The sequence below is a fragment of the Cricetulus griseus genome, chromosome 9 (assembly GCF_003668045.3).
Source record: "Cricetulus griseus strain 17A/GY chromosome 9, alternate assembly CriGri-PICRH-1.0, whole genome shotgun sequence".
NCBI classification, from domain to species: Eukaryota; Metazoa; Chordata; class Mammalia; order Rodentia; family Cricetidae; genus Cricetulus; species Cricetulus griseus.
In genome coordinates, this window is record NC_048602.1 from 21,289,592 (window position 1) to 21,401,618 (window position 112,027).

The window sequence follows — 112,027 nt, forward strand, 5'->3', positions numbered from 1 at the left end:
GAGCTGCCATGTGGGTGCTGGGAACCGAACTAGGGTCCTCTGAAAGAGCAGCCAGTGCTCTTGCTCCAATCCAGTGAGCAATCTCTCCAGCCCCTGGGTGAGAGAGATCCCTACTTGCGACTGTGGTTACCACTGGCGTTGTCAAGTGTGTGTTATCTTGTAACTGCCATTCCATGTGCACATGGGTATGCTACTGAAACAAGCCTTTTCCACTCTTCACTGATTAACTTTATTTCTTCACGGTCGTCGTCATCATTATTGTATTGTGCCTGCACCAACACAGGTATGATCGCACCGCTTGTTTGAGTGTGGAGGTCAGAGGATGACTTCCGGAAGTTGGGTCCCTCTCTCTTTGCATCACGAGTTCTGGGGATTGGGCTTAGGCCATCTGGTTTGTATGGCACTTTGACCCAAGGAGCCATTTAATTTGCCCAATTAAACAAACAAACAAACAAACAAAGCCACCCCTCCCCCCAAAAACCCATGGCTGACAATGTGGCTTAGTTTGTAGAGTGCTTGTCTAACATGGATGAGCCCTGGTTTCCCTCCCCAGCAATGCATAAGCCAGGCGTGGTGGTGCAGAATTCTCACCCCAGGACTCAGGAAGTGGAAGCAGGGAGGGTCAGAGAGTTTAAGGTGGTATTTGGCTACATTGCAAGTTCCACCCAGTTAGGGCAAGATGAGACCCTGTTTCAAATAAGAAAAAAATCTGTATAGAATCTGGCTTACCTAAGGAGATCCTATGTCAAACAAGCAATTGGTGTATATTACAGGTGCACGCGAGCGCGCACGTGTGCGCGCAAGCGCGCGCGCGCGCGCGCACACACACACACACACACACACACACACACACATCAATGGATTGTAAGGCTTCAGATTAATGACTCATTTTGTTGTTCAAATTATTCTCAGCTTGACTCAGGAAACTCTTATAAGTTAGTTGCTGTGTCCCCTTTGGCCTGTTCCCACCATTTTTGAGCTTGTGCTGTTTCTTTGTAAAGATATCATTATTTTTAATTTTGGGTGTATGAGTGTTTGTCAGCATGCATGTGTATATATACAGTTTGCAGGGAGGCCAGAAGAGGGTGTTGGGTACCCCGGAACTGGAGTTACCGATGGTTGTGAGCCTCCCGATGTGGTTGCTGGGAATTGAACTCAGTGCTCTTAAGTGCCGAGCCATCTCAGCAGCCCCTTGAGTACTTTCTCATTCTGGGACAAAAGTTCACTTTTACTGTGCCTGTCCTTGGCTTTGAAGATGTTTCTTCAGGGAGTCCTGTTTCCTTTCAGTGGGGGATGGGTTCAGAAACTGAGAGGCAGAGGCAGGCATTGTGGTGAGCCTATAGGATCTGCACTCAGGGGTTGGAGGCAGGAGGATCAATAGTTGGAAGTCAGTCTAGGCAGTCTGGGCTGCAAGAGAGATCCTACCTCACCCCACCCCCCAAAAAAGAGGGGCCAGCACTCCAGAGGCAGGGGCAGGCGGATCTCTGTGAGTTCGAGGCCAGCCTGGTCTCCAGAGCGACTGCCAGAATAGGCTTCATAGCTACACAGAGAAACCCTGTCTTGGAAAACAGAAAAAAGAAAAGAAAAGAAAAGAAAAACAAAAAACAAAATAAAAACAAAAAACAAAATAAAAAAAAGAGGAGGGAGGGAAGCTAGAGAATGAAAAGTTACTGGGATTATTCCCCACTCTTTTTATTTATATTAATTAATTTATTCCCTAAATTTATTTATTTATTATTATTGGGGGGTATTTTGACACAGGGTTTCTCTGTGTCACAGTCCTGGTTAACCTGGAACCCGCTTTGTAACCAGGTGGCCTTGAACTCACAGAGTCCCGCCTGCATCCGTGTTTTTATTTATTTCTTACTGTTTGCTTTTGAGACAGAGTTTTGCTTTGTAGCTCAGGCTGGTTTCCAACTCTGTCCCTCTTCCCTTCAGCAAGCTTTCTGCCATCACACCTGGCTCTGATTTTATCCCTTGAATGCAGAAAATATTAGCATAATTCCGAAGATCAAAATCATGCAAAATTGTGGGCTCTTCTTCATCTCCTTGTCCTACCTACTCCCTGATGCAATCAGCTCACTTGTTAGTCAGCTTTCCTTCTTACGCTTATTTTTGCAAAAACAAGCAGAGGCGCATGTATTCTCTCTCCTCTCTTTCCCATTTCAACACTGAGGATTGATTTTAGAGCCTCATACGTGCTAGACAAGTGCTCCTCTGATTCCACATCCCCAGCCTGGGGGATTCTAGGCAGGGGCTCTACCACTGAGCCACGCCCCCAGCCCCTCACTGGGGGATTCTAGGCAGGGGCTCTACCACTGAGCCACACCCCCAGCCCCTCACTGGGGGATTCTAGGCAGGGGCTCTACCACTGAGCCACACCCCAGCCCCTCACTGGGGGATTCTAGGCAGGGGCTCTACCACTGAGCCACACCCCCAGCCCCTCACTGGGGGATTCTAGGCAGGGGCTCTACCACTGAGCCACACCCCCAGCCCCTCACTGGGGGATTCTAGGCAGGGGCTCTACCGCTGAGCCACACTCTCACCCTTTGTTTTTTTGTCTTCATTATTTTGATATGATCTCACTACATTGCTCAGCTTGGCTTTGAAGTTACAACAATCTAGGCTGGCTATGAACTTTCATATGCTGCGATGTTGGTCCTCTGAAAGAGAACCAAGTACTCTTAAACTCTGAGCTATCTCTTGAGTCCTCTTACTGTTTATATATATATATGTATATATGTATGGATATTTTGACTGTATGTATGTCTGTGTGCCATATACGTCTGGTGCCTATAGAAACCAGAAGCAGATGTCGGATTCCTAGAATTACAATTGTAGACAGCTATGAGCTGCCATTGTGCAGAGAATTGAACCTAGGTCCTCTGAAAGAGCAACCAATACTCTTAACCATTAGCCATTTCTCTAGCCCTCCTATTCTGTTCTTAAGGCAATCTGAATTCGACCCCCAGAAACCACATAAAAGTAGAAGGAAAGAATAGACTGTGGGCTGGAGAGGTGGCTCAGTGGTTAAGACTACTGGCTGCTCTTACAAAGAACCCAGTTCAATTCCCAGCACCCACATGGCAGCTCACAACTGTCTGTGACTCCGGTTTTAGAGGATATGACACCCTCACACAGACATACACATAGGCAAAAAGCCACCAATGCATATAAAATAAAAATAAACAATAATAAAAGAATAGACTGTATATAGCTGTCCTTTAAATTCCATATGTTTGCTGTGTTAGGTACAACATGCCCCTCCTCCAAACACACCATCCATTCACATACAATAACAAATACCTTTTAGAACAATCCCTTCTTTCACGCTTAAGAGTACATTCTAAGCCAGTTATGGTGGTGCAGTCTTTAATCCCTGCACTTGAGAGGCAGATGCAGGCGGATCTCTGTGAGTTTGAGGCCAACCTGGTCTACATAGCGAGTTCCAGGAGAGCCAGGGCTACAGAGAGAGAGAGAGAGAGAGAGAGAGAGAGAGAGAGAGAGAGAGAGAGAGAGAGAGACTGAGACTCTTTCAAAACAACAAATAAGTGCATTCTCTATACTCCTATGCATATTTTGTTTTCTTTCATTTTCAATTTTGTTTATTTCTGGAATGATTGGTGGATTTTGGAGACAAAGTCTCATAGAGTCCAGGCTGACCTTGAACTTCTGATCCTTCTGTGTCCACCTTCCCAGTACTGACGGATTATAGGCTTGCACAGCTACACCTGGTTATATGCAGTGTTGGGGATGGAACTCAGGGTTTCCTGGGTACGAGGCAGTCACTCGACCACTGAACTACACGCAACACTTCCCCATATATTTGTTTGTTTGCTTTCGTCTTTTCAAGACAGGGTTTCTCTGTGTAGCCCTGGCTGTCCTGCAACTTTCTCTGTGGTCCAGGCTGGCCTCGAACTCAAGAGATTCACCTGTCTCTGTTTCCTGAGTGTAGTGATTAAAGGTGTGAACACTTGCCCATGTTTTTCAAAGATTATGTATATATGTAATATATAATTATTACATACATATATATCCAAGAAAGGAATAAAGGCAGGAAAGGATTTATTTGCTTGTGCATATGTAGCATTCATATCCTTGGAGAGATATTGTCAGGACCAGGGTAAAAGATGAATTTGTTTTAATCTTTAAGAGTATGAGTGTTGGTCTGCATATATGTCTGTGCACCATGTGTGTGCTGTGCCCATTGGGGTCAGAGGAGGACGTCAGATACCTTGGAACTGGAGTTACAGACAGTTGTGAGCTGCTGTGTGTATGCTGGCAACTGAACTTGGGTCCTCTGCAAGAGTAACAAGTATTCTTAACGGCTAAGTCATCTCTCCAGCCCCTAACAAGTATATTATCTTTTTTTTCATTTATTAATTACCAGTGGGTACGTGCAAGTTCCATAGAGCTCATTTAGAGGTCAGAAGACGAACTTGTGGGAGTCAATTCTCTTTCTATCACGTGTACCTTGGGGATTGAACTCAGGTCTTCTGGGTTGTCAGCAAGTGCCTTTACCCACTGAGCCATTTCAGCCTATGAGATTCATAGGCTTTAAACATTTGCTGTATAACTCACACAAGACACACCTCATATGTTACAATGACTTTTGGTGGAGCCAAGGGTGCTCAGTTAATCCCTTAGCTGATTTTTAACAGATCCCTAGTACTGGGTTATAGACAGTTGCGAGCTGCCGTGGTGGCTCAGAGAATGGATCACAGGTCTTCCTGAAGAGCAGCCAGTGTTCTTAACCACTGAACTCTCCAACTCTCCAAGCCTCCTAAGAATACCTACACTTAGTTTGAATGTAATTGGCCCCCAGGATCTCATTGGGAGTGATATGAGTGGGAGGTGTGGCTTTGTTGGAGTGGGTACGACCTTGTTGGAGGAAGTGTATCACTGTGGAGGTGGGCTTTGAGGGTTCCTATGTTCAGGATACTGCCCAGTGTCTCAGTTGACTTCCTGTTGCCTTCTTTCTGATCAAGATGTAGTTAGCATAATATCTGCCTGAATGAATGGACTGAGCCTCTGAAACTGTAACCAAGCTACCTCCAGTAAGTGTTTTTGTGGTAAGAAAAACAAAAAACAAAAAGAATACTTATGGCCAGGCATTGGTGGCGCACGCTTTTAATCCCAGCACCCGGGAGGCAGAGGCAGGTGCATCTCTGTGAGTTCGAGGCCAGCCTGGTCTCCAGAGCGAGTGCCAGGACAGGCTCCAAAGCTACACAGAGAAACCCTGTCTCGAAAAACCAAAAGAAAAAACAGAGAATGCTTACACTGTGTGTGTGTGTGTGTGTGTGTGTGTGTGTGTGTGTGTGTGTACACACATTCAGGTGTGTGCGCAAATACGCACAAAGGCCAGAGGTTGGCACGTGGTATTGCTTTCCACCTTATTTTTGCTTCTAACCTCCCCTGGATCTCGTCCTCTAGGACTTGGATTAAGACATGATTTCTTTGATCTGCTTGTTGCTCTTATCCCAGACAGCTTTGTGCCTCTTGTGGACCCCATGGTGCTCAGTGAGACACGCTTGGTAGCACATGTCTCCGTGCGTGGGATGGGTGGTCACTGTCCTGTCTTGTACCTCTTTCAGCTACCCTGAGGTCTCAGATGGCAGATGGAGGGGTGTCGTGAGAGCAGCTGGTATATTCATATCCGGGTCCTCTGCACCCAAACGAGGCCTGGAACAGGAGGTCCCTTAGAACACAGATGTGAAGTCTGACCAGGAGACATGGGCTTGTCATGAGAGCTACTTGGGAGGCTGAGACAGGAGGACCAAGAGTTCAAAGCCTGTCTGGGCAGGTTTCTGAGACCCTGTGCCAAAAAGTAAAAAAAAAAAAAAAAAAAAAAAAAAAAAAAAAAAAAAAAAAGAGGGCTGGGGACAGAACTCAGTGGTAGAGCTGCAGCCTGGAATCCACTAGGGGCTGAGAAGCAACTGTGGAGTACCTGCCTAGAATTCACCAGTGAGGCACCGAGGGCGTGGCCCAGTGATAGAAGTCTTACCTAGAATCTGTCGGTGTGGAGGCATGGCTCGGCAGTGGAAGTCCCTCAGAGAATCCACCAGTGAGAGGCTGGGGCCATGACTCAGCTGTGGAGTTCCTGCCTCGAATTCACCGCTGAAAGGCAGAGGTCACGGCCCAGCAATAGATCCACGGCCTGGATTCCACCTAGGAAGGGGCGGGCCTTGTGACTCAGCGGTAGAGTGCGAGCCTAGAAACCGCTACTGTGAGGCTGGGACTGTGGCTCAGTAATAGAACACCTGCCTAGAGTCCTCTAGTTGTGTGCCGGGGACATTGCTCAGAGGTAGAGCCCATGCCTAGAATCCCCCGTGATGGGGGCCGGGGGCGGGTGGATAGCTCAGAGTCTAGCATCCTCCAGTGGAGGTGGAGGGGCTCGCTCACAGGCTTAGCGTGCTGGCAAGAGTGCTTAAGGTTATTCCTTCATACAGGACAGAGCTGGAAGCGAAGGGGGCGTTCCCTTCTCATGTCCCTGGCATCCTTCTCCCCTCAGGTCTCTCCTTGGTGGTGGGCTTGGTTCTGTACATCTCTAGCATCAACGATGAGGTCATGAACAGGCCCAGCAGCTCCGAGCAGTACTTTCACTATCGATACGGGTGGTCCTTTGCCTTCGCCGCTTCCTCTTTCCTTCTCAAAGAGGTGATGTGTTGGGGCCCAGAGGACCCATTTGAAGGAGGAGGTGGGGGTATCTGGGTGTTCCAATTCCTGGGAGGGGGGGGTCTTAAGCAGATGAGGTCTTCTGGGTTTGTGGAGGGGAAAATAAACCCTGAGGTTTGGACTCTTGAGGTCTTAGAGGTGGGAGTCCTGGGTTCTCGGAGAGGAGGAGCCCCGGGATGACGAACTGACTGATCCCTGTGTCCAGGAGGAAAGGAATTCTGTGGGTTATGAGGAATTGTGTGTGTGTGTGTGTGGGGGGGTGTGGGTATAATCTCTGGGTCCCAGAGAGGAAAGAGTTCCAGGTGTTCCAGCTCCTAAGGGTCTTGGAAAGGAAGAAACTGAGGCTGTTTTGGAGGATGGGGTGGGGGGAGCCCTTGGTCCAGAACAGAGCTGGGGGGGGGGAGTGTCTCTCTACTTTGAGGCGGGAGGGTCTGGCAGTCTGATTCCTGGGTCCAGGAGGAAGAGGGGGGCTAGGGGTGTTCCTGTATCACGAGGGAGGTGGGTTAGACTTCGGGTCTAACCTCTGGGTCCTGGAGGAGATGAGGGTTGGGGCCTCTTTCTTGGGTTTTGCAGAAGTCTTGGGTGTGATATGCAGCCGCCCCTCCCGGGTTTTGGTAGGGGAAGCGGCGGGCGGCTGCCTCTGGGATTCTGACGGTGCCTCGCCACAGGGGGCCGGAGTCATGTCGGTGTACTTGTTCACCAAGCGCTACGCGGAGGAGGAGATGTACCGCCCGCACCCGGCCTTCTACCGCCCGCGTCTCAGCGACTGCTCCGACTACTCGGGTCAGTTTCTGCAGCCCGAGGCCTGGCGTCGAGGTCGCAGCCCTTCCGACATCTCCAGCGACGTCTCCATCCAGATGACGCAAAATTACCCTCCAGCCATCAAGTACCCCGACCACCTCCACATCTCCACCTCACCGTGCTGAGGCTGGGCTTCCTCCCTCCCCGCTTCCTCCTCCTTTCCCGTCACCCGTGCCTCCCCCTGCAGCCCCAACCCCTTAAGGGACTCTTGGCTGAGGGGATGCTGTGCCGTCTCCAGCCCCCCCCCCCATCCATCACCCTCATTTCAATGGCTCCACCCTGTTTGGACCATTATACTTCCTAGTGATGCCCCGCCCTCCCCTCCCCTTCCCCTCCCTCCCCCGCGCCCAACCCCCAGTGAGCCTGTTCCTGTCCCTTTCCGGTCCCTCTCCTGGTCCATCCCCACCCGTTATTTCCAACCCTGTTTACTACCCTCTGGTGGTATTTTGCACCTAGCTCCCCCAAACCCTTCAGACTCCATGCAGGGGTGCTGGGCTGGAGAGTGGGTGTGACAGCCACTGGAAATGCCCCTGAACTCCCCCTCGGCTCTCTCCTAGCACAACACCTCGTGCCCCGCAGGTCCCTGGTGGCCGTGGGTGGGGAGAGGCTTGCTCCGCCCACACCCGCTGGTCCCGTCAGGGGCTGCAGGGATGTGACTGTGGCTTACCTTGACTTTTCGCCTCCGGGAGACTCACTTTCCCTTTCTTTTGTTCTCTGCAACTCTGGAAGGTGACTTTCTTCTTCTTCTTCTTCTTCTTCTTCTTCTTCTTCTTCTTCTTCTTCTTCTTCTTCTTCTTCTTCTTCTTCTTCTTCTTCTCCTCCTCCTCCTCTCCCACCCCATCCCATTGCCACTTCTATCTTTTCTTTCCTCCACCTGCTCATCCAAAGCCCCTAGGTGCATCCAGCCTCTCACACCAAACAAGGACGGGACTCCCCAGGGTGGAGGGAGATTCCCTCATGCTATCATCTCCACACCTGTGCCCGCCTCTCCCGCCTCGAGGTCCCGTCGGGGGGAAGGGAGGGGCAGTAGCGGGGGTTAACACCCCCCCAAAAAAACCTCTGTCTTCCATTTTCTGGTACTCCCTCTCATCCATGTCCCTCTTCCCATCTCAGATCCCCAACTCTGGCCTCTTTCAAGGGTCCGTCCGCCCCCTTGGACATATTCGGAGGTGGGGGGGGGTCGCCAGAAAACCGCCCATCCCACTCCCTTTATTAGGGGAGGAGGGGCGAGGTAGCACAGTGTTGACACACGGAACCAGAACGGCCCCGGGGTGGGGGGGAGGGGGCAGGGGAGGGACGGGGGCTTTTAGTTTGCATCTTAGGGGAGGGGGAGGGGGGAACCGCAGCAGTTATAACCTGTCTTTACGCAGCGATTTTTAACGAGGCTGGGGGAGGGGGGGGAGGGAAGCAATAAGGGTGGGGAAACGGTGGGGTGGGGGGCCTGGCTCTGTTATTTACCGTGTATCATATGTAAATACCGACAGAAACTTCAATAAACTTTATTTCAAACACGTTTCTGCCTCACCAAAGGGAGGAGGGGATTGGGCGAAATGGGCCAGCCTGTGAAATCGGTTTCTCCTGGGGGTAAAGGGCTATTTACCCCCTTAAAGGGGGTGCGCATACCTTCGGTCCTAGCACTCAGCAGGCAGAGGCAGACACATGTCTCTGAGTTCCAGGACAGCCAGGACGACATAGAGGTAACTTGTCTTCAAATATAGAACGCCACATGACCAGGTTTGCAATTCCAAGCATGGGAGGCGGAGGTAGGAAGGCCTGCTGCAAGTTCTAGGCAAACTTTGAAGGCTTTCTCAAAAAAAAACAAAACAAGGGCTCCCAAGATGGCTTAGCCGACCTCTACCTGAGCTTGCTGCCTAGAGCCTACTTTTGCAAATTGGGTGTCACACACACACACACACACACACACACACACACACACACACACACACCACACCCCCCAACCCCCCCACCACACACACACACCACACCACACACCCCCCAACCCCCATCCCCCACACACTGTGGCATGGAATGTCTGAGAACCCTTCTCCCTTCCCTTCCTCCCCATAATAATAATAAAATTAAAAATAAGTCAGGTGGTGGGGGGGGGTGGCACACCTTTAATCCCAGCACTTGGAAGGCAGAGGCAGGCAGATCTCTGAATTTGAGGACAACCTCAAATTTGAGGTCTACAGAGTGAGTTTCAGGACAGCCAGGGCTACGCAGAGAAACCCTGTCTCAAAAATAAAACAAAAACAAAACAAATACAAAAAAAAACTAAGTAAGGACTTCGGATTTGGCTAACTGGGAGAGGGACCTAGCACACCTGAGGCCCTGTGTGCTCATTGTCAGCCAGACATGGAGGCACTCAGGAGATGGGAGCAGGAGGAACAGGAGTTCAAGGTCATCATTGGCTGTGAAGAGTGCTTAAGGGCAGAGAGAGAGAGAGAGAGAGAGAGAGAGAGAGAGAGAGAGAGAGAGAGAGAGATGAAAAATAGATTATTTAAGCATCACCTTATATTTCAGTCCCTGTTTGAGGACAATAAATGATGACAGGGTTAAGGTCAATACAAACAAAAACAAACAAAAAGCCATCTCTTGCTACACCTCTGACTGCCTATTACACTGCCAAGAGCATCCACACTGCTCTATCTGACTTTATTCCCAAGACCGCCCCCCCCCCCTTGCTGGATTTACCGGCCTGTTTGTGCCCCTTCAGCCAACGAGGTGAATGACTGACCTGAGAGCTTTGCACACAGTGATAGCCTTTGACTGGCACCAAGTCAGTCTGGCTCCCGAACCTGAACATCCTTCCCAGGTACAAGGCGACAGTGGGCTTCCCGTATGCTGGGCCCTTTCGCTACCGTTTGAGAAACAACCGCAACTATTTAGTGTACAGCTACTGTGAGGCAGATGCTTCCCATCTGAACGTAATCCACCAGCCATTCACAGTAGTGGGTATGTAGGAATTGCCACTGTTTGTATAGCTGAGGGAGGAGGAGGCTCAAAACCTGATTCTAAGAGCTGTGATTCCGCTACACTGAGGGACCGAGAAGAGCCAAAATACAAAATATCTGATAAATTTATAGCTGATCTCTCTCTCCTCTCTTTCCCCCTCTCTCTCTCTCTCTCTCTCTCTCTCTCTCTGTCTGTCTGTCTCTCTCTCTCTCTGTCTGTCTCTCTCCCAGGAAATCAAGGACCCCCAGAATGCAAGGCTAGAACTCTATACCTGAACCACACCCCCAGTCCCTCACTGGGGGATTCTAGGCAGGGGCTCTACACTGAGCCACGCCCCCAGCCCCTCCTCACTGGGGGATTCTAGGCAGGGGCTCTACCACTGAGCCACAGCCCAGCCCCTCACTGGGGGGATTCTAGGCAGAGGCTCTACCACTGGCAACAGCCCACCACCACCACCCCTGTGGCCCTAATAAGCTTAATCTTGAAAAATATTGGAAGAACGTATATCTGCCTCGTGTGGTCATCATCTGTGCAATGATAATGACCTGGAGCTATGACACCTGGGTCACAAGCACAGCCATACTGAGGGAACATTTTTTTTTTTTTTTCACTGATTTAGTCACTGGCTTCTCCCACCATGCTGTGAACTCAGCATTCCTGCTAGCCCCATGTTACAGGTGAAGACGCTGAGGCATAGGGAGATGAGGTTACCCGGATATTAACGTCCTGCGCCCAGGTTTTCCTTGATTCACAGTCAATTAGCTGTTACATTAAAAAAAAAAAAAATACGGGGCGGGGTGGGGAGGATGCATGCCCCGGGGTGCACAGGGCAAGGTCAGAGGACGGCTTTCAGCGAGCAGTTCTCCGCTTCTGCCGCGTGGCTTCCAGTGAATGAACTCGGGTTGTCAGCCTGATGGCTAGCTCCTTTCCCCCACCGAGCCGAGCCACCGAGCCACCCCCGGCGGCTACATTTCACCACCGCAGATTTTATGCAAACTCATGCTGTGACCTTGAGCGAGTCTTTTTTAATTTCCCAGGCTTTGGTTTCCTTTTCTATCGAAAGAAGAAATAAGAAAAATGGGGGTGGTTTAGAAAGATTCCAAATCCTCCCCCCACCCCCCACCCCCCACCCCCGGGAACGGGGAGGATGGTTTGGGGAGGTTCTCAGGAAAGAACTCCAGATTCAGCAGGGTCAGACTCCCCGAGGGAAATTCGTTCTGAGTCATTTTCCGTGATTCCAGGAATTTCTGAAGGTCGGGCTGGAGATTCGCAATGGCAAATACCGTTCAGCTCCTTGGTCGAGACTAATTGATTCCGAGTGTGGCTTGGGACGCGGTGTTTGGAAGGATTCTCAACACATATTTGCTCCGGAGGAGAGAATGCCCCCAGCTATCGGTGCTGTCTGTCTGTCTGCCATGCTGATCAACTGATGCTGTCTGCCGAGCCTGTAGCATGGGTGGTGATGGTGCAGGACACAGCAACCTGACGTCCGGAAGCTGGTGTTGTCTTGAAGAAACGTGAAGCTCTGGGGCTGTAGCGATGGCTCAGTGGGTGGGAGCGCTTAGCTGCCTAGGTTATGAGGACTTGAGTTCAAATCCCAGGCGCTCATAGAAAAGGGTGGGCGTGGCCACGTGGGCCTGCAACTCCAGCACTGTGAGGGGCAGGGAGGAGGAGGGTTTTCTGGCTTCTGGCTTAGTGAGCCAGTGGCAGAGCCTGTTTCAAAAGGAATATGGGCAGAGACACCCATGTCCTCCTCTGGCCTCTCCTTGTGCACACAGGTCTACACACACACAGGGCCATATACACCACACACACACACACACACACACACACACACACACACACGGAATAAAGAAAAAAAAAACGTGCTGGAGAGCTGGCTCACACGTTAAGAGCACTGGATGCTCTTCCAGAGGACCTGAGTTCAATTCCCAGCAACCACATGGTGGCTCACAACTGTCTGTAATGCGATCTGATGCCCTCTTCCGGTGTGCGGGTATGCATGGGGACAGAACCCTGTGTACCTAACCAATAAATCTGAGAGAGAGAGAGAGAGAGAGAGAGAGAGAGAGAGAGAGAGAGAGATAAAAATCTTGAAAACAAAGAGTTATGTTCACCTTTGTTACCTTGGCAGGACCTAGAATATTCTAGAACACAGGCCTCCTGCAAGCATGCTCATGAGAGATTATCTAGAGTGGGTTCATTCAGGTAGGAAGACAGTGTGGCTCACTGGGTCCTTTCCACTTGACAGAAGCTAGAAAAGAGGGCTGGCTGATTGAGGGAATGCTCCCAATAGATTGGCGGGTCTATGGGACATTTCCTTCATCAATGACTGATGTAGGAGGGCTCAGACCACTGTGGGCGGTGCCCCTAATGGCCAGGTAGTCCTGTAAGAAAGCAAACTGAGGGGCTGGAGAGATGGCCCAGAGGCTGAGAGCACTGGCTGCTCTTCCAGAGGACCTGGGTTCAATTCCCAGCAACCACATGGTGGCTCACAGCTGTCTGCAACTCCAGTTCCAGGGAATCTGATGCCTTCACACCAGTGCACATAAAATAAATTTAAACAAATTACTTAAAAAAAAAAAAGAAGAAGCAAGCCAGGCGGTGGTGGCATACACCTTTAGTCCCAGCACTCGGGAGGCAGAGGCAGATGGATCTCTGTGAGTTCGAGACCAGCCTGGTCTACAAGAGCGAGTGCCAGGATAGGCTCCAAAGCTACACAGAGAAACCCTGTCTTGAAACACCCCCCCCCCCCGGTCAATGTTGCAAGCAGAGCCTGTCATCTGCATTGTTCCTTTAGCTCCTGCCCTTATTTTCCCTCAGTGACTGACTGTGAACAGGATGGACAATCCAAATAAGCCCTCTCCCTCCCAGGCTGCTTTTGGTCATGGTATTCGTCACAGCAATAGAAGGCAAACTAGGAGAGAAGTCCCATCTTGCACCGGGTGCACCATTCCGTGTGCTGGAGTCCTGGGTAGAACAGGCAAGAGAAAACTAGCTAAGTACCAGCATCTGTCCGTCTCTGCTCTGCTTCCAGACTGTGCATGCAGTGTGACCAGCTGTCCCCAAGCTCTGTCCCTGCCTTGGTAGACTGTGCCAACTCCTCCTCCTCCTCGTCCTCTTTCCTGAGACAGGGTTTCTGTGTGTAGCTTTGGAGCCTTTTCCTGAGCTCACTCTGTAGTCAGGCTGGCCTCAAACTCACATAGATGCGACCATCTCTGCTTCCCGAGTGCTGGGTTATGGGTGTGTGCCACCACTGCATAGTGAAAACTTTGTTTGTTTTTTTTAAAAAAATTAAGGGCTGGAGAGATGGCTCACAGGTTTAGAGCACCGACTGCTCTTCTGGAGTTCCTGAGTTCAATTCCCAGCAACCACATGGTGGCTCACAACCATCCATAATGAGATCTGGCGCCCTCTTCTGGTGTGCAGGCATATAGGAGGCAGAATGTTGTATACATAATAAATAATTTTAAAAAATTTATTTAGTATATGTGTGTGGGCCTGGAGGTCAGAGCGCAATGCTGTCCTGGCCTTGGGGGAGGATCAAACTCAGATTCTCAGCTGCACAGCAAACCAACAAGCTATCTCCCCCCCAATCACCACTGTCTTAGTCAGGGTCACTATTGCTGGGATGAAACACCATGACCGAAGCAATTTGGGGATGAAAGGGTTTATGTCACTCACAGTTCCCTCTAATAGTTCTTCATTAATAGCAGTGAGGGTGGGAACTCAACCAGGACAGGAACCTGGAGGCAAGAGCTGATGTGGAGGCGATGGAAGGTCCTGCATACTGGCTTGCCCAGCCTGCTTTCTTATAGAACCTCAGGACCATCAGCCTGGGGATGGCACCGCCCATAATGGTCTGGGTCCTCCCCCATCAATCCTTAATTAAGAAAATGCCCTATAGGTCTGCTGCCAATCGGATCTTATGGAGGCATTTTCTTAATTGGGAGTCCCTCCTCTCAGATGACTTTAGCTGGTGTCGAGTTGACGCAAAGCTATCCATCGCAGCCACCATCAGCAAGAACCTTGTCAAGGTGGTATCAGAATTCTGTTTGTTGCTGCTGGATTTTTTTTTTTTTTTGACAGTCTCAGATATCCCAGGCTGGCCTCTAACTAACTCATCACGTAGCCAAGGCTGTCCCATTTGCCATCCTAGCTGCCTTACGTGATGCTGGGTGATTGAGCCCAGGTCTTTGTGTGTGGGCTCTGCAAGCATTCTACCAACTGAGCTACGTTTCTTTGAGCAAATCACATGAGAAACACTCTGTGTTTTTGTCCGTACCAGTGTGTGTTTAAACACACACACACACACACACACACACACACACACACACACACACACACGCAGGTGGGCAGGAAGCACGCACGTGTGTATTTTATATAATACTCATCACAGGACGCACAGAGTTCTCCACCTTCCAACTACACAAGTGGAAGGGAGCCAGTTTCATATCAGTTATATAACCCTTCTTGACTATTTTCCAAGGCCACTTAATAACAATAGTTTGCATAAATCAGTTGCATAATTTAGCAAGTGCTTCCTGTCACTGGCCACTTTGCTTTAAGTCGTTTCCGCCCGGTAACCCGGGGAGGTTTGGCAGTTATTATCATCTCGTTTTCTAAATGAGATCCTAGGGCACGGAGAGGTTAATTAACTTTCTCCTTGTCACACAGCTAGAAAATCGCCAAGCTAAAATTGAATCCTGGGAGTCCCTGAGCCTGTACTACTCACCCATGAAAGGGGTATGCCTTTCTGTACGGGGAAGCCACACTTCTCTCTGTGCCTGGTTCTCACAGTGTCCTGCATCTTAGGTTACTTACAGAAGCGTGTTACACATTCGTGGTGCTCGAATTTCGAGCCAGGAGCCCTGGGGATCGCTAGGACTGATTTAAAAAAAAAAACTAGAAGATTCAGAATCTGGAGGTAGAAGGATTATGAGTTCAAAGCTTTGCCATGGAGCTGGGTTTAATAGCACAATCCCATAACCCCAGCAGCACTCAGGAGGTAGACTCTGGAGGACCAGCAGTCCAAGGCAGAGCTATATGTGGGGTTTGAAGACAGTTTGAGATGGAGACTCTATCCAAACAAAAACAAACCACACACACACACATGCATGCACGCACGCACGCACGCACGCACGCACGCAGCAAGTAATTTAGTGGTCAATAAAGGACCAGACTAAAGGCCAGAGATCAGTTGCCAGAACACTTGTTGTGGGACATAACTAAGTCCTGGAAGTTGTCTTCCGACCTCCACATGCCCACCTCCAGTAATAACAACTACAGTACTAGTAGTAGTATTGATAATAGATTTAAGGCCTGGAGAAATGGCTCAGTGACTAAGAGCACATACTGCTCTTCCAGGGGTTCAGAGTTCAGTTCCCAGAAACTAGATGAGTCAAGCTGGTAATTTGGCTGAGCTCCAGCTCCAGGGGAATCTGATGCCCCCTTCTGGGATCCTCAGGTACTACACACACACACACACACACACACACACACACACACACACACACATCTTTTTTTAAAGATTTAAGGAAGTGAGAAATAAGTAAAACAGGGTCTTAATAAATTTATTTCACCCTTGTGTTATTATTTCCTTATGACATATAGAGTACAGCAATGTTAGGAATAGTATGTTTGTTTGTTTGTTTGTTTTTCAAGACAGGGTTTCTCTGTATAACAGCTCTGGCTGTCCTGGAACTCATTACATAGACCAGGCTGGCCTCGAACTCACAGAGATCCACCTGCCCCTGCTTCCTCAGTGCTGAGATTACAGGCGTGTGCCACCACAGCCTGGCTGTTAGGACCAGTGCAAAGATAATGGAATGAACCAAGAAACGAGACTTCACTAGAACCCACACCCTCACACATACCAGGCAAGGGCTCTGAATCCGAAACTACATCTTTAGTACCTTTTGAATTTTTATTTTTGAGACACAGTCTCACTAATTTGCCCTGGCTTGTGTTGATTTCACTCAGTGGCCCAGGCTGGCCTCTCATTTCCTGTCCTCCTGCCTAATCTTACAGGTAGCTGGGCTGAGGTCCCAGCATTGCCACCCTGACCACCCCTTCTTCTATCAGGGCAAAGGTCAAATAGATTTTATAACACATCTGCATCTGCTTCTTTTGTCTCGGAGCCCCCTACAGAGATTTCACCAAAGCAAGCTGCTTATGTAAGCGTGTTGTGGTCTAGTTATTTTTTGAGATCGGCTCTCACTGTGGAGTCTAGCCTGCATGGAAACTCGCTGAATAGACTGGGCTAGCTTCAGACTTGAAATCCTGAGGCCAGAGAGGGATAGTTCAGTCATCAGGATCACCCATGGCTCTTGCAAAAGACCAGGGTTTGTTTCCTAGTGCTTACACAGTGGCTCGTAAACATCGGTATCCCCAGTTCCAGGAGATCTGGCAACTTCTTCTATCTTCCAATGGCACGAGGCATGGGCGTGGTGTACACTCATGCACACAGGCAAAACACTCATGTGTATAAAATAGCTATATCTAAAAAGTAATAATAGGTGGATGGTCCCTGAGGAAGGACACCAGAGATTGTCCTCTTGAAGGGACCAGCTCCCCTTTTCGGCAGCCATGACAGTAACACGTACTTGCCATGACCTTGCCTTGGTCACTAGGAGGTCAGATGCCTGTCTCGTGGCAAGGAACCAATCAGAAGTTAGCTGGTGGCGCTATGCTTTACGGCTCTGGGTGTGCTTTACGGACAAGCACACAGCAATGACACGAAGAGCATAGCAACCACCCTGGGAGGGCCTATGGGCCATAACAACCAGTTGACCAATCAACACAGGGCAAGCCCTCCAAGCCTGGAGGCACACCATTCCTGAGCCTGTGTGCACCCCTAGACACTCCCCTTATGCTGCCCTATAAGATCTCTATGCAGACACTTCGAGCTGTCTTTTCTAGCCATCCACCATGGCGGGTGGATGAAAGACCCGAGCTAACATGGGGTTAGCTCGTTAAACAACTTCAATAAAGCCTCATGCAGTTTGCATCAAGCTTTCGAATCTGCCTGGTGATTGGGGTGACCGAGGTCCTAGGCTGAGATCCTGGAGGCCTGAGTTTACACACACACACACACACACGCACACACACTTTTTTGGGGCTAGAGAAGCTGCTCTGTGGTTAACAATGCACACTTCAGGCTGGAGAGATGGCTCAGAGGTTAAGAACACTGGCTGCTCTCTCAGAGGTCCTGAGTTCAATGCCCAGGAACCACACGGTGGCTCACATCCATCTGTAGTGAGATCTGGCGCCCTCCTCTGGCCTGCAGGCAGACATACAGGCAGAACACTATATACATAATGCCAGGACCCATGAAAAGTAGTCCATTTCATCTTGCCTCAAGTTCAGAGAGCTCAGATCTGTCTTAGTATCCATAAGACATTAGTCTGGCAGGCTCCAGGATGTTTTGGCCTTGGTGGTGGATGCCTCTTATCTAAATAACAATAGACTTGGGCCCTGAAGACCCGATGGCAGGTGTGGCTACCAAATAGGTGGAGGATAAAGGGAATAAGTCTCTTTGCCCCTTAGACATGATAATAGAAGTCTTCTGCCATTTTGTCCCCACTGTTGGTTGAATACATAAGAGCCTGAAAGAATAAACTAGGCACGCATTCAGTTTGGGTGGAATGGCCCTCCTGATAGCTATTCTGTGTCTCTGTCTAGATTCTTAACCCCTTTAGCTACCCTTTCTTTTATCCACACTTCCCCCTCTCAGGTATGAACTGTGGGCTGGTCAGCTGGCTCTGACTGCAGCCTTGCAAAGACAACTTTCCACAAGACATATATATATATATATATATATATATATATATATATAATGCACACTGCTCAGTCATAAGGACCAGAGTTATACACTCATACATGTACATTAAATAAAAACATTTTAAAATAACTTTAAAAAAAAAGAAGTTTTCAGGGACGAGGAGAGCTCAGTGGTTAAGAGTGCATACTGCCTTCTTTTGAAGACTGAGTTGGCTTCCCAGCACCCAACTTGGGTGGCTCACAACTTCAACTCCAGGGCATCTGGCTCCCTCTTGTGGCCTCTGCAGGCAATGCACTTAATTTATGCAGACACAGGCATACACCTAAATTATTCTTATTGGGAGACAGGGTTTCAGGAGCAGAGAAGGTTATAAAGAGAATAGTTGGGTTAGATTCTTGGCTCAGGTGGAGTGCCTAGAATTTGCTAGTGAGGGACTTCCTGAGGACACGGATTAAGAAAGTAGAGCGCCTGCCTGTTCTACACCAGTGAGGGGCTTTGGATACGGCTCAGTGTTAGAACAACAGCCTAGCAAGCACAAGGTTCTGAGTCTGACCTCTGGTATTAAAAAATAAAGAAGATTGCATAAGAATAGGAAAGAAAGGTAAACAAAATGACCTTCCTATTTTTGTTCTTCTTAGTCTCAGCCTCATACCTAGATGGTGTGACCATTAGCAGTTTCTTCTTTTGGGTCAGTAGCTCTTATCTGGGATGGTTTTGCCTCCAGGGTTAAAAAAAAAAGTGATTTTTTTGTACAAGTTAAGATGGCAGACTGGCATCTGCTGAGAGTCTGCAAATGTGTTGTTGGTAAGCACTGCTCACCATCTACAGCAAAGACTCTTCTGGTCTAAAATGTGATTATAAACTGGGAATGGCAGTGCTCGCCTTTAATCCCAGACCTCGGGAGGCAGAGGCAGGTGGATCTCTGTGAGTTTGAGAACAGCCTGGTCTACAGAGTGAGTGCCAGAACGGGTTCCAAAGTTACAGAGAAACCTTGTCTCCAAAAAGAAAAACAAACAAACAAGCAAAATCTACTCTTCTATCTATCTATCTGTCTGTCTATCTATCTATCTATCTATCATCTGCCTGTCTCTCTTTTATCTATCTATCTATCATCTGCCTGTCTCTCTTTGTTGTTGTAGAATTATTATTTTAAGATGTGTTACTGTTGCTTAGCTGTGGAACATTTAATGATGTTTAATGATGCAAAGACATGTTGCATTCTTTTTTGTTGCATTTGTTTGACTCTGTGAAGCTGTGTTACTTTGCCTGTCTAAAACACCTGATTGGACTAATAAAGAGCTGAATGGCCAATAGTGAGGCAGGAGAAAGGATAGGCGGGGCTGGCAGGCAGGAGAATAAATAGAAGGGGGAATCTGGGAAGAAGAGATCAAGGAACAAGAAAAGGAGGAGAGGAGGATGCTGGGGTCCAGCCACTCAGCCACACAGCCACTCAGCCACACGGCCACTTAGCCACACGGCCACTCAGCCACACGGCCACTCAGCCACAAGGCCACTCAGTCACACGACCACTCAGCCACACGGCCACTCAGCCACACAGCCACTCAGCCACACGGCCACTCAGTCACACGGCCACTCAGCCACACAGCCACTCAGTCACACGGCCACTCAGCCACATAGCCACCCACCTAGCCATGGAGTAAGAGTTTTGAAAGTAAGATACACAGAAGAAAGAAGAAAAGCCCAGAGGCAAAAGATAGATGGGATAAGCCGGGCATTGGTGGTCCACGGCTTTAATCCAAGCACTCGGGAGGCAGTGGCAGGTAGATCTCTGTGAGTTTGAAGCCAGCCTGGTCTCCAGAGCGAGTGCCAGGATAGGCTCCAAAGCTACACAGAGAAACCCTACCTCGAACCCCCCCCCAAAAAAAGGGTAGATGGGATAATTTAGGTTAAGAAAGGCTGGCTAGAAACAAGTCAAGCTAAGGCCCGACTTTCCTAAGGATGAGGTGTGTGTGTGTGTGCACTCCCGAGCATATTTATTTGGGAGCTGAAGTGGTGGGCCCCTCAAGAGGCAAAGAGCCAAAAGAGTAAAAAATAAACAACTGTCTCCATTGATCTATGTATCTTCTTCTTTTTAAACAGGACTCACATAGTATAATCTGGCCCCAAACTCTCTTCTATGAGAAAGGTGACCTTGAACTTCCAACACTCCGGCTTTTACCCCTCACAATGGAAGGGGCACCTCTATGCCTGGTTTATGCTATGCTTGGGATTGAACCTAGGAGTTCATCCACGCTAGGCAGTAGTCAGTCACTCTCTACCAACTGAGCCACACCAAACCGCTGCCTTCATTTATTTATTTTTATTAATGTAGAACATAGAGATACCTCCAGTGCGCTGGGGGAGGAGTACACATCCTCACAAAATTCTCTACATAATTTCAGGACCTTCGCGGACATTGTCACACGTGTTGATATGTTGTTTGTGATTTAACAAATCTTGCCTGGAGATCAGAATGCAAAGCTAGTTACATCCATAGAGACCAGGCAGCGGTGGCACACACCTTTAATCCCAGGACTCAGGAGACAGAGGCAGGCGGATCTCTGTGAGTTCGAGACCACCCAGGGCTCTCCTTGATAGTGAATCAGTCTAAAAGAGAAACAGAGCTCAGGCCTTTACTCCCAGCCCTAGAGGGGTGTATAAAACAGGAGCAGGGAGGGGCTCAGAGCTGGCAGTTAGAATCCAGCCACGTTGAGGACAGGTTGGCCTTCCTTCTCCAGCCCACCCTGGGGATTCCTGGAGACAGGATCGCGCTTGCAGTCTAAGGCAGAGAGGTAAAGAGCTAGTTACTGGCTGCTTTGCTTCTCTCATCTTCGGCTTGAACCCCAGTATCTGTCTCTGGGTTTTTGCTACTCGTGTTACAATCACAGCTCCTCCAGGACTCTCTGTGTGTGAGCCGCTTTGAACCCCTGCTGTAGAACGTCCCTTTGGGGGCGGGGGAGGCTCACACGGGCAACCTTTGCCTGGTACAGACTAGGAGAGCCAGTGAGTGGATAGAGGGTGAGGCGCTGGCTCTGCGAGCCTTGAGCCGGGGAAGAGCAGGAAAAACAGCTTTCGGAACACAGACCACCTGACTCCCCAGAGCTGGGCCGTTTCCACTTCACCCTGATTGAGGACATTCCAGAAGCGCTGGTTATCATCCCCCCCACCCCCCACCCATGCGGTGAGCGGTAGGAAGGAGGGCGAGCCTAGCAGCCACTCTCTGTTCCTCTCCAGAAACACAAAGGCCCCAGCTGTGGCTTGATGACAAACACCTGGGGAGAGGATGCAAGGGGCTGAGGCTTCGGGTGATGGCAGGATAGAGCTGACGCTTCAGGGTAGGGACTGCAGAGAGCAGACCCGCTCACTCTGAGACTGCATTCATTCATTCCTTCAGTCACCCACCCATTCAGTGTCCCCGGACACAGGTCTCCCATCTACTGACTGAGCGGGCGGGGCCAGAGCGAGCCAGACCCATGCCTGTCTTTGGTCCCCTCCGGCACAGCACCGACAGACTCCACACACCAACCACTGGGTGGGGTACTTGGGTGATGGGCAAGTTGGAAACAGCCGGGATGCAGGCTGCAGTAGTCAGGGAAGGCTTCCTGGAAGGAAGAGCATCGGAGGTGAATCTCCTTTTTTTTGGAGGGGGGGCGGTTCGAGACAGGTTTTTCTCTGTGGCTTTGGAGCCTGTCCTGGAACTAGCTCTTGTAGACCAGGCTGGTCTCGAACTCACAGAGATCCCCCTGCCTCTGCCTCCCAAGTGCTGGGATTAAAGGTGTGCACCACAGCCGGCCCCAGTCTTGTTTTTTGTTTTTTTTTAAAGTTATTATTATTATTATTGTGTGTGTGTGTGTGCGTGTGAGAGAGAGAGAGAGACAGAGACAGAGACAGAGACAGAGAGAGAGAGAGAGAGAGAGAGAGAGAGAGAGAGAGAGAGAGGGTGTGTGAGTATATATCTGAAGGTCAAAGGACAACTTTATGGACTCCATTTTCTCCTTCCATCTTTCTGTGGGTTCTGTGGAAATCCAGCTCAGGTTTCCAGTATTATATGGTCAGGTGACAACTACTTCTACCCACTAAGCCCTCTCACCAGCTCCTGTTAGTTTAAAATTTTAAAGTTAGACCTAGTCATTTTATTTCTTTCTTTGTTTGTTTGTGTGTTTGCTTGTTTGAGACAGGGTTTCTCTTTGTAGCTTTGGAGCCTGTCCTGGCACTCGCTCTGGAGACCAGGCTGGCTTCAAACTCACAGAGATCTACCTGCCTCTACCTCCTGAGTGCTGGGATTAAAGGTGTATGCCACCAACGCCCGGCTAGTTATTTTATGTAGGGGTATGTTTGCCTGCCTGTATGTCTATCCGGGTGCCATGTCTGTGCTTTGTGGCCATGGATGGCAGGAAAGAGCAGACTGACCAGGGTTACTACTTAATCTCCCTCAAGGCAAAATTCACCCCAAAATGAAGAAGTGCCTAGTTCATACCAAGGCTGCTTTGATGTCAGTTGAAACCATGCCCAAGCTATGGGATGCACTTCTCTTTCTCCTCTTCAGTTTTTTTTACACCAGGCTGGCCTCAAACTCACAGAGATTCACCTGCCTCTGCCTCCCAAGTGCTTTGATTTAAAGGCGTGCGCCACCATGCCTGGTGAATTAAGTGCTCTTAACCACTGAGGAATTTCTCTTAACTCCTGTCTGCTTTTGAGACACCAGGGTCTTTTTGGGTCCAGGCTGACTTTGAATTTTCTATGCAACTAATGCTAACTTTAAATTCTTCATCCACAGGCCTCACACCCTAAAGTTCTGGGATTAAAGATGTGCACCATCCCAGCAAGGAGATAAGGGTGAATGTTTGTTTGTTTGTTTTGATTTGGTGTTTTTGAGACAGAGTTTCTCTGTGCAGCCCTGGCTGTCCTGGAACTAGTTCTGTAGACCAGGTTGGCCTTGAACTCAGAGATCCGCCTGCCTCTGTCTTCTGAGTGTTGGGATTAAAGGTGTGCGCCACCACGTCTGGTTGAGGTCGGAACTTTTAAGAGTGGATGGAAGGGAGGCTAGAGAGCTAATTCAGAAAGCAGCGCTTTCTGCTCTTCCTGGGTTTGGTTCAAGATTGCCTTTAACTCCAGCTCCAAGAGATCCAAGGCCACCTTCTGGCCTCTGCAGGAAACAGCGCTCAGAGGCAAGTGCACATACCCTACCTCCATATAATTTTTAAAAAATAAGAATTTTAAAAAGAGTGATGGAAGGTCAATGGGATGGCTCAATACGTTGAGACACTTAATACCAAAACTGTCGGTCTGAGTTTGTTCCTTGGAACCCACACAGGGGAGAACGCCAACTCCTGAAAAGTTGACCTCTGACCCCCACACTTCCAACATGACATGTGCTCGCGCACACACACACACACACACACACACACACACACACCACCATCAACTAATTAGTCACTGTCTGAAAATCAAACAACATCAAAAAGAATGGGCAGAAGGGTAGGTTGAGTGGCCTGACTATTGGGACAGGAGGCTTCAAGGAAGCCCCAAAGCAACAGTGGCCGAGCAGCTTGTGTGACCTTCACAGCGTGATGCTTTACAGGGCGTATTAGTCATATTTCAAAATAGCAGAAGGCCTGTGGCTTCAAACAACACATACCAATCATCCCATAGCTTCTGCGGATCAGGGTCCAGCAAGATGTGTGGTGATCTGGCCAGAGTGTCTCGGACCTGAGGCCATAGATTGACTTGTTCTTTTGTTGTTGTTTTGTTTCACTGAGACAGGGTTTCTCTGTGTAACCCTGGCTGTTCTGGAACTCGCTCTCGTAGACCAGGCTGGCCTTGAAGTCACAGAAATCCTCCTGAGTCTGCCTCCCAAGTGCTGGGATCAAGGGCGTGCGCTGCCACCACCCATCATGGGATTGGCTTGTTCTTATGTGGAGCTTGGGCTGGGAAACATCACCAAACTCCTGAGCTGTGCAGAATTCACTGCCCTGTTGTTAGAAGAAATTCCTTGTTTTCTTGCTGCCAATCAAAATTCTCTGTACCATGGCTCGCTCTCTATAGTATGGTGTGTGTGTGTGTGTGTGTGTGTGTGTGTGTGTGTGTGTGTCTGAATGTGGAAGTCAAAAGGTGGCTCTGAGGGGCTGGAGAGATGGCTCAGAGGTTAAGAGCACTGGCTGCTCTTCCAGAGGTCCTGAGTTCAATTCCCAGCAACCACATGGTGGCTCATGACCATCTGTTATGAGATCCGGTGCCCTCTTCTGGTGTGCAGATATACACGGAAGCAGAATGTTGTATACATAATAAATAAATAAATAAATTCTTAAAAAAAAAAAAAAGAGGCTCTGAGTTGCCTGTTTCTCTCTATTGTTGGTCCTGGGACTTGAACTCAGGTTTTCAAGCTGAGACATTTTGATGGCTCATCCAACTTGTGGTTGAGACCGGGGCTCTCTTGTTGTATATTCCAGCTGGTCTACAAAGCACTTTTCCTGTTTCACCACAGGAGTGCTGGGATTATAGATGTGAGCCGTATACAGCATCTCAGTTTTTTTTTTTTTAATTTACTTATTATGTATACAACATTCTGCTTCCATGTATATCTGCACACCAGAAGAGAGCACCAGATCTCATAACAGATGGTTGTAAGCCACCATGTGGTTGCTGGGAATTGAACTCAGGACCTCTGGAAGAGCAGTTGGTGCTCTTAACCTGTGAGCCGTCTCTCCAGCCCTCAGTTTTTTGTTTTGTTTTTTGCAGATTTTTTTTATTTGAATTAGAAACAAGATTGTTTTACAGGTCAATCCCAGTTCCCTTCTCCCTCCGTTTCTCCTCTACCACCCCCACCAACTAAAACCCTAGCTATCACATATCCTTTCTGCTCCCCCGGATGGTGAGGCCTTCCATGGGGGAGGTCATCAGAGTCTATCCTATCCTTTGGGACAGGGCCTAGGCCCACCCTCCTGAGTCTTGGCTCAGGGAGTATTCCTCTATATAGCATCTCAGTTTTTACATGGGTTCTGAGGGTTGAACTCCGATCATCTGGCTTTCATGGCAAACGTGTGTCTATCCACCTTTCTGGCCCTGGCAGTCTGTTCTTTGAAGAGCATTGGAGGGGCTGGAGATGAGGCTCACTAACTAGGTAATTTGCACAATGCATGCACAACATTGAGAGTTCAATCCACACTGTCGTGTACACCAGGTTTGGCAGTGCACACTGCCAGCATTTGAGAGGTGTAGGCAGGAGAATCACAAGTTCAAGACTAGCCTTGCCTACAGAGGATGATGAAGCCTAGGCTATGATGAGAGACCATCTTTAAAAAGCAAACCCAAACAAAAACAGCTTCTGTAAACACATAAACAAATAAATAAAATAAAATAGAAAACGTCCTCTCAGGGCTGGAGAGATGGCTCAGAGGTTAAGAGCACCGACTGCTCTTCCAGAAGTCCTGAGTTCAATTCCCAGCAACCACATGGTGGCTCACAGCCATCTGTAATGAGATCTGGTGCCCTCTTCTGGTGTGCAGATATACATGGAAGCAGAATGTTGTATACATAATAAATAAATAAAATCTTAAAAAAAAGAAAACGTCCTCTCTTCAGTTACCAGAACAATAAATGTCCTAATTATGTATCATTAATATATAAAAAATAAATATGTGTGTGTGTGTGTGTGTGTGTGTGTATGTACTCACTCGACACACACACACACACACACACACACACACACACACACACACACAGGGACAGGAGAGATGGCTCAGTGATTTTGAGTGGTTGTTGCTCCCACAGAGAATCCAGGCTCGATTCTCGGCACCCACATGGTGACTCATAACTTATCTGTACCTCCAATTTCAGGGGGTCAGACTCCCTCTTCTGACCTCTTCCTGCACCAGGAACACATGTGGTAAGCATGCATAGATGCAAGCCGAACACTCATATGTATAAAATAAAGTGTATAACTCTAAAGCAACAACAACAAATCCCCACTAACAGCCTTTTTCCATAAGGAACAGGATTTGGGATACAATTGGCTGAATTGTTTTTCTTAAAAATCCCTCATGTACTATTCGGTTCTCTTCTTTAAAACGAAGTTACTAGCAACATTGACTTGTTTAAGAAATTGATTTTAATTTAGAATAAAAATAAAGTTGGTACCCCAAGTGGCTAATTATCTTATTTTAGTGTGTCTCAACTGTGGGTGATTTTTGTCTCTTAAGGGACTTGGGACAGTGTCTGAAGACTTTGGTTGTCACAACTAGAAAGAGGATGATCCTGGCTGTTAGTGGGTACCAGCCAGGGTTACTACTCAATCTCCCTCAAGGTAAAATTCACCCCAAAATGAAGAAGTGCCTAGTTCATACCAAGGCTGCTTTGATGTCAGTTGAGACCATGCCCAAGCTATGCGATGCACTTCTCTTTCTCCTCTTCAGTTTTTTACACCAGGCTGGCCTCGAACTCACAGAGATCCACCTACCTCTGCCTCCCAAGTGCTGGGATTAAAGGTGTGTGCCACCACTGCCCAGTTTCACCTTCAGTTTGTTTGTTTGTTTGTTTGTTTGTTTTTTACATCTGAAAAAAAAAACGAGAGCTAAGCTAGATATGGTGATGCATGCCTGTAATCCCAGCACTTGTGACTGAGACCCAGGAAGGAAGGCTGATGCAAGTTTAAAGCTCATCTGGTCTGCATAATAAGATCTTTTCTCAAAAGACTAAGGACTGGCTCTAGGGCCCATCAGGCAACAGGGGCTTGCCGTCAGTCCTGGGATGTACTGGTGGAGAGAACCAATGCCCCAATGCCCACTGGCTGTCCTCTGGTGTTCATCTAAACACTATGTCATCCATATTCCCCACCCCCAAAACTGCACAGAAAATAAATAAATAAAAAACTAGGTATGGTGTTGAACACCCAATAATCCCAAAGTTCAGGAGACAGAGACAAGAAGTTCAAGGCCATCTTTGGTTGCAGAGTGACTTTTTGGCCAGCCTGGGACACATGAGAGCCTATGTTAGCACCCAAGTGTGGCAGAGTATGCATATAATCTCAGTTCTAGGGAGGAGGAGACAGGAAGATGCTTATAGGGTCTGCTGGCCAGCCAGACTAACAGGATATTAGAGCTCCAGGCCAGTAAGAGACCCTGTCTCAAAAAATACGATTGAGAGCCATTAGGAAGATATCCAACATGGACCTCTATTCTACACACACACACACACACACACACACACACACACACACACACACACCAACCACACACACGCACTCACGCACACACACACACAAAATGTGTGCATCCAAATACACAACAAACAAACAAATAGTAAAACAGAATGGTGCTAACCTCTGAATTGCTTCTCGAAAAGACCGAGCCAATGCCTGCAAGGTACTGAGTCTGCAAATTAAGCGTTCAATTTATATTGGTTGTCATTGTTGTGTCTGCTATATCCCTCTCCCTGGAAAAAGATGATGAAAAAATATACAGAGAACTGACAAGTGGATTTCAGGTCTCTTCTTTCCCTCAGGGGTTATTTTTATTTGCTTCTAAACCAGGGGTGCTGGGATGTTTTTCCAAACTGCGATCCCTCAGGGGGCACGGTGGGAATGAAATAAATTGAGATAAAGCAGTACCAAGGAAAGCAATGTCCTGATGTGTGCCTGTCAAAACTGAGACAGGACTGCCTTGAGTTTGAGCCCACCCTGAGCTATATAGAGTGAGTCCCAGGCCAGCCTACCCTACAAACTGAGACACTTTCTCAAAAACAAAACAAAAACAAACAAACAAACAAAAACCCCAAAACCAAAGAGCAAACAACAAAACAAAACAAAAAACAGGAGAAAGGAAAGAAAGACTAGTGGAATTTTGGAGAAACTGGATAATCAGAGATGCAAAATGCATGACATAGACTGTCCTCTGTTGGCCCCCTGGATGGAGAAATGCCCTGGCAAAGGTATGTTTAAATGACTCCGAGAGTCAGCAAGATGGCTTCGTACACCAAGCACTTGCGATGCAAACCTGACCACTTTAGTCCCATCTCCAGGACCCATGCAGGGGATGAAGTCAACTCTCGCAAGTTGTCCTCTGAGCTTCACACGCATGCCACGGCGCACACACATACACATCACACACACATCTAGAAGAAGAAGAAAAAAGGTCTCTGCAACTCACCCATTGACGGCCTGTCTCCACAACAAGGCTGCTTCAACCCAGCTCTGCCTGTATCCCCTGGGTTATCTTCAATGGATGGCCTCACATCTCAGAGTCTCGGCTTGCCTGCTTCCCAAAGACTTTGTAAGAATTCCATGAGATAAAATGCTTTGCAAGCTGCCTGGCTCAAGACAGAGACAAACCTTGGCTGGCTCTTAAGATTTTTGTGGTTCGCCCCCCACCATGTAGCTCAGGCTGACCTTCCAACTCTCTATGTAGCCAAGGACAGTCTTGAACTCCTGATACTCCTGTCTCTACCTCGCTGGGATCCCAGATGTGCAGCTCAATTTGCACCGTTCTTTTAAAAAATGTGTAAAGCTACTTCTCAAGTTGTTTTCATTTTATCTGAAGGTTGTAACTTTGGTCCCCAGGATGGCTGAGCTTAGGACAGGAAACGTTTGGTCCAAGGTCACCCCGAAGCAAAGGGCCATCTCCGAAATTCAGACCAAGACCAAAGTTACGCTCATCCATTTTCTACCTCAAATTGGCCCATCCTGTACTCACTGGTTAGTTCCAGAAGTAACAGCTATGTTCACAACTGTTGCCTAGCTCTCCAGCCCAGTCCTGGATACCTTTATCTCTCTTCTTTGCTCCCCAAACTGATTCTTGTCTTTTCCATCTTCTACGGTGGAAGCAGAGGGTACCAAGAAGACGATAATTGTTGGTAAAACTCAAAATGCTTGCTAAGCTTGTAAATGAATTGTGGTTCATTTAGAAGAAATCTTTGGCCCCGCTACTTGGAGAAAGAGAGAGAGAGAAAAAAAAAGACCCTGAGAAGTTGAGCTTTCCCTTGATTTTTTTTTTGGGGGGGGAGAAGGAGGGAGAGAGCATTCCTGGGGTCTTTTTAAAAAGGCCCTCCCCTCATTTCCGGCCGCCGCTGCCAACCTTGGCTGGGCGCCTGGATCCTGTTGCTATGACAACAGGAAGAGGCGGTGGCGGCGGCAAGCCATGCTGAAGAGATGGAGGCTAGTGGGGGTGGGGTGGTGGCTTTGAAATGGGGGTGGGGGTAGGATCGGGGGTGGGGTGGGGTGCGGGTGCGGGTGCGGGTGGGAGGGGCAGAGATGCCCTCTGACTCGGCCTTCCTCAATGCACCTGAGCTGGTCCCCTTTGCCATCACCAATCTATCTCGGTCTCTCTCTGTGTCTCTGTCTTCCTCTCCCACCTCACGCTCTCCCTTGCCCCATCCCCAATTTCTTCCTCACCCCTTCCTCTATTTCTTTCCTTTCCCGTCCTCTCAGTCTCTCTCTTCCCATCTGTCTCTCCTCCCCCTTCTCTGGATGACTGTCTCTTACTCCTATTCCTCTCTGTTGCCCAGACCCCGGCCCCCTCTTCCTCTCGCCTCCCTACACCCTCCCCCGGCCTCCCCCTACCCCTCTATTTCTCCCTCATCTCCTGCTGTCCTCTCTTTGCATCTCCTCCTGCTCTGTCTCCTTCTCTCTCTGGATATTTCTCTCTGTGTGTGTCTCCTCAACTTCCTTCTGCTACCAGTCACTGCCTCCCCCAAATTCTTCCCTCCCCCACCTCTGTTCTTAGTCTCTGGGTCTCTCTCTCTCTTTCCGATTCTCCTTGTCTCTCTCCCCGTCTCCCTCCCTCTCTGGATCTCTCTCTCTCTCTCTCTCTCTCTCTCTCTCTCTCTCTCTCTTCTTCCTCAGCTTCCTTCTGCCACTCAGACCGGGTTCCCCAACCACTTCCCTCACCCCCACCCCTCTCCTCTCGGAGGCTCCCCTCCCTCAGCAGCTCCCCTCCCCTCCCTCCCTCCTCCCCCCTTCTCTCTTCCAGCTCCGCACTTTACCCAGCGACACGAGAACCAAATTGTCTCCTCACCTTTTTTTTTTTTTTTTTTTAAAGCCCGACCCTCTCATCCCGACCGCCCAAGCTCCGAGCTACCCCCAGCTCCCCTCCCCGTCACTCCTCACCCCCATTCTTCAAACGCCTCCTCATCTCCATCCCCTCTCCACCAGGTCGGACGCCTGGGTCCCTTGCTCCTGGGGGAGGGGAAAGCAGCGAGAACTGGGAGCCCAGAGGTGTTTCTGGGGGGGGTGTTGGCAGCAGGGGCTGGACGTCCCTCCCCAGTGCATCGGAGAGTTGACCTGTCGTTAACTGAGGTGAGAGATCTTTTTATTAATCGGAGGTGGGTGGGTGTAGATTTAAGGCTCCGTGAATCCCCCTGATTCTGGGGAGGGGGGAACCCTAGTCTCTCTAACGAAGCACTGTGGCCCCGTCTTCTATCCCAGAGCTTTAGAATTGGGGGTCCCCTATTCCTTTCTGCTTTGCAGATGGACTCAGTGAAGAGTCCCCAAAGCCAAACAGATTGCCTCTCAAATTGATCAAAAAATGAAAAGCTCTTAAAATCTTGATGGCTGGAGAAAGTCCCTCCTGGTCCCTTTCTTCCTATCCCAGGTTGTAGGGCCCACGAGGCTTGGGAAGAAGGTGCATGTTGGGGTCAGGGCTCGTGTCCGTGGAAGCAGCAATGTGTTAAGACAGTGGAGGTTGCCGCTGTGGTAGTGGCGAGGGGGACAGGCTTGTGCAGAGAGGCAGGAAGAGGGAAACTCAGTCTGGGTCAGGGACCGGCCTGGAAAATGGAAAAGCTGGGAATGGGCCCAGGAAGGGGCTGTGTGTGTGTGTGTGTGTGTGTGTGTGTGTGTGTGTGTGTGTGTGTGTGTAGGCAGGAGCACACGTGTGGGGCACTAGGCCCCGTTGCCATGGAGACACCCCCCATAGACAACCTTTCTCAACAGCCCCTCCTGGGAGCAGACCCAGTCCAGGGCCAGCTGGTGGGGGCGGTGGAGCCAGAGAGGAGGAAACTGGGAGGCCAAGGTCACCCTGTACCGGGGACCCGGGGTTTCCAGTTGATGCCTGTCGTCCTCAGAGCCTCCAGCCTCCTTCTTAGAGGGGGGATTTGGGAAAGAAGTCAGGGGAAGAGGTTGAAACAGGTGAGGGAAACACTGGCAGGGAGAGACATGATGGTGGGGAATCGTACAGAAGGTAGAAATGAATGGATAAGGAAGGAATTAATCCGTAACAGGGAGTTGTAGTTTAGTAGCTCTCTCTCTCTCTCTCTCTCTCTCTCTCTCTCTCTCTCTCTCTCTCTCTCTCTCTCTCTCTGTGTGTGTGTGTGTGTGTGTGTGTGTGTGTGTTTGAAGATGATGGGATGGGGGCTAAGTTTCTGCACAGGTGTAACTGTGCAGAAGGACCGGAGATGCTCCAGAGAAGTCTGCCCGGCCTGCGGAGGGGACTTTCCTCCGTGAAATAGATGCTGGAAGCTGTGGTGTGTGGAAACAGCGGGTACAGGGAAAGAGGATTCTCTGTGTTGTTTAAAAAAGTTGGGGATGGCAAGTTCTAATATGTTGAAGAGAGTGTGGGGTTCACAGCCCCCCCGGGGAGAGCTAGAATTGGGGGATCCCTTGCAGTGTAGACTAAGGCTGTGTGATGAGGCGTCTCTGCCGAGGGCAAGAGCCAAGGCATGCTGGGCAGAACGGGAGGGCCATTATATTTTTGGACAGGTTAGATGGAACATTTCTGAATGGAAGGAAACTGGGGTCCCGAGGAAGCAATGGCAGGAAACCTTGTGAAGCTCGCAGAGCAATTTTTTTCTTAATGTAGGAAAAAGCAACGGGCCTGGTGAGTTTGTGTGACTTGGAGGGAGAACAGAGGCCAGGTTCCAAATACTTTTTTAAGCAAGACAGTTGGGAGTTTTCTGAGTCAAAGACATAGCAGGCTACTGGGGTTGGAAGGCAGATGGATGGATGAGCCTCCAGGGTACTGGAGGGATTATGAGAGTCCTAATGGTAGAGACAGGACACCACCTTCCAAATCTAAGGGATTTGGAAACTCCCCAGGGAGCTGTCTTTCTTTCTTTCTTTCTTTTTTCTTTTTTTTTTCTTTTCAAATCCCAGGTGCTTGACTGCTTCTCAGATTAACTTTCAATTTCTCGGGTGGGAGTCCAGCATCGGAATTTTTATTTAATCCTCTGCCACTTTGAAGATGTGTCCAAGGTGGTAAGGGCAATGGTGAGACTTGGGGTCTACATAGAGAAAATGGAAGTGTTAGGGCCACTGAGCAGATACGGTACTTCTCTGAATAGTGGGGGTCACTTGGGAAGATTTTTGGGGGGATTTTTTTTTTTTTTTTTTTTTTTTTTTTTTTTTTTTGCTAAGGTGAGATTGAGGGATTTATTTTTCCTAAGTAGAGGACATGATAGGAGAAATGCCAGGTGCTGCTGAGCGATAAGAACAGGAACTTTTGGGGAGGAAGGTATTCTGTCAAGGAGAATAAACACACACACACACACACCCCAGAAACCCAAAAATGTGGAATTAATGGCAATTTTTGTTTGTTTTTCTTTAGATGGAGTCTTGAGTAGCCCAGGCTGGCCTCCAACTTGCTATGTAGCCAAGGATGTCCTGGAACTAATCCTCCTGCCTCTACCTCCTGAGTGCTGGGATTATAGCCACAGGCCACCATGTTCCTGTTATATTGTGACTGGGATCACAATATAACCCAGGGTTTTTATGCATGCTAGGCCAACACCTACCAACACATTCCCACCTGACAGGCTGGTTCTTAAATTGGAGAGATACTAGAGGCAAAATTGGAGACCTATGGACAGACTATGTCTGAGTAGTGGTCCTACAGTGTGTGTGCGCACATGTGTGTATGTGGTGTGTGTGTGTGTGTGTGTGTGTGTGTGTGTGTGTGTGTGTGTGTGTGTTACTATATGTGAGAAGACTGGGAATGGGGGCCAGAGAAACTAAGGAGTGAATAGAGACAGAGCCTTCTTAGGAAGATATAGCAGTGGACTTTGAATGGAGGGTTGGCTTCACAACAGGACATGAGAGAGGAACCGAGGGGGCCTGGGTCATGCCCTCTGAGTATATGGGCTGATGAGGGGCAATCTTTGGGTAGAATTTAGCCGGAAAGCAGCTTTAGGCGACAAGAGGCCAGCTCAACGGAACTAACACCCCCTCTCTCTTGCCTACACCAGATGGAGACCATGGCTTCACTCTGACCTCCGCCTCTGCAGCCACCTGCTCGCTGCCCCCGTCCCCTCTGGCCCCTCGAGGCCCCCTGCTTCTGCGTGTGTTGTGACCCCCCCAGCCGCCGGCACGGCCCCACCTCCGCTGCCCCGGTGGTGGCCCACGGCCCCCCGGTTGCCCGTGGTCAAACTGGAGTCATTGAAACGTTGGAATGAAGAGAGGGGTTTGTGGTGTGAAAAGGGCGTCCAGGTACTGCTGACCACCGTAGGCGCCTTCGCGGCCTTTGGACTCATGACCATCGCCATCAGCACTGACTACTGGCTCTACACACGAGCTCTCATCTGCAACACCACCAACGTCACCGCAGGTGACGATGGACCTCCCCACCGTGGGGGCAGCGGCTCCTCGGAGAAGAAGGACCCTGGGGGCCTCACACACTCAGGCCTCTGGCGGATATGCTGCCTGGAAGGTAGGGTGCAGGAAGGCCCTCGCTGGCCACCTCGCTGAAGCCTGGGCCTCCAGCAAATTGACGGCTAGTGTGTTCTGAGTCTCCATGTCAAGGTCTCCGGGGCTGTGCGTCCGTGCTGGAGGCGCTGATTGCACGCGTTCTTCTCCCCTACCTCCCAACCCTCTTCTGGGCTTCTCTTTTTTTTTTTTTTTTTTTTTTTTCATTTGATATTTTATTTTGATGCTGTGTTTGGAGGTTTTGCCTGCAGGTTCGGCTATGTACCACGTGCATGCTTGGTGACCTTTGACGTCAGAAGAGGGTGTTGGATCCTCTGGAACTGGAGTTACAGACGATTGTGAGCCGTGTGGGATTACCATATACGCATTTGTGTGCGTCAGGGTTTTGCATGTGTTCAAGTACCCACGGAAGCCTGAATAAGGGCCTCTGACGCCCTGGAGTTAGAGTTATTAGAAAAGCTGTAAGCTGTGTGTTATGGTTGCTGGGAACTGGGCTCTGGTCTTCTGGAAGATCAGAGAGTGCTCTTCACTGCTGAGCCAATTCTTCAGCCACCTTAAGATGTTTCTTATATCCATCTATCCATCCATCCATCCATCCATCCATCCAGTGGAGTGCGTGCAAGCTCCAGTGTGAACTTGAAGGAGCTATAATCTCTTTCCGCTGTGTGGGTCCCAGGGATGGGTCTCAGGTTGTCCTCCTTGGCGGCAAGCCCCTTCACCCATGAGCCAGCCCTTAGCATTCTTGCCCCATTCCCATCTCTTTCCTCTCCTATTGGCTCCATTGTCTCCCAGAATTGAAACAAAGCTATGCCCTTCTGACCTCCTCGGTCTCTCTTGCTCACTCTCCCTCTGGCAGGTCTTCCTCTCCTCGTCGGTAGCCCTTAGCTCCTCTCCTGAGAGGTTCTCCCAAGCTCACACCCTGGTCTTTCCAGTTCTCATTCGGGCAGGTCTACTTCATCTCCACGGCCTCATGCCTTCCTCAGCGGACTCCCGGTCAAGAGAGCTGACCCCCCTTGCTTCTCCACTCTCCCTCCAAGTGTTTTCTTTTCTTTGTGCCGCTTTCAGGCTCAAACCTATCGCCTTGCCAGGCCCCTCCTGTCCAGGACATCTGCTGTCTCTCTCCTCAGCGCCTTCTCTAGCCCACCCTCTATGTCACTAATTCTTTCATGAAAATTTCAGGTCTATCTTCCATGCATACAGAGGTGCTGGGCTGGGAAGCAAGACTCTGGGTGCCTTAACATATGATCCCTGTCCTTCCCCCTTTCTGGGCCTCTGTGCCCTCATCTGTGGCATGGAAGGGTGGACCTGCAACCTTGAAGCTCCTCCTGTAATGCCAATAGCTAAAGTTTTCACACTTTTTTTTTTCCGTCTGTCTTTATTTTTATTTTTTTTAATTATTCCTATTGCCCCAGCTTCTCTGTTCGGTCAAATCACTCACCTCGAGTGAAGAATGGGTGGGCTTTGAAGACAAGTCCGTGGAGTGTTTCGTACTGGAAACCAAAGTCGGTTGCCATTGTTTCAAAGCAGGGACACTGACTGCTCCCTGAAGACCTGATGTCTGGCTTCTGGTGAGCTATCACAGAAGATCTGACCTCAAGTTCACAACTCACTGCTACTGACCCGATTTGAGTAGCAGACACTTTTTCAGATGTCACAGTCACCTCTGCTCCCACGCCCCCCTCCTCTTCTCTGTTACTGCATCCCCCAGCCCCTCCCCCCCCAGGGAGGGACACGTCACTCATGTCTACTCTTTAGCTGGACCAGGCCTGAAGTACAAAGCCAAATATGGGGGTCTGCACAGGAACCCCCCCATGACAGTGTATGCCATTCATTCATTCATTCATTCATTCATTCCCTCATTCATTTATCCATGTTTATCCATCCATCCCTTTTTTTTTTTAAATTGGCTTTAAATGTGAAGCAGGCCCTCTACCTTTTAATTTTTATGTGTGTGTCAGTACGGGTTGAAGGCATGTCTCAGTGTGCAGGTAGAGACCAGAGAAGAGCTTGTGGGAGTCGTTTCTCTCCTTCCACCACATAAGTTTGTGGAAGTGAATTTAGGTTTTCAGGCTTGGAAGCCTGCGTCCCTACCCACTGAGCCATCTCCATGGCCGCCGGGTTCTCTTTGCTGAGTCAAGGACAATAAGAGACAAAAATACACACACATCTCTGACTTTAAATATCTTTTGCTCTGAGCCCAGCAGTAGAGCTTTAATCCCAGCACTCGGGGAGGCAGAGGCAGGCAGATCTCTGTGAGTTCAAGGCCAGCCTGGTCTACTGAGCGAGTTCCAGGACAGACCCCAAAAGCTACACAGAGAGAAACCCTGCCTCAAAAAACGTTTCATGCAGCTGTTGACATTGGTTGGTGCTCTGAAAGAAGAGAGGTTGGAGACGCCTGGCTGTGTGGGCTGTGGAAGTAGTGGCTGCAAAGCCCCTGAGGTGATCATGAGCCTGTGTTGGGCAGCCAGGGGGAGGCCAGCGTGGCTGGGACACAGGGAGGAAGGGGGCAGTGCATGGTCAGAGAGGTAATAGGCTCTTGATGTCACAGGTTCACGGGTATCCCTCAGAAGGCTCTGCTTTCACTTGGAGATGGGAGCCATCGAATGTTCTCGAGTAGAGAAGCCACGGGAGTTGGCTTAAGTTCTAACAGGATGGCTCTTGCCGCTGCTGCGTTGAGCAGTGGCTAAGGGCAGGCTGGAAAGGGAGAATGTGGGAGCCGTGGTTTGGATTCATAGTGTATTCCAAAGCTCCCCGTGGGAAGACCTTGCTGATGGAGCAACCGTGGGATCATCCATCCCAGAGGCAGAGACTGGTGAGGGGTGTCTTGGAGGCGGGGCTTCTGAACCTCAGCCCTGGTGACATTTGGGGACTGAGAATTCTACGCAGCGGGGGCTGAGCTGTGCATCCTAGGATGTAGGTCTGCTTCTCTATTCCCCGTCTAGTCCCGCCCACCCCCCCAACAGTTGTGACAACCAAAATTGTAAATTGTCTCCATACATTATCTATGTTCCCCTGGGGGATTAAAAAAAAAAAAATCACCTCAGGTGAGGACTCCCAAGGGGTGAAGGAAGAAGCTTTGGCCAGAACGCTTGGCAATGGGGATTTGCTCATGAGATGGAAGAGCGGGCGTTTTGTTTAAATTCCTGTATTTTCTCCTGTTTCTCTCATTATTAAGGAGGGATATCACCAGCCCAGTTGTGAGTGCGTCAGCTCTAGAATGCTTGTTGGGAAACAATACCTGTGGTGGGAGAGGCACCATCACTGAAGGCAGAGCAGAGCGGTAATTATTGGCTGCGTACAGGGCCAGTGTTGCCACTGTGAGCAAAAACAGGCATTCTGCACCCGAGTGTGGCTGCCGTCGGCCGAGCGTCATTTATGGACATGGATTTCATGCCCTCTGCTTTGCTCTTCTTTTTACCCCCTTCTTCCCTGTCTCTCCTCCTCCTCCTCCTCCTCCTCCTCCTTCTTCTTGGTTTCGAGACAGGGTTTCTCTGTGGCTTTGGAGCCTATCCTGGCACTTGCTCTGGAGACCAGGTTGGTCTTGAACTCACAGAGCTCCGCCTGCCTCTGCCTCCCGAGTGCTGGGATTAAAGGCGTGCGCCACCACCACCCAGCTTCATTTCTGCCTCTTCTTTCTGTATGCTTTTGTTTCGATTTTTGAGATAGAGTCTCATGTAGCCTAGGCTGGCTTCCAACTTGCTATGTAGCCAAGGCTGGACTTTTTTTTTTTTAAATAGGAAGTCTATGCAGTCTCTTTTAAATTTATTTTTATTATGTTCCATTATATTTATTCTGTGTGTGTGTGTGTGTGTGTGTGTGTGTGTGTGTGTGTGACACGAATGCATGCCATGGCCACATAGGTTGAAGTCAGCAGACAACTCGTGGCAGCTAATTTTCTCTTCTCTTCCTACCACCTGAGTTCCAGGGTGGATCTCAGGTCATCTGATTCGACAGCAAGCACCTATACCCAGTGAGCCATTTCGTCGGCTCAGACAAGATCCCCTTGTCTCTGTCTCCGAAGTGCTGGGATTACAGCACGAGTCCCCCAGACCTAGCTTCTCGACTTGCTTTTGAGACAGGACTGTTCGATGCAGCTCAGGTTAGCCTTCAACTTATAGAAGTCCCCCTGCCTCAGCAGCCTAAGTACTGAGACCACAGGTATGAACCACCACACCTAGCTTCCCCTCTCTCCCCCAGGGCCTCAAGCCTGTTAGGAAGGCGCTCTACCCCTTAGCTGTAGCCCCAGCTTTTTTTTGTTGTTGTTGTTGAGACAAAGTCTCACCAAGTTTCTCAGGCTAGCCTTGAACTCGCAATCTTTCTGCCTCAGCCTCACAAGCAGATGTAATAAAAGGTCTGTGTCAAAAGGTCTGGCTGAATTCCATGGCATTTTCAGAAGCCAGGACGCTACTCTTCCTCCACCCTTTCTTCATCCCTTACAAATCGAAGAAGCCATTCTCAGTTAGGTTTGGTCTGTTTGTGGTCCTTTCCTCCTCTTGCCTGTTAGAAATACGGTCTTGGGAGACTGGAGTCAGGCTGGAGGTGTCCGTATGACAAGCGTCAGTGCATGAGTGGACCAGAGTCACCTGAGAGGAAAAAGAAGCACAACAAACAACCTCTTTTCATAAAGTGCTTGCTTTGCAAACACAAGGACCTGAGTTCAAGTCCCAGAACCCACATAAAAAGCCGGACAGGGAGGCAAATGCCTGCAAATCCCAGAGCTGGGAAGGTAGAGAAAAGAGCGTCGCTGGGGCTTGCTGTCCAGCCTCGCCTCTGGCGAGACGCGCTGACTCAATAGAAGTAGTACTCCTTAGAACGGCATCAAAACAAGCATAAGAAAAATGAAAAAAAAAAGGCATTTGAAGCCAGACAGGCACGGTGGCCCACTCCTATGATCCCAGCACTCTGGAGGCAGGGTTTCCAGGGCAAGATCCAAGGCTCCAATGGGCCTGGGTTACACAGCAGGACCCTGTCTTAGGGAAAGAAAAAAAGAAAGAAAAGACACTCAAAAGGCGGTCTAATTTCATTTCTGTTGTTACGACAAAATACTCTGTCAACAAATAACTTAAAGGAGAAAGGGACTTTTTTCAACATTTTTTTAAAAACTTCCTTTTATTTATTCTTTGCGTCTTTCACATCGTGGATTCTGATCCCACTCATGTCCTTGTCCATAGCCTCTGCCCCTTGCGACTTCTCCTCCCTCCCAGTAAAATAAAATTTAAGAGAGGAAAAAAAAAAAAGAGAAAAGAAAAAATAGGAGGGGGAAATCTCATTATGGAAGCTTCAGTGTGTCACAGGGAGTCACAAAGCAAACCCTTTAGCCCATATATCTTTTCTTGCAAGTATGTGATCATTGCAGAGAGTCATCGGTCTGGTCCGATGGTTTCTGCTACCCAATGAGATGCTGGGCTCTCATTGGAACTCCTCTTGGCTATCCTGCTGGTGCCCTGTGTCATGGAGGTCCCGCAGCTTTGGGTCTGCAGGACCGGCCCCTTCACATACTGATGGATGGATGGGGTGGATGTTGGGTTGGACCAACTCATAGCCCTGATTCTGGGCCTGGGTTGTTGCAGGGTTGGTCAGCCCCGTCCTCACTACCAGGGTGAGTTCTCTCCAGCGGGTGCCCTAGCTAGTTCACCCCTTGCAGTGATGGGCAAGGGGTAGGGTCAGTTCTCTCGCTTTCATGCCCTCAGGGGTTGCTCTTCCGCACGTGGACCAGGTTACGGTGGATTGATGTGGGGAGAGCAGGTGCTTCAAATAGCCTGTCACGGTACATCCTCCACAGTCAAGAGCTGAGAGAAACGGACGGATGCGTGCTGCGTGTTGCCCACCAGTGCTGGGTTTTTCTCTCATGCAACCCAGGAGCCCAAGCCCAGGGAATGGGACCACCCACAGGGGGCACATCTAGCCATCTCAAAGCAATCGAGAGGATCCTCCAAAGACACGCCCAAGGGCCCACCTGATCTAAACCATCCCTCCCTGTGAGTCTCTTAGGTGACTTTAGGCTGTAGCCAGCTGACAAACAAAACCGACTCTCAGGAAGGGTTAAAGCGTGAGGGAGCTAGAGAAAGGCAGCACAGGAGAGATGAGAAAGGATCAGACAGACGTTGATTTAAAACTGGGGAAGCGGGTATGCTGCAAGCCAAAGGAGGTTACTGTGTCATGGAGCTCGCTTGTGAAGGCTGACTTGACTGTTACTGTAACTCATTCATGTGGCACTCAAATAACCCCGCTGAAGAGCTACTGTTATTGCCACCCCCCCCCAAGAGAAAGCATGGGCTCAGAGAGGCACAGTGTCTTGCCCAGAGTCACACAGTTAACACACCGCAGCAACTGGGTTGCAATTTAGGTCCGGAACAAAGCCACAAAAATTCCCAGCTTCCAGCCCACTGGGTATTCAGGTTTTAGAAGGGTAGACCTTCAGCGGGTCTGGGAATTCTGGGACTCAGTCCTCATCTTCCTTTGTGGTGTCTGACATGGTATAGAATTTTGCGTTGAGACATAAACCCTAAAACAAGACCCGGGAATGGGGGGGGCGGGGTGTGTGTGGGGGGGGGCTTGCTTTGTGTCTACCACTGAGGGTGGTGTGACCTTGGGCCGTATGTATATTTCAACTTTCCCATTTTCGTTTCCATCATTGTGAAAGGAGGATCATAAACGTCTTTTAATTTTTAAAAAAACTTTATGTATGTTTTATGTATGCGTGCTCTGCATGTACACCCGCAGGCCAGAAGAAGGGGCCAGATCCTATTATAGATGGTTATGAGCCACCAAGTGTCTGCTGGGAATTGAACCCAGGTTCTGTGGAAGAGCAGCCAGTGCTCTTAACTCCTGAACCATTTCGACAAACCCACACCCCAAAATAATGTCTTATTCACAAGATTGGGGGGGGGGAGTCTGCACTGATAGGAGTAAAACACTTAGTAGGCTAGCAGGTGCGGCATATCCTGGTACTATTGTTTACTTATTACTGTTTGCTTCTTATCAGCATTTCAAGGGGTTGAATCCAGAATCCTTCCTAAGCACTCAAATAGATACATTAAAACAAACAAAAAGGAACAGAGAAGGGCTGGGGGTGTGGCTCAGTGGTAGAGCCCCTGCCTAGAATCCCCCAGTGAGGGGCTGGGGGTGTGGCTCAGTGGTAGAGCCCCTGCCTAGAATCCCCCAGTGAGGGGCTGGGGGTGTGGCTCAGTGGTAGAGTCCCTGCCTAGAATCCCCCAGTGAGGGGCTGGGGGTGTGGCTCAGTGGTAGAGCCCCTGTCTAGAATCCCCCAGTGAGGATCTAGGGGTGTGGCTCAGTGTAGAACACCAGCCTAAATGCTGTCTCCCCCTGAGGGCTTTGAGGACAAGGTTCAGGAGTAAAACACCTGCATAGAATCCACCAGCCGGCTGGCTATTAGGTAGGGTGGGGTGGCTCGGTGGTGTGCTCTGGCCTAGAATTCACTATTGAGGGCCTGGTGGAATGCTTCAATGGTAAAGTGCCCACGTAGAATCTTCCAGTGAAAGGCTCGGAGTGGGGCTTGGCGGTAGGGTGCTTGCCTAGAATCTACCAGGGGGGCGCCCTGGTATTTCACCTGGGCTCTATTCCCGGCAGTAAAAAAAAAAAAAAACCCAAACAGGTGAACTTAATATTCAAGCGAGTGTGACGAAAAATAATCTCATATAATCAATGTGAGACATGGCTCCTCCCCCTCCTTGCTCCTCTGGCTCCCAGTGGGTTTCCCCCTCATGACCGGTGCCTATTGCGGCACTGGGGTGGTGGTTCCCACCCTGGACCGCTGTGTTCCAGCCCGTTTCGGAGAACTCTCAGCCAGGCTCGCAGCTCCTCTCTGGGGATTCAGCAGACCTGGACCCACGGCCCCATTTACTGCTGCTGACTCTGCAAATCCCCGCGTTCAGCACTTTGCCTGCCTTATTATCTCATTGAGTCTTTGCAATTGTGCCACAGGGAAGGTATTATTATGGCTCCTGTTTGTCACAGAGGCAAGCTGGAGGCCTGAGAAGGGAAAGTGACTCAGGCTGGGGCACCCACAGTGCCAGGCGTGGGAAGGACGCAGCGCACTGGACCTGGTTTTCACGTGTCCTGTCCACGGATAGACGCTTAACCATCTTCCTCTTAATCAGCCCCGGGGGTCTGGGGGTGCGCGTCTGCGCAGGAGAGGGTCTTCTCAGAACACTGGGGTTTGCCTGTCCCTAACTCTGAGGACCCCACCGTCCCCACCTCCCTCTCTCCAGGTCCTGGGCATGGGGAAGGGGTTGTAAGAGACTCAGGGCCCGTCCCTGTACATAAAAGAAAAAACCTCCTATCCAGCCCAAGGTTGTAAAGATGGCTCAGCGGTTAAGAGCACTTGCTCCTCTTGCCAGAGACCAGAGTTCAGTTCCCAGGATCCGTGTCAGGTGGCTCCTGACTGACTGTTAACCGCAGCGCAAGAGGGATCTGACACCCTCTGCGGGGCCTGCAAGGGCACAATCCTGCCAATCCCGAATTAAAAATAAAAATCAAACCGGGCCGGGTGTGGTGGCGCACGCCTTTAATCTCAGAATTTGAGGGGCAGAGGCAGGTGGATCTTTGTGAGTTTGAAGTCAGCCTGGTCTACGCAAAGAGTTTGAGGACAGCCAGAGGGTGGGCAATGAATGAATGAATGAATGAATGAATGAATAAATAAATAAATAAACAGTCTTTAAAAAGTACAAATTCCTAGCCTACTAGGCTCAGATCCTAGAAACTGGTTCGTGCTGTAACCACCACAGGGTCTGTGTTTCACTTCTCTGAACCCTCACCAGAACCCTATAAAGCCACAGTGTCGTCTTCACGCCTTCATTTCTCAGCCAGGAGAGACTGAGGCTCGGGGGTGGGGTGGGGGGTATTCCGTTTCCTAAGAGCCGAACTGCTGGAACTGAGCAGGTCCGGAATAGGAATAGTTCAGAGAAGCTGGCTCAGGGCCCCAAGCTCTGTGACCTGCAAAACCTGGCTGTGATTTAGCCTTGTCCCCAGGATGCTGCATCTGTGTGTGCGGTGGGGACCATGAGGGGGGCAGGTTCTTCACTCTCTGCCATGTGAGACTAGGGTATCAAAATGGGACAACAGGCTTGGCGCTAAGCACCTTTACACCAAGCCGTCTGGTTCCCTCCACCCCACCCCACCCCGACCCCCTGTTTTGAGGCAGAGTCTCAAGTGTGCATCCGTTCTGCTTCCCATTTGCTGTGACAAGATACGCAACAAAAACCAACTTAAGGGGTGCAGAGTTTCTTCATCTGCCTCAGTTCGGGGCTATGGTCCTCAGGCTTGATGGAAGGTACCTTTACCTGCCAAGCCGTCTCGCTGTCCTGCCTTCTCCACTTTATATAGTTCAGGGTCTCTTGCTCAGGGAGTGGTCCCACACGCATGTAGATAGAGGCCTTCCTACGTCGATTTTATTCAGAATTTTTTTCTTTTCTTTCTTTCTTTTTTTTTTTTTTACATATATTCTTGCACGCTAGCCTTGATGTGGACAACCCCTCACAGCTAGGCCCAGAGGCTTGCCTCCTAGCTGCCCAGTTGATACAGTTGATAATTAGCACTATGGCAGTATCCCAGGCTGGCCTCGAACTTGGTGTGGAGCTGATAATGGGGTGCACGTCTGATTGTTCGTCTGTACCTCCTGAGTGCTGAATGTGTGTTAACATGCTTGCTTGGTTTATACAGTGTTGGGGATGGAACCTGGGACTTTGTCCAAGTTAGCTGAGGACTCTGCCAACTGAACGACGTGCCCAGCCACGAGCGAGTTTTAGTGACCAGTCTTCTTTGACTCTGACCATTCTGATTTGGAAACCTGAGATGATCTTCTTAACTCGTCACACCACCAAGCGTGTTCCGATGGAGAGACTTTACCATTTAGACACAGGGGAGATGGCTCAAATGTTTAAATGCTTGCCACACAAGCACTAGGGCCTGGGTTCAGATCCCCGGCACCCGTGGACCATTGTAAGGATTCAGGCACTATGCTGGCCTATGCCTGTCACCTGGCAGAATGCACTCAGGCAGTACCCTGGTCAGCCCAGGGCTCCAAGGTTGCACAGTCTGCACGCAGATGCAAGGGACTCCTTTAAAAGACAGACCCTCGTCCTTGTAGGGTCTCTCTTTCTGACTCCTCTCTTTCCTGCTGTTCCCCTGGGGCAGTCAGGACTTTCCCTGTCTCCGTCTTCTCTTCTGTCCTCTCTCTGTTTCTGTGTCTCTTTAGCTGAATTGGTGAGTTCCCGGTGCAGGGAGAGGCCCCATCTCAAAGAATAAGGTGGCAAGTGATTGAGGAAGACGCCCAAATTTGACCTGTGACACACACACACACACACACACACACACACACACACACACACACACACACGGGGTCTGGGCGGGGGAAGAATTCACATTCAGAAGATCTGTATTCCTTCTTTCTAAATAGTGGCAAAAGATACATGTTAAAAATTTGTTTATCATCTTACTAATTTAAAAATATTTACTTAAGGATATAGCGGTACGTGTCTTTAATACCAGCACCCAGGAGGTAGAAGCCATCAGAACTCTGTAAGTTCAGGACCAGCCTGGTCTACACAGTGGGTTCCAGGAAAGCTACAGAGTTGAGACCTTGTCTCATTTTTGAGACTTACAAATAAGGTCTACTTATTTATCTGTGGTGCGTGTGTGTGTGCATGCATGCGTGCATGTGTGTGTGTGTGTGTGTGTGTTCTTGATTATATACTAGAGGCATGTCATAATGCATGTGTGGAAGGCAGAGAATAGCTTTCAGGAACTGGTCCTTGCCCACCTTGCTGATACAGGGTCTTCCTTGTTTCTGCCATGATGGCGCATAGTCTAGGCTAGCTGGCCAGTGAACTTGGAGGCACTTTTCTTCTCTTATCATACTGTGTGTGGGGGGGGAGGGGTTACAATTCATGCCACTACATCTGGCTTTTCACATGGGACCCAGGGACCAAATCAGGCTGTCAGGTTTGCACAGCGTGGGCTCTTCACCCACTGAGTGTATTCTCCATACAGAGAGAGAGCAGCGATCTCTTTTTCTGGCTATGTTATGGTGGTGTTTTTGTTTTGTCTCATGTTGTTTCGAGACAGGGTTTCACACACTGCCCAGTGGGCCAGGAGCAGGTTGTGGCAGTTGAATGCCTCAGCTTCCTGATTCCTGGGGAATCGAACCCAGGTCCTTTGGTATGCTAGCTGGCACTCTACCCTCTGAGTTACATCCCTAGTACTGCCTCACAGCTCAGTAATGCTGCATGTATTCGTGTGGTTCTATCACTAATCTCCCGAACACCTCAGAACCTTGCAAAAACTGAAACACTATCCACCAAACCTTTCTCCCGTTCCCCCCCCCCTTGGCCACCACTATTCTTCTTCCTGTGTTTGTCACTTTGATTTCCCCTCGTGCCACATGCAAATTTTTACCACATTTGAAATTTAAGAAGATCTTTTCCCATTATGTGGGCTGCGGTTTTGTCTTGTTGACTGTGTCCTTTGCCTTACAGAAGCTTCTCAGTTTCAGGAGGTCCCACTTATTAATTGTTGATCTCAGTGTCTGTGCTACTGGTGTAATGTACAGGAAGTGGCCTCCTGTACCAATCCCTTCAAGGGTTTCTCCCACTTTCTCTTCTAAGAGGATCAGAGTGGCTGGATTTATGTTGAGGTCTTTGATCCATTTGGACTTGTTGTTTTTGTTGTTTGTTGTTATTGTTTTGTTTTGTTTTTCAAGACAGGGTTTCTCTGTGGCTTTGGAGACTGTCCTGGAACTAGCTCTTGTAGACCAGGCTGGTCTTGACTTAAGTTTTGTGCATGGTGATAGATATGAATCTGTCTGCAATCTTCTACATGTCAGCATCCAGTTATGACAGTACCATTTGTTGAAGATACTTTCTTTTTTTCCTTTGTATAATTTTAGCTTCTTTGTCAAAAAACAGGTATTCGTAGGTGTGTGGATCAATATCAGGGTCTTTAATTCAATTCCATTGGTCTACCTGTCTGTTTTTGTGCCAATACCAAGCTGTTTTCATTACTATAGCTCTATAGTATAGCTTGAAGTCAGGGAAGGTGATGCTTCTGGAAGTTCCTTTTTTTTCCTTCCTTTCTTTCTTCCTTTCTTTCTTTTGTTTGTTTTTTTGAGACAAGGTTTCTCTGTGTAGTCCGGGCTGTCCTGGAACTCACTCTGCAGTCCAGGCTGGCCTCAAACTCAGAGATCCGTCTGTCTCTGCTTCCCGAGTGCTGGAATTAAAGGCGTGTGCCACCACTGCCTGGCTTTAAACTTATTCTTAGTGTTCACGTATATGTATATATATGTGTGTGTGTGAGGGAGAGACCATGCTTGTACCAATGCAGGGGCATGAAGCAGGGGGCCAACTTTCTGGAGTCATTTTTCTGCTTCATCATGTGGGTCCCAGGGATTGAACTCAGATCCTAAGGCTTGGTGGCTGGCACTCTTAGGGGCTGAGCCATCTCAACAGCCAAATCACACAGTTTTGTCTGTGCCGCTGGCTTATTTCCCATCTCATCATGACCTCTAAGTTCGGCTATGTTATACAGAGTTTAGATGTTTTTCTTTTTTTATTACATATACTAATGATACACCATGATGGGTTAATTTTGACAGTTTCATACATGTCACAATTCCATTTCTAGATCGAAATTTGCTGTCATGATTTTTTTTTTTTTGCTTGTTTGAGTTTTGTGTTTTGACACAGGGTTTCTTTATGTAGCCCTGGCTGTCCCTATGTATGTCAGGATGGCCTAACATTTATAGAGATCTTTCTGCCTCTGCCCTGAGTATCAGGAAGGCATGCACTACCATGCCTGGCGTGGTACTGTTTTTTTGTTTTGTTTTGTTTGTTTTGTTTTGTTTTTTGAGACAGGGTTTCTCTTTATTGCTTTGGAGGTTGTCCTGGAACTCGATCTGTAGTCCAGGCTGGCCTCGAACTCACAGAGATCTTCCTGCCTCTGCCTCCCGAATGCTGGGATTAAAGGTGTGTGCCACCAACACTTGGCTGTGGAGTGGTTTTGAAAACTGTCTTGGAGAGCCCAAGTTGAGTCAGGAGCTGGCTGAGATGAGCTTGATCCCATGATGCTCCTGCTGGGATGACAGACTTATATGCCATCATCCTGCTTTAGAAGGCTCCGGGGAATCAAACCCAGGTCCTCTGGTGTGCGAGGCCAACACTCGAGGCACCAAGCGACATCATCAGTATAATTCCTTTTTAAGGGATGAATAATGTTCCACTGTATACATCACATCTGCTTTGTCTTGTGCATTCATCTTAGAAGAGAGTTTGGATTGTTCTCACTTTTTAGCAAGTTGCTATGTAGCTGAGGCTGGCCTTGAACTCCTGATCTTCCTGGATCCACCTCCTAGGTGCTGGGATTACGAGCCACCATGTTTTTTGTTCCCACTCTTTGGCTACCATGAACATGCTAAGAACATGAGTGCATTGGTTCCCCTTCATGTTGATCTTTTCCTTTCTTTCCTTTTCTTTTCCTTTATTTTTTTTCTTTTTGAGACAGGGTTTCTCTGTAGCTTTGGAGTCTGTCCTGGAACTTGTTCTGTAGACCAGGCTCGAACGCACAGAGATCCGCCTGCGTCTGCCTCCCCGAGTGCCGGGATTAAAGGCGTGCACCGCGACCGCCGGGCCCACATTGCTGTTTTCAATTCTTTCAGGTTGAAGTCCCTAAGTGGAGCTGCTGGGTCATGTAGCATTATGATTTTTAACTTAAAAAATAGGTTTATTTATTTCATTTTATGCGGATGGGTGTTTCGCCTGCGCGAATGACTGGGTACTACATGCCTGCCTTGTGCCGGAAGTGGTCGGAAGAGAGCATGGGGTCCACTGGAACTTGAGATGGGGACAGTCGTGAACTGCCATGTGGGTGCTGGGAACTGAACTCAGGTCACTTGCAAGAGCAGCAAGTGCTCTTAACCACGGAGCCCTCTCTCCTGGCCCCCTCCCTATTTTCAACCTTTTCAGGACCCTCCACACTGTGCTGTGTCCCCCAGGGGCCACACTACACTTTATTTCTGCCAGCAGTGCTCAGGAATTCCCAGTTTCTCCACATTTTGTCGGCTCTGATTTTAATTGATTATCTAATTTTCTGCCCTCTGTCATCCCAGTGGATGCAGAGGTGGTATTTTGGATCCAGAGTGGTACCGCACAGTTACCATCCCAGAACTCAGGAGGCTGAGGAGAGAAGGTGATAAGTTTGAGGCCAGCCCTGCCACACAGGGAGACCCTTCTCCATCAAACCCAAACAAGAAGACAGTGTCTCCTTATAGCTGTCATTGCCTTTCCCTAATGAATAGTAACAACGAATATATGTGTTTTTTTTTAATGGTTTGTTTGTTTTTATTATTTGTTTTGTTTTGTTTTGTTTTTGGAGACAGAGTTGCTCTGTGTTACTATACTGGCTGTCCTGGAACTCTCTCTGTAGATCAGGCTGGCTCTGAACTCACTGATATCTGCCTCCCAGGTGCTGGGATTAAAGGCACACCACCACTAGTGCCGGGCTTTGAATATATGTATTTTTTAAAATTTAGGTGTGTCTGTGTCTGTGCACGTGAGTGCAATGCTCACTGAGGTCAGAAGAGGGCGTCAGATTCCCCTGGAGCTGGAGTTACAGGTGCTTGTGAGTTCCTAGATGTGGGTGCTGGGTGACAGAACCAAGGTCCTCTGTAAAAATACGGCATGCTGTAACTGCTGATCCATCTTTTTGGCCTCTGACATCTTTTAAAGAATTTTTGCATTATATTTATTTGTGTGTGTGTGTGTGTGTGTGTGTGTGTGTGTGAACACTTTGGTGTGAGTTCTTCTTCCTTCATCCATCAGTGCTGGATTGCAGAGCCTTTCGGTGCCTTATTCTCCACATCTGGACAATGGATACTGCCTAGGGTTTCTATCTCTGTGATAAAACACCATGACCAGAAGCAATTTGGAGAGGAAAGGGTTTATTTCATCTTACAGTTTACAGTCCGTCATGAAGGGAAGTCAGGGCAGAGACTCATGGCAGGAACCTGGAGGCAGGAACTGAAACAGAGACCATGGTACTTACGGGCTTGCTCTTCATAACTTTCTCAGTCTGTTTTTTCTCTCTCTCTCTCTTTCTGTTTTTGAGGCATGGCCTCTCTGTGTAGCCCTGGCTGTCCTGGAACTCCCTTTGTAGACCAGGCTGGCCTTGAACTCACAGAGATCTACCTGCCTCTGCCTAGTGCTTGGATTAAAGGCGTGCGCCACCCCAGCTTCAACCTGTCTTTTTTTCTATTTTTTAAAATTTAAATTAGAAACAAGCTTGTTTTACATGTCAATTCCAATTCCCTCTCCATCCCCTCCTCCTCTGCCCCCCACTAGCCCTCTATCTCATCCCCTTTTTCTCCCCAGGGAGGGTGAGACCTTCTATGGGGAATCTTCAGAGTCTTTCATATCATTTGGAGCAGTACCTAGGCCCTCCCCCATGTGCCTAGGCTGAGAGAGTATCCCTTGTAGGGGAAGCTGTAGCCAGCCCCTAAGAAGGCTCTCTTTGCTTCTTGCTGTACAGACTACCACCGGCTGGCTGGTTCGCTCTGTAAGTAAGGCTTTTCCCTATTAAATACCCTTATATTTCTACCTGACTCCGTATTGGTAATTACCTACTATAATCCCTCTTTGTGGAGAGGGCTCCCAAAGTCCATATGTATACTAGTAGTACTGATCTACTAGCAGAGGCCCCACAGATTGCCAAGGCCTCCTCACTGACACCCACGTTCAGGGGGTCTGGATCAGTCCTCAACCTGTCTTCTTATAGCACCCAGAACAACCAGCCTGGGGGAGGGGAGCACCACCAACAGTGATCTGGGATCTCCCACACCAATCGTTAGTCAAGAAAATGCACCACAGGCTTTCTCACCAGCAAACCTGGTGGGAGCATTTTGTCAATTAAGGTTCCCTCCCTCCCAACGGCTTCAGCTTGTGCGAAACTGACACAAAACCGACCAGCACAATTTACAATAGATCACCAGAACACCCAGTCATGCTCCAGACAAAGTGTGTTACATCTCTTCATCTGGATCCTCTCTTCACATCAACACAATGAATCAGGTCCCAGCCTTGGGATCTTTACATGTGGAGGCCCAGAAACCGTTAGTACGGATGTTGACAAGGTGACAGAATAAGGATGGTATAGTAGGATTTGAAAAAAAAATGCTTATTTTTATTTTCTGTCTATGCATGTTCCACACTGTGTGTGTGCCTGGTGCTCACAGAAATCAGAAAAACGGGCATTGGATCCCCTGGGACTAAAGTTAGATTTGGGGGAACTCAGCCTAAGTCCTCTGCAAGAGAAGCAAGTGCTCCCAAAGTGGGATCCTTAGCATCACACATTTGGTCTGAACATGACACCAGTCTTACCTCTCCCTGTTTTTATTTTAATTAACTTATTTTATGTGCATTGATTGGTGTTTTGCCATAGGTGTCAGGTCCTCTGGAGCTGAGTTACAGACCGTTGTTAGCTGCCATGTGGGTGCTGGGAATTGAACTCAGGACCTCTGGAAGAGCAGTCAGTGCTCTTAACCTCTGAACCATGTCTCCAGCCCTACCTCTCTATTTTTTTGGGGGGGGGTTCGAGACAGGGTTTCTCTGTGTAGCTTTGGAGCCTCTGTAGACCAGGCTGGCCTCGAACATACAGAGATCCCCCTGCCTCTGCCTCCCGAGTGCTGGGATTAAAGGCGTGCACCACCAACGCCTGGCCCTACCTCTCTATTTTTAATTGCAATTAATTAAATTAATTAGTGGGGGGCACAGACTTATTTATGACCTGGTTCTCAAGGATCAAACTCAGGTTGCCCACTGAGCCACCTTGCAAGCTCTGTTATTCCTAGTGTGCGCATGTACGTGTGTGTGTGTGTGTGTGTGTGTGTGTGTGTGTGTGTGTGTGCTGATGCACATGCACACAGAAGCCAGAAGAGGGCATCAGATGTCCAGCTGTATCCGCTCTCTGCCTTCCTTCCTTCATACAGGATCTCCCACTGAACCTGCTCCTTCATCCAGTATTACTGGAGTTTTTTCTTGTCCCACCTGGTCCCGACACTGTTTCAGCCCCAAATTAGCACACACAGAGGCTGTATTAATTATAAAATTGTAGGCCGATGGCTAGGGCTTCTTACTGGTTAGCTGTGTCTTAATTATCAACCCATTTCTATCACTCTAAGAATTTCCACGTGGTCTTGGCTTACCAGAGAATGACCGGACCTCTTACTCCCTTGGCGGCCACATGACATCTCTTAGAGGTGCCTCTCTGCCTACCTTTCCCAGAATTCTCCTCGTCTCCTAGTCCCGCCTATCTTCCTGCCTTTACTGGTCAAACAGTGTTTTATTCATCAACCAATAAGAGAGACACATATTCAGAAGGACAACTCCCATCAAAACAGGGTCTCTCGCTTGCACAGAGTCTTATATTAGTTACATTGCTTCTGGCAATGACTAGGATTTATTTGCTAGCTCTGTCGTAATTATGAATCATAACTACTAATCTATCTATCTATCTATATACATATACATACATACATACATACATACATACATACATTGGTTTTTTGAGACAGGGTTTCTCTGTGTAGCTTTGGAGCCTATCCTGGCACTCGCTCTGGAGACCAGGCTGGCCTGGAACTCACAGAGATCCGCCTGCCTCTGCCTCCCGAGTGCTGGGATTAAAGGTGTGCGCCACCAACGCCTGGCTTCTTCACTGTTTCTTCCCCTGCGTTCCTTTGCCTGACTTGTTTCAACCTCTTTCTGCTGTCTTTACAGTCATTCATTATTCCTTCCATCCATCCATCCATCTATCCATCCATCCGTCCATTCCTTCCTTCCTTGAGGCATCCTGGGAGCCAGGCTCTGTGCCACGCAAAGGTAGATACAAGAAGTCAGATCTTAGTATGTAGTCGTTGCTCTTGTCGCCCCCCACCTCCGCTGCCACCTCTAGGAACGCCCAGCTTGCACAGGATAAAGAATATCAGAAAGTCTACCTGATGCACGCGCTACAAGGGGCAGCCCAGGGAACTGTTGGTCCTTGAAGGTCCAGCTTGCTTGTGTGTGTTGTGTGTGTGTGTGTGTGTGTGTGTGTGTGTGTGTGTGTGTGGTGTGCGCGCGCGCCCCTGAACCGTCTCTGCAGAGTGACTATGGCAAGCAGGTTGGAGGGAGCTCGGAGTTGAGAATGAACGTATTTATGCAGTTTATTTTCTGGGGCTATATACCACAGGCTGTAAAACAGGAACCTGTTCCCAGGGATGAAATAGATGGGCTCTAGCTAGGTGGGAGGGTGAGGAACAGAGAGAAGAAGGGGTGAAGCTGCAGGATGGTCTCTAGGTTCTCAGGAACTGTAGTGTTTTCCTAGTTCCTGGTTTTCCCAAGCACTGTCAGCCTTTTCAACAAGCTTGGGGCACAAGGGTTCCTCGACATGGCGGCGGCCAACACTGACTTCCTTGGAGGGGACCTGGGAAGCCACCTAGATTGAGAGTTAAGGTCTCCAGTAGTGGGTACTTGGAAGGACGTCAGCCTCTGATCTATCACCGGTCTCCCTCCCCCTTCCTCCTCCTCTCCTCATCTTTTTCCTTCCCTCCGCTCTCTGGCAGGATCTCAAGTATCCCAGGCTGGCATCCGAACTCTCCATGTGACCATGGCCAAGAGTGACCATGAATCCTCCTGCTTCTACTTCTGGCGCTGTGCTGGGATTAAAGGCTTGTTGACACCATATCTGTCCCTTTCTGTCCCTACCCTGCTTCCTCTCTCTTCCTTAAAAGAAAAATTCTTAGTACAAGTGGGAAGCAGATCTGAGGGGTGCAAAGTTTGCCGGGACACCAGCACCTACCTCTTAATCGGCCCAGAGAGAGCGGGGACAGGAAGGGGTCTCAGGGTGTCTAAGTGGGGGAGGGTCTTCTCAGAACACTGGGGATGCCCGGTCCCTAACTCTGACAACCCCACGGTCCCCATCCCCTCCCCAGGATTGAAAAGAGGTGTCTGCGTGAAGATCAACCACTTCCCGGAGGACACGGACTACGACCATGACAGCGCGGAGTACCTGCTCCGTACGTGGGTCGGGGAGTGGTGTGGTGTGTGTGAGTGTGTCAAGGAGCCGGGTGGGATGAGGAAAGAGGGGGGCGGAGGAAGGGGCTGGGCGGAGCTTGAACCTCACTCCTAGGTTAGTTTCCCAGCCAATCCAGGTCCAGATGCTCAGCAACCGGGGCCAGAGGGGCAGGCCCAGCGGGGGATCCTGGGTGATGATTGGTCGGTTGGATGTCTATGGCCAGGCGATTTTATACAGCAAAGGGTTGTAGATTGGCTGCCGCCCCGCGCTGGTCCAGCAATCTGCCGCCTGGACTAACGACTCCCCTAGGGAAGCCAGTGCTGCGATTGGGCAGTTATCAGAACGTGGCGAAGTCTTAATTATGATTGGTGGCTTTAGCCAGGCTCAGAAATAACAGAATCTGATTGTCCAGGGTTTTGGGAAAGAAGGAGTGGAAAGGGAGGAAGAAATAAAAACGGGGGGGGGCGCGGGGGATAAGAGAAGGATGTACACTCAGAGAGGCCGAGAGGGATGAAATATGGAGAGGGAAGAAGACGGGGCGGGGGGGGGGGAGTGGGAGAGAAACGTGATAAAGGTGCAGATGGGGAGGGAAACCAAAGAAAGGAACTTTTAAAACAGGAGGGAAAACGAGACAAGAAAAAAAGAAGAAGAAGAAAAGAACCAGAGAGGCAGAATTAGCGAACTAAATTTAGCTCCGCAAAGAGGGAAGCAGGCAGGAGGCGCAGTGGGCCCCGGGGCGCAGTGGCCCGCCCGCCTGACCGCCCTCGCTCTCTCCTCTCGTTCCTTCTTCTCTTTTCTTTTCCTTCCCTCAGGGGTGGTCCGGGCCTCCAGCATCTTCCCGATCCTGAGCGCCATCCTGCTGCTGCTCGGGGGCGTGTGCGTGGCTGCCTCCCGCGTCTACAAATCCAAAAGGAACATCATCCTGGGCGCGGGGATTCTGTTCGTGGCAGCAGGTGAGAGGCAGAGGGAAGGGGCGGCGGGCCACCCACGGACGCGCGCGTGGGTGTCTGCGTGTGTGTGCCCGGGCGCATGCGACTACAATGCCAGCCTTCCCCAAGCGCCCCCTGGGGACCGGAGTTTTCCTAGCTTCCGCCCATACCGCACCACCTCCCGCTGGGTAAGGTAGGGCTAGGTTGAGTTTGGTGTCTTGTGGGTAAAGTAGGAGGCAAGAGTTTCCCTAGCTGTCCTAGAGAATTATGGGAGGCGTCTGGGATGGAGGAGGGGGACCTGAAACACTTGGGAGTCTAAGGATAGGGAGGTGGGACTGGCTTAGGAAGGCAGGGGCTAAAGAGAAAGAAATTGACCTGGGTGGATCCTAAAAAGGGGCTGGTCCTAAGGGGCGGGGCTAAAAATACCCTCCAGGCCAGTGGCGCTCAACCTGTGGGTCGTGACCCGGTTCAGAGGTTGAAGGATGCTTTCCCAGGGGTCGCATATCAGAGATCCTGCATTCCATTTCTTAACAGTAGCAAAATTACAGTTATGAGGTAGCAACAAAAATAATCTTAGGGCTGGGGGTCACCACAAGGTGAGGAACTGTATTAAAGGGTCTCAGCATTCGGAAGGTTGAGAAACCACTGTTCTAGGCCCAGGGAAATGAAACCAAAGGTGCGATGAACCTTTGGCCTGTTTGAGTAGGAAAGCCATTTTCTGGAAAAATTCAAAAGGAGAGAGGTGCCGCAAGAAGCTAGACCAAGGCCAGAATGTGGAGTTGGTTACCGGAAGAACTAGGGCTTCCGGTTGTGCATATGACCGGGCCAATAGAGTGCACATCGTCCTGAGTCCCATCCCTAGCCTCGTATAACATCGATGTGTGAAATCCTGGAGAATCACAAGTTCAGGGTCATCCCTGGCTACACGAAGAGTTTGAGGCCCGCCTAGGCTCTGCGAGAAATCTCAAAATAAAGACTTCCCCAGCCCTAAATAAAACTGGCCTAGGGTAGCAGACACCAGGATACTGGGTCTTAAGGAGCAGAGCTCAGACCCGCTCATTAGATTAAGGCTGGAAAGAGGGGTAGAATGCAGAAAAGACTCCCTTCTTCCACACAGCGATGTAGTTCAGGCCAATGAAAGTGAGGCTTGCCCAGGTTAGTTTAGACCAATGCGTTACAGGGTTTAGACTATCCCCACCCCCACCCCAACACACACTCCTGTGGAGATTAGATTAATGAAGGCGGAGCTTGCAATCTTACAAAGGAGTTTAACACATTTAAATAGCAGAGGGTGTGTTGTGGAGAGGGGTGGTCTAGACCGGCTCAGGGAGGGACTAGTTAGGTCCAGGGGAGGTATGTGGCAGGGTGACTATGCCGGCCTACGCCTACATGGCCAGCCAGGGGTTTAGACAACTGGAGGCTGGGTTTGGAGTAGAAGGAAGATTTATTCTAATAGGGTCAAATTTAAGGCTGGCAAGGGCGGACTAGACTAGAGACGTAGGCCAGGACTCTGTCGTGCAGAGTTAGGTCAGCAATGGGCAGAACCTGGAGGTTTCAATTGGAATGGCATTATTATCGCCAAAGGGAGCAGAGGGGAGGGGACCTGGGGAAAAGACGGGTTTATACTTTGGACAGGACCCGGAAACCGAGCCTAGATGTGCTGGGGCAGAATTTAGACCCATGGAGACTAGATAGGAAGGGGCAGGACCTGGACTACCCTGAGGTGATACCTAGACTGTGGGAAGAACCAAGACCATTGGGACAGGGGCGGGTCATTCTCAGCCATTGTCAGGACTCTCTGAGGTAAGGTCTGAGTCTTCTTGGGGGCAAGGCCTTGACCACATAGGGGTGCAATTTAGACCCATATGAGTAAGGTCTATGGAACTCATGAGCGGAGAAGGGGCCAGGGCCAGGTAAGGGTGGGGCCAAGATTAAGCGGGGGAGGGCGCTCACACTGAGGGCAGAGGCTAGACCTCCAGGGGAAGTATTTTAGGCCAGTGAGGGAGGGGCTTAATTAAGAGTTTTGACGTGGGGGTTTAGACCAACGAGGATGGGACTTCCTGAAGATGGTTTAGGCCAACGGGAGCAGAGTTTGAACTCCTCTGGCGGGCTTAGGGTCTTGAGGCCGAGTCAGCCCACTGGAGTGGTACTTTACAACTACTTGGGGTTGAAGTTCCCGGATCAGGGGCAGAGGGGCTTAGACCCTTAGGATGGAATTTAGTCCATCAAGGGTGGGGCTTAAGTTCTTAGGTGGAGTTTAGGCAACAGGACCCAGACTCCTGGAGTAGAATTTAGCCCGGTGGGAACAAGGGGTGGAGTTTAGCTTAATGGGCTCAGGATTTAAGACAGCTGGGTGGAATTCAGCCCAACAGAGGTGAACCGTAGACACTTGGGATTACCGCTTAGACCAGTGGGGTGGGTTTAGGATCCCGAGGAAGGGTTTAGGACAAGGGGGTGGGGCTTTGACCAGGTGGGCAGGACTTAAGACTCCGGAGGTGGGGTTTAACCAAGTGGGAGCCAGGTTTAGACTCCCGGAGTAGTTTTCAGCTCTGTGGGTCTCAGGGCTTAGTAGACCCCTGGGGGTGAAGCCTAGCTCAGTGGAGGCCCCTGTTTAGACCTCAGGGAGAGGGGGGGCTAAGACGGCCAGGGAAGCGCGGGGCCCCCCCGGGGGTGGGGGTGGGGGGACAGCGGCCTCGAGGCTCCCACCTGACCGTCTCCATCCAGGCCTGAGCAATATCATCGGGGTGATCGTGTACATCTCAGCCAACGCGGGCGAGCCGGGCCCCAAGAGGGACGAGGAGAAGAAAAACCACTACTCGTACGGCTGGTCCTTTTACTTCGGCGGGCTGTCCTTCATCCTGGCCGAGGTGATCGGCGTGCTGGCCGTCAACATCTACATCGAGCGCAGCCGCGAGGCGCACTGCCAGTCTCGCTCGGACCTGCTCAAGGCCGGCGGCGGCGCGGGCGGCAGTGGCGGCAGCGGCCCCTCGGCCATCCTCCGTCTGCCCAGTTACCGCTTCCGCTACCGCCGCCGCTCCCGCTCCAGCTCCCGAGGCTCCAGCGAGGCGTCGCCGTCGCGGGACGCGTCTCCCGGCGGCCCCGGGGGCCCGGGCTTCGCCTCCACGGACATCTCCATGTACACGCTCAGCCGCGACCCGTCCAAGGGCAGGCGCTGGCCGCGGGGCTGGCGGGCGCCGGGGCGGTGGCGGCGGCGGCGGCGGTGGCGGTGGCGCGGTGGCGGCGGCGTGGGCGCCTACGGCGGGGCGGCCGGAGGCACGGGGGGCGGCGGGGCTGGCGCCGAGCGGGACCGCGGGGGCGCAGCGGGCTTCCTCACCCTGCACAACGCCTTCCCCAAGGAGGCGGCGTCCGGCGTCACGGTCACGGTCACCGGACCGCCCGCTGCGCCCGCCGCGCCCGCGCCGCCCGCCCCTGCAGCGCCCGCGCCCGGGACCCTGTCCAAAGAGGCCGCCGCGTCCAACACCAACACGCTCAACAGGAAAACCACGCCCGTGTAAGGGGCGCGCTCGCCCTCGCGGGGAGACCCGGGGTGGGTGGAGGGGAGCGCGTCCGGGGCGCGTGCGCGGGCGCGCGTGCAACGAGGCCGCCGGATCGGGGTGTCCCCCCCACCCCCAGCTCGAGCCCCGCCAGCGCGCTGGACACCGCTGGGCCTTCTAGCCCCTCCCCGCGCCCCTCCGCACCCTCTACACCCCCCCACACCCCACACCCCACACCACCGGGTGTGGGGACCACCGTCACGCTCCGAAGCAGGGACCCTTGGGGAGGGGGACGGGACGGGACGGGGAAAGGGGCTCTGGCGTGGGAGCGCTGTGTTTTATTTTTGTGTGTGTGTGTGTTGGGGGGACATTTCAAGGGAGGGAGGGGAGGGGAGGGCCGTGGTGTTTTTTGCAGTTTTGAGATGTTTTCTTTTTAAATGTTTTGCTGTGTGCATGTGGGGGCGGGGCGGGGCGGGGCGGTGGGGGGAGGGAGGGGAGGGACTCCCAGCCCAGCCCAGCCCAACTCCTGGAGAGGGGCTCCTAACACATGAATATAGAGTTACATCCTACAACTATATATACACATGTTCTGTCTAAAGAGACAGGCCAGCAAGAAGGCCAGGGGAGGGACGCGCTGACACTTAGTTCATTTTTTCATTCATCTCTCGACAAGGGCTTATTACGCACCTGCTATGTACCTGGTGATGGGTACAGAAGGCAGTGCTAGGGAGGAGGGGACATAAACGCAGGCGCATCCCTTCAGCCTTTCCTGGAAATTGTATGTGTGTGCGTGTGCGTTACCGCTAGGCATTGTACTCGAGGGGGGGAGAAAACAGGGTCCCTGGCGTCCTCATAGAGTTTGCATCTTGTACACGAGACGGCCATTAACCACAGAGTCATGTACCTACCCAGTAAACCACACTTAGAATTGTGCAGGCCCGCTGGGGCTGTAGCTCTTGGTTCATAGAGTGTGCTTTCGTAACACAAGCCCTGGGTTACATCCCCAAACTGGGTGTAGTGGTGCACACCTGTAATTCCAGCCCTTGGGGGGTTGGAAGGCAAAAGCTGGAGAATCCGGCTTTGTTTCAAGGTCAGTTGGGCTGTGTGCTGAAATTGAGGCCAGCCTGGACCATGACACTCTGGTATTTTTAAAAAGGCACACCCAGAGATGGGGTGGGGTGGGCGTGAGTATGAGATGCTCCAGAGTGCTCCAAGGTAGGGTAATTCAATTTGGGGAGGGGACAGCCAATGAATGGTTCTAGCTAGTGGGGCCTAGGATGAAGTGACCCAGGAAGAACATTCAACATACCAAGGTCCTAGGACAGGTAGCAGCTTCCAGGGTGTCCCTGAAGTGTAGTGAGCCAGCTATGGTTGAGCGAAGAGCCCGGAGACAAACTGGTTCAGGACTCCCAAGTGACTCGTTATAAGGCCAACAAAACGGCCATGAAGTGGCTTTAAACAGGAATTAAGCAGGGGAGGCAGAATATTCTGCAGCAAATGCTGGATCTCAGGCGTGGTGTCTGGTGTTCCAGAGCCTTGGGAGGTTGGGGTCATTCTCCATCCACTCATTCAAGGGGCTAGAGAGAGGGCTCAACAGTTAACAGCACTGGTTGTTCTTCCAGAGGACCGGGGTTCGACCCCCAGCACCCGATGGCAGTCCACAGAAGCTTCTATAACTCCAGTTCTAAGGAATCTACATATCCTCTTCTGGGCCTCCACAGGCGCATATCCATGTGGTTCATAGACAGACACGCAGACACAACATCCATACACATACACACACACACACAAAAAAAAACAAACCTAAAAAAGCGGGTGCGAGAGGTGGTGGTAGGGGTGATCAGAAATACTGAATTTATTGATTCAGCCAGCCACCTACTAACGCTAAAGCAACTCCTAGCATTCTGTGCTGTGCGAGTTGGGATCTGGGTGACAGATGACCGCTCTGCTGTCAGTGTCAAAAACATGCCACCCAGGCAGGGCGGTGAGTGCTGTATCAGGGTCACAGTGGTCACCTGAGAACACAGGGCAAAGCCACCCACTGCCGAACACGCGCAGGGGAGGGGGGGGGAACGAACATCCTAGAGCATGGGATGCCTGGCCTTACAGGACCAGCAGGTGTCTGGTATGTGCTGTTGGCGGTGAAGGCAACTCGGGTGAAAACCTGGGGAAGCAAAACAGCCGGGTGTGCAGGAGGCGGTTGGGGGTGGCACAAGGGCCACGGTCTCTAGGCTGCTGGGGTCCAACTGCAAAGCTGGAGGTGGGGTCGTGGAGGATTGACACACCAGAGTCTTAGCAGTGACCTGAATTCCAGACCCAGGGGCCCGGGCTTTTTCTTCTTAAGGGGGGAATGAGAGAGACTGACAGTAGACCCGAACTGGGTAGGGGTTTTCGGGTAGACAGAAGAGGAGGGACCTGGCAGTCACTCAGCAGGCAGAGAGCGGTTCGTACTGGTTTCATTTTGCTCAGCAAACAATCCCCGGGTGTGGGCACTCAGCGACGCTGGAGCTGAAACATGCCTTTCTTTCTGCCCTTCCTCTAAGGGCTACCAAGCTGAAGGGAAAACCAGCTCAGAGGACATGATGGAAGAAGCTAGGAGCCGAGAAAAGAAAGCACTCAGCCTGGGTCTGGGCGGGGAGCCCTCATGAACGGCACACACCTGTCATCTCAGAGCCGAGGCTGAGGCTGGAGGCCTGTAAATTCGAGGCTGCCCCAGGCTAAAAAGCAGACTCCAGAAGACGCAAAGGAAAAGCTCAGTTGGGGGAACGCTTGTCAAGCCCTGGGTGCCATCCCCAGCCTCATATAAGGCAGGCGAGATAAGGCGCTGCTGGCAATCTCTGCCTTGGGAGGTGTGAGCCAGAGGATCAGAAGTTAAAGACATCCCCAGCTTATATAGCGAGACTGAGGCCAGCCTGTGTTCAACAACGTCCAATGAAAAGGGGTGGGTGGGTGGTGGTGGTGGAGACATTTACCTTGGGGGCTCAGATGGAACTAGAAGGTGGGGAGGCCGAGTCAGGGGCCTGGGAGGAAATCTGCGCGAGCAGTTTAGGAAGAGGCGCTGGAAAATGAGGAAAGGTGTGTAAACTAGGCGCCCTGGTGATGATGGGCTTGGGGCTTGTGTAGGGAGGGCGACTTGCAGAGACACCAGGCATAGTGAGGGGCAAGGTGAAAGAGACCAACGTAGAGGGCACAACTGTTCTGAGGCACGATGGGGACTGCCGTTCAAAAGTCAAATCCAGAGCAAAGGGCAGGTAGGTAGGGAGAGGGGAGGGGGAAGCTTAAGGGAGCGGCTGGGAAAGCTGGGCAGCCAGAGGTACCAAGTTGTCAAGACACTAAAACAGGAACAGGAAACCCGACCCTCACAGAGGCAGAGGCAGGTAAGATGTCCACGAGGCGTAGAAGAATGGACGACTTCTTGTCTTTTAAGAAATCGATTTTATTTGAACCTGGTATCACTGTGTAGGTCAGGCTGGCCTGGAACCCACAGAGGCCTGCCTCTACCTCCTGAGTGCCGGGATTAAAGGCGTGCCACCATGCCCTGCCTATCTTTTATTTATTTTTATTTTTTGGTTTTTCGAGACAGGGTTTCTCCTTGGCTTTGGAGGCTGTCCTGGAACTAGCTCTTGTAGTTCAAGACCAGGCTGGTCTCGAAGTCACGGAGATCCGCCTGCCTCTGCCTCCCAAGTGCTGGGACTAGGCGTGCGCCACCAACGCCCGGGTTCTTTTATTTTAATGTTAGAGAAATCTTGGGCTGGGGAGGAGGTTCATTGGCTAAGAATGCTGACAGCTCTGTGAGAGAACCAGAGTTCAGATCCCAGCACCCACATCAAGTGGCTGGTAACCCCAGATCCAGGGGACCCAGCACCCTCTTGTGATCTCCATGGGTATACCCCTCATACAAGTGCATGCGTGTTCTCTCTTTCCACCCTCTCCCCTCTCTCTCATGTACTCGGGACATACACACAGACACGCAAAACTAGAAAAAGAGAAATACTTTGTATGCTAGCCCTGGTGGTGCAGACCTCAGGAAGCTGAGGAAGGGGGATTGCCTGCTTGACTCACTGAGCTCAAGACCAGCTTGGTGAGACTGTTTCCAACCAAAAAGCAAAGAGAGAGCAGATGATATAATCCAGTGGTAGAGCCTCTGCCTAGAATCCCCCAGTGAGGGGCTGGGGGCGTGGCTCAGTGGTAGAGCCCCTGCCTAGAATCCCCCAGTGAGGGGCTGGGGGCGTGGCTTAGAGGTAGAGCCCTTGCCTAGAATCCCCCAGTGAGGGGCTGGGGTGTGGCTTAGAGGTAGAGCCCCTGCCTGGAATCACCCAATGAGGGGCTGGGGGCGTGGTTCAGTGGTAGAGCCTACCATGTATGAGGGACTAGAGTCAACCAGGGGTAGGAGGGAGACAAAGAGGCAGCAATCTGTCTAGATCATCTGAAGAGACTCCTTACATCATGGTAGACAGGCAGCAGAGAGAAGAATGGTTTGGGACTAGAAAGCCTCCCAAGGCACACCAGGTAACTTCCTTCCGCTCATTCCACCCTCTACTTTTCATCACTTCCTCCCGATAAAGCCACCATAGGAATCCATGAAGGGATTAACCCATTGACCGAGCCTTCAGGATCCAATCACTTCCCCAAAGCCCAGCAATCTAAAGCCGCACTCTTTAATATCTGCCATGGGACATTTCACATTCAAACCATAGCAAGTGATGAGTAGACAGACAAGGGTCTGCTGTTTTGGGACCTCTCCAAGTAGCAGCGGCAGGGGCCGGGGGGGGGGCGGCGGCATACTTAGGTTCATAAAAGAAGGCTAAGCAGGATGCTTCAGGGTGTGGCTCAGATGGTGGTAAGCTTGTTTAGAATCCACAAGGTCCTGAGTTCTAATCCCCAGCACTGCATAAACTTGGAGGTGGTGTCTGCACGTGGGGACACCCAGCCGTTGGGAGATGGAGGCAGGAAGATCAGGAGTTCAAGGTCATTTTCGGCCACATAAGGAATTCGAAGCTAGCCAGGGATACATGAGACCTTTTATGAAAAAGGAAAAAAGAAAGGAAAGCTGGAGCTAGGAGTGCTGGCACACACCTACACAGCCTCCAGAAGCTGAGGTAGCAATAGCGAACTGCACACGGAGACTCTCCCAACCGATTACAAAAACTGCAGAGGATATGGTAACCGTTATGGCAGCGCAGAGCCATTCAAGACAAACCGTTTGCGGTGATGGATGTCAACATGGAGGAGCAGTTGCACACAGATTCCAAAGTGTAGGGAACAAAACACTGATGAGTCCTTAGAGCCCTGGCGGGGTGAGGGGAGAGAGAGACAGAGAGAGACAGAGAGAGGGAGGAGAGAGAGAAAACCCATATTCTGTTCCAGTTCTGATGGGAAGCATCTGGAGAGCACAGGCATGTGGGGGTCCCAGTTTTGTTTAAACAAAACAATAGCAGAATCCTGTTACTGCGCCGGGAATGACTTCACAGCCAGAAAGAGGGCTGCGTGGGGGTGGGGCATGCCTGTACTCCAGCACTCAGGAACTGGAAGCGAGAGGATCAGGAGTTCAAGGCAGTCCTTGGCTACACGAGACTCTGTCTTCCATACAAAACTGGGAATGTGGCTCCCTTGGTAGGATAATTTCCCTGTACGTAGGAGACCCTTCGTCGCATCCCCAATACTGTATAAATGGCATGGCGGCTCAGGCCTGTAAACCTACTATTTGGGAGTTAGAGGCAGGAAGATCAGGAGCTCAAGGCCAGCTTGAACTACGCGGGACCCTGTATCAAAAACAACAACAACAAAAATCGAAAGGGGAGGTAAACACTAGGGGCATGGAATTTTACAGATCGTGTCTACCGTGATGGCGTGCCGGGCCTGGGGGGGCAGAGGGACACCGAGAAACCAAGGTTAAAAGAGGAAAGGAATCTGAGCTGAAGTTGCATCGTTGTATTCCGGACAGATTTTAGGTGGGAGGAATCAAAGGTTCTCTTTTGGACACGCCCAACTGGTGATGCCTCTGGAAATCCAAGCCAGGGTATCAGGTAGCCGGCTGGTGATGATGAGAGTGCTGAAGAGGTCAGGGCTGGAAATACAAGTTTCAGTAATGTCAGCACACAGAAGACACTTAATGCCACAGAATGGGGTGACTTTGAAGGGTACCGTGGCTAGAGTTATGACCCTGGTTTAGAAATTTGGGGATATCCAAGGCATCTCTATGAGAGGGAGTGACCCTATGAGGGTAGGCAGAAAGGCATACTCTCTCAGAGGCAAATTAAGTGTTGGTGGGGTATGGTGCAGTGGTAGAGCCCCTGCCTAGAATCCCCCAGTGAGGGACTGGGGGTGTGGCTCAGTGGTAGAGCCCCTGCCTAGAATCCCCCAGTGAGGGACTGGGGGCGTGGCTCAGTGGTAGAGCCCCTGCCTAGAGTCCCCCAGTGAGGGGCTGGGGGCGTGTCCCAGTGGTAGAGCCCCTGCCTAGAATCCCCCAGTGAGGGGCTGGGGGCGTGTCCCAGTGGTAGAGCCCCTGCCTAGAATCCCCCAGTGAGGGACTGGGGGCGTGTCCCAGTGGTAGAGCCCCTGCCTAGAATGCCCCAGTGAGAGGCTGGGGGTGTGGCTCAGGGCTAGAGCGCTTGCCTTAAGGGTTCACTCCCTAGCATAAAAGGAAGAGTGGAAAGTACATAATGTTTTATGAAGCAGGAAGTCAGTCATCTGTGCCCAGTGCTGCTGAAAGCTGGAAAAAGATATGGAAGACTAGAGGGTTTGTTACATGGGCAGTGGTGACAAACTCAGCAAGAGGTGACGTCCGTCCGATTTCAGAGATAAAAAGCCTTGATCCACCATTGGGGCGGGGGTTGCAGCGGTGGGGGGTGGGGAAGAAGAGGGAAACGGAATTCAAGAAATTATTATTTTGGTATGAAAATGACACAGAGCCACGGTTCACGCCGATGATCCCAGCACTAAAGAGGTTGATCTCAGGGGACTGACACAGTACAAGGCCTGCCTGAGCTTCAGAGGGAGACATTTTGTTAGAACGATAAAAAAAAATATGCATTATTTTAAGAAGGGCCAGTGAGACAGATTAGCAGGTACCACACTTGCTGGCAAATCTGAGTTTAAACCTTGCCCTGAATCTCCATGGTAGAAAGAAAAAACTGACTTCTACAAGTTGCTCTCTGACCTCCATATACAAACCGTGACATGCATGCCCCTACACCACCCAAAAATAAATGTAATTTTTTTTTAATTTAGAAATAAAGGAGCCAGGTGGTGGTGGCACACGCCTTTAATCGAAGCACTCGGGAGGTAGAGGCAGGTGCATCTCTGTGAGTTCGAGACCAGCCTGGTCTACAAGAGCTAGTTCCAGGACAGGCTCCAAAGCTACAGAGAAACGCTGTCTCGAAAAACCAAAAATAAATAAATAAATAAGGAAAATGTACTTGCAAGAAGACAGAAAGCACACCCCGAATTTCGAGAGCTACTGCAGCAGATGGGACTGAGAAATATGAGGAGATCCAGGGCCTAGGAGAAGGGGGTTGGGGGCGGGGAGCAGTTCGGTAGCAGTCAGGGAAGAAAGGCTCGGAAGGACTTCCAAAATGAGGCTGTCCTGTCCACTCTCCAGCTCCTGCTGTTGACATTGTGGGACTTGGAGGCCATCCAGCCGGGAGAGATCCAGGGAAGTTTCCTTCCTTCATTCAGAAATGAAAACGCACTCAGCGCTTAGGAATGTCTTCTGGGGGACTTGGGGATTGCCAGGCCCTGCCATTTGAGAGCCTGTGTCCACCTTGTCACGGAAGGCGGAGACAGGTAGCTAAGCCAGGCAGAAGAGAGACAGTTGTCCCCGCGGACATCGAGGAGGGTTAGGTCACATCTTTCCTAGTCTGGAGAAGGAGCTGTGTGTGGCCATCTCATTGAACCAGGCCATTCATTCATCCCCACCTCTTTCATTCATATCGCCCAACCCAAGTGTCTACGGCTTCTCGGATACCCGGCATTGAAATGGATACTGGAGACGACCATGGCCATTGATTGGGCCAGTCCGAGGGGAGAGCCAGACACACAATCGCCTCCAATGAGAAACGTCCAGCGCAGGGCTTCAGCAGAGGCAGCACGGGTGTTCCAGGGGCCTGGTCACAGCATCAGGCCCACCTGGAAGAGCCACGTGGGGAAGGAAGGAGTTGGTAAAAGGTGGGGTCCCACCTGGGTGGTCCACAGAAGGACTGAGGTAGGGAGTGAGGGGTTAAGACTCAGGCCCTGCCACCACGCCACGTGGGTTGTCCCTGTCCGGGTCTCTGCCCCTGGGGGAGCTGAAACTGCGTGGAAGGTGCCCTGGGGACACACAGTCTAATAAATCCAATGAGGGTAGTCGCTCTGCTTCATGCCCCCCACCGCCCCCATTCCCCGAGGTCTGCATTTTCTACCTTGGGGTGGGGGTGGGGCTGAAGACTCAACACTGCAATTGCTCAGTCTACCAATACCCAGGATTCTGGCCACGATGGCCTCTTCCGGGCCTTGAAGTCTAGGTTCAGACAATTCCTCTTGGAATACAGGTCTTAGCCCTCCTTCCTCAGACCCTGGAGCCTACCCCTACCCCCCACTTCCCGTCATCCCCCAGTCCAGACTCAAGGGTCAGGCTTGGTCCTCCTCGCTCAGACACAGATGTCCCGGCCCCAGCCTCCTCCCTCAGACTCAGGAGTCCAGGCCCCAGCCTCCTCCCTCAGACTCTCAGGAATCCAGGCCTCAGCCTCCTCCCTCAGACTCAGGAATCCAGGCCCCAGCCTCCTCCCTCAGACTCTCAGGAATCCAGGCCCCAGACTCCTCCCTCAGACTCAGGAATCCAGGCCCCAGCCTCCTCCCTCAGACTCAGGAATCCAGGCCCCAGCCTCCTCCCTCAGACTCTCAGGAATCCAGGCCCCAGCCTCCTCCCTCAGACTCAGGAATCCAGGCCCCAGCCTCCTCCCTCAGACTCAGGAATCCAGGCCCCAGCCTCCTCCCTCAGACTCTCAGGAATCCAGGCCCCAGCCTCCTCCCTCAGACTCAGGAATCCAGGCCCCAGCCTCCTCCCTCAGACTCAGGAATCCAGGCCCCAGCCTCCTCCCTCAGACTCAGGAATCCAGGCCCCAGCCTCCTCCCTCAGACTCAGGAATCCAGGCCCCAGCCTCCTCCCTCAGACTCAGGAATCCAGGCCCCAGCCTCCTCCCTCAGACTCTCAGGAATCCAGGCCCCAGCCTCCTCCCTCAGACTCTCAGGAATCCAGGCCCCAGCCTCCTCCCTCAGACTCAGGAATCCAGGCCTCAGCCTCCTCCCTCAGACTCAGGAATTCAGGCCTCAGCCTGCTCCCTCAGACTCAGGAATTCAGGCCCCAGACTCCTCCCTCAGACTCAGGAATCCAGGCCCCAGCCTCCTCCCTCAGACTCAGGAATCCAGGCCCCAGCCTCCTCCCTCAGACTCAGGAATCCAGGCCCCAGACTCCTCCCTCAGACTCAGGAATCCAGGCCTCAGCCTGCTCCCTCAGACTCAGGAATTCAGGCCCCAGCCTCCTCCCTCAGACTCTCAGGAATCCAGGCCCCAGCCTGCTCCCTCAGACTCAGGAATCCAGGCCCCAGCCTCCTCCCTCAGACTCTCAGGAGTCCAGGCCTCAGCCTGCTCCCTCAGACTCAGGAATCCAGGCCTCAGCCTGCTCCCTCAGACCCAGGAATCCAGGCCCCAGCCTCCTCCCTCAGACTCAGGAGTCCAGGCCTCAGCCTCCTCCCTCAGACTCAGGAATCCAGGCCCCAGCCTCCTCCCTCAGACTCAGGAGTCCAGGCCCCAGCCTCCTCCCTCAGACTCAGGAATCCAGGCCCCAGCCTGCTCCCTCAGACTCAGGAGTCCAGGCCCCAGCCTCCTGCCTCAGACTCAGGAATCCAGGCCCCAGCCTCCTCCCTCAGACTCTCAGGAATCCAGGCCTCAGCCTCCTCCCTCAGACTCTCAGGAGTCCAGGCCCCAGCCTGCTCCCTCAGACTCAGGAGTCCAGGCCCCAGCCTCCTCCCTCAGACTCAGGAATCCAGGCCCCAGCCGCCTCCCTCAGACTCAGGAGTCCAGACTAAGCCCCTTCTCTTTCAAACCCAGAAGCCCACACTCAAGAAGTCCTCCTCCATCAAACTCAGGGGTTTCCCAGCCCCCCTCCCCGCCCCCCTCCCCGCCCACCTCCCGTCCTTCTCCCTAGCCTCTGGCCCTTAGAACCCAGGAGTTTCCAGCCCAGCCAGCCTGCTCAGGACAGAAACCTAAGTTCTCAACCCTTAACTGGCTCCAGGGCCAGCAGCAGATTTTGGAGTTTGGACTTGGCAGCCCCGCCTCCGAACCTTGGGGAGGCGGGGGTGGGGTGGGGTGGGGTGGGGTGGGGTGGGGTGGGGGGGTAACAGATCTCCCTAGGTTCTGCCTCTTGAAGACCCGGCCCAGAGCCCCTCCTTCCTAGAGGCCTCCCTCCCCCGCCCCTTGTCCCCTTAAAATACCCGGGATCCCTATGGCAACAGGCGCCCGCGACAGGTGCGGGTGTTATTTACGGGTCGAGCCCGAAATAGCCGGTGGGGTGAGGGGGTGGGCGGATGGGGCGAGGCCGGGAGCGAGCGCAGCGGGTCCGGAGGGCCGAGCGGGCGGAGGCGAGCAAAGCCGGACGCTTCGGAGGCATCGCGGAGCTGGGGCCGGCGCGGCGCGGAGGCAGGAGAGCGCGAGGGGCCCGTGCCCGGGCGACCCGGGTGGGAAGACCCAGGCGAGCGCGGGACCCCGAGCTGAGTCTGGAGCGATCCCGGCCCGGCCGGCCCTGGGAGCCCGGGGGAGGGGGAGCCGAGCCACTGGAGACAGACTCACTGAGTGTCCCTTCCCAGGTCCCGTGTCCCCCAGGGCGCTTTGCTCTGGCGTTTCCAGACACAGGGTGGACCACAGTGCCTTGGACTGAGCCCTGTCGGGACCCCAGGCCCTTCTCCTGGGCTCTCAGAGAGTCCCCCAGCATTTTCTGTTTCTGGACCCCCCCACTGTGATTCTCAGTCACTGTGATTCTCTTTGAGACCTGGGCTCTTTTCTGAGTTCATCCCCCTCTTACCCTGGAACTCCAGTGGAGCACTTGGAGCTGCTGTGAATATTGGAGGATCCTCCTTGCCTCTCTGAGACTTGGAGGGGTTTCTAATCTCCCCCGGGAAACCCCAGTTCTAACTCTTGTATAAGCTAAAGGTGTGTGATTCCTCCCTTTTCAAACTCTGAGCCGGAAGAAACCTAGACCACTTCTCTCAAACACATGAAATACCTCAGCCCCCCTCTTTGGGAAAAATTCTGAGGCTTACTGGAGACCCCATCAGCATCCGGTACAGACTGGGCTCCCCAGGGTAGGTGAATCTCAGAGGAGCCCGGCTTTTTCTCTAGGCCTCACCTGTGCCAAATTCACGCGCACAAGCCCAGGTAGTGTCTGTTTAAACCTACCAGGCATCCTTAGGCCGAGAAAACAGCTTGTTTGTGTTTTTTTTGTTTGTTTTTCTTTTCCTGAGAGGCAGAGGCCTCTAGGATTTGGGGTTCAGCTTTTGCTCATTCCCAATCTAGTTGACACTGACCCCCCCCCACTTCCTTCGAAAGTCCAGGACCTGCTCCCTGCCCCTCAGCCCCCCCCCCCCTGCACAGGTCTGTCTGACTCCTCGAAGCTCGCCTGAGCTCCGCCCGCTCCCAGCATCATGATGATGTGGTCTAATTTCTTCATGCAAGAGGAGGACCGCCGTCGAGCAGCTGCGGGTCGGCGTCGTGCCCAGGGACAGCAGAACCTCGGCTTGACTCCGGAGCGCGAGGGCAAGATCAAGCTGGTGCTGCTGTTGGCAACCGTGGGTGCCACGCTGGCTGTGCTGTCGGTGGGCACCGAGTTCTGGGTGGAACTTAACACATACAAGACCAACGGCAGCGCCGTCTGTGAGGCTGCCCATATGGGGCTTTGGAAGGTGTGCATCAAGCGACTGTGGCAGGCGGACGTGCCCGCGGGCAGGGACACCTGTGGCCCGGCTGAGCTGCCAGGAGGTGAGAGGTTGTGTCCTGAGCCCGTGTCCCACACTCAGGGCGAAAGACGCTTATGTCTGGGAAACCCTTGTTGGAGGGGGGGGGGGGAGTCTTAACCCTGAGAAAGAGTTTGTGCCCGGATCACAAAAACTGGAGAGAAAGGGAATTGGGGGTGGAGGGGGGGGGAGCTCAGACATAGCCCATGTCCTTAAGTAGCATATCCCTTAAAGAAACTTGTTCCTTAAAGTTTGTCTTCTAGCTATGGCCTGTGCCCCAGACCAGCCTGTACCCCTTAGAGACAGCAGCCTGTGCCTCCAGACCCAGCTGGTACCCTCAGAACAGTCTGTAACCGCCCCCGCCAAGCCATATCCCCTAGAACCGCCTGCATTCCCCCATCAGACAGCCATGCACCCACAGACAGCCTGTGCCCTTAACGAGAAGCCTGGAGACATCCCACATTCCCGCTCTGTGAGCCTCTGTGCACACAGACCACCCTACGCCCACCCGGAAGTGGAAAAATCTGTGCTGACTCCCCGTTTGTGGGTACCATCCAATGAAGTGTGCACATTGTCCTGGGAAAAGTGGATTTCCCTTCTCTCTCACCTCTACACAGTCAGAGTGGACATTCCAACCCTTCTCCCTTGCTCGGCAGACACCCCACACCCTTCCTTTCCTTTGCGCTCAGCCATGCCAGCAGGCTACCCTGTACCTCTCATTCTCTGACAGAACATGCTATACCCTTTCCTTACACTAGTGGGACGTTCTATACCTCCTGGGAACTGGATAGGTGTTTATTTTCCCTCTTTTGACTCAAGGACAGTATTTGACACCCATCAAAAAACACTCTGGAAATCATTTGTCTGATGAGCTCTGGGGTGCTGCTCCCCAGTAGTGTACCCCATAGTCTTAGGACCCCTCAAGAGGACCTAACCCTTCACCCCCTTCTGGGCTCTGGATGGATCTCCTTTCATTCCCCAGCCCCTACTTTTCCAGATGTGATAAGGAACCCCACATGGGGTGCTCTAAGCCTTTGAAGTTTGAGGCTTGGCTTGATGTCCTGATCAGCTATCTTAAACAGTTCTTTTCTGGTGTTTCTCACTGCTCGGGAGTCCCGATCAAAGATGATCCCAAACCTTTGCAAAATGGGACAGGATGCTAGCTTGGCCTGGAGGTGCAATTCTGTAATCATAGGTGATCAGTGACTGTGAGCTCAAGGGCAACCTGGGATACAGAGGGAGTTCAAAGTCAGCCTGGGTAACTTTGTGAGATCCTGTCTCTCTGTGTGTGTCTCTGTTCTCTGTCTCTCTGACAGTGTTTTCCTATGTAACAGCCCTGGCTGTCCTGGAACTCACAGAGATCCACCTACCTTTGCATCCCAAGTGCTGGGATTAAAGGCATGTGCCACTACTGCCCAGCTCAGAGATCCTCTCTTAAAAAGCAAAAACAATGGCTGGGGACATAGCTCAGTGGTAGAGCCCCTGCCTAGAATCCCCCAGTGAGGGGCTGGAGTGTGGCTCAGTGATGGATTGCCACCATACCCGCTCTACAGGGGAGAAAATTAAGGAGCAAGAACTCTTGGTACCCAGTCTGTGCCTTGGGCTAGTTCTATGGGGTTTGACTCTCAGGTGTGTGTCACGAGAGCTTAGGAAGGTCTCGGAGACCCTCACTCTCTGAGAGAGAAGACTGTCCCCTGCCACTTCACCGTGTATGATGAGGTCCTTCACATCACCTGCTGTTCCCTCTACTTGTCGGAAAGGACTTCATCACTGAGCATGGCAGCACACACCAGTACTCAGGAGGCAGAAGCAGGGAGGCCAGGAGTTCAAAGCCAGCTTGGCTACATAGTGAGTTGTAGGCCAGCCTAGACCACATAATACCTTGTGTCAAGAAAAACAAAAGAAGAGGACTTTATCTTTCTTACAAGGCCATTCCCAACATACCATCATTCTGCCCCATCAGAGGACCTCTCGTGGACTCCACGGTCTCAAAGAAATAACTTCATTTGAAAATGAAAAGAAAGCCATTAAGTCCCTTGGCTATCAGAGGGTGACTCTGAAGATTAAGGGTTGGAGCGTGTGCTCAAAGATAAACTGTGGTCCGGGATGGTGAAGTCTCTTTAATCAAGAAAACACCAGGGCAAGACTCGGGCCAGAGAGAGGTTACAGGAACCCAGCAAGCGCGGCCAGAAAGAGGGCGAGGGTCTTCCAGTGCAGCCCTTATAAAGCTCCCTTACATCACACCGGATTTCCTTCACGCCCTTATGGGCGAGTCCCGGGTCCACCTGGCACCGGTCCCATGTCTATTGGGTGGGGCTAGGGTGTCTTCCTACAATTCCCCTGGGCTAGGGTGTCTCCCTACAGTGACTCACTCTGTTTCTTCCCAAGTAAGTTTGTCCTACCCTCTGGGGGACGTGGACACCCAGTCCTGTCATCAGTAGCCAAATGGGATGCCAGACACCAACCACACCCAGCCCCAGAAGAGATTCTGTAGTCTCTCATGGGGATACAATGTATCCTCCAGAGTCTGTATTCTCTCATGGGGATACAATGTCTCCTCCAGACTCTGTATTCTCTCATGGGGGATACAATGTATCCTCCAGACTCTGTATTCTCTCATGGGGGATACAATGTATCCTCCAGACTCTGTATTCTCTCATGGGGGATACAATGTATCCTCCAGACTCTGCATTCTCTCATGGGGGATCCAATGTATCCTCCAGACTCTGTATTCTCTCATGGGGGATCCAATGTATCCTCCAGACTCTGTATTCTCTCATGAGGATACAATGGATCCTCCAGACTCTGTATTCTCTCATGGGGGATCCAATGTATCCTCCAGACTCTGTATTCTCTCATGGGGGATCCAATGTATCCTCCAGACTCTGTATTCTCTCATGGAGATACAATGTATCCTCCAGTCTCTGTATTCTCTCATGGGGATACAATGTATCCTCCAGACTCTGTATTCTCTCATGGGGATACAATGTATCCTCCAGACTCTGTATTCTCTCATGGGGGATACAATGTATCCTCCAGACTCTGTATTCTCTCATGGGGAAACAATGTCTCCTCCAGCAGTGGCTACAGAGAGCATCTTCCTTTCACAGGAAGTGCCCTTTGCCTCTTGGTGCTGTAGGATGACGGGCTGATACTTGGGTGGTGCTCCAGTCTGGAAACTACAAACCTTTCTTCACCAAGCCGATACCTGGCACGCCCTGTACCCTGCTTGATGTGGACTTATTCCCTCGTCCCTTCTTGTCTCCCCTTCTGTTGATAGTGGTGCATTTCCACTTCTCCAAACTGTCTGGCTCCATTTTCTGTGTTCCCAACTTACTTGTAGGTCAGAGTATGGAATGCACTTTAGGAGCCAGGATGTAGTTCAGTTAGCATGTTGCTTGCCTAGCAATGCACAGAGCCCTGAGTTTGATCCCCAGCATCGCATAAACCAGGCATGGTGCCACACGCCTGTAGTTCTAGAACTTGGGAGGTGGAGGCAGGAGGATCAGAAGTTCAAGGCTGTCCTTTGCTTCACAGCAGGCTCAAGGTCAGTTTAGGATACAGGAAACGCTGTCTTAGCAAGTTAGACATACTTCAATTAACAATGGTATTGAGTGACTCTTACACGTGTTTACATAAAATGTATACATAAAAATTGTAGTCTGCTGTCACAAGGTCCTTCTCATGCTATGTCTTGAAATTTATTTCTTTTTAAAGACGAGGCCGCACGTAGCCCAGTCTGGTACCACATTTTCCTATTTTTAAATTTATTTCCCAAGCTGTGCATGGTAGTACATACCTTTAATCCCAACAGGAGGGAAGCAGAGGCAGGAAGATCTCTGTGAATTTAAGGCCAGCCTGGTCTACGTAGCAAATTCCAGGACAGCCAGGGCTACACAGGGAGACCCTGTCTCAGAGAGAATTCTTTCTTAATTCAGTGTTGTTATGTGGTTGGTATTTGTATCCATGCACACGTGGTTTGACTTGGAAATGTATGTAGAGTTTATATACATGTGTATTTTGATCTGAAGAAGCAGTAGCATGTGGTTTCATATTGTTTTCAATGTAATTTTTCTTGCTCAACACTGATTTCTAAATCTCACCCACTTGCTTTATATTTTTTGCAGTTCATGGCGACTCTATGTTATAAAGATGTCCATGAGAGCATCTATCTCAATTGTCTATTGCCCAAAAGATGGACACTCAAATTATTTCCATCTTAGTAAACGATGCCACAGAGAACAACTACATCTATATTCCTATATATGGCATCTTTTAATTCTTGGATATCCAGAAGTGACATTATTGTGTCATAGGGCAAAGACATACAGACATATGTCACTTACAGGTAGAGATGTGTTCTGAGAAAGGCACGTTTCAGCCAATTCATCTTAAGAACGCCAAAGTGTGTATTTATGTAGATTAGGATGCCTTCTCTGTGCATAATCATGACTTATTTTACTTTTAAATTTTATGTGTATGTGGGGACCGTGTGCACCTGTATGTGAAGGCCCAGAAAGGCCCACAGAGTCCACAAAAGGGCATTGTAGGCGTTCTGATAAAGCGTGAGGGGAACCTTGGTAGATTCCCTGTCAGCTGAGGGTGACCGAGGCAGAGGGACAAACACTCCAGGCAGACAGAACTTAAGTGAGAAGTTTTATTAGAAAGGGGGGGGGGGAGTTAAAAGAAAAGAGGTAAAGAAACAGAGAGAGACGGAGAGAAGACAGAAGAGATGAGAGAGACAGGAAAAGCCCTCTGTGCCCAGGGGAACAGAAGGAGAGAGAGTGGGAAAGAGAACGTTAAGTGGGCAGGGGGTCTTTCTTTTAAAGGGGTCCTTTGCACCTGCGTGCAGACTATGCAGTCATGGAACCCTGGGCTGGCCAGGGTACTCCCCGAGTGCATTGTGCCAGGTGACAGGGGCGGGCCAGCATAAAGCCTGAATCCTTACAGTAGGTACCAGGACCCTACCTCGGGTCCTCAGCAGGGGTGGTATATGCTCTTAACCTCAGAGCCACCTCCCCAGCTGCAAGGTGACATACTTGTATTGTTCCTGGGTCATACACAAGGCCCATGACTGACTGGACGGTTATCGCCTGCTGTACACCTGTACTTTACTTTCTAAGTGTGTCAGAGTCCTTTGCATACAGACCAGTGCCAGGTCTGAGCACTTCCAGCTGCTCCTATCCCCACCCCCCACCCCCCAGTGCTTCCGACTGCCCTTTCAATATTTGCCCAACTAATTGATCTGAAGTGGTACTTCCCTGCTGGTTCAAGTCTCGGTTCTCCGATTCCTGCTGCTGCAGAGGCTCTCTTCATGTACTTGTGAACTATCCAGACTTGCCCTCCTGTGAATAACTATTCATACCCTTTGTCCACGTTTCAATGGGGTCACTTCTCGCCCGCCTTGCTAATCCGCAGGAGCCCTTTGTGTATGCAGCATCGGAGAGAGGCATCTTCCCCCAGTCTCTTAGCTTCCTGGTACCTGCATCTCGATGTCCTTTGTTGAATGAAATGATAACTCATTTCCAACCCACTTGCTCCTCGGACTCACACGAAGCAGCCGGGAGGGAGATTGTCACCTCGTTTTAAGAAGAGGAATCTGAGGGTCCAGAGAGGTTAATACTGGCTCACACTTGTTCAGGGCTTGGGGTTAAAACCTCAGTCCCGGACATCAGTGATGTGGCAAGTGGTATTTACATCTCGGTGTCATTTTCCATCTTGGTGTGTGTGTGTGTGTGTGTGTGTGTGTGAGAGAGAGAGAGAGAGAGAGAGAGAGAGAGAGAGAGAGAGAGAGACAGAGAGACAGAGAGACAGAGAGAGAGAGAGAGAGAGAGAGAGAGAGAGAGAGAGAGAGAGAGAGAGAGAAAGCGCACACAGGAGACAGCTCTCTCCTTCTCCCATGTGGATTCTAAGGATTGAACTCAGGTGGTGAGGCTTAGCAACAAACACTTTTATATTCGGAACCATCTTGCCAGCCCGATTTTTCTCTGCTGTGTGTCAGCCATACTAATATTCTATTTTTAGCTACTTGTAAGTGTCTGGGGGTGTGGCCAGCTTTGCGCTTACACAAAAGTTCATGCCATCACCTCACCCACTTTCTTTCCTGCATCCCACAGAAGCAAACTGCACCTACTTCAAATTCTTCACCACAGGGGAGAATGCGCGCATCTTCCAGAGAACCACCAAGAAAGGTGAGGGCATCTCGCATTGTGACAATGGCGGCCTGGGGGTAGGATGACAGCTCGGAACGAGTGAGTGACAGCATTGTGCTCAGAATGGGCTCGGCTTCAGTGACTGTCCTATATTTAGAGGGTGATTGATGGGGGGTTAAGAGTGGGGACAATGGCCAGGCGGTGGTGGTGGCGCACGCCTTTAATCCCAGCACTCAGGAGGCAGAGGCAGGCGGATCTCTGTGAGTTCGAGGCCAGCCTGGTCTACAGGGCAAGTTCCAGGACAGCCAGGACTGTTAACACAGAGAAACCCTGTCCTTGCCCCCCCCCCCAAATGGAGACAATGATCATTAGACCTTGTGTCTAGCACTCTGTCCACCAACTCTGCCTGTACTGTGTGGCTTGGGCAGATCATACTTCCTGACTGTATGGAGCATCAGAAGCATTTTAAGGACACTTGGCATGCTAAGCTCAGCACCTGAAGCTTGTTAGCACAAACCCTAGTGCTTGGTATCACCCCACAAGGTTGGCACTTTAGCTTCACCATCCAGGTGAGAAAACAAATCAGAAATGGTTGAGAGTGTGACTTCCTGTTCCATCCCCCACGAAAGGGCAGGGGCACAATCCCAATCCCAAGACACATGGGACTGCCGATTACTTGGAAGGTGGCTGGTGTGATGGAGAAAATGTGCTTTTAATTGAATGTGTGTCTGGTAGCTACTACTGTACTGAGCAACACAACTCTGAGGACTTTGAGCTTTTTACCCCAAGCCCAGCCTCTTGAACATCACTCCAGTGCCCTGGTGTCTCTGCAGAGGAAGTGGGATCATTTCATGTCTCTCACTGCTTTTTTGGTTTTTTTGTTTGTTTTGTTTTTGTTTATTCCAAAATAAGGATTTAATGCAGTTAACTTGTGGGTCCTGGCACATACTATGACCCCACACGGTCTCCACTCTTTTCTCACGTGAGCTGGGTCTAGTCACTGTGCACTTCTGAGGTGGTAGAATAACTTGGTGCACCACACTGGGCACTTAATGTGACTTCTAATCCTGATTTTTCCAGAGCCAAAGACTGAGAGGGGTGTAGGACTTTACACAGAATTTTCCGGCAGGGGAGCAGTTGGGGAAAATTACAACCTGGATGGTTGCAAGCTAGTGAATCAGCTTTGTCACTGTCCCCTATCTCCTGCTCCCCCCACTGCATGATCTGTTATCCCAGTGATGACCAAAGGATAAGTTGCAGATGGTCATTCTAGTATCCATGACACGGCCTTGTCCCCCTTTTTTTTGCTCTATAACCTAAATCATCCAAGTCTCCATTCTTTTGGTTTCTCGAGACAAGGTTGCTCTGTGTAGCTTTTGGAGCCTCTCCGGGAACTCGCTGGCCTTGAACTCCCAGAGATCCATGTGCCTTGGCTTCTTAAGTGCTGGGATTAAGGGCATTCGCCACCACTACCCGGCCCTGAGTCTCCATTCTTTCAACAGTATCAGTAATGCGCTCTCAGGATGGCTTTGAAATCTTCCATCCTTCTGGCTCTGCTTCTTGTGAAGGAGTGCTGTCTACTCCCTGGTTCCCATGCTCTCTGCCTCTTCCTTGGCCCCTCCTTGCAGAGGTAAACCTGGCAGCTGCTGTGGTAGCGGTGCTGAGCCTGACAGCCATGGCCTTGGGCTGCCTCTGTGTCATCATGGTACTCAGTAAAGGTGCAGAATTCCTGCTCCGCTTGGGAGCTGTCTGCTTTGGCCTCTCAGGTGAGGGCTGAGTGTGTGGAAGCCAAGGACATTGCATGCCGGGAAGTGAGGTCTCAACACACTGTTGCATGCTGGGTGGTTGGCTTTCTACCAGCTGTTGCATGCTGGGAGGTGGATCTCTATACACTGTTGCATGCTGGGAGGTGGATCTCTACACATTGTTGCATGCTGGGAGGTGGATCTCTACACACTGTTGCATGCTGGGTGGTTGGCTTTCTACCAGCTGTTGCATGCTGGGAGGTGGATCTCTATACACTGTTGCATGCTGGGAGGTGGATCTCTACACATTGTTGCATGCTGGGAGGTGGATCTCTACACACTGTTGCATGCTGGGTGGTTGGCTTTCTACCAGCTGTTGCATTCTGGAAGTTAGCATTTCCACTCACACATTTGAGTACTGAGCAGTGGGAACTCCACACAATGTTGCTTGCTGGGAAGCAGACTCTCCAACACAGCTGCATTCTGGGAGTGAGAAGAAACCCAAGAGCTCTAGTGGGCTCAAAGATGGAAGTATTCCAAGGACTCTTGCTGGGAAGGTTTATTTAGAATTAAATGCTCTTGTACATTTGGAGCTACAAGCGCTAAGAATCTCTGTACAATGAAAATGGAATCTCCACTTACTCCTCCATGCTGGGAGTAGAGGAGGGGTCTGTCCAAGGGCTGTAGTAGGCTCAAAGATGGGAGAATTTCAAATGTTGTTGTCAGCAAAGGAGTGGAATGTCTCCAAATACCATTTTAGGTTTGGACATGGGGTCTCCAATGCTTGTTTGATGTGAAGGGGGAGGGGCTGATCTCCAGGCACTGTTGCACACCAGGAGTTGGAGTGAATTCATGTAGAATCCAACAGCTAAGAGCATTCTAAACCCTGTTGTTGCATGGCAAATTGAATTCTCTCCGAGCACTCTTTTGGATTTGGCCTGGAATCTTCAGCACTGTGTTGTGTACTTAAGTAGAGGTGGATCTCTGAGGAATATTGCATTCTCAAAGGTCAAAGAAGCTCGAGGCTTGAATAGGTCTGAAGATGAGAGCGTTTCAAGCCACGAGGAAGGTTTCCAAACAGTCTTTGAGTTTGGGGCTTGCAGTCTGCATGGACTGTGATGTACTGTTTTTTTTTTTTTTTTTTTCTCTTAAGATCTATCTATCTATCATCTATCTATCATCTATCTATCTATCTTGTATTTATGTGTATGAATGCTCTGTCTTCATGCGTATCAGAAGAGGCAATCAGATCCCATTACAGATGGTTATGAACCACCATGTGGGTGCCGGGAATTGATCTCAGGACCCTTGGAACAGCAGCCAGCTCTGTTAACCACCAAACCATCTCTCCAGCCTCATGTGTTGTATTCTTGTAGGTAGATATTCAGAAAAAAAGATGCTACATCTTGTGAAATGCATACCCCAGTAATAACAAAAGACTTCAGTTTAATCCACCTAAGCCTCAAAGCTTTACAGCAAGTGGACTAGTTAAAGGTTGCTAATATTTACTCATTTTTATTTGATCTGTCTGAATGCTTGTCTTCATGCCTGTCTGTTCACCAAATGTGTGCCTGGCCCCTGAGGAGTCCAGAGAAGAGTATTGGATTCCCTGGAACTGGAGTTACAGATGGCTGTGGGTTGCCTGTGGGTGCTGGGAACCCAACCTGGGTCCTCTGTATGAGCAGCAGGTGCTCTTAGTCACCAAGACACCTCTTCAGCCCCAAAGGTTACTAGCCTTCACTTTGCCGATAAGAACACCGAACTTTCACCACTAGTGGCAGAGGCGGGACTTTAAAAAGAATCTGTTCACAGTTTTCACGCATACATACACAAACACGTATGTATGGTGTGTGATACCTTGTTCACTTCCCAACCCCATGCATCCTTCCTTGTCCTTCTCCTGCCAACTCTCTTGTTTCCAAGTCCCCTTCAACTTTTATGGCTTTTTTTGGTTCCCCATTAGATTTAATTAGGATTGCCTGCATGGGTAGAAGGTTATTTACTTGACCAAAGTCAGCTTATTAGTGGCTATAACACCACTAAGAAATATATCTCCCCTTTAATTACCTGTATTTCCACTTCCATAATGGATTGGTGATGGTCCGGTCTTGTGCAGGTCTTGTTCAGGTAGCCACCCATCAAGCAAGGCTTGATGTTAAGCTTTCTTGGCCTCTTCTTCACTGAACTGCATCATTGAATTTTGGGGCTTGAGAGTCTCTGTAGGCTTAGAGCTGATACGTAGAATGGATACCTAACTGGAGACCATGTTTTTGTTTGTTTGTTTGTTTTTTTGTTTTTTTGTTTTGTTTTTGTTTTTTTGCCTTACCAAGGGTGCTAGCTGTGCTCTGAATCATGGTGTGCCATTGCCAAATTCCTTCTGTCATCCAGAGTTTCCGTGTTGAGCCAGATGCAATGATTAGAAAAATTATTAATCATACAAATTCGTTTCTTTGTTCTTTGTCTGCTTGTGAGCACTTGCTATTTTCTAGGAGATTCGGCAGATACAAGTCTGAATCAAATAAGACACCATGTCTGCTATCGAGTGCTCTTCGTTCTGTCTGATAATGACTAATAATTATGCATATAACAATTCAGCCACTATTGTGATGGGAATGGATATGAATGCTACACTGCCATGGGATGGCAGTCAAAGAAACTCCCCAAGAGAGTGACATTCAAACTGATGGCCAAAGGATAATAGGAGTTCTCCAAAGGATGGTATTGACAGTTGAAGTGACAATAGGTGACGTCAGAGATGCTGACGGTGTCAATGCTGACAATGATGGTGGGGATGATGGTGATTATGAGTGGTTTGATGGTGATGATGGTGACAGGTAGTTGCCGCAGACCACTCAGGGAGAGAACCACACTGCGGGAGAATCAGGGTCTTGGTACTCAGGTTGGGATGGATTTGGCGTGACGGACAGACACAAACACGAGAGGTTTGATGCTGCTGCAAAGACCTTTACTTCTATACAAGAAATACAGGAACTTCAGCTTTGGCCTGAGTACAAAAAATGTGTATCATAGATATTATTAGCTCTAAGTAAGCGTTAAACCGAAAGCACAAAACAGGAAGCAGTTTTAGTCAAAATTATCTCGGTCCCAGACAGTGGTCAAGTTGCTGAGCTGACTATGACTCTGAAAATGTGATCTTGCTGAACTTTAAGATTCTTTAGGCCAATCTACAAATCTCATAAAGCAACCAATAAAATCCTTTTTTTTTTATCCCCTGTATGTCTCCATACAAAACTCCTGATTGATAATGCAAATATGCAAATATCTATACATTTGCCACAAAATCTCTCCTTTGTCAGCTACAGACATGACACATCAATGTGGTCTTGCTCTATTTAGTCTCTCCCATCAGCTCAATAATATAGACAATCTCTTTTTACCCCCAATGACAACTCAGTGATTAAAGTCTTTATCGTAAGCTCTTGTGTATGGCAAAGATGTAGCTACTGTCTTAATAAAAATATGGACCTTTGTTCCTTTAGGGGCTGCCACCACTTCCCATAAATCTTATAGTAAGTTCTGCCTAACTCTACCCTTTATAGGAATTCTAAGTTCCCCTAAGCTTTCTGAATCATCTCCTTCTTGAGCTATTCTTCTATTCTTCCTAGATATCTGGTAAGACAATTCTGCTTGCTGGACCGAATTCATAACTGATCTAAAGCCTTTATCTTCTGTCTAAAACATCTCTAATAAAGTTCTAACTAACGGGGGGCGCTACTAGTAAAACTACTCATATCCTGAGCCATCCTAGCAAGAAACTGCTCCGTTCGGACCACGGGTACAAAGGAAACTTCAATGATAGCATTTTATCCAAAAATTGCTAGTGAGTTGCTTTCAGTTCCTAGAACCAAAATATCCAGAGGTACTCAATCTTTCTTCAACCAACACCTGATCATCTGCGGATGCTGACAAAGCCAGACCAGTCATAAGACTATTGACCAAGGCAGAAAACAACCCACCCCAGATGGCGAGACACAAGAGAACATCTTGTCCTTTATGGGATCCTGCCAGTGACCTCCAGGAGACCAAGCTACGAAAGCACACACCTCAGGTCTGGACATGTTTTTAGCAATACTTGCCTCGTGTCACACAGACTCCACTGGGAGTGGGTGTGGCAGGTGGTGATGATGGTGATTGTGATGAGATTGATGGTGATGATGGTGGTAGGTGGTCATGATGGTGACAGAGATGGTAGTGATGACAGTAAAAGTGACGAGAGAGGTGTTGGTAATCACGGTGGGGTGATCATGGCGGCAATAGGTTGTGATGATGGGGGTGGTGACTCTGGAGATGATGATGGTCGATGTTAAAGTTTATGTGGTGGCTGTGATGGTGTCATTGCATCATTAGCGATGATGGTATCAGTGACATATGTTATCCTAGTTAGGATTTATTTATTTACTGGTTTTTCAAGACAGGGGTTCTCTGTGTAGCCTTGGCTGTCCTGGAACTCACTCTGTAGACCAGGTTGGCCTCAAACCCATAGAGGCCAGAAGAGGGCAAATGATCCTCTCAAATTGCAGTTAGGAACCCCTATGATCAGTGTAACATAAGTGCTGGAAACCACACTTGGGTGCCATGGAAGAACACCAGTTGCTCTTAACCACTGAGCCATCTCTTCAGCACCTCCATTCTTTTAAAGTAGAGGGAGTCAGGAATGATTTTGCATGCCTATTCCCAGTACTCAGGATTGCCACAAATTTAAGGTCAGCCTGGGCTACATAATAAACTCCAGGCTCGTCATGGATAGTTTAAAAAAATGCTGGCAATGATGTGGGGAAATGATGTTCACTGTTGAAGAGAGTTTAAAATGCAGCTGCTATGGAAATCAGTATTCCTGGGTGATATAAAAAAGCAGGCTGAGCAAACCAAACGTAGCAAGCCAGTAAGCAGCACTTTCCATGGCCTCTGCTTCGGTTCCTGTCTCCAAGTTCCTGCTCTGACTTCCCTTAGAGATGGACTCACATAGTATACACACACACACACACACACACACACACACACACACACACACACACATACACACACACACCACAGAGGCATGCACACTTGCACAAACGCACCCTTAGTTTTTTTTCTCCTTCCTCCTCCTATATTTGTTTCAGAAGGTACAATATGGCAACCATTAGTAAGTGGTGTCTAATTTGTGTTCTTCTTTTGGCAGGAGTGTCTAAGGATTTCTCTGATTTCAAAAGATTGGAGAAAAACCCACAAACAACTAGCTAGGTATTGTGGTATATACCTATAATCCTAACACTCAGGAGGCTAAGGCAAGAGAATTGTGAGTTAGACAGCAGTCTGAGTTACATAGCAAGACTCCATCGTAAGCCAAGAAACAAACAATTCATTTAAAAACAACAATGATTGCAGCTGGGTTGATATCTCTGTGGTTAAGATCACTGGCAGCTTTTCCAGAGGACTCAGGTTCAATTCAATAACTCCAGTCCCAGGGGATCCGATGTCTCAGCTGGCATTGTGTGCACATAGTACATAGACAAAAATGCAGGCAAATTACCCATGCCCACACAGATGCTTGCCAAGTGTGGTGGCACATGCCTGTAATCCCAGCACTTAGGAGGCAGAGGCAGGAGGATTTCTGTGAGTTTCAAGCCAACCTGATCTACATAGCGAGCTCCAGGACAGCCAGAACTACATAGACAGATCCCGTCTCAACCTCTACCCCCAACCCAAATAAAAGTGGTTAAGCCAGGCATAGTGGAAAATGCCTGTAATCCTACTATTTAGACAGATGGAAGATGATTTCTGCAATTTCAGAGCCAGTCTGGTATGCATAGTGAGTTCAGGGACAGCTAGGGCTAGAGGAGACCTTGTCTCAAAATCAAGAAGTAGGAAGCTAGTGAAATGTCTCAGTCAATACAGTGCTTGCTGTTGCAAGCACAGCAACCCAACCTTAATCTCCAGAACCCATTAAAAGCAAGGCAGCTTTTATACTCTATACTTTGCAAGTCTACAATCCCAGCAGGGTGGCAGAGACAGGAGGGCTTGCTGGCCAGTAAGTCTAGCCAAATTAGCGAGCACTGGGCCAATGAGAGGCCCCATCTTAAAAAAAAAATGTGTGGGGCCTGCAAGGTACTCAGCAGGCATAGGAACCTGACAGTAAGCCTGATAGCCTGAGTTCACTCCCCAAGTCCTACACGGTGGAGGGAGAAAATTGATCCCCACGAGTTGTTCTCCGACCCCCACATATGTGCCCTGGTGCACACATACACTCACTGAAATGTAATTTAAAGACATTTTAAAAATAAAGTGGGAGCTAGGGGTGTAGCTTTGTAGCGGGGCACTTACCTAGCAAGTACAAGGCCCAGGGTTCAATCCCCAATGCCTCGAAAATAAAGTGGAAAGTAATTGAGAAAGGCAAGCACCTTGCATTGACCTCTGGCCTTCCCACGTGCGCGCGCGTACACACACACAAACACACACACACACACACACACACACACACACACACACGTATGGAGGCGTGGGCTAGAACACGTTTGCAGGTTAAACACAGATGTGATGGGAGATGTATTTCTCTTATTGGTTGATGAATAAAACACTGTGTGGTTAGTGGCCAGGCAGGAAGGACAGGCGGGGAAACCAGATAAAGAGAATTCTGGGAGGTGCAGGCAGAAAGGGGTCATCATGTGAGCCCCGGGAAGAGAGGACGAGAGTCAGGCGTTCTCCGGCAAGCCAGGACCGTGTAGAAATACATAGATTAGTACTTATTGGCTAATAGTTAAGACAGAGCTAGCCAATAAGAAGCCCAAGCCATTGGCCTACAGTATTATAATTAATATAAGTCTCTGATTATTCATTTGGCGCTCAAGGGCCACGGGACCTGCCGGGCCAGAATCTCACGTTACACAGATGTAGTATTTCCTGTCCCCCATTGGTGGAATGAAGATGGCAGTTGAATGACTGGGGGGAAAGCGTAAGAAGATCGTTGGATGGTAAAAGGGGTTGATAAAGGAATGAAAGTGTAGCAATCTCAAACCCAAACTGGAGTCTCAGGATCAAGAGTCTCACTCTCTATTTTTATCTATCTGTTTATTTTATCTGTCTGTCTGTCTGTCTGTCTGTCCATCCATCTATCTATTATCTATCTATCTGTGTGCATTTTGCCTGCATGTATGTCTGTTTAAGGGTGATCTTGGAGTTAAAGGTGGTTGTGAACTACTACATGGGTGCTGGGAATTGAACCCAGATCCTCTGGGAAACCAGTTGGTGCTCCTAACCACTGATCCATCTCTCCAAGCCCGAGTCTCACTCTGTTGTCCCCCCCCCCCCCCCACAGGCGTGCTGCTCTTCGTCAGCCTGGAGGTATTCCGGCATTCCGTTAGAGCCCTGCTTCAGGGAGCCAGCCCTGAGACGCCCCCAGCTCCACGCCTGACCTATGAGTATTCCTGGTCCCTGGGCTGTGGCGTGGGTGCCGGCCTGATCCTGCTGCTGGGGGGAATCTGTTTCCTGCTGCTCACCCTGCCTTCCTGGCCCTGGGGGTCACTGTGTCCCAAGCGGGGTGACCCGACCACCTAGAGCCCTGGTCTGCTTTCTGTAGACATCTGCCAAGCCTGACTCAGTCTCCAGCTTTCTCCTCAAGGCTTTCCATGTCTCTTCTAGAGAAACTGTCCTTCCCACTTTGACGGCCCGTTTCACAGAACGTCTTGGTTCCCTCACCTTCTCTCTGTAAATAACAATTTTGGGGGTGTGTGGGAGATGGTTCAGTAGGTAAAAGTGCTTGCTGAGCAAGCATGAGGACTTGAGTTTGGGCCCCCAGAACACACTTTAAAGGCCAGATCAGTGGTATATGTCTGTAATCTCAGCATTGGGAAGGCAGAAACTGGGGGAAGCCTGGCGCTCACTGGCCAGCTAGCCTACCCAATTAATGAGGTTCAGCGAGAGAGCCTGTCTCAAAAATAAGGTGGAAACTATGGAGGAAGATGCCTGATGCTGAACTCTGATTCCCCATGCACGTGCGCACGTATACATACACACACACACACATCGTTCTTGGTAGCTGAATTTGGGTTGCATAGGGAAGGATGGTTAAGAGGCTATGTGCAAATTTGGGCTCCCAGGGAAGCCTTCCAGAGACCTGATGGGGAGATAGGTTTGAGCTGGTAGGACGACAAGAGTACCAGAAGGATTTGGGGACCTTCCTTGTCCAGGTCTGTGCTGATTCACTTGAAGGAAAGACGTCCTACGGGGGCCTGGTGGGGCAGGGAAGAGCCGGGTCTGACTTCACTGTGATCTGATTTGGGATTAAAGGTTTGAAGATGTGACAGCTTTGGTTTGGAGTCTGTTTGTGTGGAGCTCAAGCATTCTAGGGTGGAGCAAGAAACCCCTGTCCTCTCCATACACTGGAGACATGGTGCTGTCTGTCCTGGAGTTACTTGATCACATGCCCACACATGCAGACGAGGGCTTGGAGAAGGTAGCAGTTCAGAATGCAGACATGGGCACAGTTTGAACCTTGGCCCTCCAAAAAGTACAGGTGCTGGGGACTCTCACTACAACTTTACTTGGTTATAGTTTTGTGTGTGTGTGTGTGTGTGTGTGTGTGTGTGTGTGTGTGTGTGTGTGTGTGTGCATGCTCAGGCACGCACAAATTCACTGTACAAAATGTTGGGTTTCATATGACTTTTTTTTTTTTTTCGAGACAGGGTTTCTCTGTGTAGCTTTGGAACCTGTCCTGGAACTCGCTCTGTAGACCAGGCTGGCCTCGAACTCACAGAGATCCGCTGCCTCTGCCTCCCGAGTGTTGGGATTAAAGGCGTGCGCCACCAATGCCCGGTTCTTGTATGACTTTTTAGAGATTTGTTAATCTCTAAATTATTATTTTTTCTCCATTTTTTATTTGAATTAGAAACAAGATTGTTTTACATGTCAATCCCATTTCCCTCTCCCTCCAGTCCTCCCCTGCCCCCCACCAATCCCGGACTCTTTCTGCTCCTCAGGGAGTGTGAGGCCTTCCATAGGGGGTCTTCAGAGTCTGTCAAATCCTTTGGGATAGGGCCTAGGCCCACCCCCCCCCCTGTGTCTTGGCTCAGGGGTTATCCCTCTATGTGGGATGGGCTCCCAAAGTCCACACCTATGCTAAGCATAAGTACTGAACTACTACAGGAGGTCCCATAGATTTCTGAGGTCTCCTCACTGACAACCACGTTCAGGAGGCCTGGATCATTCCCATCCTGGTTTCCCAGCTATCAGTCTGGGGACCAAGAGTTTTCCCTTGTTCAGGTCAGCTGTTTCTGTGGGTTTCACCAGCCTGGTCTGGACCCCTTTGCTCATCACTCCTCCTTCTCTGCAACTGGATTTCAGTTCAATTCAAGGTTTATCTGTGGGTGTAATTTTTATGTGTGAGGCTTTTGCCTGTGTGTCTGTGCACCTTGTGTGTGCTTGGCACCATCAGAGGTCAGAAGGAGGGTATCAGAACTCCTGGAAGGGGAGTTACAGATGGCTGTGAACCGCTGCCGGGGGAGTGGGAATCAAACCTGGCTCCTCTGCAAGAGCAACAAGTTCCCTTAACTGCCCAGACGTCTCTCCAACGCCTCATATGACATTTTATACAAATATATCTGACCCCTTCATCATCCTCCCCCATCCCACTCTCCTACCTATTCCCAAGTAGTCCCCCTGCTATTTTATGTTTAAAATTTGGCACACAGGGGGCTGGAGAGATGGCTCAGAGGTTAAGAGCACCGGCTGCTCTTCCTGAGGTCCTGAGTTCAATTCCCAGCAACCACATGGTGGCTCACAGCCATCCGTTTTGAGATCTGGCGCCCTCTTCTAGTGTGCAGATAGACATGGAAGCAGAATGTTGTATACATAATAAATAAATAAAATCTACTTGACACACAGTCTCACAATGTAGGCCAGGCTGGCCTCAAACTCTCAGTATTCCTGCCTTAGTCTCCTGAGTCCTAGGATTTCAGGCATGCACTACCGTGTCCAGCCCTGAAGATGTGTTTGTTGTTTGTTTGTTCTGAGACTGGATCTTGCTTTGAGCTCCTGGCTTGTCTAAAACTCAAGGCTGGCTGCAAACTTGCAGTGATCCTCCTGCCTCAGTGCTGGGGTCCTAGGTGTGTTTCAGGAGAGCAGGTCTAAAGGAAAAAGCTTGTAGATTCAAGATACCTTTATTCAGATAAATACCAGCCAAACGCAAGCCAGAACAGCGAGGCCAGAGAGAAGGGGCAGCAGCAGAAGAAGAGAGCATTCCATGTGCTCATGGTCGCTTAAGAGCCCATGCTGTGTCATTCTGACCTCACCTTGACCACACCTTGACAAGCGTGGTCAGGCACACCTGCAGCCAGCCCTTAGGAGGCGTGGTTACGGTGTCTCCCTACACAGGTCTTTACAGCACAGGTAATCACAGCAAAGGCAAGGTCACCAGCGTTGGCTCTGTTTCAACCCAACTTGTGGAAAGGAGAGTTGGGGATACTCACAGAGGGAAGACAGTGTGGAGGGAAACAGAAAGCAGGCAGCCATCTGCACACTGAAGAGGAAGCCCCTTGGTGGATCCCTGCCTGCCTCAAGCCTCAGAAGGAAGGAAGCAGGATGCTCAACTGTATTTTATACTTAAAGCATCCAGAACCATAAGGCGACAGGTTTGTTGTCCAAGCACCTGGCAATGATTTGTGACAACATTCCCAGCAGGTGAATTCAGGCTTTGGCACCCAAGAATGTGGGTGCTTCTAGGATAGAAACTGAAAAATGGAGAGCCTAGCCGTGGTGGCGCACGCCTTTAATCCCAGCACTTGGGAGGCAGAGGCAGGGGGATCTCTGTGAGTTCCAGGCCAGCCCGATCTACAGAGTGAGTGCCAGGATAGGCTCCAAAGTTACACAGAGAAACCCTGTCTCACAAAAAGAAAAGAAAAGAAAAGAAAAGAAAAGGAAAGAAAAGAAAATCCCCAAACAAAAAACCAATGTGTATAAGCATTGTATCTCAGTGTTATCTACCTCCAATTCTCCCCTGGCTCTCCTCCCACAAGGCATTCCAATGCATATGTATACGCTCTTACATTCTCCCTCTCTCTTCCATTCTCTCTGGTAACCTACTGGGTCCAGTTAGCGCTTCCTGCCGGTATGCTGAGTGATCTTTCTGCCTTGATCTTGTGCAGGTGACTTCAGCTGCTGTGAGGCTATCAGTGCCGTGTCAGGCCCGGAACACAGCATTTCACCACGCTCCTCTCCACCCTCCAGCTCTTAAAAGTCTTCCTGCTTGCTCCCTCTTTCAAAATGTTCTCAAAGCCACCAGGAAACGAGGACCTTCGTCAGTTCTGGAGTCTCTCAGCAAGAAGACTGCCTTCATCTCTTATGACGAGCAATCTTTCCCTGCTCACACACCACTGTGTGCCGGGCACTGGTCCAAGTGTTTCATAATGTGGTGCAACCCTGCTAAACTTAATGCTGGTGATGGCTCCAGAGAATGGCTCAACTCATCGATGGGCGGTGGTAGCTCACACCTTTAATCCCAGCACTCAGGAGGCAGAGAGGATTTCTGTGAGTTCGAGGCCAGCCTGGTTTACTGAGCGAGTGCCAGGACAGCCTCCAAAGCTACAGAGAAACCCAAACCAAACCAAACAAACAAAAACAAAACAAAACAAAACAACCCATCAGGGAACTTAAGTGTGGCCTTTCTCAAAGTTATACAGCTGCTATGTGGAGAGGGTAGAATTCCAACTCAGGCATAATTGCTATGAAGCATAGAATTGTAAGAGAAGCCAGAATAATAAGCTCAAAACTCAGACGTGCTAATTGCGGTGGCGCACATCTTTAATCCCAGCGCCCAGGAGGCAGAGGCAGGTGGATCTCTGTGAGCTCCAGGACAGCCAGGGCTATATATGATACCCTGTCTCAAAAACAATAACAGGAAACCCCCTTAGGCATTTGATTCCCTGACAGTAAAGCCCCCATGCTGTAATCCATACATTTATAATTAGTTGTGAAGATTTTTTTAAAAAATATTTTAATTTTTTTTTAATTTTAGAAGCACTCTTATTTACATATCCATCCCCCCATTCCTTCACCCTGCCATCCTCCCATGCTCCCCACCAATACCCCAAACCACTCCCCTCCCCAGGGATAGTGAGGCCCTCCACGGGGGACCATCGAAGTCTGTCACATCATTTGGGGGAGGGCCTAGGCCTGCCTTGCTGTATCTGGGCTGCAATAGTATCCATCCATAGGGAATGGGCTCCCAAAGTCCATTTGTGCTCTAGAGATAAAGACTGGCTCCACTGTTAGAGGTCCATAGACTGTCTTGACCTCCTAGCTGGTACCCCATTCAGAGGGCTTGGTTTGGTCCAATGCTGGTTCCCCAGCTTTATGACTAGGGTCCCTGTGCTCTCACTAGGTCAGGTCAACTGTTTCTGCGGGTTTCTGCAGCACCGTCTTGGCTCCTTTACTCATCCCTCCTCCCGCTCCGAAACTGGATTCCAGGAGGTTGGCTCAGTGTTTAGCTGTGGGTCCTTTGGTTCCATGCCCAGGGAAGTATAGCTGGGTAAGGTTACAGAACATGGTAGTTCTGTTTTCAGTTTTTGGAGACACCTCCACCCTGACTTCCATGGCGTCTACACAGTGAACACCCTGACTTCAGCCACTGGATGAATTGTGAAGATTCTTATAAGCCAAATCTAATTATGAAGAACTACCAAGCAAAATCCAATGGAGGCATTTAGTCAAAAAACGTGCCTGAGGATGCTGCCATCCATGGGCAGAGGACAGACACTGAGAGAGGCCAGCTGGAGATGCATAGTTAGCAGAGGAGTGCGTGGTGGCAAAGGGTGGTGACTGTGATTGACAACAGACACAGCGAACCTTTATTTACTGTGTAGACGCCGTGGAAGTCAGGGTAGAGGTGTCTCCAAAAACTGAAAACAGAACTACCATGTTCTGTAACGTTACCCAGCTATACCTCCCTGGGCATGGAACCAAAGGACCCCACATCATTGTTCGTTCCTGCGTCGTTCCCATGACTAGCAAATGGGATTCATCAGATGGCCATCACAGACCGATAATGAAAATGTGGTCCAGGGGCTGGAGAAATGGTACAAACTTGCTGCACAAGCTTGGGGTGGGGGATCAGATTCCACAGAAGCCACAGAAAAGCCAGGTGGGTTTGGTCAGCCAGAACAATGTGTGATAATGTGTGTTCTGAGGAACCGTGTTATGTTGTGTGCTTATTTTTTTAATGCTGGGGGTTGGGGGAGGGGAGGATTCTGGGCTAAAGAGATGGCTCAGCTGGAGAGATGGCTTACTGGTTAAGAGCCTCCTGGTCAGTCTTGCAGAGGACCTGGGTTCCAATCCCAGCCGTCCCGGACTCTCTGGGTGACTCATAACCCCACCTTTAACTTCAGTTCTAGAGGATTCAATCTCTTTGATTACAGGTACCAGGCACCCATATATTGAAAAAAAAAATATATATACACACACACACACACACACACACACAGGCAAAACACTCATATGCATAAAATAATAAAAGATTTTTTTTAAACATGTATGTGGAGAACAACAAAGTTTAGTTTCCAGAACCCACTTGGAACAGCTCATACTCACCTATAACTCCAGCTCTAGGGGCTCTGGTGTTTCAACACACACGTACACGCACCATACACACCTATGCGCATACAAATAAAAAGGAGAAATGAAACGTTTTTTTGGTTGTTGTTTTAAGACAACAAAGGTTGTTTCTCTGTGTAGCTTTGGAGCCTATCCTGGAACTTGCTCTGTGGTCCAGGCTGGCCTTGAACTCACAGAGATCCTTCTGCCTCTGCCTTCTAAGTGCTGGTATTAAAGGCAAGTGCCACCACGGCCCATCCTGAAATAAAACTCTTAGTAAAACCAGCCCAGGTGTAGCAATGCGTATTTTAATCCCAGCACTTGGAAGGCAGAGGCAGGAGGATCTCTGCATTTGAGGCCAGCCAGGTCTACGCAGTTCTAGACCAGCCAAGGCTACATAGTGAGACCCTATCTCAAAACAAATCAAAAAAAAAAAAAAAAAAAAAACAATCAGCCAAACAAACAAAGGCCTTTAAAAAAGAAAGGAAATTCAGAGTGTGTTTTAAAGAGTGGGGCCTCCGGCCGGGCGTTGGTGGCGCACGCCTTTAATCCCAGCACTCGGGAGGCAGAGGCAGGGGGATCTCTGTGAGTTCGAGATCAGCCTGGTCTCCAGAGCTAGTTCCAGAACAGTTCCAAAGCAAAGCAACACAGAGAAACCCTGTCTCGAAAAAACAAAAAACAAAACAAGCAAAAGAGAGCGAGCCTTCCACACAGCTGGGGGAACTTGCCTTCCGTGTGGCTTCATTTCATCATCTTGAGGATAGTCTTGAGGCTTAGCACAGCACTGGCTTCCCGGGCCATTTCAAGGAGTAAACGCGGCAATAATCCCTGCAAAGCTGCTTGGAGCCTCCTGGCACCAGATCACAGCCGGCGTCTGTCTTTACAGTTCTTATTGTTTGTCAAGCGGCACTTGGGGCCTGGCATGCGGTAGGGAGAGAAGACCGACCCCTGAGGAGCTGACAGTCTGCCCACGGAAACAGATATTAATCCCATCATCGTGCTAATGGCCGTGTAATTATAAGCTGGGATAAGTGCTAAGAAAGAGCACCAACCACTTCTCTTGAGCTTTGGTTTCGTGCGGCGCCAGCTTGGGCGATCCCAGGGAGAGCCTCGTTAACAGTGGGGCTTAGCAGGCCGGAAAGGCCTCTGATTTGGAGACACGGTTGCAGCTGGTGGGATCTCCACCTACAGCGAATACCTGAGCTGGAGGATGGCAGGTTTCTTATCATTCCCTACCATATTCCCTGTAAGACGAGGTCTCCCACTAAACTGAAAGCTTACCGTTTTGTTTGGCTAGACTGGCTGGCCAGCAAGCACCCAAAATTTGCCTGCTCCCCAACACTGGGCTTATAGGTATCCTGAAGAGACTCTAGCCTGCTCGAGGAGAACGTGGCTCTGGCAGGCCTCGCCCGTTTCCCCCATTCTCTCCTTGTTAAAAACTGTTAGATTACATTCCTTAAACCAGCCACCGAGATCCAGTCCCTTCTTTTTGTTTTGTTTTGTTTTGTTTTGGTTTGGTTTGGTTTTTCGAGACAGGGTTTCTCTGTGTAGCTTTGGAGCCTATGCTGGCACTCACTCTGGAAACCAAGCTAGCCTCGAACTCACAGAGATCCTCCTGCCTCTGCCTCCCAAGTGCTGGGATTAAAGGCGTGCGCCACCAACGCCCGGCTCCAGTCCCTTCTTTAGCCACTTCCTCCTCCTGAGGCTGACTACCAAGGCCCAGCTATCAAAATATTGAAATCTAGCAACTAAAGGCCCCTTTGGCTCACCTAATTCACACACCCAATTAAAATCAAACATCCCTCATCCTAACACAGGGGTTCCTCTTATACCTTTATAAACAGCCATTTTCCTATGCTCCAGTCTGTCTCCTCTCTCCAGAAACAGACCTTTGTCCCCCTCTGGGGCAAATATCCTGCCCCCTTTTTCTGGTTCACTTCCCCTTCTTCATCCTCTACCTCCTGTCTTTGTCCCTTATCCCTGCCTTCTGTCCCTCTGGGGCAAATACATCTCCTTTGTGCTGAGAACTTGGCCTTGGTGGACCCGGGCTGATATTTTTGCATTTACACTCAGAGGCATCTCCAGCTTATACATGGATGCCGAGAGTCTAATTCATATCCTCACGATTCACAGCCGTGTTCTTACCCACTGAGCCCTCTCCCCAGTCCCCCAAATCTCCTTCCTACCTGGGGTCAAGGCAAGGAAGGGACTGCACTGAGACAGAACAAGCAGAGGAGCCAGCAACCTTCCTCCAACCTTCTCCAACCATGGCTCCCCTGACGTAGCCAGTTTTTGTCGCTGTGGGAAGACCGTTGGTCACAGATGGTCAATGGTGGACGCCCGTCATCTCAGAACGTGGGAGGCTGAGGCAAGAGGGCCTTCCAGGGCTGCACAGCAAGACCTTGTCTCAGGAAACACGCAGCCTAGCCTGCTCATTCGAATACACGAGGAGGAGGGTTGTGTGTGTGTGTGTGTGTCTGTGTGTGTGTCTGTGTGTGTGTCTGTGTGTGTGTCTGTGTGTGTGTCTGTGTGTGTGTCTGTGTGTGTCTGTGTCTGTGTGTGTGTCTGTGTGTGTGTGTCTGTGTGTGTGTGTGTGTGTGTGTCTCTGTGTGTGTGTGTGTCTGTGTGTGTGTGTCTGTGTGTGTGTGTGTCTGTGTGTGTGTGTCTGTGTGTGTGTCTGTGTGTGTGTCTGTGTGTGTGTGTGTGTCTGTGTGTGTGTGTCTGTGTGTGTGTGTGTGTGTGTGTCTGTGTGTGTGTGTCTGTGTGTGTGTGTCTGTGTGTGTGTGTGTGTCTGTGTGTGTGTGTCTGTGTGTGTGTGTGTCTGTGTGTGTGTCTGTGTGTGTGTGTGTCTGTGTGTGTGTGTGTGTGTGTGTGTCTGTGTGTGTGTGTCTGTGTGTGTGTCTGTGTGTGTGTGTGTCTGTGTGTGTGTGTCTGTGTGTGTGTGTGTGTGTCTGTGTGTGTCTGTGTCTGTGTCTGTGTGTGTGTGTGTGTCTGTGTGTGTGTGTGTGTGTGTGTCTCTGTGTGTGTGTGTGTGTGTCTGTGTGTGTGTGTGTGTGTGTGGCTCAGCAGCAGAGGGCTTGCCGTGGATTCACCAGTTAGGAGCAAGGAGCATGGCTCAGTGGTACAGTGCTTACCTAGCTCGAGTAAGACCTGGGGTTCCAAGCCTGGGGTAGGTGGCGCACGCCTTTAACCCCAGCACTCGGGAGGCAGAGGCAGGCGGATCTCTGTGAGTTCGAGACCAACCTGGTCTCCAGAGCGAGTGCCAGGATAGGCTCCAAAGCTACACAGAGAAACCCTGTCTCGGAAAACCAAAACAAAAAACCTGGGGTTCCAGCCTCAGCACCACAAAAATAGATGATAGGAAGATGGTAGATATATAAATAGATGATAGATTTGTGATAGATAGAGATAAATACATAGATGATGATTATGATAGACAGACAGACAGACATCTAGACAGATAGATAAATGATAGGAGGAGGAAGAAGAAATGAAACCCTTACAAAGCTTAAAAGGAAAGATTTAGTTTGGTTCATCATTTCAAGTGTCAGTCCGTAGCTAGCTGGCCCCGTGACTTTGGGTTTGTTGCAGTGGTAGAGGGTTTGTTCCCGGCACCCACATGCTGGCTCACAACCATCTGTAACTCCAGGTTGAGGGGATACAAGGCCTTCTTCCAACCTCCACGGGTACCGCATGCACAGGGTACATAGACATACACACCAGCAAATAGCCATAAACATACAGTACACCTAGTGTTAACTTGTATTATCTTCAGGCGACTGTGATAGACAACAGTGTATTGCTACACTAACTTGCATGACTGTGATTGGTTAAAAACTCAGTGTTTCAAATGGCTTATGAAGATGCTTTTGAAATGATAAAGCAGGGACTGGAGCCTTGGTTCTGTGGTTTAGGGCACCTGTTCCTCTTGCCAAGGACTCCGGTTCGATTCCCAGCATCCACACAGTACCTCACAACCATGAGTAACTCCAGTTCCTACCTATCTGTCACGGTAACAGAGCTGGGAGCCCAGGGATTGAACTCGGGTTATCAACTTGCGTGGGTAGCAGTTTAATCACCGAGCCACCTTGGTTTTGTTTGCTTGCTTGTTTTCAAGGCAGAGCTTCTCTGTGTAACAGCCCTGGCTGTCAGGAAACTTGCTTTGTAGACCAGGCTGGTCTTGAACTCACAGAGATCTGCCTGCCTCTGTCTCAAGCATTGGATCTCTTGCCTTTACCTGAAATTTGCCAATTTGGCAAGGTGGGCTGACCCGAGAGCCCCAGGGACCCATCTGTCTATGGGTCTCCAGCACTCTGGAATAAAAGCACATATGGCCGTGCTCTAACACTGAGCTAACATTGCCTAGCATTCTTCTTACATGGGTTCTGGGGGATTGAACTCAGGTCCTCATGTTGTGGAGCCTGCACTTTACCCACTGAGAGGAAGTGCTCTTGACCTGGCGTCTGTATTCTCTGCTCCTTCGAGTTTGCTCGCAGGTACCTTTGGGAGCATCTTGCCATTTGTGTCTGGGTCACCTGGGTCCTTGTTAGTGCTTGTGGGTTTGAATCTAAGGGCTTGGGAGGTGTCTCTGCGGTGTGGAAGCTCGTGCCTGGGTTGGTGCTTCTTCATGGGGGTATCTGAAAAGGGAAATCTAGCATCTGAGAAGCAGAGGACCCAGTTAAGCAAAAAGGAGAAGCTGTAGCATTTATGCTGAGGAAAAAATGAGGAACTGCCCTGACCCCATGCCAGAGCCCCTCCCCCACTTACAGCTGCGTGGTCTTGGGCGAGTTGTTGAATCTCTCTGCTTTAGTTTCCTTCTTGATGTCCAGTTACTCTTAAAGCTGGATAATAATAGCTGCTTTTTAAGGTTGTTGGCTGGGTTAGTAAGTAAAGTTTTTAATAGAAGCTGCTCATATGATATACCCTTAATTAGTAACACCTTGCCAGACAGTGGTGGCTCACGCCTTTAATCCCAGCACTTGGAAGGCAGAGGCAGGCCTCTGTGAGTTCAAGGCCAGCCTGGTCTACAAAACTAGTTCTAGGATAGCCAAGGGCTACACAGAGAAACCCTGTTTTTTTGTTTGTTTGTTTTTGTTTGTGGGGGACACAAATAAATAATTGAGTAAATACTTTTTTTTTCTTTTTCTTTTACTTTTTGGGTTTTTGAGACAGGGTTTCTCCATGTAACAGCCCTAGCTGTCCTGGAACTTGCTTTATAGACCAGGCTGGCTTCAAACTCACAGTGATCCACCTGCCTCTGCCTCCTGAGTGCTGGGATGAAAGGCGTGCGCCAGCACCGCCTGGCTAATAAATATTACCTTTTGATGATGGTTGTAGTACACAGAGCTGCACACCGTCAATAAAGTGGTGGTTATTTTCAAGTCATGGTTTCTCATAGAGCTTTCCTCTCTTTGTTTTGTGCTTTGAGGATTCTGACTTTGGCCAAGATTAGACAGAGGTCCCGGGCTTCCAGGGAGAGTAACAGGCTGGAGCAGTAACAGTGGATTGACTGGCAACAGAGGGGCTAGGGACCACAGTACCTATTTCCTGTGCGGGGCTGGACCCCAAGACAAGACAGGAGGGACTGAGGGACTGAGGGCTGTCCAGACTGTTAGCTCCTGCAAATGCCTCATTATTGCTCCCCAAGGCCTCCAAACACAGCTCCCCTCTCTCTCTTTCCCTCCCCTTCCTTCTTCATTCTAAAAATACACACACCAACACACACATGTATTTGCTGTTCTTCTGGAATATATTTTTTAATTTATATATATTTATTTATTTCATTGGTTATGTTTATTTTGTGTTTGGGGCACACAGGCACCATGACAAGCATATGAGGTCAGAGGACAACTTCTGGGGGCGGCGGTGAGCTCTTTCCCACCACCTGGTGTGGTTTGAGGATTGTACCCAGGTCACTGGGGTTGGTGACAAGCGTCTCTGCCCACTGAGCAACCCCACTGGCCCAGTTAGTGCGTTTTTTTTTTTGTTTTTTTTTTTTTTTTTTGAGATAGAGTCTCATGGGGTCTCGGTTGGCCTTTCATTCATCACATGGCTGAGGATGACCTTGAACTCCTGATCTTCCCATTCCTGCCTCCAGAATGCCGGGATTAGAGGTTTCCACAGCATATGAAAATGTGTATGGTGCTGAGGATTGAACCCGGAACTTTGTGCAAGCTAGATGAGTGTTCTACTACCCCAGCTACCTCCCAGACGTTTTCTGAAGATGCAAATTCGCGCGGGCATCTTGTGGCTTTCATGTGAAGTCTGCTTATTCAGTTTTAAAAGGCTCCCCGTGTCTGCTGCGCTGACACCAGACTGCCACAGCAGAGAAGACTGTGGTTGCATAGAAAAGATCCAGGGTTGGGAGGCAGAGGCCAGCCTGGTCTCCAGAGCGAGTTCCAGGATAGCCACGGCTACGTGGAGAAATCCTGTCTCAAAAAAACCAAGAACAAAAATAAAGCTTCAGTGCCAAGTCCAGGGGACCCAGAGAAGGCAGAGGACCCACCTGGCCTCTCCTGCCTTCACGACGTTGCACGGTTTCCTTTATGCGTGCAGGTGTAGGAGAAAGGGACCTACAGAGTCTGACGGTAGCAGCTCCAGAAATGATTCATCGTTACTCATTTCGTGTGCGGGAGAAAACAAAAGGCGCTCAGATGCGAGGTGCGAGAAACCACAGGGGGTGGGGACAGAGGAAGGCGTTGGTCTCTCTCATCGTTTTCAAAATTGCAATTATTAAAATTTAGGGGGCTGGAAGGCCCGCAGTGGTGGCGCACACCTTTAATCCCAGCGCTCGGGAGGCAGAGGCAGGCGGATCTCTGTGAGTTCAAAGCCAGCCTGGTCTGCAGAGCGAGTTCCAGGATAGGCTCCAAGACTACAGAGAAACCCTGTCTGGGAAAACAAAAAAACAGAACAAACAAACAAAACTGGGGCCTGAAGAGTGAGCTCAGTGGTTAAGATCTCTGGCTGCTCATCCAGAGGGCCCCCAGGCTGTTCCCAGGACTTACAGAGTGGCTCACAACCAGTTGTAATTCCAGTTTCCTGGACTCCATGGGCACTGCATACAGATGTACATGGTGCATAGAACACAGGCAGGCACAACAGCCCGACATATAAAAATACATACACATAAAATTACTATTACACTTATTTTAGTGTTTTGTGTGTGTATTCGCATACGTGGGCACACACACGTGTGTGCTATGAGAGTTGGCTCTCTCCTTCCACCACGTGGGTCCTGGGTGAACTCGGCGGTCCTCAGGCTTGCCAGCAAGTGCCGTTAATCACTAAGCCACCCCACTGGCCCCCTTTTCAGTGTTTTGAAGGCACACAGAATTTCCATTTTCACTTAAAGACGCAAGCGCAGGCCTGAGGCTCAGGAGACAAAATGCCTGCCACACGAGCACGGGGAACCTGAGTTCAATGTCCAGCACCTACATTTTAAAGCAATGTATTCAGGATCTGAGGAGGTGGCTCAGTAGGCAAAGCGCTCACTGTGCGAGCATGGACACTCGCGTTTAAATCCCCCGCAGCAAGGAAATGTCGGATGGTCGGTCGTGGTGTAGCCCGTAATCCCAGTGCTGGCAAGGCAGAGACAGGTGGCTTCCGGAGCAAGCTGTCTGTCGGACTAGCTTTGACCAGTGAGCTCTGGATTCACTTGAGAGACCCTAGCTCAATAAATGAAGTGGAGAGAATAGAGGGAACTCCCATTGTCCACCTTAGGTCTACACACACACACACACACACACACACACACACACACACGAGGAGAGAAAGAGAGAGAGAGAGAGGGAGAGAGAGAGAGAGTTTTTCCATTTTTCTATACCAGGTTTCTCTGTGTAGCTTTGTAGACAGGGATGGCCTTGAACTCACAGAGATCCCCGAGTGCTGGGATTAAAGGTGCACACCACCGCTGCCCCATATGCTGTATAATTTTCAATATTTATAAACACTCACAGCTTCTCCACACTATTTGTTTTTGTTGTTGTTGTTTTGTTTTGTTTTAGACACAACCTCTCATTTTCCAGGCTGGCTTCAAACACCCAACACAGCTATACCCCTGATCCTCCTGCCATCATCTCCCAAGTGACAGGATCACACACAAGTCTGTCCATGTCTGGTGTATGCAGTGCTGGGGATTGGACGAAGAGCACTGTGCGTGCTGGGCAAGCACTCTACTTATTGAACCACTTAGGCCACATTTTGTCTAACTACTCATCTATACACAGACATCTGGGTTGTGATGGGGGAATGTCCATATATATATATATATATATATATATATATATATATATATATGTTTCTCTTATTGGTTGATGTTTGGCTAAAAGAAGCAGGAAGACAGGCAGGACTAGGAGATGAGGAGAATTCTGGGAAAGGTAGGCAGAGAGAGACCTCGAAACAGGTTGGGACCCTTCTCTGGTAAGATAAGACCATGTGGAAAGACTTAGATTAAGGGAAATGGGTTAATAGTTAAGATAGAGCTAGCCAGTAAGAAGCCCTAGCCACTGACCAACAGTTTTATAACTAATATAGCATGCATGTGTTTATTTGAGGCAAAACGACTTCGGGACCTGGCAGGACAAGAAAACTCCACAACAAAACGGTGACCAATGTGAGGCTGGAACCCATGACCCTGGGATTAAGGGTTTCATGCTCTACCTACTGAGCTAGCCAGGCTTGGCCAAAGAACATGGCTACCTAAATATCTGGCAAGTTGGCTCAGTGGATTAAGGCACTTGCTGTCAAGCCTGATGACCCGAGTTCAATTCCAGGAATCCACATAGTGTTAGGAGAGATTGGATTCTTACAAGTTGTCCTCTGACTTCCATCTGCAGAGATGCCAAGGCAAGAGTGCGCCCACATAAATGCACACACCAGTGCAGAAACGCAATTAAACATTAAAATATCTGTTTGAGTCCTGATGCCGATTATTTTGGGTCTTCACTCAGACTTTGAATTGCTGAATCATGTGGTGGGTCTATTTTGGCTTCCACTGAGTCAGTCAATGACTCACATGGAGGAAAGCCCAGTGGGGAAGAGCTTTTAAGAGCCTGACGTTGGCTACCATGGAGAGCGCTCAAAATGTGCGCTCAAAAATGGAGAAGAGTAGACTCGGAGAGTTCTCCCCACAAGAAAATGACGAAGAGGTGAGGCTTTCTGCATTCATCAGCTTGATTTAGTCATTCCCCAAATGTCAAGTGTCTCAGAATGTCACGTTATGCATCATAAATACATACAGTTTTTATTTGTCAATTAAAAAAATCAATTGATGAAATCAGGGTAGAGAGTGCACACCTGTGATGCCACCACTCGGGGCAGAGGAACGAGGATTGCATGGGGCCAGCCTGGTCTGCATAGTGAATTCCAGGCCAGAGCTACATAGCAAGACCTGACTCACTGTGTGAAAATGATAGATAGATAGATAGATAGATAGATAGATAGATAGATAGATGATGGGGTACGTCCTTCTGTATATGTGTTTCTCTTATTGGTTGATGAATAAAACACTGTTTGACCAATAGTAGAGGCAGGAAGATGGGTGGGGCTGGGAGATGAGGAGAAGGCTGGGAGAGAGGCACCGTGAGGAGATGCCATGTAGAGACCGGGAAGATAAGATGCGTCAGGCTTTCTCCGGTAAGCCAAGACCACGTGGAAATATATAGACTTATAGAAATGGGTTAGTAATTAAGATAGAGGTAGCCAATGAGAGGTAGCCAATGAGAGGTAGCCAATGAGAAGTCCTAGCCATCGGCCAGCAGATTTATAATTCATATAAGTCTTTGTGTGTTTATTTGGGCCTTAAGGACCAGCGGGCCCTGGTGAGAGAGAAACTCCAGCAATAGATCCGTGGATGGATGATAGATAGAGACATAGATAGATGATAGAGATAGAAACATAGATGATAGGTAGATAGGTGCTAGATATAAACCGATAGGTACATAGATAGATGATAGAGATAGATACATAGATGATAGATAGATAGGAGATAGATAGATAGATAGATGATAGACAGACAAAGTGTGGTGGTTCATATCTGTCATCCCAGTGCTTGAGCAGTTGAGGTGGGCAAACAAGAAGTTCCAAGTTGGGCGAGCAAGATGACTCAGCCCGTTAGACCTCCAGGACCCACATGGTGGCAAGAGAGACCCAACTCCTGCAAGCTGCCCCCTGACTTCCACACAACTACCATGGCACCTGCCCTCTGCCCCCCTCAATTGTAGGGAGACACTGTAACCACGCCTCCTGAGGGCTGGCTAAAGGTGTGCCTGACCACGCCTGTCAGGGCGTGGTCAAGGTGAGGTCAGGATGACACGTAATGGGTTTTTATGGGGCTGCAAGGCACATGGGAGCCCTTCTCTCTGCCCTGTCTGCCATGCTGCCCCTGGCACGCTCTGGCTTGCGTTTGGCTGGTGTTTATCTGAATAAAGATATCTTAACCTTACGGACTACGGATCATCTCTCGTTATACTCAATAAATAAAATCTAATAAAAATTAAAAATAAAAGTTCGAGGTAATCCTTGGCTATATTAATGAGTTCAAGGCCAGCCTGGGCCACCAGAAATTCTGTGCAAAGAAAGAAAGGGAAGGACGGAGGAAGAAATAAGGAAAGAAAGATGAAAAAAAAAGATTTAAGATTTCTTTTTTAAATCAGAAATGCTTAAAAAAATTCATTTTACTATTGTGGTCCCAAAACAAAAAGACGATGATGGCGGGTGTCTTTGCCAGCTGAGCCATCTTGCTGTCTGACCTTGAACTTCTGATCCTCTTGCCTCTACCTCCCATGTTCAAGGTTCACAGGTGTGCACCACCACACCCAGTTTTCAGTTTTCATGTTTATTTATTTATTTGCTTTTTTGAGACAGGGTTTCTCTGTGTAGCCCCAACTGACCTGGAACTCTCTCTGTAGACCAGACTGGCCTCGAACCTGGAGATCCACCTGCCTCTGCCTCCTGAATGCTGGGATTAAAGGAGTGAGTCACCACATCTGGTTTATTTTTAATTTAATTTTTTTTTATTGTGAGACAGTGAGTTGAGGGTCTCCCTGTGTAGCTGTATACCATTCCCCAAAGGATAAGACAAGACGGTCTGTTCCACAGAACATAGGAGCAGTGTAAGGGCCAAGAGACCTGCTACAGCCCCTACCCAGGGTCCCAAAGGTGAAACGCTTCCAAGGAGCTAAGGAGGGGGGAAGAGATTTCTATAGTAACTTCACACACAATCTGAGGGTCATGCTCGTTATTTCCTGTGTTCTTTATTGCTCTGTCTCTAATAATCTTGTCTTACTTCTAACTTCTTCATGCTTCTTCTTCTATTCTAAAAACTCTTCTCCTTCAGGAGCCTGGAAGTGATACAGAAATTTCTCTCGTTGGTCAAAAGCACATCCCTAGAGCAAGCGATAAGGAGCTGGGCTGTTTACCATGACAACACAAGGGTCCGAGGCCATAGGAGCAAAACCATGACCAGGCAGGGAGAGTCCAGTCCCCGTGACAATTTTAAGACACAGATCTACTGTTAGTGAAGAACTAGCATGCTTTTCTTAGCAACCTTGGTAGACATCTGTGCCTCTGACCTTGTGCAAGCTGTGAAGTTTTCTTTCTTTTTTACAAAAAGCCTTTAGTCTAGTTTCAATTTGCTCTGAGGCGAAAATGAGCTGATTGTGTGCAGTCGTCTGAGTAGGAGAGAAAGGCAGGCTGTTAAGGGTTTAGCAGCTGTTAACACCTGCTGCATCTCTCACGGCCCCCAGAGTAGAGCAAGAGACTCACAATTTCCCTCTCCAGGCTGCAGACCCAGAGTTGTGCCAGGACAGGGGGCCTGCGGCATGTTTCCCGGCCCTTCCGTGCTTGGGAACAAGGCTTGGGGTTCAGAGAGTGAGTATTGGTGTGGAGAGATTTCTCTAAGGAAGTAACGACCATGCCTTTTTTATAATAGCGTTCAGGCCCTTGCTGCTGGCCTGGCTCAGAGAGCAATGGCTGCCTGCTCCACCCCGGCTCGTGCTGGAAACGATCACGGGCGCCATCTAGCGGCAGGATAAGCAGCGACGACCCAGGCCTGGGAGCTTCCAGTGTGGAGTCCTGGCTACCACCGCTACCCTTCTGCTGTTGCTTCTTTTTGATACAGAACCTCTCTTCCGGTCCTTCATGCACTCCCCAACAACAATTACCCTTTATAATAATAATACAGATCCCGTGGGCCAGGGATTTGCACAGATCACAACGGTGGAAGGCATCTGCCTGCCTGTGTCTGGAGGGAGCCTCAGGTGCTGGAATTAAAAGAATCACCTAGATGATAGGACAGACTTTGGGGAGCCCCCAGGGAGGGGTAAGGCCCTCCCTGGGGAGCAGAGGGGAGATGAGGTGGGGGCTGGTGGAGGGTTGGGGAGGAGGGGATGGAGAAGCAAGCTTGTTTCTAATTTGAACTAATAAAAAATAATCTCTTGGGGGGGAGGAAGTAACTGCTCCCCTGTGTGGAAGTGCTGAAAATGTTCTATACGGATACTATCTCAGAAGTAATCATATGACTATTTTGTTTTTTATTTTTTGGTTTTTCGAGACAGGGTTCCTCTGTGGCTTTGGAGGCTGCCCTGGAACTTGCTCTTGTAGATCAGGCTGGTCTCGAATTCACAGAGATCCACCTGCCTCTGCTTCCCGGGTGCTGGGATTAAAGCAGTGAGCCACCACTGCCCGGCATCATAAGGCTATTTAAATTGAAATAAACCTGAAATAATAATAATAATAATAATAAAAAGAATCATCTAGAAGCTTCTTCACTCATTGGTGGGGCGCTGAACTGGGGTGATTCCAAGGCTGAGCTAACGGGGCGTGCTAACCAGGTGCTCTACCACACTGGAGAGAAGGCTGAGTGGTTAAGGCTGTTCTTGCAGAGCACCCAGGAACAGCTCCCCGCACACACAAGACAGCCCGCACCCACCTGTAACTCCAGTTCCAAGGGCTCCGACCCCCCCCCCCCTTGGCTTCTATGGGCCCTGGACGCATTGTTGCGCTTACATACACTCAGACAAAATACGCAGATACATAGCATAACAAGAAATCTTCTCTTAGAATTTGGATTTTCAGGGCCGGGAGTAACGCTGCACACCGTTAATCCCAACACTCGGGAGGCAGGGACCGGAGAATCTCTGTGACTTAAGGCCAGTAGGCCAGCCTGGTGTACAAAGCAAGTTGCAGGACTTGCTGGTGCAGAGAAGCCCTGTCTCAGAAAAAAAAAATTAAATACCTATATTATGTATTTGTATATTACACACACACACACACACACACACACACACACACACACACACACATATGGATTGGGTCTCATTAAGTTCCCTGGGTGCTTTTTCTTTCTTTCTTTTTTTAATTATGTATCTGTATATATGTCTGTTCATAGGTTTGAGCGTGTGGGTAAAGTATCCTCAGGTACCAGAGGACCATGTGGATTCCCTGGAGCTAGAGTTACAGGTGTTGCCAACTCCCTGATACAGGTGCTGGGAACCGAACCCCGGGCCTCTGCAAGAGAAGCATGCATGTTTAAACACTGAGACATCTCTCCAGCACACCCCCCGCCCCCAGGATGATCTTTATGATGACCCGGCCTCCTCCTCTTCCCAAGCGCTGGGATTACAGATGTGCACTGTGATGCCCCAGTGCGGCTGGTGATTTCAAGGGTGCAATATGTTGTTGTTGTTATCATAACTCTCGTCACTATGTTGTACAGTGAAATATAATTCAGCTTTTAAAAAGAAGGAAACCCTGTCACTTTGACAACACAGATGCTCCCCGGAGGGTGTTATGTTCTGGGAAACGAAGCAGACACAGAAAAAGAAACACCACATGATGTCACCCAAATGGAGAATGAAAAAAAAAAAAAAGTCAAACCCATGGGAGCCGGGAGTAGAATGGATATTCTAAGAAGTTGGGGGTGAGTTTGGGGTGTAGGGGACACTGAGATGGATTGTCTTTTTGATTAACAAGTGTATTAACTTATTAGCCCCACGGGCAGACAGACAGCAGAATGGGGGTGATGCTTTGAGTTTAGGCAGCAAGAGGCAGAGTTAGTAGTGTTGCTTCTTATAGGTTTCAGAGAAACCTGGGGACTTTCTCCAGTCCCTGGCAGGCAGCAGGGGAGGAGGTGGAAGGGGTCACTGGCAGACTCTTGGATGCTTGGAGAAGTGAGAAATCCAGGAACCTAGGGAGCCTATTGCAGACTCACAGGCACAGGCAAACTCTCAGGGGCTTGGGAGCAAGAGCTGGGGGACAGAGCAGGAGGCTGCGGCTGGTATGGCGGCCTGGCTAACAGGCAGATGCTGTCAAAATGACAAGGTCACGGTGACGGGCACTTCATGGTCTGTAGAACACATTTGTACTTTATTCTGTGGGCAGAAAGCTACACACACACACACACACACACACACACACACACACACACACACACACATCTCTTCTCTCTCGGGGAGAGATAGAGACAGAGACAGCTCTATTGGTTTTGGTAGGGTAGGAAAAACTCCTGGTCAAGTGGACTTTTTTTTTTCTGAGTTACTCTCTAGATCATAAGTTCTTTCTTTCTTTCTTTCTTTCTTTCTTTCTTTCTTTCTATTTTCTAAGTGTGCTTTCCTTAACACTTTGGGTTTCCCCAGCATTTTGGGTTTCATTGCTCTTTCTCTAAAGCCTTCCTCCCCACCAGGTGGCTGCTTGCCTGACTTCCACAGCTGGGTTAAATAGCTGGCCCCTTCTCTACTTGCCCGCCAACAAGCTGCTCGCCAGCAGCTGCTGAAGTTTACAGCTGGCCTGCCTGGGGGTTTTCTCTTAATCTCTAATAAAATTGTCCCTAAACTTCCATTTGAGTCATTTCTTAAATCTCACTCCCCAGACAGGGTTTCTCTGTGTAACTCTGGCCATCCTGGAACTTTCTCTGTAGATCAGGCTGGCCTCAAACTCAGAGATCATACTGCTTCCACTCCTGAGCTCCCGAGTGCTGAGATCAAAGGTGTGCACCATGACTGCCCTGTTTCTTAAATTCTTTTATTAATGAGACAAAGAACCCCAGGAGGGAATCCTGGTTTCCCCTGTATCTGTTTCCTCTCTGTTAACCTTTAACCTAGATGCCATCCAAATGCAAGACTCAGGACGGTGATGTTTGTGACCCCTCCCTCCCCTCTACAGAGAGGCAAGGATAAGGAGAAAAGCACCAACTCCATCAGAGACAAAGCAAGATGAAATTCTGGAATGCCTTTGTTTCCCCTCCCCGTAAAAGCTGCTCGTTAAAGAAGGCGTGGAAGACAGATTTTGAGGGTGCTGAGTCTCTATCTGAATAAGAAGCGGCTTAGAGATTCAGTTTTCTGGTTTTGTGCATAATCAGGGCTGATTACGGAGATGTGGATAATTCCAGGGCGAGGGGGGGAATAAATGCAAGCGTTCTACTGAAACCCACTGTCTGTAGAACATCACACAGCTCCTCAGTCAATCCACACCGAGCGGTGACCCACATTCTGGCCTTCAGTCAGGTGAGGAGATAAACATCTCTCTTACTTTACTGACTTTAAATATATATATATATATATATATATATATATATATATGCTGGGGTGTATGTTTACACGTGCACAGCGGGGGCCCAGAGGTTATCTTTAGGAACCACCCACCTCATTTATTTATTTGTTTATTGTGTATGTGAGTCCCCTTTCTCTTGTGCATTCTACAGTGCCCTTATGGCAGACAGAGGACAACTTGTGGGTGACCATTCTCTCCTCCCGTCACGACGGTCCTGGGGATCGAACTCATGCTGTAGGGCTTAGCAGCAGGTGTCTTTATCCTCGGAACCATCTCACGCTTTATACCTTGCTCTTCAGAATAAGATCTTTCACTGGGACCTGGGGCTGATAGGTTTGGCTAGACCGGCCTTGAACTTCAGTCTCAGCCTCTAGAAGGCTGGAAATACAGCGTACAGCACCATGCTTGGTTTAAACCACTCATTTATTTAAAAAGCAACATTGAAGTTTATTAAAAGGGGGATTTTACTCACAGATTTAAGCCCCGAAGTGAATTGAAAGAGGGACTCAGGGAGAGAGTAAGACACACAGTGTGGGTGTGGTTTAAACCATCCAGTACTTGGGATGCAGAAATAGTCCGTTGTGAGGGGGTACACACCCCTTCCAACTGTGTTCATTCTGCCTCTTTCCAGTGTCTGTGAGCTAACAGCACAGTTCTCAGTTTCTGATTAGTTAGTTCACAAATTTAGGTCCCCGGCCAGGTGCTTACACTTCCTCGGTTTGGGCTTGGTTTTTCTTCGTGGTGTTCAAAGGCCAGCTTGCAGCAAACAACAAACGGCCTGTTTGCCCATGTTCCTTTTGGTGGAAGAAGAAGAAGAAGAAGAAGAAGAAGAAGAAGAAGAAGAAGAAGAAGAAGAAGAAGAAGAAGAAGAAGAAGAAGAAGAAGAAGAAGAAGAAGAAGAAGAAGAGGCAACATTGCAAACGATTTATCAGAAAGATCCATCTGGCTGACTCATATCAGTGGTCTGCTGTGAGGTGGCACCCCCTAAAAACCTCACCCTAAAACCTGAAAGGCACTTGAGTGAGCCGCAAGGGGAGGTCACAGAGAGGTCACCTTCTCAGGCGGCAGGGGTGTGAGGAGAGAGAGCACAGAGGGCGAACAGTTCACTGTCCTCATCACCCGGTGAGGTCACAGGGGATTTCCTCACCCTGCCGAGCCAGGGGGACTGGAAATTTTGTGGCTTTGGAAGGCAGCCTACAGTAAGGTTCACTTAGATGACTTGGCCATTAGACCAGGGGACCCCGCAGTGGTTTGGTCTGGTCTCCTGGGGCCCGGTTCAGGAAGCCAGTGCCCGCCCACAAACGCCTCTGGTAAAGCGGTTTTAATTAATAGTGGAAACCCTCCAGCACTGGGGGTGCAAGCCTTTAACCCCAGCTATCTCAGAGGCTGAGGCAGGAATAGAAGGGGGGGGGGGATACGATCAGGAAGAAGAGGCAGAGGAGGAGGAGGAGGAAGAGGGGTAGGAAGAGGAAGAAGGGGAGAAAAGAAATAAAAGGAGCAAAGAGGAGGGCTGGGAGGTGACTCAGTGTTTGCAGCATCCCCCAAAGACATCACCACATCAAATGAGCGCGGTGGCACAGGCCTGTAATCCCGTTGCTCAGGAAATGGAGGAGGCAGGAGCATCAGAAGTTCAAGACCGTCCTCAACTCCATAGAGAGACTGAGGCCTATGGGGCTCGGGGAGGAGGGGAACGAACCGACAGAGAAGCGCAGAGAACGGGAAAGAAATGACTTTTGCGCGAGCGCCACCTGGAGGCGAGTGGCGGAGCTGCAGAGAGAACCTGGAAATGTACAGAAGGAGCCCTTGAGCTTTCCGGTGGTGTCCTTAGGCGACTGACGGGAGGAGGGGCATCCCCAGGACAGGAGAGAGAGGCTCGCATCCTTGTGAGAGAGCAGGAGAGGAATAGAAGGTCCAGGTGGGGAATGAAGAAATAGCTGAGTGTTCTAACCCGGCAGCTGCAGGCGGCCTGCCAAAGCGTTTCAATTACAGAGCTGACACCATTATTTTTTTTTTTTTATTCTCTTCTTGCACCTGACTAATATATAAAAAAAAAAAGTGACTGGAAGTCTTTATGACCTAAGACGACTGTGAAGGTCGTTAGACTCGCGTTCTATGGCACTTAAAGTCACAGACAAAAATGTACATGCTGGGCATTGGTGGCACAGGCCTTTAACACCAGCACTTAGGAGGCAGAAGCAGGGCAGATCTCTGTGAGTTTGAGGCCAGCCTGCTCCACATAGAGAGTTCCAGGACATCCAGGACCACACGGAAAAAGGCTGTCTCCAAACAAAACAAAAACGAAAAACCCCAAAACAAAAAATACTTAGCCCCAAGGGAAGAATATGACTTTATTAACTTAAAAAGGTGTGTGTGTGTGTGTGTGTGTGTGTGTGTGTGTGTGTGTGTGTGTGTGTGTGTATTTCCCCCTGCAAAGCAGGCCTCCAGTTCAATCAGAAAGCAATCAGTTAACCCCTGTAGCAGACTTGCTCCACCGGGCACGTGGTGCTTAGCTGTTTGGTAGTGTTCACACGGTGTCCACAGCTGAGTAACACTGTTGATAGCAATTCTGCTGCAATCTGCACAGTGCTTTCTGGCACTTTTTAAAAAATATTTTATTTATTTATTATACATACAACATTCTGCTTCCGTGTCTATCTGCACACCAGAAGAGGGCACCAGATCTCATAACGGATGGTTGTGAGCCACCATGTGGTTACTGGGAGTTGAACTCAGGACCTCTGGAAGAGCAGTCAGTGCTCTTAACCTCTGAGCCATCTCTCCAGCCCCACTTTTGGGCACTTTGAGGCCTAACCAGCAGGGAAGAGGCTGTCTCATATCTAAGATATATAGTATCATTATGACACTTTTTTTTTCTTTTTTGAGACAGGGCTTGAGCTGCCCTTCAGTTAGCTACGTACCCAAAGATGACCTCTGACTTCTGACACTCTGGCTTCCACCTCCTCTGTGCTGGGATTACAGGAGTGTTGCTGGAGTTTCTTTCCTGCCAGGTCCCTCAGTTGCTTTGCCCCAATAAACACACAGGGGCTCTATATTAGTTACAAAAGTGTTGGCCGATGGCTAGGGCTTCTTACTGGCTAGCTCTGTCTTAATTATTAACCCATTTCTATTAATCTAAGTATTTCCACCTGGTCTTGGTTTACCAGAGAAGGGTCGGAACCTGTTACTCCTTCCTCTGATACATGGCATCTCTCATGGTCTCCTCTGACTACCTTTCCCAGAATTCTCCTCTTCTGGTGTGCAGGCAGAATGCAGTGTACATCATAGATGAGTAGAAATGGTATCTGAATTAAGTCTTTGAGACTTTATGGAATGTATTTGGATCACATTCACCACTTTCCCTAATCCTCTGAGATCTACCCACTCAATCTCATTTCCTCTTTATGTTTCCCCCATTTTAAGTTCATTGCTGCTCAAACACTCAGGAGTGAGATCATCCCATGGGTCTTGATCAACCCACCAGGATTCTTTAAGAATCCCTTAAAGAGCCGGGCGTTGGTGGCGCATGCCTTTAATCCCAGCACTCTGGAGGCAGAGGCAGGCGGATCTCTGTGAGTTCGAGGTCAGCCTGGTCTCCAGAGTGAGTGCCAGGATAGGCTCCAAAGCTACACAGAGAAACCCTATCTCGAGAAAAAAAAAAAAAAAAAAAAAAAAAAAAAAAAAAAAAACACCACCACCAAAACCCCCAAAGAATCCCTTAAAGAAAATGGATTCTCAATCTCCTAGCATCTATCAATAGCTCCTCAGATAGGGTGTGGGACTTTGAGCCCCCCTCCCCCTCGACAATGGGATGATTTGAACTGGTACAGGTCTTGTCCTAACTCCTGTGAGTTCATGGGTGCAGCTGGCTGCCCCAACATGTCGGCAAGACTGTTTCCTTGTCATCTATCACCCCACACTCTTATACTCTGTCTACATTCTTGGTTTGTTTTGTTTTGTTTTTTGAGACAGAGTCTCTCTAAATAGCCCTCGACGTCCATCCTGGAATTTACAATGTAAACCACACTGGCTTCAAGCTCACAGAGATCCACCTGCCTCTGCCTCCCAAATGCTGGGATGGAAGGTTTTCCCCTCCTGCACCCGGCCCCTCCCTCTCTCTCTCTCTCTTTTTTTTTGAATTAGAAACAAGATTGTTTTACTTGTCAATCCTAGTTCCCTCTCCCTCCCCTCCTCCCCTACCACCCCCAACTAAAACCCTACCTATCACATACCCTTTCTGCTCCCCCTGGACGGTGAGGCCTTCCGTAGGTGTCATCAGAGTCTATCTATCCTTTGGGATAGGGACTAGGCCCATCCCTGATACTCCACTTGACTCAGGGAGTATTCCTCTATTCCACCCTCTCTTTCTCTGTGATCTCTGAGCTCTGCAAGGAGGGGGAGTGGTGTAGAATTATCACTCATGGCCAAGCTCTCTCAAGTCTCCTTTCTCTTCTCTTGTGCACTGATACCACGTTTTCTTTATCCATTCCTTGGGCGATTTGCATCCTTCATTTCAAAGTTTGTTGTGAACAGTGCTGCCATAAGCATGGGCATGCAAGTGTCTCTGTGCTAGGCTGACTCAGGTTCCTTTGTGTGGATGCCCAGATGTGGTACAGCTGGATGATATCGTAGCTCTGTTTTTTGTTTTTTGTTTTTTTTGTTAGTTTGTTTTTGTTTTTGTTTTTTTTTTCTGTTTTGCAATCTTCTGAAGAACCTCCACCCTGGTTTCCATAGTGGTTGCATCAGCTTACACTCCTAGCAGTGCTGAATAAAGTGTCCATTTTGTCTTGTTCTCTCTAACATTTTGTCTTTGATTTCCTGGACAATAGCCATGTTGAGTGGGGTGAAATGGAATCTCAAAGTAGTCTTAATTTGCATTTCCCTGATGACTAAGGATGAAGAACGCTTTTTCCTGTATTTATTGGCTCTTTGCTTTTCTCCTTTTGAGAACCGCTTGTTCCTTCCATTGGCCCCTTTACCGACTGGATGATGTGTTGTTTGGCAGGCCCACATTTCTACCAACCCTGTGTTCACAGATCGGGCGACCACCTCACCTCCACGTACGCAATGTATTATGAACTCATTTATCTCCCTCGACCTCTCTCGCCTCACCCCCACTTAAATACACACACCCCTTCTTCCAAAACATCCCCTCCACTTTTACATAATTGTGCATGCATGTACACCCGTGTGTGTGTGTGTGTGTGTGTGTGTGTGTGTGTGTGTGTGTGGCCTCAACGGCTGTGTGTCCTGAGAAATCCCTCACTCCTCTTTTGAAAACACAGACTCCCACATAGTGAGAACCCCTCACCCACACAGCCCAGTCCTGTGCAGTCAGAGACAGCTGGCTTCGCCACCAGCAGCACCCTTGCTGGAGATCTTCAGTTCACAATGAGAAAGGAAATTATCCATCTTCACTCAGCCCAAGCTTTTACCCAACACTGCAGACAGAAGGCTTTTAGTCCCATAATAATTCTCAGCTTCTTCCCCCAGCACGTCCCTCGGGGATCGGCCAGATGACAGAACAAAACAGGACACGTTCCTTTTTCTCACAGTCTGGAGACTGGAAGTTGGAGATCAAATGCCAGCAGTTCTCCAAGGAGGACACACACACACACACACACACACTCACACACTCACACACACTCACACACACACTCACACATTCACACTCACACACTCACACACACTCACACACACTTACACA

At 49.7% G+C, this 112,027-nt stretch overlaps 3 protein-coding genes across 5 annotated transcripts in view; all 3 read left to right on the forward strand.

Annotated features, from left to right (window-relative positions):
- The window catches only part of Cacng7 (calcium voltage-gated channel auxiliary subunit gamma 7), a 32,270-nt gene extending 24,669 nt beyond the window's left edge, over positions 1-7,601 (forward strand). Inside the window, exons 4-5 of the mRNA XM_035449282.1 lie at positions 6,512-6,657; positions 7,344-7,601. Coding sequence (XP_035305173.1) covers positions 6,512-6,657; positions 7,344-7,601 — 404 coding nt within the window. The remainder of the gene's footprint in view (positions 1-6,511; positions 6,658-7,343) is intronic.
- A 25,965-nt stretch (positions 7,602-33,566) lies between these two features.
- On the forward strand, positions 33,567-57,336 carry LOC113837313 (voltage-dependent calcium channel gamma-8 subunit). The gene is given in 6 exon segments (XM_035449566.1): positions 33,567-33,840; positions 52,810-52,893; positions 53,705-53,845; positions 56,546-56,988; positions 56,991-57,021; positions 57,053-57,336. Coding segments are annotated over 6 exon segments (1,161 nt in total). The 5' UTR covers positions 33,567-33,662.
- An 11,657-nt stretch (positions 57,337-68,993) lies between these two features.
- On the forward strand, positions 68,994-84,750 carry Cacng6 (calcium voltage-gated channel auxiliary subunit gamma 6). Of its 3 annotated transcripts, XM_027431014.2 has the most exons (4): positions 68,994-69,324; positions 75,416-75,490; positions 77,080-77,217; positions 84,512-84,750. In XM_027431014.2, the coding sequence occupies exons 1-4, from the start codon at positions 68,994-68,996 to the stop codon at positions 84,748-84,750; spliced, it is 783 nt and encodes a 260-aa protein (XP_027286815.2). The 3 variants fall into 3 exon arrangements, with proteins under 3 accessions (XP_027286815.2, XP_035305106.1, XP_035305107.1); XM_035449215.1 differs by lacking the exon at positions 77,080-77,217; XM_035449216.1 differs by lacking the exons at positions 75,416-75,490; positions 77,080-77,217.
- The last annotated feature ends 27,277 nt before the right edge of the window (positions 84,751-112,027 follow it).

What these genes read in the sequence shown, in the direction of transcription:
- Cacng6 (XM_027431014.2), top strand. Translation starts at nt 68,994, where the DNA reads ATGATGTGGTCTAATTTCTTCATGCAAGAGGAGGACCGCCGTCGAGCA. An exon ending in CCCGGCTGAGCTGCCAGGAG is followed by an intron (nt 69,325 to 75,415) that starts GTGAGAGGTTGT and finishes TGCATCCCACAG; the next exon opens with AAGCAAACTGCACCTACTTC. An exon ending in TGTCTGCTTTGGCCTCTCAG is followed by an intron (nt 77,218 to 84,511) that starts GTGAGGGCTGAG and finishes CCCCCCCCACAG; the next exon opens with GCGTGCTGCTCTTCGTCAGC.